The sequence below is a fragment of the Hippoglossus hippoglossus genome, chromosome 16, assembly GCF_009819705.1.
Source record: "Hippoglossus hippoglossus isolate fHipHip1 chromosome 16, fHipHip1.pri, whole genome shotgun sequence".
NCBI classification, from domain to species: Eukaryota; Metazoa; Chordata; class Actinopteri; order Pleuronectiformes; family Pleuronectidae; genus Hippoglossus; species Hippoglossus hippoglossus.
Genome location: NC_047166.1, coordinates 1434069 through 1577693, shown reverse-complemented (window position 1 = coordinate 1577693; position 143625 = coordinate 1434069). Strand labels below are relative to the sequence as shown.

At 45.8% G+C, this 143625-nt stretch overlaps 4 protein-coding genes and 2 long non-coding RNA genes across 21 annotated transcripts in view; 4 read left to right on the top strand and 2 right to left on the bottom strand.

The window, feature by feature from the left end:
• sh3bp5b (SH3-domain binding protein 5b (BTK-associated)) overlaps positions 1–17326 on the top strand; it is a 22173-nt gene extending 4847 nt beyond the window's left edge. Inside the window, exons 3-9 of the mRNA XM_034611558.1 lie at positions 1786–1914; positions 12527–12691; positions 12816–12946; positions 13271–13313; positions 13499–13718; positions 15042–15407; positions 16226–17326. Of these exons, the coding sequence (XP_034467449.1) occupies positions 1786–1914; positions 12527–12691; positions 12816–12946; positions 13271–13313; positions 13499–13718; positions 15042–15407; positions 16226–16446 (1275 nt within the window). The 3' untranslated portion in view covers positions 16447–17326. The remainder of the gene's footprint in view (positions 1–1785; positions 1915–12526; positions 12692–12815; positions 12947–13270; positions 13314–13498; positions 13719–15041; positions 15408–16225) is intronic.
• Positions 17327–19774: 2448 nt separating this feature from the next.
• Positions 19775–31398, bottom strand: capn7 (calpain 7). 2 transcript variants are annotated; one of them, XM_034611556.1, is made up of 22 exons: positions 31002–31103; positions 29789–29897; positions 28456–28613; positions 28271–28338; positions 27716–27949; positions 27244–27330; positions 26977–27103; positions 26754–26839; positions 26271–26364; positions 25638–25784; positions 25392–25498; positions 25165–25285; positions 24653–24797; positions 23992–24091; positions 23746–23881; positions 23561–23636; positions 23127–23272; positions 22273–22335; positions 22060–22190; positions 21111–21203; positions 20314–20488; positions 19776–20176 (listed from the first exon to the last, which is right to left on the bottom strand). In XM_034611556.1, the coding sequence occupies exons 1-21, from the start codon at positions 31101–31103 to the stop codon at positions 20344–20346; spliced, it is 2475 nt and encodes an 824-aa protein (XP_034467447.1). In that variant the 3' UTR covers positions 19776–20176; positions 20314–20343. The 2 variants fall into 2 exon arrangements, with proteins under 2 accessions (XP_034467446.1, XP_034467447.1); XM_034611555.1 differs by having other exon boundaries at positions 19775–20488; positions 31002–31398.
• A 2130-nt stretch (positions 31399–33528) lies between these two features.
• nes (nestin) lies at positions 33529–40835 on the top strand. Its single transcript, XM_034611549.1, has 5 exons — positions 33529–34490; positions 34934–35058; positions 36052–36125; positions 37318–39393; positions 39433–40835. The coding sequence occupies exons 1-5, from the start codon at positions 33663–33665 to the stop codon at positions 39906–39908; spliced, it is 3579 nt and encodes a 1192-aa protein (XP_034467440.1). The 5' UTR covers positions 33529–33662; the 3' UTR covers positions 39909–40835.
• Positions 40836–51366: 10531 nt separating this feature from the next.
• mef2d (myocyte enhancer factor 2d) lies at positions 51367–125766 on the bottom strand. Of its 13 annotated transcripts, none has more exons than XM_034612415.1 (13): positions 125598–125766; positions 93401–93795; positions 87326–87529; positions 76495–76632; positions 69864–70083; positions 67742–67795; positions 62705–62883; positions 61044–61073; positions 58891–59008; positions 58339–58498; positions 56964–57032; positions 54106–54156; positions 51367–51973 (listed from the first exon to the last, which is right to left on the bottom strand). In XM_034612415.1, the coding sequence occupies exons 2-13, from the start codon at positions 93452–93454 to the stop codon at positions 51535–51537; spliced, it is 1716 nt and encodes a 571-aa protein (XP_034468306.1). In that variant the 5' UTR covers positions 93455–93795; positions 125598–125766; the 3' UTR covers positions 51367–51534. The 13 variants fall into 13 exon arrangements, with proteins under 13 accessions (XP_034468306.1, XP_034468310.1, XP_034468309.1 ...); XM_034612419.1 differs by having other exon boundaries at positions 61053–61073; XM_034612418.1 differs by lacking the exon at positions 76495–76632 and adding an exon at positions 76787–76921 and having other exon boundaries at positions 125598–125762.
• Positions 125767–141543: 15777 nt separating this feature from the next.
• LOC117777037 overlaps positions 141544–143625 on the top strand; it is a 13316-nt gene continuing 11234 nt past the window's right edge. The window contains exon 1 of one of the 3 annotated variants that reach the window (XR_004616536.1): positions 141544–141807. This is a non-coding gene — a long non-coding RNA (uncharacterized LOC117777037). The remainder of the gene's footprint in view (positions 141808–143625) is intronic. The other 2 variants (XR_004616534.1, XR_004616535.1) reach the window with 2 other exon arrangements.
• LOC117777038 overlaps positions 143175–143625 on the top strand; it is a 1042-nt gene continuing 591 nt past the window's right edge. Inside the window, exons 1-2 of the long non-coding RNA XR_004616538.1 lie at positions 143175–143211; positions 143445–143625. The exon at positions 143445–143625 is cut by the window's right edge and continues 591 nt beyond it. This is a non-coding gene — a long non-coding RNA (uncharacterized LOC117777038). The remainder of the gene's footprint in view (positions 143212–143444) is intronic.

Genomic DNA, 143625 nt, shown 5'->3' with positions numbered 1-143625 from the left:
TTCTTCTTTATCACAGAAACACTTTACATCAGTAACACTGAGGGAATCTGTGCTTTACAGTCACAGACATGTTAGAAACAACAGACTCTTTAACAACAGACAGACGGAGAGAAAAGCTGCTTCTCGTTTCAGATCCTTGATAAGCAGCTAATTAAAGTTGGCTCCACTAGTTGGTTGAAAACATTCTCCAGTTGACATTTAACTTGTCTGGAAGTGAAAAACAAGCAAAAGATTGATGACACATAATTTGGTGGATACATACCTGACAAATTCAGAGACCGAGTCGAGAGGCCAGAAAGACAAACTACTTAGAGAAATGAACATTATGTTTATCGAATGTTCTACTAAGAACATGTGCAGATTAATGGTTAGAATTACAGTATATTGTTCAGACATTGTGTTTTCATTTGATCAAATTGTACTTATTGTGAGACCTGGAGTAAGAACACGTCTTTGCAAAGTTCCCAGTCCTTCCCAGTCTGCAGTTTGGAAGAAGCCCATTGGCATCTGACTGGTAGATGAACTTGCTGCCGTCTGTATCGACTCGTACAAACATATCCAGTCTTTGTCTTTTAGAGTTTTCTCCTCCAAGGAGTTACAGTTGAACCTGTGCTGGTTAGAGTCTAAAGTTAAACAGGACTGAAACCTGCTGTGGTCGTCCTCTCTGTGGAGACTTCAGGTGTCACATGAGTTTTCATTTCATTTCCTCAGCTTTTGTCTCGGCTGTAAACAAGCTGTTTTTCACTTAAACTTAATGGTATTTGTGCTCGACCTTATCTTTTAATAAAAGGACCTGGGACTGAGTTCACTGCTGCTCAACATCCCTGATGTCACTTGTATAATAAGATCCTGTCTTGTTTTTCTTCTCACTCTCTTTCTTCTTTTCTTCTTGTGCTTAGAAGATTGTGTTCCTCTCCGATCAATTACAACACCGTGATGAATGTCAGAGCTGAATCAGTCTGAGAAATTCCCTCTGACGAGTTCCAGCGAACGACCCGAGCTCTCTAACACGGAACAAGCGGCGTGCGCGGTGCCAGATAACAGAATTATATCAGACATTCGCTTTTCATAGGCGTTTTGAACGGATTGGCCGGACGCTGGCTGCTTCTCTGTTGTATTAGGACGTTCTCATAAAACTGTGTCAGCTTTTTCTGGAACATGATGTGAAAATACTTCAGCAGATTATATTAAGTTTAATGGGTGGGAGTTAAAGTTTCTTATCCATTAAGTAGAACTGCATTTTTGCGGTTTTATCTTTGAGTTCTTGGGTTTTACAGTAGATTCTTGACTTGTGGCCTCTTGTGAGTCATCGCAGAGGCAAGTTTCATTTCCACAACTTTACAAACTGACGGAGATGAAGGGTCAAGAGCTGCAACTCCCTGTCCACAGATGTAGTAAGAGCTCATTCACAAGTGAAAGGGGAAATGAAGCACTACAGATCAAATCAAGAAGAAAGGTCTGAATCTATCACCGAACCCTGGGAACAGGGCTCCGTGTGAAGTCTTCAGCAGAACCTCAACTGGCCTCATTCAGGTGGACGTGTGCTTGTTGCAGAATTAAGGGGATTTATTCTTATACGCTGTTTGTGTTGAAGCAAAACCATCAAATCTCCACATTAAGAGAACGTTCATACATCAGACAGTGTAGAGGGGGGGTGCAGGACAACACTTCTCCCCTTCCTCCCACTATCCAGAAATCTAGAAATATCCAGAACACTGCTATCTTGCGTATTGGTGTTTGTTTTACTGAAAATATGAACAAAGCCTTTTTCTTTCTTCCAATCAGGACTCGAGGCAGAAGTTCCGCTCCGTTCTGGTGGAGGCCACGGTGAAGCTGGATGAACTGGTGAAGAAGATTGGCAAAGCCGTGGAGGAGTCCAAGCCTTACTGGGAGGCCCGGCGGTTGGCCAGACAGGTCAGTCAGCAGTGACTTACACATACTGGGTCCACCCGACGTCTGTGGTTGGGTCGGTTCTGTCCTGTTTTGCTGTGGGTCTACGTTTCGGGAACACGCGAGCTGAATAGCTTGATCCGAGCTCATTCTCAGCTCAGGTCACATGGGACGTCGGACTCGCTGCTTGATTCAGAGACGTTAAATTGATTAGAAGATTTTCCTCTTCTGTCTAATCCATCAGCCACTTGACTACAAAATGTTTTCCTCTGGTGCTTGAAGTGAAAATAGGACCTGCAGTTATTTCTATAAATCATTCACTGAAGCGTATAAACAAATTAGTGTTGGAATTAAACACAGTGACTTCACTGTGATTCTCAAACTCCTCTTTATATTGATGATTTTCTTTTCACTGCAGCTAATTGTTGGTGGAGAGTTTAGCAGATTTCCTTTTGGTCCTTTTGGATCGTGTGAAATGTTCTAGTCTGAAATCTTCAGAAACGAATGTTGAAGGACTTTGAAGGTCGATCATTGAAATGAAATGTTTTGTGATCATTTTCCTTTCAAATCTGTGTTAATGTGTTTTTATTAAGTTGATACCAGGTCATCTGAAAACACTGGCTTTTTAATTCTGTGTTCAGGGTGTTAAATCGAGGAGCTTGACACGAGCACCATCGCCTCAAAGCAAGAAGGTTCCTGGTTCAGATCCCGTTTGGCTGTTTGGAGTTTGCCTGCTCTCCCTGTGTCTGCGAGGGTTTTCTGATGAGACTCTTAATTGGTCTGAATGTGGTTGTTTGTCTGTATTTGACATTAGTGAAAAGATAATCTGGACTTTTTATTTGTCCTTTTCCCTGCGGGTGTTTTGCTTGGTTCAATTTTAATCGATTTCCGTTCTTTCTAAATAACATTTGTCGACCTCTTAAATGGAGAAAACATCATTTCCATGCTTGAAGTTTTAAGTCTGGTTGATCAGGACCAATGCAGAAATCGAGCACAGCTTAGAAACGGTATCAAAAGGAACTACACAATCATTTGAGACCACAATCTCTGTTCCCCTTTTCACAAAGTGTGTGTCTGTGTGTAAATGGAGGAGGAAGCAGCCACCTGCTCGTCTCGATGAGCGTCCCTGCAGCTGCGAGAGCTCGGTCAGGGACGGCAGAGACGGAGCCTCTAACAGACTTTACTGTGTCCTTCTCTCACGACTCAGGGGAAGACCCTCTGTGCATGTCTTCACTTTGACAGACACTTTCTCTGTGAGTACGAGTGGGGAATTTACTGTTTTATGCTGAAATACAGGCGATGGTGAAAGTGTCTGTGAAGCAACTGCAGTTCCCCTTTCTTAGATATGTGTCCTTTTTTTAACCTGTTTACTCCGAAGATCTCATAATCTTTCAACTCAAATACTTGCGAGTTTCGTGAATGATCAAGACCCAAGACCCTTTGTCTGTAGCATCTGGGCTCCTAGTGGGAATCAAACCACCAACCTTGCTTTACAATCAACACAGATCTCTAGATCAATTGAGAATGAAGATCTCATGAGAGAATGAGTGTGTTGTCAGAGGATCTTTATAAAGATTAACCCCCGTGGGTTCGGTGTGTGTGAAGCTTCTTGATTGTCACGTCCTGAGGGGAAGTGAGATGAGGATGTACAGCATGTGATTGGTTCACTTCCCCTCACCTGTCAGCTCACCTGCGGCCCTGATCGACCTTTACTTTCACTTCCAGAGAACGGGTCTGAAACAACGTGGCCTCTAACTGTGAACACGTTACAGCCCGAGATCGAACACAGAGGAGCAGCAGAGTTGATGCTTTTGCAAAGTCTCTTTTCAAAATGCTGAAATGTCTTTGTCTCCATCTCTTGTCTCTCGACTGTTGCTTCACGCCCTGTTGTCAGACTCCTTTCATGTGAAATACAGTCACACCTTTAACTTTAGATATTTGTTGTTGTGTCGACTCGAGTTTGAGGAAGCTCCTAACTTACTCTTTACCCAGAACTAGGTTTCAAACCACTGACTTTAAAACCACAGCCAGCTTTTCTAATTCTATGACTTATTAAATCATTTTCCATCTGCTGTATCGATCCCTCTTTCTAACTCAAAGGCCTCTTTGTTACGCTTCATATCAACAAAGCTTTTTTGAAACTAATCTGAACGAATTAGCGATGATCAGTTGAGAATCTTCGTCTTTCTCTGCACGAACAATTTGGCCTCAAACCCCAGTCGGGGAATCTATCATAGTCTGTTTATCTTCTTGTTTCCTTGTCAACTATGTCTGATCTGCCAGAAAATGAGCAGCTGCCGCCTCAAGGCTTCTGGGTCTTTTCCAAGAAGGTACGATATTTTGACTCGCTGCAGCTTTGTGGACTTCACCCTCTGAATGGAGGTCCTTGGAACAGAAATAGAAAAGCAGTAAACAAGTAAACGTTTGTTGGAGGCTGTGCATGTTTCCTTCTTGTCGACGAGGGTGTCGAATGTCTTTAACAAAGCTGTTATCAGTGGGAGTCTGAGAAATAGTCGCAGCCACAATTAGGCAAACTCACGCAAATCGTCTTGATGTCAGTTATTTTAATGATTTGCCAACTAAAAATATCCCAGATTGAAGACACACTGCGTCTCTTTGTCCCTGTCCTCGCGTCGCCTTCCACCAGTTGTTGGTTTTCTTACTTTGTTCCCTCTGTTGATGTTGTATCCAACTCTTTCCTCCTGTTTGCCATGTTTGTGTCTTTACTGAACTTTCCCTCCTGTTTCTCTGTCTGATTGGAGAACCTCCCCCCCGGCTCTCCCATGCACTGGGATTAGAAACACATTATTTGCCGTAGCAGATAAGCGTCCGGCAGCACCCAGGGAGCGGCCGCTGGAGACAAACGACTCAGCTTGACCTTGATTCCAGATAGAAGATAAACTGCAGACGTATAACTCTGAGAACGCTGTATAATCTACATTTCTATATCGCGTATCTCGCTGGCAGCTAATCATTCTTAAGTGAGTCATTGTGGGGGAGAACTCACAGGGTTTCTCCTGCTGGGTTGGACCAAGGTCTTTATTCAGGTGCAAACCTCTCCTGAATTTAAAGGAGGCGTATTCTGCTCTCACTCGTGTTCACGTGGGGAGAGTTTAATACTTTTTGCAAGAACAGCTCAGATTTGGCAAAACAACGTGTAAACCTTCCCATCAGCCTGGTCTCCTTCTATTCCCCCGGTGTTAAGAATAAAAGCTTAAACTTAATTCCTTCCCCGTGTCAGATTTCCCTCACGTCCTCTGCACTGGACTCTCTGGGTCTGTGTTCATCAGAGGTCAGAGCTCCCACAGGGGTTTTGTAATTGTTAAACTTTGACACACACACACATTCTACTGTCGCCCCGAGAAGCACGAAGCACAATCCCTGTGAAGTCCAGAGATTCTGTTGATTTCATTAAAACAAATGTATTTGCTGTGCGACCCAAACCTCAGGTCTCTTTTTCTCCAGCATGAACCAAAAGATAAATGAATCTTTAAGGGAAAAGCGTCTCCAGCCGTTGACTTAATGGCTTTAAGCTCCTCTTTTTCCCACTGATCTCACACAAGCTGGTGGACGCACTCAGCCACTGAGGAAGTGGGTCAGCGTGACGAGGCTGAAAAGGCTGAAGCGAGTGCACGTCGTCACATCTCTAAGTGCTGACTCCGGTGAGACTGAGCGATGCCGCTGCATCTGAAGTTAAACTTTCAGCAGAAGGTTTTTTTTTTTTAAAACATCATGAAATATGCAACAGCCTCACTTTTTATTCCTCTCAAGTCTGAGCTGCAGATGGAAGTGGGGGTGTCGGATTTCCTCGCACACTATTAGCTGTCAGATGGCAACACAGAAACACACTCGCAGATCCTGACTGCGGAGGAATTTAAACTCTTCACCATCTCCATTGCTGTTATATTTAAAAGGCTCGACACATTTCACGACTTCCCTTGAATCCAGTAAATTGTGTGTTTGATCATTCGGAGCGGCTCTAATTGTCCTTCGAGGTTTTTCTGTTTTATGAGCGTCAGAGCTGCAGTGGATCCTCTGAATCTGCTGCTGGAGGGATGAGTCAGTCCCCCCCCCCCCCCCCCCCCCCCCCCGCTCTGTATCTGCAGGTTGGCTGGTGGCTGCAGAGAAAGAGGAGAGAGGTGGTGGGAGTTACGGTTTTAAAGACAGGAAGTTCCTGCACAGGATTTAGAAGCGGATCCAAACGGATCCTTTCCCAGAGTGAGGAGGTGTGCATGACTCTGCAGTTTGCAGATCAACGTGAATGTGAATTCAACCTTTTTACGGAGGTTTGTGTTAATAATCAAAACAGACTGTAAATACAGATGCATGTCCACGTCCTCCCTTTGTGCAAACATGAAGACAAAATATCTTTACTGCGGACACCGCCTTCATTTTGGATGTTTTCCCACATTTGCACATTACATCCAGATTATTATATAATGTAAAATATTTAAATATGAACAGAGGACAAGGTGTTGGAATTAAATAAAAACTGGTATAAAGAATTTCAGATGCCGGTAGAGGAAAAGAAAAAGATCACATATGAGTTCAGAACATTTTCTAACACTTGAATGTTTCGTTAAGTCTCAGATTTAATATCACACGGTGTCAAATGTGTTCTTTTTGGGGGGGTTGACTTTAAGCTTCACCACCTCCTGCGTGTCGTCCTCATGACGGAGGCCTGAGTTTGAGCAGATGTCAGATTAGTGAGGGCGAACGAGGAGAGAGGAGGAGGGTGGGGGGGGGGAGCAAATCCCCGGCTGTGGAGACGATGAAATGCTCGATTTGCAGAGGAGAGATTTTCTGCTGCTGGAGGGGAAAGAAAAGGGAGAAAGTGAGAGGAGGCTCAGTGTTCGTGGTGAAAACCAAAACCTGAGCAGCCTCTCATCAGACAGATGGTGTGTGTGTGTGTGTGTCTCAAATATACCAACCTGTATTTCACACACACACACAATGACTGTACAAATACATTTAAAGAAAGACTCAACAAACTATGTCATGAAGAACAGAAGCTGCAGTGGAATATGTGCAGTTTTAAAAATGTGGACACGAGGAAGTGTTTTGATTTCAGAATGTTTTGCCTCTGGAGCTCACAACCTTTAAATTCACTGGATCTGGATTTTATCTGCAGCAAATCACACACTCATAGATTTCACTCCTGATTTTCATCAAGATCCATGAATGATTCTCTGAGAAATCAACGAGAACATTACATGAGTTTGAAGACTCCTCCTCTCAGTCTCCTTTACCTTCTTATCACTTCTCTCCTTGTTGCTTGTCCTCCTCCTCCGGCCCCTGTCCTCCTCCCTCTCTTTCTGTCTCCACCTCCCCCTGCTGGAGGCCGAGCACGTCACTGGTGCTGATGGATGAACTGAAGTGGACGGAGGGATAGAAGGATGGAGGATTCAGGGGAGGAGGAGGGGGGGAGGAAACGGCTGCAAGGTCAAAGCCATCTGGTTTTGCGTTGGTCACCTCACACACAGCCTCGTGTGTGTGTGTGTGTGTGTGTGTGTGTGTGTGTGTGTGTGTGTGTGTGTGTGTGTGTGTGTGTGTGTGTGTGTGTGTGTGTGTGTGTGTGTGTGTGTGTGTGTGTGTGTGTGTGTGTGTGTGTGTGTGTGTCATGTTGTGTTGCCACCGGCTCGTCCGTCGTTGCATAACATCTCTGGCACACGTCATCGTAGCAGCTCTGACACTTTGGAATATGGATTTAACTTCACATCACAGAATGTGACTAAAAATTTGTTTTCAAATATGAAAATAAAACATAATCAACACTAGGGTTGCAAAATTCCGGGAATATTCAAAGTTGGAAACTTTCCATGGGAATATACGGGAATAAACTGGAAATTTTGTGGGTAAATTATACTAACTGTATTTACCTTGTCATATACAGACATAAATATAAACATTTTGTTTTGTCATAAGCTGATTTGAGCCCTGAGGAAACTTTGGGCACTTGACTATATGCTTCTGCATCTTTGTGGCATTCTTAACATAGGTCTTTGCACAGTATTTGCAAATGTACACAGCCTTTCCTTCTGCATTGGCTGGGGTGAAATGTCTCCACACATGAGATAGTGCACGTGGCATGTTCTGTAGAATAAGATGAGAAAAAAGCTTGTAAAAAACACTAATGCAATGCCAGAGATATAAATAGTTAGCTAAACAATTGGAATCGCCTTTAAAAATATTTTACAATTGATGGATAAATGAATAGAAATAGGCTAGATGAACAGATGAACAATCCTCAATCAGCATGCTGATATATTTTCCCCAGTAATATCATCAAAACTTCCCTGACTCGTCCTTGGGCTAATGCTGTAGTGTGCAGGATGCTGGGAAGTATCTGCGCATGTGATGGAGAAATGCACAGTGCGGTAAAAATTTTTTTTCAAAATTACCAAAATTCCCGAGCTTAACTTCCCATGGAAAGTTTCCGGAAATTTACTGAAAATGTTCCGCCTTTGCAACCCTAATCAACACAATAAACACAAATGATGACACATTTGTTCAAATCAGACAGTAGATGTAGATGTTGGTCTCTTATTCTCTTCCTACAGCTTCAGTCACGTTGGTTTAAAGAAGCTTTGTGGATTGTTTATTTGAATCTATCTCGTGTGTCTGTATCTCATCATATCTCATATCTATCTGTAGCTTCACTTGGGTTGACGTGAAGTTTTCTGAGGATTAAACATCCTCGTACAGTTCCTGCATCTCTCCAGTAGAAACCTTTTGTCTTCATTTTCTAACTGGTTGTTCTTCCTGGGTCGTGGTGAAGGTTCAGCAGTTGTGTTTCATTAGATTTCACTAACGGCTCCTGTGCAGAAGCTGTAAATGTAATTTGCACTTTGGGTGAAACAGCAGCTCCAGCCGACCTGTAAGTGAGCGTCTGCTTCTGTTTGAACTCAGCATCACAGCGTCCTCCTCCTCCTGGGCCGGGGACAGATCTGGGTTAATTTGCCTATTGAAGAGCGTGAAGCGGACATCACAGGCGGAGGCTTCCTCCCCGCTGTGTGCTCAACCCTCGAGCTCGCTCAGAACTGTATCTAGGCCAGACCCGGTTCATTCATCCCTCTCGGGGATCGAACGGCGACATGGAATGTGGGTTTGCTTGAAGGTTTGGGTCAGTCGGTGCATTCTGCAAGAGAAAGGAAGCCGTGTTTACAGCGGTTGCACGGACTCAGACCGCCGGGTTTAATGGTCGTTACCGTCCCAGATTGTGCTCTGGCTTTAGAAAATGATCTGATTTGCAAGTAAAATTGGTCAAATCAGGTCATGTTGATAACAGATACTGCTCCTCCTCCTGCTCCTCCTCCTCCTCCTGCTCCTCCTCCTCCTCCTGCTCCTCCTCCTCCTCCTGCTCCTCCTCCTCCTCCTCATCCTCCTCCTCCTCCTCATCCTCCTCCTCCTCCTGTGCTGGAGACAAACAGGGCTCTGATGAAAGGAGGGGATTCCTGTCATTCTTTGACGTCTGACTGTCTGCATTACAAGTTAGAGATATTTTGTTATTTTTAAAAACATGTTGACTCTGAAACTGGAAGGACAAGTTAGAATATGAAGAGCTGCATCAGTGAAACACTAAGATCTCTTCTTCAAACTTTCAAGCTTCATCTTCCTGTGAATTTTAATTTATTGGTCTTATTGTTTGATCCTGTTGTGAAGCTCTTCAATCTTCTGTGTGAATTTGGCAGTTCAAACAGACGTGATCCCTTCAGACCTGTTTTGTGTGTTTAACAGTGTGAAGGTCGATGAGACGTCTTCTTTAGGATCTAAAGGCTCGTTTCCCCTGAACGTCTTTTCCCTGACAGCTGTGACTGATGATGAGACGTCTCACTGTCTGTCCTCCCGTCCCTCTTCCTTTGTGTCTTCCTCCCTCTGCAGCGGTTTGACCGATAAGGACGTTATGGATGTTTGACTGAAAGCACAGATAATACAAATGCAATATTGAATCCAACTGTTAAGATCTGAGGAGGGATCAGTGTGTCCTCCATCATTTTATTATGAAGGTGTCTTTTACGTTGTGTCTTTTAACACTGACACAAATACAACACTTTATAATTTATATTCACCTTGTGCACGCCAAGAGAAACGTGTACAGATGAATCTGTGACTCTGAACATTTCATTGAACGTCTATATTTGACGGGACTTGATGCTGCACCTCAGTTGATACTCGGACTGTTTCAGGATTGACATCTGTCCCTGGGTTGAACAACAGTTCTCAATTGAAACATTGCTGCCTTCAACGTTTAAACTTTCCAGTTTAAAAATAGCTCAGACAAAATTCCCTGCAAAGCGAAAACAGTTTTTCACGTCCATCTGGTTTTATGAGTGAAAGCGAAAGATGCAAAATATAAACACACTTGAGTTGAAGCGTGTCGACACTTCACCGAACAACTGAAGCTCAACAAGAGACGAGAAACCAAGCACAGCAGGAAAATAAAGGCTTTACTCTTTCACTTTTCTCTTTGTCCTACTTTATTTCCGCTGCCTTCTCGGCTACAGGCAAGTGAAGAGTCAGCGGCGTCATCCTGTAGCCGGCGGAGGGATGAGAGGGGGGGGAGAGGATGAAAACGTGAGAGAGACGAGAGGAAGGGAAGAGAAACGGAGAAATAAAAGATTCAAATGTCTGTCACGGTGTCGATAAGCAAAACAGCCCAGTTAGCACAGACTGTTTCACTGAAGTTACACAACGACCGATGTGAGCTCTTTACAGACGTGTTCGGACGATTTATCGAATCAGAAATATTTATTTATTATTCAGTAGTTTTTCCTCTCTCTCTCTTTTCTTATCGCCCCGTCTCTTCCTCTCTGTCTCGTCCTCTCTATCCATCTTTACCCATTTGTCTCCTTCCATCCATCTCCCGCTTTCCTTTCCTTCTCTCCCTGTTTGTCACCTTCTATAAACCACTTCATCCCTCGCTCCCTCTTTCCTCCTCATTTGCCTGCAGCCTCTGAAACGTTCCCAGAGACGAGTCTCCGGAGAGACGACCGATGTGTTGAGTAACTCTGAGCTTTACAGACCTGAGCTGCGATTCCCTCCGCGAGTCTCTGGGAGAAAAATCCTTTTGCTTCTGCAGGAGCTTCAATTATTCACGAGCCGGTTAAACAGAGAACATGTTAACTTGTTAGAGAATGAAGGAGGAGGAGTAACCCACAGTTTGGGATCTAACTGGGTCAAGTTTACATTTGATTTATTGATTATTAACACAGAATATGTTGAAACCACCTTTTTAAAAAGCACCTCGCTGCAGACACGTTTCACTTTTTCCTGTTATGAATGGCACAAAAGACGTTAACAAAGACTGAAGGAGACGTTACTGTAGGACACACGTGGCGTCCTGCAGCGGCGTGGAGCACAAAGACGACCTCATGACGGCAACAAGGCCGAGGTTGTGTGGATCCTGTCGTGCTGGCGCGTTGTCGACCGTCGATAACGACATTACAGCGAGCATGCGGTGATGTCAGAGCAGCTGCAGACTGAAGCCGATGGGACAGAAACTGGCTCCAGACCTGTTTTCATCATTTACACACACGTACACTTACATTTAGAAGTTGATGGTTGTGTGTGTCTCTGGTTGTAAATGAAATAAAATGATGAGACATTATCGGTAATGATACATATTAATAAGTAGTTCTGCTTTATATTGATTCACAGAAATATCAACAACTTCTGTGCCTCTTGAATCTATAAAATGAAAACGTGTAAATCAGCTGATGTCTCTTAACCCTTCATCTTCTGACTTTAAGCTTCATTTTGTGGATTGAACTCCTGATTTAATATTCAGTGAAGCTGCTTCACAGAGATCTGTGGTTCTCTAAAGTTCTCTGGGTCCATGTGGGTTTATTTCTGTCTTCGTGCTCGTTCCTCTTGAGCTTTTTGCTTCTGAACACTTGAGTAAAGCTCGTCCGGCCCCAAAGCAGAGAAACTGATTCATCACTTTCAAGTTCGACTTCCCGTCCTTTTGCTTTTCAGTCGCACACACGCTGTCTCACATCGACAAACTCAAAAGCTCCTTGTCCTGGGTTGAGATCAGTGTTGTCAGCTCCAGAGAGGGGGGGGTAGCTCGCTGGCTGCTGACATCACACACACACACACACACACACACACATTCCCTCTGGTACATTTTTCCTCTTGTCTCTGATCACAAATCGTTCGCAGCCTTCATTCGATTTTTATCTGAAGCTTCATCCACTCGACTTTGTTCTCGTTCATCAACTCTCCTACTGATGTGTTCATCGTCCTCACTCCTCTGGAGCTGCTGCTGGTTTTAGTTTGAAAACTCCGATGCTGCGTTTCAGAGGCAGAAACTGAATTGAACAATCTGCAGTTCACAGCTCAGCTCCTGTGCTGCTCTATTAGATTTCACACACACGTGATGTTGATCAGGCATCGCTCACACGGTGCGTTAGCGTGTAGCGTGTAAAGCCTCAGCTGTACGGCTCCACCTGGACCAGAGCGATGATGTCAGGGACGTCTCGTGAGTTTCATGCTGTGAGACTGTTTAAAATGTAACGTTGAATATAAAGAAACCTGCAGACAAACATGAATCCAGCTGCTTCGTGTTCCTCAAACCAAAACACCAGTCGTTCAGTCAGGTCATCACTCGGGTTGATGAAGAGTCTCTGTCCTGCAGGCGCAGCTCGAGGCCCAGAAGGCCACGCAGGACTTCCAGAAGGCCACCGAGGTTCTGCGGGCGGCGAAGGAGACCATCTCCCTGGCCGAGCAGAGGCTCCTGGAGGAGGACAACCGCCAGTTTGACTCCGCCTGGCAGGAGATGCTGAACCACGCCACCCAGCGGGTGAGGGGGCAGAAACACGTACCTTCATTATTGTAACAAACCTGTGACCTGTAATTTCTTATTCTTAATGCGACAGAGAGTTGATATATTTCATCTGACAGTGAGTTCTGATTGGCCGTCACAGGTGATGGAGGCGGAGCTCACGAAGACGAGGAGCGAGCTGCTTCACAAGGAAACGGCGTCAAAGTACACGGCGGCCATCGGTCGCATGAAGCAGCTGGAGAAGAAACTCAAACGCACCATCAACAAGTCCAAGTAAGAGCCTCCGCTTTAAAATGGCCGCCGCTGTAACGACGTGACGGAGAGAACGAGGTCGAGTGGATTAGAGTCAGATGTGATTTATATCTGACTCCAGTCTGAGAGATCAGCGCTGCCTCGTGTGGCCTCAGCAGGGAGTGCGTCCGCTCTGCGTCGCTCAGCCAACAGCACCCGACTCCTTTATCTCCCGGGTTGCCATGGTGATGCTGTGGGTGCTGCTGTTTTCTGGGTTACGCTGTATTTGTCCCCTCTGATCTAATCTCTTCTCTTTCTCTCCTGACCACTGCTCCTCCTCCTCCTCCTCCTGCTCCTCCTCCTCAGGCCCTACTTTGAGATGAAGGCCAAGTACTATCTGCAGCTGGAGGTACGTGAGGCTGCTGGAGTTAATGTCTGAAAACATTCACTGAAACATAAACGTGTTAAACATCGAGCTCCTGCACCGTCATCCAATCTCCACATCTGTAGCTCCTCCCTCCTGTGGAGTTCAGTGTGTTTCTGTCTGTGACGTCATCGTGATCCTCCTCCCTCTTCGCTCTCTCTCTCCTCCAGAACCTGAAAAAGAACGTGGACGAGCGACAGGCCAAGCTGTCTCAGGCCAAAGGCGAGTACAAGACGGCCCTCAGGAACCTGGAGATGATCTCTGACGAGATCCACGAGCGACGGCGGAGCTCCTCCATGGGCCCGCGGGGCCGAGGCGTGGGCGCCGAGGGCGACAGCGTCTCCGGGGACGACATCTCCAGCTTCAAAATGGAGTCTGATGGAATATCCAGTGAGTGCAGTGCTTTGTGTGTCTCTCTCAGGTGTTTGTTTCCTAAACTCGCTGCTCGTCGATTCTCCCAAAGAGTTTCAAGGACGATCGGCTCTTTTAAAAATAAACAACTGAATAAACAGGTTTTATTTCTGGAGGAGAAGCTGATTCTGTAAACGTATTATTTATTAGTCTGGTGGAGGGAAGCAGATCAGAGCTCGAGCTCCTGTGAAGATGTGATTGACACTTGAGAGTCAAAGAGCCGAGCTTTAACTCGTTCATTAGAGGAAACACAACGAGCTGCTTGTCTGCTTCTCTGAATTCCTGGTTGTGATTCTTGGAAAGTTTGTTAAAGGACTTCAGAGAAAAGTAAGTTACAGAATCACAGCCGAGTTGAATTGAGTTGAGAGAGAACTCGAGGATCTGAGAGTGAGAAAAACAATCCGATAAATAAATCACCGGTCGGACACTTTTAAAAACTAAACACGGCAAAGAAATACAAATGATTTAGAACTGGGAGGAAACACAGAAGCTTCAGGACAGTGGGAGGAATATTCAGAAAATACATAGAAAACAAACCACCGGTATTTTTTATCTTCACCAGAACTGAAGTTTGAAATAAAAATAAATCACCTCCAGACACAGTTTCCACTAAAGTTAAAACCTGAACAATAAAATGAACTGGTTTCAGTTACTGGTTTCTTTGATCTTCAACTATTTAAACTGAAGATCTTTGGGACCTGGCTTTTCCCTCGACTGGCCTTGAATATGGAATAAATAGGATGGTGTTACCATGGTAACCCCAGAGCGGTGGAGACATCCAGTTTAAAACCGTACAATGTGATTATATTATATTATCATTATATCATGTGATGCGACAGTCACGATTCCTCAGGTTTATTTGTTTTATCTGTTTGCTCGTATGTTTCTTCTCCACATCTTTCCCTCTTTTGTCTCTGTTCATTCTCTCATTTCACTTTCTTTTCTTTCTGTCTTGTTTCTCCCACTTCCTTCCTTCCTTCTCTTCATCGCCACCTTCTTGTTCCTTTCCTTCCTTCCTTCTCTTCATCGCCACCTTCTTGTTCCTTTCCTTCCTTCCTTCTCTTCATCGCCACCTTCTTGTTCCTTTCCTTCCTTCCCTCTCTTCATCGCCACCTTCTTGTTCCTTTCCTTCCTTCCTTCTCTTCATCGCCACCTTCTTGTTCCTTTCCTTCCTCACTCTGTCCCTCCTTCTTTCCTCCATCTTTCCTTTTCTTCCTTTCCCATCTCATCTCATTTCACCTCCTTTCCTTCCTCTTCCCTTCTCTTAACTCCACCTTCTTTCCGTCTCCTCCCCTCCTGCAGTGGCGTCGGTGTGTTTCGATGATGACGCGTGTGGCGGCGGCGGCGGCAGCATCATCATGTCTGAAGAAGACTCGGAGACACAGTCCACCTGCAGCCTGGGTTCGACTCCCAGCAGCCCACAGGATCTCATGTCGCCCTGCCCCTTCGCCAGCTCCTCCTCTTCCTCGTGCACGTCCTCCTCCTCCGACTCCCCATCACCGACGCCCTCCTCCTCGTCCTCCTCCTCCCCTGCCCCCCCCTCCAGGCCCAGCAGTCTGGATCTCCCCAGCACCGTGTCGCTGTCGGACTTCAGCCTCATCTCGCCGGTGCTCGGGCCTCGCAGCGCGTGCAGCGGAGCGTCGTCGCCCGAGTGCGACTTGGAGAGAGGTGAGTGAACGGAGAACACTCGAGCAGAGACGGGGTTCGGTGCCAGGTCTCGTTTTTTACTGCTCAAAGTGTTCAACACAAAGTTGATGGAGCAACATTACACAGATTTTTGTTAGTGAACAAGCTGCGTCGGTAGTTGAGCTGCGATATTTAAGGGTCAGTGGATGTTACCGGAAAACTGTTGCTATCAAACATTTTTAAAAAGACGCTGCCTTGTTTCTTTTCCTCTTGTGTTTAACGGGGAAAAGCATCAACAGCAAACGTAAGCAAAACGAGGGCGGGGCTTTTTCATTCGTCATCACTAATAAATCCGAGCAGACGTTTCACACGAGCACAGAAGCCGCGGGAGGAGAAGAGCTGAAGCTGGAGCGCCGGGAATCTGAGCTTCTATTTGAGTGCAGGGTCTTTGGATGAGCTCGATAAGTCAAAGTGAATAAGGCTGCTCCACAAAGAGAGAACACCTTGATATGAAACGAGTCCACCTGTGACTCAGGAGAGAGAAACAGACGCAGGTGAGACGGATGATGCTGGAGAATCTATTTGGAGCTGGATGCTCACAGCTGCTCCAGCAGAGGGAGGATTAGTCAAAGTGACAGAGAGGAAACATGGTCCAGATATCTGTGGCGTTCAGTCGACCTCCGTGTGTCGGTGCAGCTGCTGCACCTGCTTTCTCTGGTTATCAGAGTTTTACCTTCGTCGGTGTGGTTTTACTTTTCATTGCAGCAACAAAGTGTTAATACATTTCACTGGATCGAACCCCGAACCCTTGACTCCATAATAAATGCACGTAACTGTATTAACCGCTGATTGAATTGCAGGTGACCGTGCAGAGGGAGCAGAGGGGGAACTGGATAACGCTCCCGTCACCACCACCAACAACAACAGCAGCAGCACTAGTTCGCTTCCCGCCACCAAGAGAACCTTCAGCCTGGAAACACGCTTCAGCTTCCTGAACCTGCGCCGCCCTCGCCCCGACAGCACGAAGAAAACAGACGGCTGCTCCCAGAAGGCCGAGCAGTCTGGGTTCATGGTCAAATGAGCGTGACGGACAAAGAGAGAACTCGTCAGCCTCGACGGATTCTGACTCAACGATAAACGATTACGAGCCGGAACTCCACCGTGTGTTGGAGATGTGTTGGCGATGGACTAAAGATTATTGTTTGTGTTATTTTGTCACCGGACAGCTGAAGTGCTGCACGGACCTGAGGAGCACTGTTAAATAGTTGGTGTTCGATGGCTGTTCCACCACAGAGGAGACGTTCTGCTCGGTTCTACAGAACGTGGAGATGTTCAATTAATAAGTTGGACTCTGAGTCCGTATGTGATCTGTCGTATTGTCCTGAAGTTGTGTGTGAATTGTTCAGGCTTTGCCGTTGTGATCCTTCAAATGTCAAAGCTGCAGATGAGAGTATAAATACACATGAATAGCTGAATGTGATTGGGTAACGTTTACTTCCAGTCGCTCTACTCAGCACTGACGAGCAGTAAATACACGATATCAGATCTGATCTGAGTCGAAACCAATAAATAAACAGATAATTAATCAGAGCAACGTCAGCTGTGATATAAGTTAATGTTATAATCGGTTAAATTGAATTCATATTTAATTGAATGTTCTGTTTCTAAATGCTGAATAGTGGGACTTCAAAGTAAAGTGTTGCTGTCCTCTCTGCTTTAAAACGACATGTGACTTCTGCTTCTCTTACAAAAGAAAAGTTGAATTCATAATTAATAAAACCGAATCTTATTTAAATCAATAACCTCTGGAGCTCGGCTGCAGCGGCGTCATTGGGTCTTTGGCTGAAGTTTGCTCGTGTACGTTGTTGACGTGTTGCTGTGTAACTTCTGAAAGACGACATATTGTAAAAGATTTCTTCTTTTTACGAATGAAAAGTTAAATTAATAAAAAATAAAACACTCTGGTGCGTGTGGGTAATATTCTCAGACGTTAGCAAACTGTAACTGACATTTCTGACTAAGCTGCTGTTGCTCTATTTCATCATGAAACCTTTTTAATGAGGAGCTCAAAGAATTTAATTTGTCCTTATTCTGTAATTAGAATTAAAAAAATACTTTGCAGACTCTGGCTTCAAATGCTGAAGATGGAAGAATGTGTTCGACTGGGGGAAGCATCACCTGCTTTCATCTTAACATCAGTTTAGGATTAAATAATCTGGTTTTATTAATTTCACATTATATGATTTTGAGTTTGTGTATTTGGGAGTAAAGAATTGAATCTGAACCTTTTTATCGACCAGCCGTTAAATGGTAATCTAATCTCGACTGCTGGTGTGTGAGTGAGAGATTGTAAAGTGCTTTTACCTTCAGAGATACATCTTTACAAATAAAGAGCACAGACAGAAGCAGATATAATTTTCTGTATTCAATTTTTGAAACATCCATCGTCCCAACATTTAGTGCAAGTTCTGCAAACATTACATCATCATTCATACGACAGCTCGCTGCACGAGTCGATTAAAATCCATGTGACTGAACAAAGTGACGAGGACAGGGAACTCGTTTTCACTTAAAATCCATCATCAAAGAAGAAGTGGACATTTGACACAATATCTTGGCAAAGGATGTTTAAAGATGTCGATTTTCTGACCAGCGTTCACGGTTCACTCAGCCTCGGCTCCGGGTTCCAGATGAGTGATAACGAGTGAAACTGTCTCAAGGACACGTTCCTGTGAGACGGGTCACGGTTTGTTTCTGAGCCACAACCTGACTCCTGGATTTAAACTCAATAAAAAACAGCTTTAAGTAAATCATCTAGTTTCTTGAGCTCTATTTTGAAAATGTCATATTGTCCAGATTCTTGAAATGACTCCGGCTCTAGTTTTTTTTATGATTTACATTTTATATCTCTAAAATATTTCGACATCTTGGATCTCGAAAATTTGATTTTATAGATTGAAATTAAAACAATGGAGTAGCAGACCGTGACCGAGGTTTGTTTTCAGCAGCTCGGGGTCACGCTTCATGTTCAGTAAACAGAAGGTTTGTCATGGAACCTCCGAACTTCTGTGAGAAGCACCTGCCTCTCATGGTCTTCATCAGCAAACACTAAGCTGTTCAAACACGTGAGGAGGCTCCGTGTGACGAGCAGCTGATGGACTCGAACCAAAACAGATTTCACTCAGCAAATCCACCAAATCGAGAACAAGCTGCAAAGTTTCCCTGATGATGCAGAGGAGAGAAACTTTCTCACTGAAAACTGAAGAGGAGCTGATTTCTCTCTAAACTGCTCAAAAGTGACGTTTTCATTCCCAGAGATTATGTTCGACAATAAACAAGAGAAAGGATTTTAAAAAGTGCAGTTTGGAGACACAAAGGAAAACAGAGGATGTGTTCTTGGCAAAACATTCAAATGTTTTCCTTTAAACACATTCTCACATGCACATGCACACGCACACACTCACACACAGGTAGAACACATTCGGTGTGTGACACCTGTCACTCACATCAGCTGATATTTCTCACTCAGCCGTCCACAGACAACATGAAGTGACATCATTCAACTGCTGCCAGGCTGGACTCCCTGTGGTGCTGCTCTGCTGCACTGCTCCTGAGAATTAGAAGAACAACCCTCAAGGGAACCGAGGACACACACACTGTCCCTTCTGTCTGACTCTCAATAAATAAACTGCTTTTAGGATTTATGGCAGCGACTCCTCAGATTATTCAAGGACAGGAAGTGTGAACAGGTTTGAGCAAAGCGAGACGGGCAGAGAGGAACAACCGAGGGGACACGTTTGGTTTAGTATCAAGCGGCTGCTTCTTATTCAAGTCGTTTTGCAGCAACGAGCATCTCAAACATCCTCGTCATCAGGGTCAAATGACTCTGCAGGAGACACAGGTCTTTATCAGCAGCGATGGAAACGTGACACCGGGTGAACGAGCTAATCTGGAAAGACAGCGAGGGGACGGCGCCTCAGCTGCTGGTGACGTGGAACCTGACGCACAGGAGAAAAACTGAAACTCTTCAACTGGCGATGGGAAAGAAATCAATCTGCTTACTTTGCGGTTTTACCCACATTTAAAACTTCTGACAAAGTCTACGCTCCTGAACAGATTCAGTGAAAGTTCCACTTCTACACGTGTTGGTTTTAAAGTGTCTTTCTTAACTGTTTATTATATTTGTAGCTCCAAACTACAGACAGTGAATAAAGATGGATGAAGCATCTGCTCTTTACCAATAATCCAAAGTTAAAGCAAAACAAGGAAGAACTCGTTAACTTTTCATTTGGACAGAACTCAGTCCAGGAAACAGTTGATTTTTGTTCATTTCTCAAGAAATAATTCATGGATATTGATGAAAATGATCAGAAATATTCAGTGACCTGATTCCTTTGAGTGTGTAAGTGATGCTGGAGGAAGCATGAGCTCTACTGAGGGACGTTCTCGTGAAGCTAAGCTTTGTGCAGAGAACGATCGATATTCCAGGAGCGAGTAGTGAAGATTAACTTCTGTGCATGAGATGCTCATTGCATCAAAACAACTGAACCTGAAAACAATTTGCCTCGATGATGGTGTCTGGCTTTTTGTGGCATAAAGACAGAAAGTTCCACTTTCATAATAACTGTTTATAAAATAACCATTTTGGGCCGAGGTGTTTTATTTCTGTCCCAGAACTCCTCGACTGTTGCAGGGGCTCCACACTGAAGATCCTCTTGATGTCTCCATATTAAGAATTGATTTATTCGACATAACACTGTGGCATCAAGTCAGGGTTGAAGTTGTGTCACAATCTGTCCGTCAGCCGGAGCGGACAGGGACAGGACGTGTGAGACGCTGTTTAGTTCAGGCCACCAGTCACATTCTGGGCTCTTTGGGTTTTAAGGAGGCCTCGACACCGCGTCACATTCAAACAGAAACACCAGGAGTGTGTGTTGATGCCCTGACGAGTATCTTCCTCCTGCTCCCAGCTCCGTCTTCATTGGAGCTGGGAGACCTTGACGGGCAAGGTACTGGCAAAGTCCAAAAAGAAGGGTCCCTCCTGTTTGGGCAGGAAGGTGGTGGGGATGACGTTGTAGATGCCAGCTGGGACGTGCTCCGCCTCCATGTAGCAGAAACCACACCTGGACCAAAGAGACAAAGAGTCAGACTCTGGATGTGAGAACACAAATGTCTGAGTGTGACGATGTGAGAACGTAGAGCGAGTGGACGTGATGATGACGTTTCTAACACCTGACGTATGCAAAACTGAAAAAAAAACTAAATCCAAATATCTCCGGATGAAGAAGAGGAGCCGTACACGTAGAAGAGCAGCAGGAGGCCGGACATGACGTCTAAACTCTGCTGTGGAAAGATCAGTGTTGTTGTTTACAGCTCATCCACACCGGCGTCGGCCCTCATCACCAAAAGATCTGGAACCTCCTCGTGTTTCCAAGTTGACGTCTTCGTCTTCTACGTGTACGGCTCCTCTTCTTCATCCTGAGATGTTTGTGTTCTTCCAGTTTCACGTCCGTCACGTGTTAGAAACCTCATCAACACGTCCACTCGCTCACTCTGATTATACTCAGGGGGCTGCAGTTCCAGAAAGTCTCCAGAGCGACTGACTCTGACATTTGCTTTCTCACACACAGAACCTCTGGGAAAATGTCAGTAAAATGTCAGAGCAGCTCTGGAATCAGTTTGAGATACTCTACTTCCTCCACTGTGTCACACCCTGATGAAGCCTGTTTGTTAGACGGCCTGTACCTGTAATCTCCACTGTTCCTCTTCTGGGCGGCTGCTGGACCTGGATCCCCAACCGTCGACACGGTCATCATCTCAAAGCCAACACTGTACTGCCTGCACACACACACACACACACACACACACACACACACACACACACACACACACACACACACACACACACACACACACACACACACACACACACACACACACACACACACACAGAGATCAGTGTGACCTAAGGCAGGAGAACTGGGAGTTTAAGTCGCTCTACACTGTTAAAGTACCACATTTCAGAATATATTTTAATGAAAAATACTGTAAATGCATCAGGCTTAGAAACTTCTCGACACCCTGTCTGCCCACTAAGCCCAATGTTGAGATTAAACACTGAGTCATCTGTGTGTGTGTGTGTGTGTGTGTGTGTGTGTGTGTGTGTGTGTGTGTGTGTGTGTGTGTGTGACAGCAATAGATGGAGAGAGAGCGCCAGACGATCATTAGGTGTTAATTTGATCCTGTTAATGAGTCGTTAACCGTTTGAACTCTAAAATAGAAATGTTCCTGCAGTGTCGTCGTTTCTTGCAGAATCCTCTCACGCTTCATATCTCTAGAATCTGTACAACCTAAGCTAAAAGGTTGTGCAAGTCAACAAACCATAATAAATAATAAAAGAAGTTATCAACACATTTTGCACCACACGTAACAATGACATCATCACGAGGGAACAAGTTGACCAGTTGGAGGTCGTCTGTGGAACTTTGGGTTTTATATCTGTCTAAATCTCAAAAAGAGGAAGCTACAATGTTCATTGTGACACTGAAGGAAAAGATGTGTGTGAAGCTACTCATCAGATTTTTGACTTTTGTTTGAATAGTTAATATATTGTTCTATAACTAAAGCTAAAAATGCTTGTGTAAAAAACTGTGCTTTGCTTGAAACTGATCTGTTCTGAGAGGATTGTTCTGACCTGGACCCTCGGAGCTCGATGAGCAGCGGACCCGACCGCTCCAGGTTGATCTGATAGATCGGGTTGTGTTTGTACGAGTCCTTGTAGTTCCCACAACCTCCGGCACTGAGCCCCTTCCACTGGCCGTTCATCTGGAGACGGAGCAACGATAATTCATTAAACAAGAAAGTGCACAATGAACACATCATGTGTAAGTGTTGGACGATGTCATACCCTTTTGTTGTGAGTGAAGGGACATGGGATCTTGGAGAAGGTGAACTTGGATCCAGCGTAAGCCTGAGGAAAGAAACCAAACCTGTTCAGAGCTGCTCTGACAAAAGAAAGGTTCAACATCTAAACAGAAGAAAGATGGATCTGCTCGTACTGATGCTAACATCGATTTATAAGCAGCAATATGTAACTTTACTGAGCAACAGCGCCCTCTGCAGCCACACGTGTCTGAGCGGTGGTTTTCATGCAGAGAAAAAACAGACAGCAACTTCAGGAGCAAACAAACAACCCTGATATAGTTTCTTATTTTCAGCAGTTGTGTAACACAAAGCATAACATGTTTCTAAATGCTGCGTTTCCCACTTCAAAACAAAGCCGTTCATTTATTCACGACTACAGTATCTTCACGCATTAAAGTATTAATAATGTTTCACATCAGCTCTGTTCTGGGTAAAGAAAGATCAGAGAAGACTTCATGTTTCCTGCTTCTTGTTTTGATCTCAGCGAACGAGAGAGAGACGCTGATCTGAGCCGAGAGGAGATCGTTTCCACAGCTCACTTGGTGGAGAGAGAGAAAGAGAGAGAGAGAGCTTGCAGCGCTCACGGCAGTAGACACACGCGCACGTGCACACACACGCATGTGTACAGTGCACACAGAGCACACACTTTTAATGAGCGCACGCTTTTCATTAAAAATGTATTTCAGCAGGAACTGTTCTCCACAGTCCTCTCTGCAGTCAAGTGCATAAATTATAAATAGGTCACGTGCGCACACACACACACACACACACACACACACGTTCCTAACTCCCTCGGTTGGTCTGATGGGGGTTTGGAACATAAAGGTTTCTTCTCACCCGTAAAGTGTAGTTGATGGTGTTCTGCTTCTCGTACTGGGAGACCACCAGTGTGAAGGTGTGCGTCCCGGCGCTCGTCAGCCGGATCTTGGTCAGGTAGTGGGGGCTGTTGATACGGATACCATCGATGAAAGGAGGGGGGTCAGCTGTTGAGAGTGTAAACAGAAGACAGCTGACGGTGCTGAAGTGTTTATTGTCTTTTCTTTGTCTGTGAGGTGAAATATAGATTTTTAAGTCTGCTGCTATCTCTGTGAATGAGTCACGTCAGAGAAGTGGAGGTGTTGTGATAGAATAACGTGACCTCGTCGTGTGAGGCAGAAATAAAGGTGTGACAAAGTGCTGCCTTCACTTCCCTGCTACACCCATCTACAGGACATATCTCAGTCTAGTGCCCCAGAGAGACATCGTCCTCTCAGGCGTCTCACAGACGTTACCTGGGTAGTAAACCTTCTTCCCGTCCGTCTTGTAAACGACCAGAGTGATAAACTCCCTGTTTTGTGCAAAATCATCCTGGAAGAACAAACGAACACACGTCATCAGATAAAAAGTCAAGCATTACAACATCAGGTCACCACGTTATTGGTCAATACATCAAAATATGACTCGTCAGTTTCTCTACCTTGTCAGTGATGTGTCTGGTGAGCAGCACCCACACTGCAGCGCCCCCTGCTGGACACTGGACCTCCAGCTTGAACTGGGGGTTGTTGGCCAGACTGTAGACGTCTTTCACTGGGCCCTGCCTCCCATCCCAGCTACTGCAGACGGGACACAAACCACATCAGACTGGGACTGTACGCTCCTCACCAGTCAAACTACTGGTTACCTGACGTACTGTCACTGATCAGCTGGAAACACAAACACACACCTGTGAATACAGGAGGAATCTTTGAACAGTGCCGGGTTCCAGCTCAGGTAGATGACATCATAGTACTGACAAAGGTCCTCCCATGCGATCCAGAAAACACCTGGAGAGAAACACAGGGAAACATATGGGACATCAATATCAATAGTTTTGACTTGCTTTAGTCTGTGCCTTAAACCTCAGGGAGATATTTACCCTTTTGTTATTTTGACACACTGACCCTCAGACCAGGATCCATCCTGAGGGATCAGATCCCTACTGGTCAACTCTATTCATTCACTCTATCCATCTCTTTATTTCAGGTGTGAGCAGAAAGAAACTCTGCCAAGGCCCAAAAGTCCAAATTACACACACTCATAGATACCAGTTCACTAAATTTTTTTTTTTGCATCACAATCCATGAATTATTCTCTGGGAAATCAGGGAAAATGTTAAGATTTCAGATTGTTAAAGAAAGTGGGAGAAAATACTAGATCTGCACAAACATAATGAGTTCTTCCCTGACCAGTACCTCATTCTGTTCAGTAGTTTTAGTTTAATCTTTCTTAAAATGAAACAAACATACAAACCAATCCAAAAACAAATAGACTGGAGGGAAACATAACCTCCTTGGTAATAACAATTTTAATATACTTATTTCCAGAAAGATAAATAGTGGGTGTACCATTATCAAACTTCTGTGCTGTCTTGGGGTCGAAGTTGAGATATTTGAGGAGGTCAGGAGTCCAGTTCTTCTCGTCCCGCTCACTGTAGCGTCCCTTCCACCGCAGATGACTCCACGGATTCTTCAGCTGCAGGAAACGCATCCCCTGCAAGAACAAGGAGCCCACAGACACGCTGTCAACTACAGAAGATACAAGGAGCTTGGGGGGGGGGGGGGTGAATGTACGTGTTTATCCTCACGCCATAGAAACCAGGGGATTTCATTAACAACCAGTAACCTTGATTATAACCAACAGGTTTTAGGGATAAAATTTAAATCTTCCATTTGGATTTGTAAAAAAACAACATTTTATCAGGAAGTTGAAAAACATCACATTCTCCTACAGAATAAGTTTGTTACTCTGAGTTGCCGAATGGTAACTAAATTGAATCTAGACTTTTATTAATAAAAAATAATATATATTTATAAAAGTGCTAACAGTGACATGCTAATGCTACGTAAATCAGGCCCACCTTGTGTTCCCTGATGTCCAGAACAGCGTAGGCATGCGTCGGGACTAAACCCCATTTTTCCCCTTCTTCCTCTGTCATCACCCCTGTTGCCGTGGTGACGAGGACGTCTCCCCTGTGAAACCTGAAGATGAAGACAGAGAAGCAGATTCAGAGGAAGGACACGGTAACAAAGAGCTTGTCATTCTACACTTAAAGATGAGTGTAAGAAACACTGTGTGTGTGTTCACCTCTGGAAGAGCATGCGGAAGGAGTCGTCCTTGCTGAACGACTGATTGTCCGAGTGCATAGCGATGCGTTCGGGGATCCAGCCCGTGAGCGCGTGCAGGTCGATGTTCTGCAACACATGACATATATCAAACGTCTGTTCTTGTCCTGTCTTTGAGGACAGTGTCGGGCTGAGCAGTTTCACCGCAGCAGGTGAACTAAGCTGTTTAAAAGGAGCTGCACCTCCCGGCTTCCCCATCTTCACTCACCGAGTTGGAGCCCGGGAAGTCGTAGCCTCCCATCACCTTCATGTAGGCTTTTTCTATCAGGGACACCCAGAGCTCGTTCCTGTTGCTGGAGTAGGAGCACAGCAGCTCTCCGTTACGGTCCACCGGCAGGAAGTCGTCTATTATCACCTGCAACGGGGACACAGACGGTGATTTGTCCCGATGAGTTGTGTTGAAGAAGAGTTCCCTTGACCACAGGCTTTAAGCTCTTTGCAGAACTTTTACATTCACACAGTCATTCATTACATTCACATTAACTCATTGGCTAGTTTGTCTATGTATAAAGTTTAAGTTCTGAATTATTTAAACAACAGTTTCTGCCTCATATTTATAGGACTTTATGTTGTTTTCTCCTCAGGCTCATTCATGCTGCCTTTACGTACAAAAAGAGATGTGTCTACTTCAAACGATGCATTGTGTGCTATGCTTGTCCAGTTTGAACTATTGGCTACACTGCCCCCCCCCCCAACCCGGTGGTACTGCTCCATATCATCTGTTTATTTCCGTATCCATAAGCTTTTAGAAGATAAACAAATATTAAGCAAATGAGCGCGTCAGAGTACAGACAGACGTTTCTGTGTTGTGTGTCTTCTTGGTCTTCTGACAGGGTTTTACCTTCCTGGGAACTCCGTTGATGTGCAGCTTCACCATGTACTTCCCACAGGGGTTATACTCAGGTTCCCCTTTCCTGTTCTGAGGGTAGATGATACTGAAACACACACAGAGCATAAGGGATGATTGTTAACTCAGATGTTCCAGTCTTCATCACACTAAGTCTGTAGGTAGCCAACGTGGGTTCAGTTGAATTATTCAGGTCAACACCCAACATCCCCAGAAACAGTGCAGTGAAGTTTCTCTGTGAATACAGTGTTTAAATCTTAACTTTTAAATCTCAGTCGATTATCGTGCCACATTGAAAACTGTGACAAAATGTTCATGGGGTTTTTTTTAGGGGAAATTTATTTTTCTTGAGTTAAAAGCCATTGGACATGCATTTCAACGCTGACAGGCATAGAACTGAGAAGCAAAAACAAGATTTATGCAATGTTTGCCCCCGACAACGAATATGGATGAAACCCTAAAAGCACCACAAAGTACCTGGTGATAAGTTTCTTGCGCCAGCGCCTCTCGTAGGCCGCGCTGATGGCGAGCGACGCCACGAAGGAGCAGTCAGACACGACCGTCTGGACAAGAGAAGGTTAGCAAACGGTCATGTTTTAACTCTAAACAAGCGAAAAGGCTCAACATGTTCAAACTAAGCTCCTCAATCAAAAGATGAGAAACTCTCGGCACAGGGCAAACAGCGACTGGACCCTCTGACCTGTTTGATGCTGAAGCTGGACACAGACATGATCATCATGGGGTTATTGCAGATCTCGTCCGGCCGCACCCAGCGGGCGAAGATGGCTTTTTGTTTGGGTGACAGCGCCAGTTTCCCTGATTTGTCCCTGGTTTGAAGAAACAAAGAAAATGAAGTTTGTCTCACTGTAAAACAAACAATGCAAAGAAATTCACAATGTAACTGGCTCATGTGACAAAGTGAATGCAAAATATAATAATAATGCAAAATAACAGAAGTCAAACTCACGAGAAAGGGACAGGAAATGCAAACCGCTCCTTCAGGTCCACGCTCATGAAGGGCACATAGGCTATCCCATTGATTTTAGATGTGCTCCTGAACGATAGGGACACGACAGTCGGTGGTAGTTGTGGTCAAAAGACAAAAGAAGAGGAACATGTATTTGTTCTCAGTGGCTGTGGTGGTGTCAAGCTACTTTTACAGGCATTTATTGCATAGTTTTCAACTTGACATTATTTTTGAGTTTCAACACATTTCAAGACATTTTAAGGATAATTTTAAACCCTTTGAAAGTCTTTAACAGCCAAATATTGAGACTATGAAAATACCAAGCAACACATGTTTCAACTTTTGTCTACTTTTGTCTATTTTCCCGACCTGGAAGTTCATGTTTAAGTTTTTCCAGATCTTCCTCCATCTGTGAGTCACTAATCCTTGTAAAGAAGTTTCAGTGGACCACCGACTCCACCGGCCGCCTCACCTGAGCACCTCGATCTCCTCAGACGTGTAGCGCTGACCCTGCGGCTCACTGGACTGGACCGCCCGCATCGGCTGAGGTCGGTCGTGGATGGAGAAGTCTGGTCCAAGGGGGAAGAACTGGCGGACTGGTCCCCCAGAACTGGCCCCACTCACATTCTTGGTTCCAAAGGGCCCCGTCTTGTCCGGAGTCTGGGCTGAAGCGGATTTGGACTGGGACTCTTTAAGACCTTCAGCTCTGGAAGGAGATGCAGGAGGTTTATTAAATTAACGCTGCAAAACCAAGAGAGTCTCACAAACAAAATACACTAATATCTAGATTATTTATAATTGTGTATTATTCATAATGTATTCAATTACATAATAAATAATAATAATAATCAAACAAAGGTGTATAAACAAAAATAAACAAATAAAGATCAGGAGACGTGAATAACAGAAAGTCAAACATTAAAGAAAAATGAACAAAAGAACAAACTTGAAATGAGTTGACTCAAGAACAGGACGTGTAAACCCTTCTGGCTTTGATAAAGGAGACAGAACTCATTTTCAAATTCACCTGTCTAAAGCTTGGCGTGCCAGCTGCTTCAGTTTGGTCTGCAGCGCCTGGTCCGAGGTATCGCTGGACTGTTGGAAACACAGGAAGAGAAACAATGTTGGAGCGAGCTGGAATAATGTGGAGTTCATGTAAGCAGCTCAAGTTACATTTAGTCACAGTGGAGAGAGAGAGAAGTAAAGAGGTACCGTCTTAATGCACAGCTCCACAGCCTGAGTGTACAGTTCTACGGCTTCATCGTCGTTTCCCTTCTCGTCTTCCTCAAAGGCCTGAGTGACCAGGAAGTGGGCACGCTCCATATCCACCTGCTGCCGGGACTTCAGCGGGTCGCTCTTCTGTGCCTGGACTGGGGTGAAAGGTTGAGAGAAGGTCAGTCAGGACACAGATCACATGTTCAACCCTCCGACTGCTCACGTTTCAGTTCAACTTTGATTCTAACTCAACTTCAACCTCAAACAGGAAAACTGCTTTTTTCATATGTTACATTTTTCCACACAGGGAAAAAAGCCCAGTTTGGCTTTTGGAGACTTATAGACTTGTTTTGTTAGTTGTCCAGTTTAAGACAGGGTGGTGTGTTTGATGGCATGTTCAGTTTCCATCTGTCTGACCCAAAGAGCCACAATTGGGTTTCTCCTTGCTTTACCAGTCCAGTAAAAGAAGTCACTCAGACTGTAAACTTACAAAAACATTTCCTTAAACACCTTTATTAAAAAGTGAGACAGATGAATTAGATCTTTTGAACATCAAAATAACACTTCAACAACTTTATGGTCATTTTAGGGAAAGTAATCTGTGTTTCAGCTGAAGTGGATTGAGACTTTTTTTTAAACATATGACCAATGCTTGTAAAAAGGTTATAAAAACATTTGTCTCTTTAGAGCAACTGTTTGCTTTTCATTTCAGAGAAAACATTAAAGCTTCACACAGAACTAAATGTCATCCAGTGTTTCCAGCAGATTGTGGTCACACCCATGTGCACGCACACACACACACACACACACACCCATGTTGTGACGAGAGTCATGGAAAAACGTTGTCAGACAGCAACTGAGAAAGTATGTCCTCAGGCTGCATTCACTCAAAGTCCTGAATCATTTCTTACCTTTTACTAATCACACACACTTCACCTCTGTTCGAATACAGATCAGATAAACTGCAGGTGAGCAACAGGGACAGATTCATGGAATCATGTAACACAACAGAAGCTGAAATAAAATAGAAACGCAATAAAGACTCCTACTCTCACTGCTTAAACATTAACTTTTAATTTATTTTTGACTACTGCAGGTCTGCTGCAACTCTTTATTACTTTAACTCAATGCACACGACTTTCACTTCCTGTTTAAATGCCTCTCTTTTGTATTGTCTTATGTTTCTCTTACAATTTGAATGTGCAATACAAACGTACACATTAGAACGTCTGATAGAGATGAAGGGAGGAGCAACGACAAATGAACTGAGGATCCGCTCCAACCAGGAGAGTAAAACAAAACAGTGCCTCTCTGTGTCGGCCGAGCTCACCAGCATTGTGGAGGGCTTGGACTCGGTCCAGGTATTCATTCACTTTGTCCTGGAGTCCCTCCAGTTTGGACCCGGCCATGCCGGCATATATCAGGGCCTGGGCTGCCTCCTGTTAAAACAACCGTAAAACAAGCAGAGTTATTAAACACATTCATCAGTTAAATACTGACAGAGACACTCACAAAACTCAACTACATGAAATGACGCATTAACTTGATCATTTGTTTGTCTTGATAATTGAAGCATAAAGTATGTGTGGGGTGTGTTGGTGGAAACCAGTAATGGCCTTTATAAAAACCACACCCAGAAGATATGCAAGAGATAAAAAAACTCAACATACAAAATCACCAACACAGGTTATATAAGTATTAAAGAGACAATTGGACGTGTATGAGTGTAGCAGGATAAATAGAGATAAGGGAGGTCACACTGCACATTTTAATGAATATAGTTTTAATTTTGTATTGTATTTTATTTATAGTAAGCTCTTTCTATTTTGCTTTTACTTTCTATTGCACTGCTGATCAGTTTCTTATCGTCCAACATCGTTCATTGTTCTATTGACCCCGTGTTGACTTGCATACAAATACATAAAACAGTATTAATAACACATGTAGAAGAGCAGAGCATTTCCCTTTTATTTCCTTAGATAAGAATTTATGAATCCCGAAGGAAATTCATGTGACAGTTTGCTCCAAGGTTAGTGTCAAAATATATAATGAGAGGACAGAGAAAAACAGTATTAAGTCTTTAACATATAATTGAAAATTAAAGTATAAAGTGTGTTATAGGTGAAATAAACATGTAAAGTGTATACGGAGTGAAAGCAGAACCACTTCCTGATAGAAACAACAGAAACAAGTTCCTTAAGACAGTTCACTAGTATAAAAGTGTCAGTAAGTAGTAATGAGTAAATATTACTGCACATTATATTGAACATAATATGATGTAAAAGCTGTTATAATGCACATATATAGTAATACTATTAAATACTAAAACTAGAATAATACTGCACTTCTATTGGATATACATGTGATGGACAGAGACTCAGACAGAAGCAGGTTTTCAATCCACGAGAGAAACTCAACGACATGAGATGTTTGGTGTTTTGTATTTTAAGCGACACTTTAAAGTTGCAGCTAAGCTAAGCTAAGCTACGTGCTAACAGTGGCAGGCAGCAGCGGTTTCCAGCTGCGGGATTCAAACCTCTGACCTTGTAGTAGAACACGGCCTCGTTGTATTTGCCGCTCTGGTCGTGGGTGATCGCTGTTTTGGCGAATTTCACCGCGTCGAGCTCCAGCTCCGCGGGATCCATCCTCAACACAACTTGTTGACAGGTGACGGCTAACGGGCTAGCTAGCTAACAGGGCGAGCTAACAGGGCTAGCTAGCCGTCCGGCTGGACCCGGACACCGGCCGAATGTTCTGGAAAGGTCCGGGACCGACCCGCAGCAGAGCTCGGGTCGTCAGCTCGGAGGAAGCATCGTGAAGCGTCGCGTTGTCAGTTCGTTAAACGCGGCTTCGCTTCCACTTGTGACATTAAACTAGCAAAACAACGCCGCTACTTCCGGGAAACAGATTCCGCGCAGCCGCAGTGGAGGACAGTAGACGGTGGTGCGTTCAATGCGCCATCGTAATTTTCACAACTCGCAGCTGAGACGTTCAAAGCTGTCACTTTCAGACTCGTGGGTCCAAATCAGGATGAATATAAAATACTGATGAGCTCATTACAATATGAAACAAAACTATAGAAGACAACCATCCAGTATTATTATCCAGAATATGGAGAGAACCTTTGGTGTCGTTTCAGTTTAGGTCCTTACAATCATTACATAACATAACTTTATATATTAAAATGCTCAGCACAGCATGAACATTTCTACTAAAGTGAATAAAGAGATTTAAATGAACCACATTCACATACTGAACTTGACCCTCAGGTCGTTTTCACTGATCTGAGTTTGTTGTTGAGGTTTGTCAGGTTGTGATCGTCTGTGTGGTTTCTCCTTCTCCTTATATAACAAATCTCAGACAATATAAATCTAAGCATGTAGACTGTATATACTGTACATTATATACATGCACTACTGTCTACCTGGTGTATACATATTACATTATAATCCATACTGGCTCCAGCAACTCTGCACCATATGATTCACCTCCTCGTGTTTATAAATAACATGCACTTTAATGATGCATATTTGTCTGAGTGTCTTTGCACCACTGCACTATTGTTCCACAATTCCACCATATCTGAATATTAGTTAAATGCTTTTTGTCCACCCTTGTAAATGTCTTGCACAGTTTAAGTCTAACTGGTAATAGTGGTTTTGTTTATTTTGCTAGTTTCTTGTAGTCTGTATGTAATTGTATGTCCGTCTGTGTAAGTACACTGAGCACAATGCCACCGGAGTCAAACTCCTTGACTGTGTGCACATAATAAATAAATCTGATTCTGATTCTGCAGGGCACTGTTGCAGTATTGTGAGATATCCACTAGATGGCGATGTGGAAGTCCGACTGGAGCGTTCCCTGGCATCACTGGGCAAACTTACAGAGCCTATAAAACACTTTGAATTTATTACTTCTAATCATCACCTAACTTCTCTGATGCAGATTCCGAACGTGCTGCAGAATGTGTGACTCCTCATTCGGCTCATGACCTTCACGACCATGAGCTCCACAACCTCCACGCAGCTCCACCATTCTCCAACCAACAAAACCAAACATGTTTAACTTGTAAGAAACATTTTGAAAGCAATGAGTGGGAATCTGTTTCCTTTTTATCTCTGATCAAACCAAACATGAGGGCTTGTTGTAATGGAGGAACACTTGGAATCAAGTAAAAAAGATTCAATGCAACTGTGACAGTAAAGAGGACAAAGGTGAGAGGTCAGTGAGGTCACCGGGTTTCCCTGTTTTCCTTTATTCAGATGGTTGATTTACATTTTAATGTTTTATAACAAAACAGCTGAACATCAGCTCCCTCACCAAAACAGCCCAGCAGAGGAGGCACTTCCTGTGTGAAGAAGATCGAGCTCTACACATCGATCCTGGAGTCCATCCTCTCCTCCTCCATCACAGGATGATGCTCCTGATGAACAAGGCCAGACTGCAGAGCATCATTCCCTCTGCTGAGAAGGTGCTCGGCAGCAGCCTGCCTCCTCTTCAGGACCTGGACGTCTGCAGGACTCTGAGGACAAGATAACACATGAACTTTCCCTTTCCAGTAACGATCTTACTGCAGATACATCAAATAGTAAATATATAGCATTTAAATTGCAGATGTTGTTTTCTAGTTTCTAGTGTTCATAATATTTCTAAACTGTTAATTTATATTTTTATATTTATTCTTGCACAAACATATCACAGCTTATTCCTTGTTACCTACTTGGCAACTGGTTTATATAACGTGGCCTTCTCTCTGCTGCCTCTGTGTCAGAGTCTAAACCCTTCATGCTTGTTGTGATGTCTCTAATAACGTTTGAATTTCTGTTCATTAAAATCCTTCAGCTTCGGACCAGTGCAGGTTCTTTCTGCATCTGTAAAAAGAAGTGCCAGCGGTGAAAGAGTTAACCTTAGAGATTACATCACTCCCTCTGTCTGCCCTTTCACTTCTCTCCCTCTCATCCTGCCTCGTCTCCTCTCTCCTCCCTCCTCCCTCTCCAGCCGCCAGTCTCCTCCCTCTCCATCCCTCCTCCCCTCCACGGGCCCAGCCCCTTCATTAATTCTGCTATGAAAGGGAAGCCTCTTGCCTGCAGTCACACCACCAGATCCTCACAGGAGCCTCACTCACACACACATATCCTGACTCAGGCTCGGACTCGGAGTCACAGTTGTCTGCTCCGAGTGAGGCCTCTGTTCCCGACACTGACATGGAGCCGCACTTTGCACGAAAACCCCTTCACCGCAGCCAGATGGGTGATGAGAAGCACCAGATGCTGAACCTGAACGGACGCCTGGAGACCTACCTGAGTCGGGTCAAACACCTGGAGGAGGAAAATCTGATGCTTGCAGAGGAGATCGGAGTTCTGAGACACAGCAACCACGGAGCTTCCACTCGCAGGAAGGGCTTAGAGGAAGAGCTGCGGCGGGCAAGACAGGAGCTGGACGCAGCCTGGAGGGACAGGGCCCACACAGAGAAGGAGGTCGGCAGGCTGGCCGAGGAGTTTGAGTTCCTGGAGCTGCTGAGGCAGAGGGAGGCTCAAGCTCACATCAAGGCCAAGACGATGCTGGAGCAAAGCAGGAAGGAGCTGGACGAGGAGCAGAGGGCGAAGATGTGGCTGAGAGAGCAGGTCAGTCAGCTGGAGCACGAGATGAGTCACCTCATTCAAACCCATCAGGAGGATGTGGCCCACATGGAGGCCACATTGATCCGTTCCAGAGCCACGAGGCCCCCCATGGCTCAGAGGGGCAACCAGACACCCAACCTCCTCCAGCTGGGGCAGGAGTACTCCCAGAGGGCCACCAGAGCCTGGCAGGAGGCCGCAGAGATCCACCAGGGCCAGTTGGCTCAGCTGGAGGAGTCACTCAACCAGGCCAGGGGCCGTTTGACCCGAGTGGCCCAGGAGAAGAGCGAGAGCCAACTGAGGCTCCAAGCCCTGGAGAAGGAGGTGGACTCACATCAGGACGTCCGGCTGCATCTGGAGACGAGTGCAGCTCAGCAGAGAGACAAACACAACCAGGAGATCCAGCAGCTGCAGGTGAGTCCAGAACCTGTTTGTTGTGCCTGTAGACATCCTCTTATAAAGCATGACCCTAGTCTAATAACTTTCTTTAATAACTTTATTTATAGAGCACTTTGTATCTATACAAAATCTAAGTTGCAAAGTGCTTTACAAGGTTTTACAGGTCATAAAATCATGAGCAACAATGAAGTAATCAGAAAAATAAAAGACAAAATTCATTAAAAAAAACTCTAAAAGACATAAAATTGATTTAAAGGAATTAAAAATATATAATATAATAAAAATGCAGGTAAATTCATAATAAAAGTAAATAAAAGTATGTTTTAACAAGGGATTTAAAATAGACAGTTGAGCAATCCACAGAATATGACTAACAAAGAGTGTTTATTTTGACTTGAGAGTACATTCGTGCCTGTTTTAACCGCTTCCTCTTCCTGCCTCACTTCCTGTTTTGGCAGGCGCACTTGGAGGACCTGGAGGCTGAGAGGGAGGATCTGGGCCGACAGATCGAGCGTCTCCTCCTGGAGAATCAAGGCCTGCTGCAGATGAAGATGTCTCTGGGTCTGGAGGTGTCAACGTACAGGTACACTAATCTCTCAGATGCTTTAATGGAATTTAGTTTCCTGAAGCACCGCAGTTAAAAATGCCTGTAAAGCAGCAGGAGGCAGGAAATGACACATTGGTTGACAGCACATGGAAGATGGAGGGAGAAGAAGCTCAGCCCTAACGTTTATTTCTGCGTTGACAAGACTAACACAAGCAGAGAAATCTGCCAAATCATAGAGAGATTATAATCGTTTTAGAAACTTCGTCAACACGCCCACTCGCTCGCTGGGGATTTTCCAGAAATCTTACCAGGAGGAAAGATCGGTGAAACTTTCATGAAAGTGTCTGAAAGCAGCTTCAGATTGATCCACAGCAGATGTGTCAGGGATCAACACAGATATCTGTATTCACACAGAATCCAAGTGAAGCCCCACATGAGTCCAGCTGAACTTCAGTACGTCAGCTTCACTGCAGATGATTAGATTAACCTGAGGCTGCTGCTCGGAAACCAACACAAACACAAGAGCAGTCTGCAGGACGTCTCATGAAGCTGCAGCCTCTCTCGTCCTGCACAGACAATCTTATCCATTATGGAGCTCCACTCTATGGTGGCGTCTCCTCGCTCCTCCCCCCACCTCCCCCCACCTCCTCAGAATATTGACCCTCGCCCTACAGGGAAGAGCCAACGCTTAATGAGCAGAGGGAGTCTAGAATAACAGCAGAGAATGGGAGTGGTGGGCGGGGGGGGGGGGGGGGGGGGGGGACGCAACCAGAGGACAAATTTCAATGTCATCCACTGCACATGAAACTGTTTATACTCTTAACTTGTGTTTTTTAAAGATTAAAGTTTATATAAAGCTGATTATTGTGTGTTGGAATGAGACTGGTGTGGTCCACATGTGTGAATGACAGTGGTGTTAGTGCTGCATGGGCTGTGTGTGTGTGTGTGTGTGTGTGTGTGTGTGTGTGTGTGTGTGTGTGTGTGTGTGTGCGTCTTCATAGTGCACATAACCTCTCCATGTCTCTGCAGAGCTCTGCTGGACAGTGAAATCCTCAAGGGAGACAAGTGTCGGTCAAACCCATCAAGAGACGTTTCCATCACAGGTGATTACACAACATCCGTCCATCAGCTCCATGTCAGTTCACTGCTGCACGAGCTCAGTGTCTCCTTATGTTGCATAGATCCTCTCCTATATGTTCTTACTCCTGTTCGTGTGTCTGTGAGCAAGAGTTCCCCAAAACTGCAGAACGTATTTCCACACAACTTGGTGGAAGGACGCAGTTTGGTTTCATCTGAGAATGAATCAGCTCTGCTATGAATCAGCTCTGCTAAGAATCAGCTCTGCTATGAATCAGCTCTGCTAAGAATACGCCTCTGCTCACGTGGACGGAGATCGTTTCAGTTTAAAAACTAAAACGTAGTTGTGTGGACGTAGCCTGAGAGAAATGAGTTATCATTAATATTCTGCCTTTGTAACGGTTTAATGTCACTGAGTCTAACTAAAAGCCCCTCGGAGTGTGTAATCACATCATTTTAAGTGGAGAGTGCTGGGTGGCGGTGGTGGGGGGGGGGCTCACGAGCTCGGCACTTTTGCTCCAGTAATGCGAGCCACCAAAGGTTATTGAGCCATATGGCTTTAGTTTCCGGTAACAGTGGTGAGAGGAAAAGATAATCAATATCCCCCCATTAGTGTCCAGACCCCTTTGAGAACATCTGTTTTAACAATGCTTCAGGGAGGCAGCTCCTCCACAGGATCTCCGTCCTGCTCAGACAACTGGGAGGATCGGACCAGTTCGCTCTGTGAGGAGATGTAACGTCTTAGGGAAAGATGTGTGTGGCAGAATTGCTATAAACACATTGGTCACATTTAAATGATCTTACAGAAAGTTCTACACACAGACGTATTCAGAGAGTTTTATAGTGACATGTCACAGCAAGACGTCCATTTGGAGATGACAGCTGCACACATCTGTACCGAAACCTCTCTGACTTTGCTCTGCTTCACTTCACAGCTCATGTTCAGATGATGTGTGTTGGGTTACTCGAGGTTTTGGACAATAATTGCATCATTTCATGGGGATATTCACTCTGACATGCATTTCTTTTAATCTTAATTTATGTTGTGTTCTATCTTTATTTACTCTGACCCAGTAACATCTAGACTGATGCTTACACCCCTGCTGAGATATCACAAGTGTTACCTGTATATAGATACCAAGCTTCTTCATATGGACCCTGTGGTTGCAGAGATAAACTCTATTGTGTAATCTTGATTCTTGCTCTTGTCCTCTGCAGATGCAGCGTTCCGTCCTCGAGGGGTGAAAAAGATTTACCGAACCCAGCAGCCTGCTTCCTTCTCATCTCTCTATGTTCGAACAGCTCCAACTGCAACTCCACTGTGCAGCAGGAAACCCACGACCTTCAATGGAACCCAAACGATTCCAAGGAAACCCGCAGATGTAGATGCAGCAAAGTCAGAAACGTGGGAAACCCCTTATCCCAAGATACTGCAGGACGGGGCTGTTGAAAATTTCCGTCCACAGGAGGTTCAGGAGAAAGTCACTTACGCTGAGCCGCTGTCACCTCCTAATGAGCAGGAGGCTTGTGTTCCACTGAGAGAAGAAGGAGGAGAAGGTGGAGAGGATGTTGAACTGGTGGAGTCAACTGTCAGTCGTCAGGTTGAGTCGAGCCTCCACAGCGAGCCGGCCTTCAGTGATGAAGTTAGTCTCCATCAGTTTACAGCTCCCGACTTTACACCACATGGTGTCAGAGTGACAGAGAAGCCCAGCGACGTCTCAGCTGAATCTGAGGAAGGTCCTGCAGAAGAAGAAGATGCTCCAGCTGATGCACTGGGAAGGAAAGAGTGTATCAGTGAAGAAGTGGAGGATGTGCCAGAGGTGACCTCGGATTCAGAAACGGAAGAAGTGGTTGAACCAACCTTTGAATCCAGGACGAGAAGTCCAGCGTCTGAATGTGAGGCTGCAGAAAGTGTCTTTAACCAGTTAACAGACTTCAGCCGACATGAGAACAGCTCAGATGACGAAGCTGCTGAGATAACAGAAGAAATCAGCCGTTCTGTGGTGGGAGCGAAGGAGACGGATGTTGAGGATAAGTTGTTGTACCCTGACGGAGAAGAGATGGATACGTGGGACAGTGTGATCGAGAGGAAGATTGATATGAAGACAGACGACGGCATAAAACAGGACGAAGCAAAAAGACAACATGCTGAACCAGAGGACATATCTGCTGGAGATCCAAAGCATGACAAGAGAGGAATTATCCAGGGAGTCACCACAGACGCACAAAAAGACGACAACGTGGCTGCTCCAGTGACAGACACACAAGTAGATGATGAACACGGACCAGACCCTGACAATGAAGAAGATGATGAAGAGGAAGACTCTCAAAATGTCTCGGTGTCATGGAGGACCGAGCAAGAGAGCGACAGCTACGCTCAGGACAACACCCTCGCTGACACTCGACCTCTGATTCGATACAAAAGCGACGAGACCGACGCCAACACTCAGGCATCACACATGGACGAGAGCGAGTCCAGTGAAGGTGACCAGGAGAAGAGGCTCGGGGAGACAGGAAGTGGAACGTGGAGCGAAGGCAAGTCGAAGAGATACGGAACGATGGAGGATCTGTGCGAGGAAGTGGAAGGGGAAGTATTGGACGAGGAATATGACCTGGGATACTCTCATATCGAGCATCAGACATCGGTGAAAGATACAGAACGTGTGGAAGAAATGAACAAGGACGTGAACGAGGAATATTCAGATGAAGAGAGTGAAGAATTTCCGAAACCCGCGGCACCCGTGAGTGTCGAGTACGATGAGGAGCTAGAGACCGACAGACTTGTGGAGCAGGAATTAGAGAGCCTGTCGACGGACAGCTTCAGTTCTCACTTCGCACAGCAGCAGGTCGGTGACAGCGACGAGAAGCTTCCTACAGAGGCTGGAAACACTAAAACAGACAGCGAGTCTTTCTGTGCGGAATCTGGAGCGACGACAAGCGGCCAACTTGCATTTCCAAACACTTTTCTAGATTACCCGGATGAGAAGCCGTATGGCCAACGCAAAGATGAAGAGGGTACAACTGTTCCAGAGAGAAGAGAGGAGGAGGAAGAACACAACGTCTCCATGGTGACACATCCCGATGTATCTGAGCATTTCATGAGCTTCAGTGACTTCATCAACGGGCCGGATGTGGAACAAATCAGCAACTCCGACACGCAGCACGTGACCACTGATGTGAAACCTGCAGATCCTCAGGAACATCTGGTTGAGGATGTTGTCGACTGTCCTGATGTTCCAGAAACTGGCGAATGGGAAGTCCTGGAAAACCCGAGCGAGGACCCTGACATCAGAGACCACGCTGATAGAAAACGTGATAATGTGCCTGACTCAGCTGAACGTCGCCTCCATGATGACGGAGGCGCTGGCGAAGGGGCTGAGACCCATGAAGAGGAGCACCTGGAGATCCCCCCCGACAGCGTCCCTGACGAGAGTGATATCTTTGAGGCGAAGGACTCGACCGAACTATTGAAGACAAACAGAAAAGACAACAACCTCCCTGGTGTTTTCACCTCCAGTGTGAAGACGGACTTCTGGGCGTCCTCCTCGGAGGTTGGCGCCACCTATCAACCAGATGACGCCTGTATTGAACAAACCAATCAGAATCTAGGGTTCGGCGAGAACCCAGTTTGGGGGATGTCGGACAACAGGAACGTGATAAACGGGAACTCGCTGGCAGCCGAGAAAGGGCAGGAACAGAAGTCTGAGGTGAAGCAGGTGTTGAGTAGAAAAGTCGAAGTGGAGTTTGTTCATTCTGAGGAGTCGGAGGTTGAGGGCGAATCCTGGTCTTCTGGGGAGGAGCAGGAATAAGAAAGTAGTGAGACGATCGATTTAAACCAGGTTGAAGCTGTTTTCAGACACAATGGAGTCCGAGCTTTCTGCAGGAGATTCTCTGGTCAGTCGCGTTCACGTTACAGAATCACGTCGCTTCTCCAATCCCATCGTCTTTCCGAGGTGAAATCTACATTTCTGTGTACGGCTCCTCTTTCTCATCCTTCTTGAGTCCGACACGTGTCAGAAACGTCATCAACGCACCGACTCACTCCCGGTGAATCGTCCAGATAATCTCCTGCTGTTTTCTCACATGAGCCCTCGGACATTTTCCAGACATTCCACCAGGGGGCTGGCAGGAGAAACTCCGGATAATGTCTTCAGCCACTGACCGGGACATTTACGTTCTCACATGCAGCCCCTCAGGAGAATGTCAGGAGAATAGCTGAACGCAGCTTAAGTTGAATTATGTTTTCTGTTTGATTCGTTTACTACAAAAACCAAAGTCGTGCCTTGGTGCGAACCTCAGCGACGCTAACCACCGATGTGCCAACTGACCGAGCTCCTGTCCTGTTTCCCTAAACTCTAAACTTGTTTCTTGCTGATTGTTCAAAGCGCATGTTGTGGAGGGAGGTGGGGAGTTTCTGCATGAGGGGACGGCATGAGGACGAAGAAGGTCGTTTGAAAGTCAAAGTGTTTATTGATCGCTGTGATCAGTGAGACCAGGAGAGATGGATTCTGTTCACAGTGAATCAAACAACCAGTGTCTCCTGCTCATTGGTCCATTGATCACCTTTGCATGATGTGACAGAGACAATGGTTGGTTGTATAAGGTTTGTTATTCAAGATGATTGTTTGAAGAAGAAGAAGAAAATCTGTTTAACTTTTTATTTCCACCCATAAAGTCGTTTCTTTCTGCTGCGGTACATTGAAAATCCAAAATAAACTCTAGATTATGAGAAACACACCAAAGTGTCTTTGCTTGATTTCTCTATTAATCATTTCCTCAGATGATGAATTCAGAATCTTTAATCTTATAGGTCAAATAACTGAATCAATCTAACAAATACCTGGAGGAGGTAATTACCAGTGACCACGAAGCAGATGAGCTGTTGTTGTTTCAAACAGGAAACAGGTGACGGAGCGAAGATCGATGAGAGGCCTCGAAAAACCTGGAGCACAAATACATCCTGAAGACAAAGGTGGAGAAACACGGCTGCTCACGGCCTTCCAGCAACTTCCATCCCTGTTTCCTCTGGGTTCACACTGACCACGGCTCTGGAGCTGTGTGTGTGTGTGTGTGTGTGTGTGTGTGTGTGTGTGTGTGTGTGTGTGTGTGTGTGTGTGTGTGTGTGTGTGTGTGTGTGTGTGTGTGTGTGGACCTGGCCACCTCCCAGCTCCCCTGACCTCGAAGTGAACAAAGCAGCACCAGGGCCCTGAACAAGCGAGCGGCCGTCCCATGAGAGGGTCGAGGAAAAAGAACGAGAAGAGGGAACAATGTGTGACCCCACCCCCCCACCCCCCAACCCCCACCCTCTCTCCTCCAGTGCCCCCCCCCCTGTCATTCATTAGTCAGTTGTCCAAACAATGATGTCTATTTTAGCTGGTGCTCGTTCTCCTCGCCGCCCAAAATCTGCCCAAACACGGATTCAGCGAGGAAGGAAACCAGAACCGACCTGATCCAGAGAGAGGAGGCCGCGGCTCTGGATGATGAAACTGCAGCTGTTCCCGTTCTCCACCAATCAATAGAGCTGTCCTACACCCCCCCCCCCCCCCCCCCCCCCCCCCCCCCCCCCCACACACACACACACGGTTTCATTGTCGAGAAGACGATACATTAACACTTGTTGTTTAACTAAGAGACTAATTTTCACTTTTCCATTTGGTCTAATTAATATAAATAATGTGGAAAACAGACCCCTGTACTTTTTTTAATAATAAAAATTAAATGAGAATTTATTTGACCACACCTGACGTCACAGATGCTTTTCATGATGAGGAATTATTCTTTGACTTCAAGTCAATTCAACACAATAAAATCTGAAATATTTGTGCACCTGATAGATTTTTAACAACATCAATTCAGCCTCTTTCCTTTTGTTGGCACAAAAACCAAACTGCTAATGTTGGATGTTAATATTTTGAGGTTAATGCTAAAGTTTGGCTTGAACTGAATAAACGAGCCGGCGAGCGTCGGGGGAAAGTTGTTATTTTTTGAAACATACAAGTGTTAAAAGTTTCTCTGGCACACGGATAAAAATCCAAAGACGTTTGGCACAAGTCGGTCGTTGCCACTGAATCGTCCCGAATCGTTGGAAGAATCGTTTGATGGCGACATGAATCAGTTTATTTCTTGGCGCCTTAGCGCAGTAAAACCTGGTCACTGAGGGTCAAACAACACGTGTTCACTGAGCCAACTTCTCACTAACGAGCTCCCTGATTACCACGGAACTTGGCGTCGCTGCAGTGACTCATCAGCACGGAGAGAAAAGGCTTCGAATCGCAACCAGTGACAAATACTCCTAGAGTTTTTATTTTCTAATGCTCGAGGGTTCTCACACGTTTCTCTGATGGTTCGAATTCTTCAGAGTTTCTTACAAAGCACAACACAGATGCTTTCTCAGGTCCTGGCACCATAAGGAACCTTCTTCCATTCTGATCACTTCTGTGTCAGATCTGCATGAAATGGAATTGAAGTTGAAAATGCAGATTAGGCTGCGACACACTATCAACAGGCTCCACTGGAGGACTGGTTATTAACATGGGAGAGGTGTGTTGTGTTGTGTTGTGTTGTGTTGTGTTGTGTTGTGTGTGGGTCCATTAGAAGACGCAAACCTCCTCTAGCTCTTAGTGGTAGTGTGTGTTTGTGTGTGTGTGTGTGTGTGTGTCCTTCTCCATTGATTTACTCCTCATGTCATTAGTGTGAATGATGGAGGAGCTGCTGGGGGGGGGGGGGGGTGCTTCACTCATTATGTCAGAAAAGACATGAACGAGATATAAGACAAATCATCTGGTGTAACAAATGTAAACATGTGCTCCAGGCTGAACAAACGTCTTGTTTCTTTTCCTTGGTTTGATGCCTGATGATTTTAGCTAACGTCTGATATAGGGCGGCACGGTGGAGCAGCGGGCGGCACGCACCCAGTTCGTCTGGGGTCTTTCTGGGGGGAGTTTGCATGTTGTTGCCGTGTCTGTGTTGGATTTCTCTGGGTTCTCTGACGTCCACCTGCAGATCGGGGGTTAGGTTGAGACTCTAAATTGGCTTAGTGGTTGTTTGGTTGTTGAGTCTCAAACCCTCCTCCTCCATGTTAGCAGATGGGCCATGTTATTTGATGATTTATAAACATCATGATTGACAGCTGACACTGACTCCTGATGGGTGACTACTCCTCAGACTCTGGGTTGAACATCATGACAGGAAGGTGAGACGTTAAACCACCGGTCATCAGCAGAAACAAGTTCTTGGGGTTGTTAACTTGATCCGAGGGAAGTTTTGTACCGAAGCTATTAAACGTTTTAATTGGGAACATTTCCATTCTTCTTCTTCTGCAGGTTTAATCGGTCCCTTGTGGGCCGTTAGCTGCCTGCTGCAGCCCGACAGGTGATTCATGACTCGTATCCTCCAGAGTTAGAAAGCTCTCTGCACCTCGTGCTCCGAGACCGAACCCGTCTCTGTGACTGCAGGGGCTCAGAGCATCGAACTGGGAATCGTCAAGTCATCGGTCAGCAGCCGGTGTTAAAATAGAGCAGAGGTTTCACTGCGGCGTGAAATCTGCGAACGACAGCTGCAGGTCCGTTTAGGGTCGAGCTCGTGGTCAGAAAATAATCCCCCCTCAGAACAAGCAAAGGTCGGGACCTGGATGTTTGACTCATCTGTTCTGTCGCTGATGAAGCCTGATGCTGAGTCATGCTTCTGATCTGATCTCTGAGCTCAGTTTTTTATTGGATTAAAAGATAAAAGAGTCATTTGTCTCCTGGTTTGACCTTTTGTCTCCTGTAGGAGGAATGAGAGACGAGGGTGAACGTTTCAAATCGACCCCTAAGGGGGACGGGAACAGTCTCCAGTCGACCACAGGACGTGAAGATGAAAAGAGGAAGAAGAAGAACGAGGTGCAGATTCAAAAAGACACGTGAATAAAAACAGCATCTTCAAATCAATGAAGGTTTAAAATGGATCATTAACAGAACAGGGAGCCAGAGGATGGAATTATAAAAGTCCAGATGTTACAGTGGGAACTATTTTATCCATATCATGAAAAAACTGATACGTCTCGAGTTTGGAAAATATTCTTCTAATTATGTAGATACTTAATTTATATATTTACATTTAATATATGAACTAATGTGACTCTGTGGAGCTCAGACCTGTCAAAGCACTAAACTGCTGTTAAATTCAGTTTAGCTGCACCAGATTTCACACAATCATAAATATCACTCCTCTAAATATGTCTAATTATTTTTCAACTATATCTATAAAGTATCCTGGAAGAATCTGTCAATGTTAAAGGAGCTGCCTCCTGATCTGTATCAGGATTCATAAAGATAATAAAATCATGTCTCTACATCAGATGTGGGCGAGCTGGGTTAGCTCCTCTGTCAGTGTGTGTCTGTCAGTGTGTCAGTGTGTGTGTCTGTGTGTGTCAGTGTGTGTCAGTGTGTGTGTGTGTGTGTCAGAATGAACCCACACACTGATCTAATTATCTTGCAGAAATGAAGTTAGCGATGAGCCGCACCCATGAACGCAGCCGACTCACACAGGAGGAAACACAAGCCTCCATCAGACCGACACCAACACAACAACCTGCTCAGTCCCGTGTGAGGGATCCTCAGTGAGTTCGACCCTGCGTCTCCACTGAGAGGGGACACGTACCCTGTGTGTCCCCTCTCAGTGGAGACACATCACAGGGTCTGAGTCACAGTGGAGACACTTCAGATAAGATCACCCGCAGGGTCATGGCGGCCTCCGGCTCTCAGGGACAGGAAGTGTGGTGACTGCTCCTCGAACAATGTCTGGCCCGTCCAGCTGGAACGCCGGACTGAGCCGTACCCGAGCCTGTGTGGTTATTATTAGCGACCTGTTGAGCCATGAGTGTGTGTCTGTCCGAGACGTGAGCTCCACCAGCTGCCCCCGCCAGCTGACGACCCCGTGGTCATGGCAGCCCGTCCAGGGCGGCTCGGGACGTGGAAGTCCCCCCCCCACCATTGTCACCACCACACATTTGTCCTTTTTATATCTACTCAAGATGGTGTTTCAGTTTGAGAGCAGGACTTATTGATTTCACACGTTCACACTCAGAAAGTCCCTGCTTGTGTTCACACCACGAGGGCGGGACAATTCATTCGTCATCGCTACACCCGGCGTTCTATTGGTCGGGTATTTTGATCGACAGAAGAAAAACATCAGATCAGAGGAGAAATCTGAGATCAGACGTTGCACATGCACATAGAAGCAGAAGGAGCACGAGAGCGAGTGCAAGCAGCAAAATATCTGAGTGGTTTTCTATTGTTTCTATTGAAATGTGCAACTAAAGCGTAAAACTCCTTCTAGTCCCTGGGGTTTGGTCTCAGTGATTCAAAAACACTAACTTTTGCTCCTCCTGGTTCATGCTTTTTTTTACAGTGTAACATTGCATATATATAATGCAGAGTAGTTTTTCTTTCTTTCTTTCTTTATTCTATTTTTATCTTAACGGTATAAGAATTAGCACCGAACAGAAAAGCTGAGCTCCCTCAAATTGTTCTTGAATAAAGTATTTGAGTAAATGTACGTATTTACTTTCCAGCACTGGTCTCACTGGTGTTGACTCTGGATTTAACAGAATGAAGCTGTTTCTATAAACACAGATTATGGGGGGGGGGGGGGGGGGGGGGGGGGATCGTTTCTCTGAAGTCCAAGTTTCCCTGTGATCACAAAATCATTATTCTTAGTTCACGCGCAGAGCAGAGCTGTGTTTCCACATCATCTCTTCATAATCCTCCTTTGATTCAGAGTTTCGACGCCTGATGCGATGATGGAATAATTTAACGAGTCATGTCGATGAAACACAACAAAATGTTTTCATGTGACTCATCTGCAGGAGACAAGTTATTTTTAGAAAATCACCCAGAACAATATTTAATCTTTGAAGTCCTGCTGTACCCTGTGTGCTGTGAGTGCAGGTTGTGTTCGCTCAGCATCCATCCTGCTGAAGTGTCCATGAGCAAAGCATTAAAACCCGTCCAGCTCCAGGTTCATAGACGGGTTCACAACATGGAAACAGCTTCAGACGAGTGTTCCTCTGATGAGGATCAATTCATTTCACTGATCTGCTCTTTAAGTGGCTGCATCAAAGATCTGGTTCCTGTGACGTCACCGAGACTTCACAACACTTCAGATGAAGAAATATCTCTAAAAAAAAGATATCGTCTAAAAGTAAACTCATAGAAAATCAGGATAAAGTTATTGTTTAGAACAACAAAACAAAAAATTATGAAAATACATACACACACTATATACATAGAGTATATATTGACTGTGTTTTATGTGTATATATATAATATATAATATATAACACACTACACATAAACAGAGCAGAGAACCTGCATCTGCATTTATTTTGATGAGAAAAAAGTAATTTTCATCAACCTAAAGATAAACATGCTTCATTTTCTAAAGTTTGTTTGGGGTCTTGTGAATTTTATTATATGTAATAATAATAATAATAATATATGTTATATAACTCGTTGTTTTATTTTATATTAAAAATCATATCGTTTTCTCATTGGAAAGTGTCAGTTATGGGTTAATTGGTTAAAAAGCTTAATATATTCCATAGACAGCAGAAAGTACCTGATCCTTTGCCTGTGGGCACATCGGCAGCGTCTGTCCTGCAACACACACCCAGCATTAGAGCGACCTCTAGTGGTGGCAGAGCAGGAAGACAGGAGCTCACCAGGAACGACACAAAGTCAAACGTGTGTGAAGGTCAACTTGTCTATTTAATATATAAAATACGGTAAAACATACGCAAAAAGGGGGGAAGGGGGAGGGGGACCAATGGATACTTTGGTACAATAACAAACACTTCTTTTGTAAAAGCAGTATAGAATTTGTAATAACATATCAGTGCATACTTTATTTATGAAAATATACACAAGTTGTATATCATTCTCCAAAAACAACAAAAAAAGTATCTTTACAACAGAAAAGCAGACTAGCCGAACACAATATATTAGCTATAATTTATTTTAAACTTTTTTTTTTCTTCAATTTTCACGTTTTTTTTCTTAAATGTATTTCTGTGTGATGTATATTTGTGTCGATATTACATTTTATTTCCTATAACATGACTCAACTCTTGTCTTGTTTTGAAACGCCCATGCATTGACATCATTGTGTCTGGTCAGAAATAAGTTACATGTGTCACACTGCCGACCCCGCCCCCCCCCCGCCCGCCCCCCCGCCCCACTTCCTGTCACCACGTGTGGACTCAGGTTTGTACATCGGACTCGAAAGTTGCAGCATTGCAGCGTTTTGTCGACTCGCTCAGCGCCTCCGTCCGCACGCTAACACCGCTACGCTTGAATCGTGCAACATTAGTAACACACCCTTTTTTTTTTAAAAGAACAAAAAACTAAAATAACCCAAAACAAATCCCAAAAAGATGAAAACAAAAATATATCTATAGAATATTTTTTATATCATAAAATAAAATCAAATTCCAAATAAAACAAGATGTCTAACTTACACCAAAAAAAAAAAAAAAAAAAAGAAACGCAGTTTTCCTCGTGACAGCTGCCGTCAGTGACAGCTGAGGTAATGATGATAATAATAATATCTCAGAGAACAATTAGAACAAACTGTCACCAGCACAAATTAACACTGGAAAGTGAGTGAGACTTCTACACATCATTATACAGGAGCAACAAGTTTTCCTCTTTTTATCCTGGGGGGGGGGTTCAGGTTCCCTAAAACTATTTTTCAGCTCGATTGTCTTTGTGTTTCGTGATCGCAGCGCCCCCTAGTGTTGTTCTGAAGAACGCATCAGTGCTTTGTTAGCGGCTCTCGCTCGGACCAATAAACTCCCGCGAGTGGAGGGGATTCGTTTTGTTTCCTATCCGGACGAACATATGGCTTTCGGCCTTGAACGAGGGGTCAAGATTTTCTTTTTTGTTCGAAGCTCAGGACAACAACAGTCATAACAGTCAAGTGTTTACACTCGAGGAGAGAGAGAGAGAGAGAGAGAGAGAGAGGGAGAGAGAGAGAGAGAGAGAGAGAGAGACAGAGAGAGAGAGAGACAGACAGAGAGAGAGAGACAGAGAGAGAGAGAGAGAGAGAGAGAGAGAGAGAGACAGAGAGAGAGAGAGAGCGAGCGAGAGAGACAGAGAGAGAGTATGTGTGTGTGTGGAGGTTGTGAAAAGCAGACTCGTCAGAGAGTTAACGAGTGAGCGACAGATGCAGAGAAAAGACAAATGAGGAGATGAAGGGAAGAGAGGAAGATGATGGGAAGAGAGGAAGATGATGGGAGGATGATGGGAAGAGAGGAGGATGATGGGAAGAGAGGAAGATGATGGGAAGAGAGGAAGATGGGAGTTGACGGAGGGGGTGGGGGTGGGGTTCATGTTTCCCGTTGAAATGACCCACAGATAATTTGACTTATTCTGAGTTTTCAGTGCTGACACCCGCTGTCTGGACGGAGTAAACCGAGAGGGAGTGTGTAATGAGATGTGTGTGTGTGTGTGTGTGCGTGTGGTCTTGATAATCTCAAGAGATGGAGGGGGGGGGGTGGTGAAAGTGAGTGACAGGGGTGACAGGGAGGTGATGAGGGCGGCGGCTGGATGTCGACACGTCTGCGTTCGATTTGGGAGGTCGTCATTAAAAGATCAGGACTCGTTCTGAAACCTCCGGCTTGACGACGTGAGCGTCTGTCGAGCGACGGGACGACGGCTGGGGGGGTCGAGGGGAAAAATAAATACAGGAATCTGCTTGACCGCAGCGTTTTTGGAAATCCAGCCACTAAACCCCGTGAAAATCAGCCCCTCGCAACTTCTATAAAGTAGAAAAATGACATCCTTCAAGACTACGGCCAATCAGCGACAGGCGACTTCCTCTAAACACACACACATGGCTTTTAACTGAGGAGGAGGAGGAGGAGGAGCAGGAGGAGGAGGAGGAGGAGGAGGAAGAACACACACCATCTCTGTGTGTGCTCTAAAGTTTGATATGTTTGTGAGACAAAACGCTGGCACTTTTTGTTCTGACGCGGCAAATACACAACACTTTGATATGTCACAACAAAACTTACTTCATCATAATAATATTAATAATAGTAATAATACTGACAGAGAGTAAACAGCAGATCTCTCTGCAGCGAACGACATCGTGTGAAAACAGGGTTCAGCTCGAGGATGAAACCACCACATTTTAACTTTTCAGTTGTTGTTAATGTGTAAAAAACTTTTTTCCAGCCATGATTATCCACTAATGTTAGTTAAACTTTCATTTCTTTACCTTTGTTATCTTTTAAAATGATAAATTATTCCAAGTGCTTGTGAAATATTTCTTCACAAGGTTTGTTCTCCATCATTTTTAGTTTTACATTCAATCACCTTCCACAATCGTTAGTTTACTTGTATGCACGATTACATAAAAACTACAGGACGGGTTATTATGAAACTTGTGGTTTTATGTTTCTGTTTCATACATAAACTAGGTTCAATTTAATTAAATCAACTTGTAATTAACTAACGGGAGCTCCGACTGCTGATAAATTATTTTAAATAAACTACAAATAAATTATATTTGGGGGACTTAATTTAAAAAAGTGCAAAATTGTGTTTGTGTTTTTGTTGCTGATTGTTTTGCATTTAGTTTTAAAGCCAGCCAGGTGTGTGTGTGCGTGTCACCCTCGAGTGCACGTGCAGCATGTGTGTGTTGGTATCAGGGGTCGGGGGAGTTCAGGGGGTTTAAGGTAAAGTGCGCTCCGAACCAACGCTCACTCTAAACAGTCCGAGTCACCACGGCTACTCCTTCCCTTTCCGCCTCTATAGCGCCCTCTCTTGGCCTCTCGTGGACATCTTACACTTTATATACAGGCATAAATAATAATGAAAAAGAGGCCGATCCACTGAGAATCAACAAGTTTGCTTCTTTTCTGTTCGTTGAGGGATATCCTGCCGAATATATAGTTTATATATACAATCCCTGTCGTCTGCCTGCGGCCCCGGGTGCAGCGCTGCCCTCGCTGCCGCCTGAAGCTGTTTAAATATATACTTATATATGATCTTATTTTTTTTTTTTAACCTTCAAAACACCTTATCCCTGTCACACAAAAGCCACAAAGGTTACAGATTGCTTATATACACGGTACCTCACGTTTCTCCTCTGTGAACATCAGCTTTCTATTCAAAACATGAGTCGCTTCACAAAAATAATTTCTGCTGTGCATTGCAGGTGAAATCGAGAATGAAGATTTGCCCAAATTGCTTTGTTTAAAAAAAATAATAAAACCACACACACACACACACGCACACAAAACCATTTGAGGTAACAAAACCGTCTACACACACACACACACACACACGCACACGCACACATCAAACACACACACGTTGTTCTCAGCATCTGCAGTTGACACGATGTGGGCAGATGAAGTATCTGTGTCATGTGTCGCTGAGCTGTCGCAGCTCGTCCCTGATTCAAAGAAAAGTCTTTTACCTCGGCAACAAATCACGTTCCTCGATTTTACAGCTAATCTGCATGTTTCAGGGGGGGGGGGGGGGGGGGGCGTCAGTCTTGTGCAGGGCCAAAGTGTCGAGCACGTCACGTGACCACGTCCACTGGCCCGGCCGGGGGGAGGGAGGTGGGGGAGAGAGGGGAGGGAGGGGAGGAGAGTTTTTCTTTTAGTGTCTTCATCGTGTTGAAAAGCGAAAACAAATCCAAACTCTAACGATCAACAGTCAAGACAGAAGGACACAAACTCCACGCTTAAAAAAAGAAGAAGAAGAAGAAGAAGAAGAAGAAGAAGAAGAAGAGCGTCCCCGGCTCGGAGAGCAGGAACAATCTGGAGCGACAGCAGCACACGCGTGTAGTGGCTCCGTCTGAAAGCAGCTGTGTCCTGCTCCACATGTGGATGAGCGGCGAGGATCCCACCAGCTGCTGCTCCGTCACGGCAAAACGTCCAAGTGGCCGAATTTAAGGGTTTGACTTTCCACTGTGGTCTGATTAAGAAAACTCATTCACCTCTAAACAGATGAATAAAGTCCGTCGTCGCTATTACTCTGAAAAACGATCCCTGGTTTGGTGGCTTAACCCCTCAGGGTTTGAAGTGTGTGTGTGTGTGTGTGTGTGTGGGGGGGGGGTCAAAGTTTATCATTAGAGTTCAAATGTGTGTATGAGCATCGTCATACGAGTGTGTGTCGGTGTCCACACGTGCAACATGAGAGGGTGTCAGCATGCTGTTTGTATGTGAGGTCAACGACTCCTGTGTGGACGTGACAGGGTCAACGGCGGGTGTAGTGTGTGTGTGTGTGTGTGTGTGTGTGTGTGTGTGTGTGTGTGTGTGTGTGTGTGTGCACAGGGAGGGGGGGGGGGGGGGGGTTTCGGGGCTGGTGGGGGCATGTACAAAAGCCACAAGTACACATCTCCATCCTCCTTCTGTCCGTCCATCCCTCGGCGCTCTTCTCTTTATGTGACCCAGGTGTCCAGTCTCATTCTCTTGACGTTGGTCCCGTCCTGCTCCTGGGGCTCGGCCGACGAGGGGCGCAGGAGGACCATGGTGGGCTGCTGGGCCCCGGCGCCGCCCTGGTGGAAGTCCACGCCGCCGGCTCGTCCCTGGGCGCCGTCGTCCCGGTCGCTGCCCTCGTACGAGCTGCCGTTGCTACTAAGGCTGTCGACGGGCGAGCGACCTTGACCCCCCGCCTCCAGGCGCAGGTTCCCGGGATAGGCGACCGACACCAGACCTTGTCCCTGCTGGATGTGACCCTGGCCCCCTCCGCCGCCCCCGCCGCCGCTGGTGGAGCTGGGAGTGTGGCGGTCGCGGTTTGGCGAGATAGGTTCGGACTTGATGTTGAGGTTGGGGTTTGTGTTGACTGTCAGCGCGGCGCCCTGAGATATGTGGACCGGCCTGGAGAGACGGAGAAAGGAAGGAGGGAAACAAAGAGTTAGACGACCAGCATCAGGGAAGTGTTTTCCATGAGAGCAGATCTTCATTAGACGGGATCGAACAACCAGATCAGCCAATACTCATAATACGTCATATCTGGATAAGAAGCCACGACACCCAGGCAGCGCTACACACCAGCAGACGGAGGCTGGGGTGGACACACAAGAACAAACATGTCACACACATGCACAGTCCATGAGCCATGCAGCGTCACTCAGACTAAACTGAGAAGAGTCAGAAGTTCTTCTTCTCACACGGATCACGTGGGTGTCACACATACAGTAACACGGGAGGTTGAAATGATACCAGGAACTTTAAGTTAGAAGCTCAGGACATCATGTGCCTAAGAGCTTCAATCTGTGTCTCTACCTGCCTCAACTCTTCATCCCTCCACCCTCACACTCCTCCTCTTCCTCCTCCTCCTGTTGGCTGGAGGCTGAGTCCAACCTGTCACTGATCCAGACGCCGGCTGTCGGCGCCGCACCGTGTCTCGCTCCTTTTGACGGAGTCGACAGGATTTTTTTTCAGCTTGTGCTTCGTCTCTCTGCCTCCTTCCCCAGCTCGACCCCCCCACCCCCCCCCCCAATTACTGCCTTGGGCCCCTCGGGTGTTTTCTAATATGTCAAATCATGAGCCATCTGCAGCTCGGTATCTCTAATACTCGCTCAATTACTGGCAGACTGAGAGGGGAATTTAAGAAAAGTCTCCTTCAGGCGATCTGGGCCTGCGACACTCAGTGTGCTCGCTGTCCTCCCCCGTCTGACACACACACACAGACACACACACACACAGACACACACACACAGACAGACACACACACTCTCTCTCTCTCTCACACACACACACGCACACACACACAGACACACACACACTCACACACACACACACACACACACACGGATCCCTCGGTGGTGGTGAGGCTCACATCGTCTACCTCCGTACCCACTTCATCAAACCTGAGCACTGAGGCTCGGGCCGGTGCAGGTAGATGGATGGCGGTGCCACAGGGGGGCCGTCGCCATGGCGAGAGAAAATGGCCGAGTCAGCAGGCCGGTGACAGTGATGAAGGCTACCCCCCCCACCCCCACCCCCCCTTTACTCCAGAGTGCTAACAAAACAGCGAGCGCAGCCAGAAGCAGACACTTAGTTACAGCGCGGTGTGCTGAGTCTGGGCCGTGTTTCCCAAAATGCTTTGCTTTTCTGAGGAACAACAAGCTGCTGAAACTTCTATTAAACTCATATCAGACAGATTCACTGAAACGCTCCTGGACCTCGACTCATCCTGCTGCTGCCGTCGCGTCTCTTCTGACCATCTGCCTCCTTCTGAGGTCAGATCTGCATCTTCTCTTTTGATTCACCTGATTTCACTCTCGTCAACTCTAAACTGAATAAATATAAACAGGGGGGGGGGGGAAGTTCGTCGCTCAGTGATTACGGAGGATTATTAGAGTTTTGGTCAAATACAGGATTAAAGCAAGACTTTGTCCCTGTTACTGAGCAACAGCGCCCCCTGCAGCCTCATGTGGTGATTAACTCTGTTGGGCTTGTTCTGTCTGAGCAATGACGCGAGTCAATGTGTCGTCCCACTGAACTGAAACACAACTGAACGCTGGATATTACCCATGATCCTCTGCTTCCTGAACCAGAAGAGCTGCTTCCTGTAACAAATATCTTCCTGTAAGTTTCCTGCTGAATATTGGAGATAAACTCTGGTGTTTAATAACTTCTAAGTCTTTTTAACTGATCTACAGTTCAGCTCTAAGGTCTTAGTTCGTATTTTCATCTGAAATTGTCGCACATTTAAAAACAGATTGTGTCGATCGTGTTTTTACACCGACTCCAAAACCCGTGTCCATCAGTAAAGTTGATATTTTTCTGCATTGAGTTTGATGCGTCTTATTATTCTGTTGTATTTGGACGAAAACACAGACTGGTTGAACAAAGACCTTGAGAGGTTTTAATTTAGTTCTGACTCCAGGCTTCCTAGTGAACTTCTCCTCTGTGGACAGTTTCTCGAGCAGCGCTGAGGTTCCTCTGTGCAGCAGAGACTTTGGGAAAGCGGCGAGCTGTGTGAAGTGTAGAAAGTACAGTACCAGCAGAGGCCGTCCTCCCTGCCAAAGAGCAAGTTGGACTGAGAGGCCAAGCTGTGGAAGGGAGGTGGAAAAAGAGACAAGCAAGTTTCAGAAAGCCAGAACAGCAGGAGGAGGGGAGGGGGGGGGGGACGGCCAGTCATGGTCAGTCCACACATTGTTACTCCAAAGAACCAACCGGGCCGACAGCTGCTTCAGTCACACTGAGACGACGCTGCGGACGGCAGGAAGTGTTTAAGCCTGTGCTGACACAAAGTTGACAGTCGTCCACACGCGATGCATTTTTCACAGTCAGCAGCAATAGACGTGAAAATCTTTGGCTTTCTCTGAAGCTGGAGGGAGCCGCTGGGAATTCCCATCATTAAAGGAACAAGCTGTGAATTCACTGTGTTTAAGATTATGAATTCAGAGGCTCTGCTCCCACTTACTGCTTTAATAACAGAAAGTAGGACTCAGTGTGACGGACTCCTCCTCCCGGTCGTAAGAATCCAACGTGTTCGGAGATTTCTGACACCGTGAATGTTCACTCTGATATTTAATTTATCTTCTATCACTGTGATGAGTAAACAGCTCGTATGTTTGGAGTTCTTCTGAACAGCCTCTGATGGCGCGTGTGCATCGTGTCCTTCAGACTAACTGTGTCTCCTTTAAGCGATTTACACAAGTGTTTTCTGTTGTTTCCTCTGAAACCACAGCCGAGAGAAAGGCGACAGGAGAGTGTGAACAACAGACATGAGGTGAAAGGAGCAAAGGGAAAAAGCTTCAGACGTCAATGATCATGTTTCTTTCGGGGCAGATCTGCGTGAAGCGGATGAAGCAAACGCACAAAGCACAACGTTAAGGTGGAGGCCATCGACTCTGAGAGAAAACATCCTGCGACAAACAGCGTCCAGAGAGCTCGTCTACATAAAGAGACAAGTTCAAGTCGACAGCCAGGGGGGAGAGGTGTGGGGGGGGGGCCGTGACATTAACATTTAGATTGGCGATGGAGGGGGAAGAGGAGAGTCAACAGGTGTACGCCAAATTAAACTGAGCCTGACAAAAGAGCAGGAAATAAGCAGATAGGCGGAAGTAGTGGAAGGAGGATGATTAAAAAGGGGGATGAGAGAGGGTGGGATGACAGAAATCATTTCCTCGTGGAGCCCGCGGCGAGGGAAAGTGTGGACGACAGCGAAGGCGAGGCCGGCTGCCAAACTGTCAATCACCGTTTGATTGGAGGGGCTTGTTCGCTCGCTGTGAGGCCGCGCTGCGAGTAAATCAAAAGCAAACCGGAGCAGCCCGGGCGGCACAAGCGCCCACGTCTGCCCGTGCTGTCCTAGGACGGCGAGATTTTTCCATTCTGCCGAGGAACAGTTTGGCGGGCTGGGAAATCTTCCCGCATTTCTGTGGCGCTCGCTTCTTTTAAGTGACAGTTATTCTGTCATTCCGATCCCACGCACGACACAGAAAAACCTGCCTGCTGCTCGTGGTCGTGTCAGAGCTGACGGGGCGGAAACATCTGGAAACATCTGGCCTGCACCGCTATGGCTAAATTTAAAACCCTGCTCGCTCAGTCAAGTCCTGAAGGTTGTTCCCCGTGTTTTCAGGAACGTCTCGGCTTCTTTCTTAAAGTTCTCACATTCATCACTTACAATTAAAGATGCAACTGATGGCTTTTATTTCAGGGTTCATCATTATTCTACAGATGGTTTTCATGGAAAGGAGAAAAATCACAAAGACGAGTTTCCAGAGTCTGAGGTGATGTTTCGGGGTTAGGGTTAGGCCCTGATCACCAAAAGCTGCAGAATCTCGTCTCCTTTCCAATTTCTACCTGAATTCTCCTCTTTTTCATTTGTTTTCTTCTTGTTATTCTCAGTCTCATGTCCTTTGCGTGTTAGAAACATCATCAACAACATGAAGAGACGTTCGGCGGAGTCTACATCCCGATTATACAGAGGAGCCCCTGGAGTCACAGCTGCTGTGAACAACAATAAACAACCTATTATCATATCTTCACGGACAATTCTCACATTGTCAGACAGAGAAACAAATAACTGTCTCTCCGGTGGCAGCTGCCGCACATCTCGGGTATTTTTATTCTTCTTTAATGTGATGGAGTTGAACAATCTCTTTATTGAACTTTGTGCCGAGACAAATAAGCAGCGATTGTTCCGAACAAGAGGATATCAGCATTTAGGGGCTTGTCAAATGATTAATGCATATTTCAAATAATTAGAAGACCCACGAGTGTTACACGCTACTAACAGATCATCAAATACCAAACTGTGTCTCATTTAATGTTATCTGAATCTAAATAACTGGCTGTGACAGCTGAGCTACATCTTAATTATTCTTTTTAAGTCGTGCCACTGAAGGCACTTGCGTCCTCCACGCGTCTGAGGGACTGAAGCCTATGTGCGACTGTCACCTGAGAGTGACAGCTAAATGGATGAGCAGTTAAATTTTAATGCAGTAAGCATGTCGTCGGAGCACAGCCGAGCGCCGGTTCGGTGTTTGGGAGCGAGCGCGGCGCCCAGAGACGCCTTTCATTCCGGAGCCTAACGAGACGCCGTCACGCTGACACTTCCAACGAGCTGCACATCTGAGCTGGAAGGTGGCTCCACGACTCTCACAACCACACCAGAGTCAAACTGAAAAATACTTCAGCTTCAGCGGAACTGAAAGGGAAATGAAGCACAGACACAGCAAAGCAGCAACTGGCGTCACATCCAGCACGAATGCAAAGACGCCACGGGTTTGATTTCGATCTCAGAAATCTCTCTGAGGTATCGAGCCGCTTTGCCTCAGAGCTCAGGTGAGAACTCGACAGGTAAGAGGCGGAGCCGCCGAGCGCTGCTCGTACATGCTATCGTGACATTCACCTCAGGTTAGCAGCGAAATTGGAGATGCAGTTAACCATCTCCGCGTTCTGTTTCTCTGCACCCCACATGCTGTGGAGACAAGTGGGAGAGGGGGGGGAACAAAACAAGAGGCCGTTACAAGCTGTTCCTGCAAACCACAGGTTAGCTTAGCTTAGCCACACTGCTCAAACTTAACACACCTAATCTGACTTTTTTGTTTTTTGATCTAAAAAGCAGCTCCCACCTACGAGGATGTGAAACAGAGAGCTGACAAAATCAATAATCCAAAACTATAAATGTGGGATAATATCTAATTTATGAAACTTATTCGAAAGTCGAATTTTACAAGAAGCTCCACATTCCTCGTCTTAACACCGGAGACGATCCTCTGATATTCTCCCTCTGACTTAACACCTAGACTTTTACAACTTTATTCGTATAAAATTACTTTTTATTTCTTAATACTACAACGTTATTCTGGTAACTTCTTGACTTTTATCTTTGTTCTCATAATATTACGATTCTTTATTCGTAATATTACGACTTAAAATTTTAAAATTACAGCTATTACTGTTATTACGATATTACTTTATTCTCTAATCTTTAAGTGGCACATATACTCTGAATAAAACTAAAACATTTGGGTTAATCAACACAAACAAACAAAAAAGACGACAACTTCCGCACTAAAATATTGTAATGGGATTTTTTTTTCATAGATAAAAACAATTTTGAAAATAGTTATGGGATTAATCAAGGGACAAATGATTGTGTTTACAATTACATGTGGGGGGGGGGGGGGGGCACAGGATCTACTACATCCCATCTAGAGCTTGGCCTCAGTTTGGATTTGAGGTCACAGCAGAGGAGAAGGTCCAAAGCTGATCACAGATTCATTTCCCTTTAACTCAGAGCGAGCAGAGCGACTGACACGTGAGCCACTGACCAGTTCGTCCAAAAACTGACGTCACACCGTTGCTTTTATTTACGAGCTGGACGAATAAGAAGTTGGTTCTTCTCAGGATGTGAGCCAGTCCAGCTTTAGCAGTTTGAATACTGTCAGAAAAAAAAAAAACCCAGCTCGCAGCCTCGCCTCTCCTCCAGGAGCGATGGGACTCCAGTGGGACTCAGAGCTGAAGGGTGTGTGTGTGTGTGTGTGTGTGTGTGTGTTGTGGGGGGGGGGGGTATATCTAGGTCACGGTGAAGATGAATCAACTGCAGCTGGGGTGATGCTTCGGCTACAGCCTCACATAGAGACAGAAGTGTGTTATGTGCACGTGTCGGTGATGAACGGTGGAAGAGTCGGTTGCTTTAGTGCGAAGGTTAAAGTCGGGACATTCGGGAAAATCCGTCCCATGTATGAGTTTGTAACAGGAAGGAACATGAAGGTGCTTACACCAAGTTACTGAGCGACGCCAGGCTCATCTGCTGCGTCTGCTGCTGCTGGGAGACCGCCGGCTGCTGTTGCTGTTGCCAGGCAGCCATGTTGCCAGGCACCAGCCCCGGTGGTGTGAACGTCTGGAGCGCCGTGAGATCCGCACTCGTCAGCTGGTACTCTGAGATCGAGGGATGGAAGGGGGGGGGCAGGCACACGGGGGAGAGAGAGAGAGAGAAGGGAGGAGGGGAGGCGCGGGGGCGGAGGGGATTGTTTTACATCATACAACTTTCTGGTGCATCAATATTAATCAGGGCTAATCCATATTAATGGAGACCTTTGAAGTGGAATCGTTCCAGACGCTCTCACACAATGAACAAAGTGAATATTCATGGCGGTTTATGGCATCACACAGAGAGGTTTTCAAGTTTTTCTACACTTAAGATTTCCACAACACACAGTACAGCAGAAACATATCTTTCACTTCATGTTAAATCCTTTTTTATTTAATTTCAGTTTGCTCGCTGACCTGATGTAAACAGACAGATTCCTTTAGATGATAAGAGGTCTCACCAGTGTTGTAGGCCGTCTGCATGCCGGAGAAGGGCGCTAGGAGACTGGGCGTTGCCACGGAGACCACCGGTGTGGTGAGCGACTGGGCCAACTGGGATCCGCCTAGCCGCTGAGCATTCTGGGAGGACACAGAGATGGACAGAGGAAGTTGGGTGTTGGGAGACTGGAAGTGAAAGAGGTGATTAGTGCTGCAGTGGGGGGGGAGGGGTCAGAGGTTGTTTTACAGGGTCTACGACGACATGCAGAACATCTGGATGTCACAATAAAAGGCTTCTACTCCACCATTATCTACATCTCCTCTACATGCAGCGCGCTTGATGCTGCATCTACTTTCTTTTGCATCTTCTGACACTAACGGGGAAATTTACAAATTCAGGGTTTGAATCTTGAGTCTCGCAAACGAAGCTGAAACTTGGCTGTGGGATTTACATCCCAGCTCGGCCTCTCCTGGATCCTTGGATCCGCTGCTGTAACCCCCGAGTCGTCTTTTCCTCCTTATAAGGCGCCGAGTGCAGGAGTTCAGGGCTTCAGCAGCAGTAATGATAATAGTTAACATGTGCAGCAGAGTGGCTGCAGCTCGTAATCACACCGTTACTACGGAAATCTTTCACTCTGTGTTCAGCTTGTTCTGATTCTAGTTTAAAGGGAAACTGAATTAATTATCCGTGACTTAATTGCAGCCTCTGCTTTGCAAATTGAAGATTTTTCGGCAGCAAAGAAAAGAAACATGTTCTGAAAAAGAAATTCAACTGAGCTTTAACAACTCAACAGATATTTATCTATATCAATCTTCACTGTATTTAGGCAGAGGAGGATTTCTCTTAATCTGCTGTGACCACAAAACGAAAGCGTTTCCGTTTGCTGCGGCGAGATCCAAGCACCTCGTGAACTTTCCTGTGACACTCGGGGAAGTGTCTCACATCTTAAGGTGGCGTTGGCACGGCAACGCTGTCGCCAGGACCGCGTGCTTGTGTGATATAGCGTCACGGTGGAAGGTGTCGAGTTGAGGCAACGCTGTGCTGGAGAATCATGCTGACAGGAACACATGCATCGACAGGGGTGATGGAGGGATGAGTGTGTGTCTGTGTCTGTGTGTGTGTGAGAATGTGTTAAAGTATGTGCATAAATGTGTGCAGGGAGGTATGCGAGGAACACAGGATGTGAGGCATGTGTTTGTTCTGAGGAATGTCTGTGTGTGTTCATGCTGAGAAACATGCATGAACACATGTCAGCATGCATGTGTGGGTGCGTGCATCCTGTGTGTGGGTCAGCGTGTCCAGCGTGTCCAACGTGTCCAACGTGTCCGTGTGTGTCCAACGTTCTGGGACTTTTCTTCACCCTGATCCTCGGAGCAGCGACACTCAGATGAAACCACACATGCACATGCTGAGCAGCTTCACACACAGTCAGCTGGTTGCTCTGGTTCCTTTAGGCTGGACTCCACTGCGCCGCACATAGGATTTCTATTTATTGCTATTTGAAAAATGCGTTGCAACAACATTTTCTTCTGAAACAATACATTTATGGAGCAGAGACTGGACGTTGGGGCAGATTTCTCAGATGAAAATCTGCAGAAAACACGACGTTAACTTTCTACGAAACAAACAAATTAAACTCTAAGTTTTATATCTGAAGACGTGTCAGGAGGTCAGAGGGAGGAGCTATTCTCACATAAATAACTATCTGATTTTAAAAGTGTGTTAATAGTGAAATTTGAACAAGGTCTTATCTGAGTTCACTCCAGACGCAAAGCAGATTTTCCCACGATGAGATTACTTCCACCAATAAAACCCACTGACTCTTTACTTTATTATATATTTAAATCTCAGTTTTGGATAATGTCCAGCTGCAGCTCCTGCTGGACACGTGCGTTGGCTGAATGAAGGTAAAGTGATTAAATGTAAAAGCTCGTCGTGAAGGTGGATCTAGAGTCCAGCCTGTGGTGAACCCGGAGTCGTGCAGTAACCAGGACAACCAGCTGACGGTTCTTCTCCGTGCGCTCTCACGTCGTCACGGCTTTTCTGTTACTGTCGCCACGGAGTCAACCTCTGACGGGGATGCACTTTGCTGATGGCGTCACACTCATGCTCAGTGAGACCACACAAGAGATCCACAACACACCCTCCGGGCTAAAGGTCTACGGGTCTATTCACCTCACTCACCAACTCCAGCTCTTCCTCTGTCTGCCACGGCCGGTGGAGGAGGAGTGAAAAACAGACGACAGTTACGTTACACACGAAACATGAGCATCGTCTACTAAAGTCCAGTCAACACATCCTGTTTCCGAGCGAGACCTGCAGGGATGGAGCTGAACCGACCGACCGACGGCCGACTAACGCCTGGATCCAGATGTTGACTCACACAACAGAGGGAGGAAACATTCACACTGTCCCTGTCCACCACACGTCAAGAGACCAGGTTCTGGTTTGTCTGTCAGCAGGATTACGCAAAAACTGCTCAACAGACTTCCACACAACTTGGTGGAAGGAGGGGACATCGGGCAGGAAGGAACTCAATGACTGTTGGTGCAGATCCAGGAGATGTTATAACATTATAAGACAGGACCGTTTTTACACTTATAATTCATGGATGTTCATGTTTATCCTTGGCGGAGGTGTAAGTTCTGCTGAGAGACTTTCTACTTTGTTGTAAGGTTCCTGGCAGTAGAAATCTAAATGAACTGTTAAATGGAGACGATTGAAGTCAGAGCCAATCATATTCTGTCCTTTTAAAAATCTCAACTTAAGTTTTTAGGCACCTCAGCTGCTCAGATTCTTATCCATCATGAAATACTATCATCTGATTGATTCAACAGCTCGACCACGACGCTAAACATCGAGCCTGAGGCGTCAGGAACCTCGTGTCTGAAGCAGATTCTGTACATCACTGCAGTAAAGAATCAACGAGGTGGATCCAGTGTCTATTAAAATCATTGACTTCTCCTGAACGTCCTGCTCTCACGAGTCTCTACTGCAAAAAAAACCCTGATGACTGCCCCCTGTTCATTATGTGAGATGACATCACGAGCACAATGAAACACTGCAAATGCAACAGCGGGAGAAGTTTGACCCAGAACAACACGATCGTCACAGGAGATAAAAACAGAACAGTTGCTAAAACAAACTGACCCGTAACCAAAGATGGAGTCGGCGGAGGGGAGGTCACCGTCGCGCAGACGCGTTGCATGAGATTACAGCATCTGATGCAACACGGGATCGTCTCTGTGACACTGACTCTGACGCAGCTATTACAGAATCTGAATCAACAGCTCGAACATCACTGATTTCACATGTTTAAACCCAACGTCACTCTGACTGCGGCGTCTTCTCGTGTCAAACAAGTGTTTTCCCTGCAGGTGACGACAGGAAAATCACTGAATGTGACAGAATCCAAACCTCGGATCGTTAAACCGTCAGATTGTCGTCCAGGAACTCTGCATTAACTGATGTTGAGTTAAAAGGGGGATTCTGGTATTTGTCAACCTTGGCCTCATGGTTATAAATGTTGGGATGTTGATGAATGGTTCTTACAAAAGATTTAATTTCCTCAGATAACAGCGACAGTTCACGAAATGTTCATTTTTATTTAACTGAGAGAAACTATTCTGGCTGAATCTACAAATTGAAAAGCAAACAAGGAGAATAAATGTACTTTAAGTGGACATTTCCTGAACTGTCGCAGTGTCACCGTTTTTTGTACCATTCATTTACACACCAGCCTTTATTATAATAATAATAATAATAATGGTTTGTCTTCTGGCCACATGTTCATGGTTTTGTCCCTGTGTCGCTGCCGTGGTCAGTTTTCTCCTCACCAGCTGCATGAGGCTCTTGCCGCTCTGCGAGGTGATGACCCTCAGGTCCGGCTTGCGGCTGTTAACCATCTGTTGGTTGGGCGGAGGTGGAGACTTTGCCTGGACCCCTTTGCCCAGGCTGTTGCCGTTGGATACGGAGAGGAGGCCTGGGGAGGCCCTGGCGCTGATGTAGCCGTTCGCTGGAGGGAGAGAGAGAGAGAGAGAGAGAGAGAGAGAGAGAGAGGGAGAGAGAGAGAGAGAGAGAGAGAGAGAGAGGTTTGAGGTTGTGTACTCGTCTGTTTTGATGTGTTTAATGTCTGTTGCTACCTGTGAACTCTGTCTCTAATTGCCTGAGTGTGTGTGTGTGTGTGTGTGTGTGTGTGTGTGTGTGTGTGTGTGTGTGTGTGTGTGTGTGTGTGTGTGTGTGTGTCTTCTCGTTAGCGAGTTGCAGCGCTCTGTCGCACCACACACTCCTCCACGTTTCCGCAGCTCAAACAGCGTTTGCTGGCGGCGCTCTGATTTTCTGCTGCTCCTTCACATCAGAACCGTGCCACACTCTCTCCAGAACTATTTTACTCGCTCTCTCTCTCTCTCTCTCCACCTTTTCCTGTCGTTTCAGTCATCTCGCCGCTTGATGAAAACAAACACACACAATCGATCCTGGCTTCCTTCCATCTCACACTGAAGAGAAAATCCTGCCTCTAAAGTCAATGCTACCTCTGCTGAGGAGGTTGTGTTGTCTTCGGTTTGTCTGTCAGCAGCGTTACGCAAAAACTACTCAACCGATTTTCTTTCTTTGGAGCAGATTCGAGTAAGAATCCAACTTTTCTAGATATGACGTTAGTCTTGACGGAGGGACGTGCTCTCTGAGGGCCCCTCTTGTTTCACATGCTTCTAATGAACCACAGTTATTGGTTTGAGTCAAAATAAACTACAGCCGAACAAGAGTGTGACTCACTGATGTGTTTGTGTAGTTTCTGCACCACGAGTGGAACGACAAATATCACAGAAACAAACGTCAAAACACAAAATGACCTGAACGTTCAGTAAACTGACAAACTGCCAGTTCCTCTGTGAGACACAAGCAGACCTGATGCATGACACGCTTCAGTCGCACAACTCTGTGTTTTCAGGCATAATATGAAGGTCGAATGAGTTTAAGTAACAGAAGTAGTTTAATGAGTTGTATTAAAATTACAAATCAGTTGATATCCATATATATTTGACTTGTGTGATATAAGTTTGAAAGACTCCTGGATATTCCTGGATGTGTGTTGTTGTGTGTTGCTTTACGATTGTTGGGCTGAGCTGCAGATCTGGGTGTCATGACAACAGGACTCCAGCAGACAGCAGCCTGTCCGTGTGGCTGAGGTTAAAATAAGACGCTGATTCAAACAGAGACTCAGTCACAGAGTGTATGAAGGAAGGACAGCAGGGACTTTCCCAGCCCTGACACACACACACAGAGACACACACACGAGAGGCAGAGTGTGTGTGTGTGTGTGTGTGTGTGTGTGTGTGTGTGTGTGTGTGTGTGTGTGTGTGTGTGTGTGTGTGTGTGTGTGTGTGTGTGTGTGTGTGTGTGTGTGTGTGTGTGTGTGTGTGTGTGTGATAGCAGATAGCAGTTCTCCATGACGCCGCCTCCAGACGACAGCGGCATGTGACTCTGCTTCATCTCAGTCACACACTCCAGGGAAACAAAAACACACACACACACACCAAACCAAACCTGACAATAACAACAAGCCAACTCTACCTCCGCTATCAGCTAAGTGGGGAGGAGGGAGGAGGGGGAGTGAGGGACAGGGGGCTGATGGAGGCGGTGGTGGGAGGATGGGGGGGGTGAAGGGAGGCAGAAGGAGGCAGAGATTTGAGGGTGCAGCGATGGAGAGAGAGAGAGGAAGCTTACAGACGAAGAAGAGAACGGAGAGGAGATTGTTTTAAGTCACTGGTTAGTTAACTGTTCATTATTCATCTTGACTAGTAAACAAGTTATAGATAATCTGTTGCTCAGAAGAAAACAACTTGAACAAACTCAATCAATAAAGCTGAAGAGTCATCCACGTTTTTTTAAATCAGTTAAAGTTTGAAAACCCTGTCGTGTGCAGGAAGCTCCAACTGAGGTCAGATGATTTTAAATCGACCTCAATCCAGACGAGCGTTTTAGCTTCGCACGAGAAATAATGTCCGTCCACACAAACACACCTGAAAGCACACGTCACATGTCGTGGTGTAAACAGGAAGTAGATTGTCTAATCTGCAGTTGGTAACTTAGTTACAGAAAATACTACGAACGAGGAAACGAGGAACAGCGATGGTAAAAAGTTAGAGCAGGGATTTTTATTCTTGGAGCGACGACGAGTCATGTGACTGATAAGAACCAATCAGGAAGAGAACGTGGGCGTCTGCGTTTACAAAAAGTCTCAGGTTCTCAAACACCGGAGTTTTCAAACTGAAACGAGACCAGCAGCGTTTAAGCCGCGTTTTCAAAGCCTGAGTCAGACACAAGTGTTTCTGACTTTATATATATATATATGTTGACTGTTGGTTTGTGTCTTTCTGTGTCCTTTGCATGTGTAGATGTGTGAGTACCTTCAGTGTGTGTGTGTGTGTGTGTGTGGGTGTGTGTGTGTGTGTGTGGTTGATGTCTCCTATTACGCGAGGCTGGGCGTGGGAATGTGTGGAATGCCGTGTGACGTCAATGGTGACATTCCCGGAGCCCTGAGTCCCTGGACAACAGCTGAGAACGACAGAACCGAGGGAGGAGGAGGAGGAGGACAGGGAGAGAGGGAGAGAGGGAGAGAACAGGCGAGGGCAGTAGAGGGGAGAAGATGGAAGGAAAAGTTTGAAAATGGAAAGGAAGGAGTGAGGAGGGAAGAGCCGAGGAGGGAAGAGGAGGGGACGGGATGAAATGTAACTGCTGGAGAAGTGGGAAACGAGGAGAAGAACAAAAGATAAACGGAGTGGAAGAGGGTGAGAGGAACGATAGAAAAAGGCTTTGGTGGGGAGAGCAAAGCAGACGAGAACAGGAGGGATGAGGATAAGAGAGTGAAGCAGGTCGGGTCACCTGAGCTTCCTTGGGACGAGCAGGTTTAGTGTTTTGACTCAGGACAGAGTCGTGACTGTGTCTGGATGGAAACATCCAATCAGAGTGAAGCTCAGTCTCTGAGAGCTGATCTGCTTCACATGACAATAATCACTACAAACTGTTTCTGAGCTCAGGAACTTAACTCCTGTGTTTGGTGAGAAGTTTAAATCTGGAACAGATGAATCACAATGCAGCCAAAGTTTCTTTATCCACAGGGGGAAACGTACACTGTGAGTTGGCAGTGTTCCTTTTAAAAAGTCTTTCAGATTATTCTGTGGTTATAGAAGCAGCGATATAAACAATAGGACTGTGAGTGTCCTGGTAAGAGGAGCACACATCGAAAGTTATTTAGAGAACATCTGAAAACACCTCAAATCTGTGTCACAGTGTGAAAAGCAACAGCAGCGACAGTGTAAACTGGTCCTGAGAGAAACAATTAGCAACATCGACAAGCGAGCAGGACTCGAAAAACCAAACAGGTCGAATCCACTCGTCAAAACATCATCAAGGTGAGTTTTGTCGTCTCCTTCGCGAGCGACAGAATCGACAAAGAGCCGGAGAACAGCCAAGAAACTACTGCTCTTTGATTAAATATGTTAATGTCGGTTTTAAATTACACTGCATTCTAAAGGAATTTATTAATATCCAGAGACACAGACATTTCACTTTAAACAAATAATCTCACGTAATATTTACTTCAACACTTCACTCATCCGTCCGACAGAAAGTAAATTATCTTTTATTCCGCGCCTCGAAGAACTTAATCAATATTATATAAGTTAATACAGATATGAATGTATTCTGTTCAATCTTCTCCTGAAACAACGTTAATCAAGAGAATGAAAGGGTAAAAAAAACACCTTCCGCCCGTATCTGTTGCCACAGGCCGGCTGCCACTATCTGTCCCGGCTAATGGGATTTAAAGAGAAGCTCTGGCCAGTGTCAAAGTCACCTCTGAGGAGAGACCTGTGCCAAGACGAGGGACAGTTGGACGGGGCGGGGCCTTAGATTATTCCTGAGAGGAGACGAGGGGGAACAGCTGAGAGAGACGGGGCGGGGCGGGCCGGGGGGGGGGGGGCCGTCAGGAGCACCAGGGTTTTAAAACTCAGGAAAAACAACTGACGGACATTTGGTTCCTGATGCTGCTGCTGTTGTTTATGTGCAGGTTCAGGACGAGAGTGAAGGTTCAGACGTCTGAGTCCATGAAAATACCCACGAAGTCAAAATACATCAAAACCCACAGAGTCTGTGGAGCTGATTAAACGCTGCTTTTATTTTATATTTCTTTCTATATTCTTTAATATAATGACATGATATCTCACCGTGGGTAGTGACTGACGGAGGGAAACACTTCACATTCAATCAAACAGATTAAATCCTGATCTGAATTTCCATCGTTGACAAAATAGCAGCGAGGAACATGCAGAGCTCGGGTTCAGAGGCTCAGACTGCGACTGTGACACTGATCAACATGAAGCTGTGGAAACAACAGTCACACAGAAACAGCTGAGCAGTTTTTCTGTTCACTCTCCAACTCTCTCACAACCTGAAACCCTGAAACTCGTCCTGTTCTCTGGACTGTTTACAAGCAGCTTGTTCTGTGACCATCAGCTGTCGACAGCCAACAGGTGTTTTCATGCTTGTGTGTGTGTTTGTGTGTGTGTGTGTGTGTGTGTTTGTGTGTGAGAGACACAAAATATCCTGTAAACCTCAGCCTGCTGAATGTGAGGCTTCAAAATTATTTCCTTTTTAAAGTCCAGAGAAAATCCAGAGAGCAGAGGACAGCAGGGTAGCAGGTACTGTGTGTGTGTGTGTGTGTGTGTATGTGTGTGTGTGTACTGTATGTGTGTGTGTGTGTGTGTGTGTGTGTGTGTGTGTGTGTGTGTGTGTGTGTGTGTGTGTGTGTGTATGTGTGTGTCTGTGTTCCTCAGTAAAAATGTGAGGAACGAGAAATGAGCAGATGTACTTACGGACTGGACTCGGACACGCTCCGTTTGAGTTCCCCATATCTCCTAACAGAGCCCCTGGAACCGAACACACACACACAGAGAGATCAGTCGATATCACGACACTAAAAACATTTCATATCTAAATCTTTATCTAAAATGCAGAATATATGACTTACTGAGAGAGAATCATCAAATCAAGGACATCATTAAAACGAAACTCACTTCAGTCAGTGAAGCACCAGACTTTTAAATCTCACCACTTCTCAGCGGCACTTGAAAAAAACCCTCATCACACTCATTTTAATTTGTGGGAATAAAACCCGATGTTGTCCCAGAAGAATCATCTTAATATTTACAGCCTGTTTGATAAACCCTCAGAAAACTTTCACCCAAGCTCCAGATTCCCGTCGGCTCCTGGAGGCGTGTCAGCCTCTTTCAGCTCCTTGTTTTGGTTTTCAAAACGGAGGAAATATTACTTTCTGTTCGTCTCAGAAATGACTCAGAATGAATAAGCCAATATCATACGTGTCTGCCAGATGTTTAAAAAGGCAGCTAATGCCTTGTGATCGTGTGTTTCCAGCTTGTTCTGCCGACAAAAAGGGAATAAATCAGTTATTACAGCTTGAGAAACGTCAGTAGATGAATGTGCTCGGCCTCTGCACAGCACAATGTGTCTGTGTGTTTTATAACATCGGGGTCGTTAGGGGTGACTGAACATGATCTGGCTGCGTCGACGCATGGAAAAAACACCATGAACCCGAATGCATCTGTGGCAACGTGGGATGCATCTCCGCTCCACGCGGCTGTGGAACCTTCTTCCCTCGGCATGTTATGAAAGATGCTGTAATGCATTTGTTGCGCGTTACATCACCTAATTCTGACTTACAATGAGATTATGCTGCTCGGAACAAAGCTTGATAAGTAACCTTGTCTGAGACGCAAAAATTGGGACACAAATCCTTTTAGTCGGATGGTGGTGGGGGGGGGGGGGATTGGTTGGCCACACAGATGCAGCAGCAGCAGCCTCAGATCTCTGTCATCGTTAGGCCGGGTGCTCTTATTAGAGGTGAACACACTTCTGAGCTTATTCTGCTGCTCAGAAAAATCCTCCATGAAACACAGACGTCACAGAAACGGGGCTTCGACTTCCAGGGGGCGGAGAAATAACACAAGAAAAAACCTTATTGAAGAATGTTTTGAAGTATCTACATCTCCATGACAACAGGGTCTATGAGCTCAGGGGATTAAAGGTGTTGAGACGTTCAGAGATTCACACCTTGACGTGTGACGAAGACGCCACAAGTCGGTGTTCTTGTTTATATTCTTAATACAAGTTTTATATATTTGGTCGTATTTGTGTTTTCTTGTTATTTCTAGTTATTTATTCAAAAGTTTAAGGCAAAAGTGTAAAGTTACATTTCTTTGTCGTAAGGGTTTGGTAACGAGGGTTTGAGGGAAAGCTATATTTAATCTAATTATCACAGAATTTTGCAATTATATCTAAACTAATTTGATTTCATATTATTACAAGCTATTGTAGGGAGCCCCTCCCTTGTGTGCACAAGATATTAACTTATTCACACACAATAAATTATTTAGATGATTTACCAAATTACTGCTGCCCTCAAAAGCTATAAAAGGAACTTACACGCGTGGTTTTCAAAGCTCGAGCCAATTAAACCTTTAGTCTACAGACGATAACTTGTTCCCACGATGTAATTATCAACATCTTGTCTCTGTTGAGCGCACAAGAGAGAAAATATCACTGTTTGCTTTTGGTGATTTTCAGGTTAAATCTCGGCCTGAAGCTTCGTCAGAGGAGAGAAAATCTCTTGGAGGAATAAGTCAGGCCGAGTTGAAAGAGGAAAGACGAACGGCACCTTGACCTTTTTAACAGAAACACATATTCCTTTATCTTTTAATGTTTCCAGCACAAAACAGTTAGTCTTTCTTTTGATCAACTTTTCTTCATTACGGATTTTAAATTCTAAATTGTTGTCTGACAAAACCAGAGTTCGAAGCTGCAAATAGAAAAAACTATAACAAACTTATGAGGAACTGAAACTAAAGTTTATTCCTTTGAAAACACAGACGTGTCGTGGAGCTGCACAGAAACAAACTTTTAACCGGAGCGCTGTCTTACCTGCGCTGGCAGGTCGCTGCGGCAACCCCGGTGACACGGTGTTCCTCTGCAGAGCCGATTGCTGCGGTGACAGGAGGCGGGGGTCTGTGAGGGTGGAGGTGACGAAGGAGGTGGTGGTGACCAGGGCGCCGCCGGGGTTGTTGCTGAACTGGAGGGCTGCGTTCTGACTGGATACTGGCACGGTGACTGGCATGGAGAAGGTGGGCTGTGGGATGCTAGACTGGTGGAGAGACAGGGAGGGGGGGGGGGGGGGCTTAGAGTGTGTTGAGTGAATGTTTAACCTGACACACACACACACACACACACACACACACAACCAATAATTTACAACAACCAATCACAACAAGAAGAGTTTTTCCAAAACCAAATGAAAATATGAAGAAGAATAAAGTTTGAATAAAGTTTCAGACTCTTCCTGTTGCTGAGCTGAAGACATCAGTGGGTTTTTAATGTTTCACTCAGACGCTGATGCTTCCTGTTACTGACCATTACTACAAAATCACAGGTTTTCAGTTTGATTTACAACTTTCCAGACAGCGACGGGGTTTTAAATCCACGTCATTAGAACTGAACCTGAACGAGTTGAGTTCCGTCGTGATTAATTTGTCACCGTCTGTTTCTCACCACGGCAGGAAATCAATCAGCAGGCGTCGGACGTGTCAGGTCTTTGTAATTCGTTTTCAGACGCATGAAACATGCAAACGCGCTGGAAACAGGTCGTTTATGATCAGAGGATTTTTGTTCAGAATGGAAGGTTTTGGAAAACAACTCTTCAAGTGACTGAAAACACACAAATCTCTCTTACACACACACACACGCTCAGTTTGAAACATGCAAGGTGACTTGGTGAAAAGCTGTGGCGTCTCTCACGCCTCATGCCAGGTTAAAACTCTCGTGGCAGCAGCAGCAGGTTATTGGTGACGTTTCAAAGCGTGAGTGTCACGCCTTCATTCCAGCTGCATCCCCCCCCCCCGCACTGTCACACGCTCGTCACCGGGAAGAAAACTCTCCCTCGTCTAACTTGGCTGAAATCCCCCGGGGGATGAAACACCTCTCTTTAAAGTTTTTAACGGCCGACCTCGTTATCGGAGCCGACCTGTGAAGGTGGACTTCCAGACGCACCCGGGTCGGGAGCGTAAATACAAATAATGAAATCAAGGGCAAGGACCTCGGGTTTTCCAGCCCTCCAACCCATTTCACCCTGTTCTAACTCAATCTGAAAGCAGGACTTCTATATATAGAATATGGGCCAGGGCTGAACTGCACTGAAACTGCCTGAGACCCAGTTTAACTCGGAGGAGGACGAGGGCACCTTCCTGTCCTTGATCCCTGCCTCGTTTGGAGGGAGGAGAGAAAGTGAGACTGAAGCTGAAGGAGATCACATCTCTGGTAATGCTTTATTTTAATGACTTTAATTACTCATTAATTACAGCCTGAGGAATTTATTGGTAATTATTGGTTTATTGGCCCTTGTGAATAAAGACGGACAATGAGTCTCCACCTCCTCCCAGTAAACTAGAATAAAGACAATATATCTCAGAGACAGGAGCCGTGGCACCGAGGTCCTCGACCAATCAGGAGTCAGTCTCAGCTGTCAATCATCACGTCTCAGCCTGTTTTTTAAACAACTAATTAAAACCAAACTGATCAGAAACGTGAACAAACATCAGTGAGAACGACCTGAAACGACAGAAACCGTCTTTGAGAATCATTATTTTAACGTTGATTGTTTAGTTTGGTCCATGTCCCATCTGCTAACATGGAGGAGGAGGAGGTTTATGACTTAGCGAGCCACCAGGGGGCGATCAAGATGATTGGGCTTCACTTTTGGGGAGCTGTCACGTCGTCCATTATTTTCAGTCTATGGAGCACTGTGAAAACGAAACTTGATTTTTCATCGGGGGACTGTTCTTCATGTAGGTTTCTAATTTTTGCAGAAAAACTCCAGGAAACTTATTTGATAATTATTCTTCCTTGACCCGGGAGCAGCAGCAGGAGGAAGGTGCGTCCCGTCACTGTGAAGGGAACGTTTTCCACGACGGAGCTGTAAGGGGTGAAGAGAGCAGCTAACAGCTAACAGCTAACAGCTAACAGCACTGCACCACTGCACACCGGCCAAGCAGAGGGCGGGGGGGGGGGGGGGGGGGCGGGGGGGGGGGGGGGGGGGGGGGGGGGGTGGGGGGGGGGGGGGGGGGGGGGGGGGGGTGGGATGGGATGGCGTGGATAAATGGAGGGGTGGATGAGAGGGGTGAGGGGTTAGTGCAGAGGGGATGGAGGTGTGTAAACACGGAGCATACAGCACCAGAAGGGATTCAACCTCACAGCGGCTCGGGGGGGGGGGGGGGGGAGTGGGTTTTCTCTGCAGCCTGACACATTTAGCTTGTTAGCGTCTTTACCTGCGTTTAAAAAAACCTGCGTGAACACACGGATTCGGGCGTGAAGGGCGAATTAGACGACTTCCCGACAAACTACTGGAGGATGTGTCGTGGAACAGGGAAGAACTTTGCTGCATGTCCAGGAATTTCACTTTCCTGTTTTTAATCTTTCTATTTTATTAATATTTTATTCAATTCAACTTGACTTGTTGCAGCTAAAAACAGTTTTCTGCACTAATTTAAGAAGTTTGCAAAAGAAACAACGATTTAGAATTAAATTGTGAAAATGAAACTCACAGGAAACTAAAATACTAGATTTGATGCAGTCAAACTGAATTCTATTGAAAATCTACATATTTCGGTGACTTATAACTTATTAACTTATTAAACTTTCTTCGGTCGGACCATAATTTGTTCTCGGCCACTTCTCCACTCGGCCTCCATGCTGGCGCCAGCCCCTGGTTGCCAGGAGATTTGGTGACATAACCACAGACCCTCTTCACTTTGTCTCTGAATTTGAATTTTAAATTTGTCCTCACCCTGCTCCGCACCGAGCTCCGCCGAGCATTAATCCGTGTCTCTGGCAAATTACATGTGAATTTACACGCACCCACTCCAACTCCATTCATCACCAACGCTGCTCATAGCGGACAGGAGGGTTAATTGGCCGCTGGCCGTCATCTCGCTGATTTAACGCAGAGGAAGAATGAAATAAATAAGAAGCTGTTAGGTGAATGATTGACTGGGAGTTTCACTGGAGGCTCGAGGCCTCTTCTGCGAGACGAGGGGACGGAACAGGAAGCCGCTGCCCCTCAGAGGAGCCGGCGCAGCCAGGTTGTGTTTCCTGGATGCAAAGGTGAATCAGCAGGAATTAAACTCACGACCTACTTTCTCTTCTCTCTCCCTCTTGTCCTCAAAGCCTCTGAAAGCAACTTCGCTTTTCCAACTTACGTTTGTCGCATCCTACTTGTTAGCAGCGCCGGAGCCGAGGAGACGCGCGTGTGACCTTCAGACGTTACAGCGGTTGACCAGTAAATGTGTTTTCAGTTCTTCACCCCCCCCCCCCCCCACTCTCGCTTCCAACTTTCCTCGATATTTGAATAAAGATGAAGGAGATAAAAGGTCTGAGTCTAATTCAAATGAAGACGCTTTTATCTGCGGCTCCAAAAACACATTATCAACAGGGATGTTTATATTTCTGACGCTTTTTCGTGGTGTGAAATTACAAAATGTGTTGTGAGCCCACTGCAGGGGCGGCGGGGTCGCCGGCACATAAACGAGACGCCAGAGAGAAGCGGCTCTGCAAAATATCATATCACAGTCGAGGTCGTTAATGTTTACTGATGAAAACATATTTTTAAACGACTTCTTCGGTCTCCTCACAGGAAACATTTAACACCGAGAGTCTACTCGTGTAAATGGTGTTTATTCTTCTGCCGATGCAGATATTCAGTTCTGCTCGTTACCGCTGGGTCATGATGTCAAATTAGTTTTTATCTTTGAAAGAAAATAAAGTTCTGCATGAATAATAATTGTAAATCACTTAATGATGAGGTCTTTTAATACATAAATGTTAAATCTATGATTTTAATAAGGTGATGTTGATTATAACATTTAATCTGAATCAAAAAAGGGACATTTTAAAGATTAACTCACCAAATATTTAAATAATATATATGTTTATTTTCATTGCTTTTAAATGTTGTATTATTTTATCTGTTGTTTTGGGGTTGCTATTTAAAAGGTGCTACATAGATACAATTATTATTAAAATTAAATTAAATTATGTTTTATATTGCCATCCATCTCAATGTGAATATTACGACTGCTTAACATTATTATTTTACTTATTAGCAGTAAATAAATTGAGGAGCTGTGACGATTAAAAACCACTGCGGTATCATTGTTTAATAATTATTAGAAATGAAATGCTTCAGACAAAATGCAGGAATTTATTTTTGATAATTGATAATTGAGCCACAATTCTGAAAACTGAATCAGAAGTAATTGAGCAGCTTAAGCCTTTTTGGTACCAGCTTGTTTTATTCATCTTCTCCCCACATTCCTAATGAGCCTCGTCAGGAGACGTGTTCAGCTCGTTGTTCAAGGTCACGGTGCAGGTCGCAGTTAAAGGAGCAAATCTATTAATCTAATAAATCTATTTCTCATTTAATTTCCCAAACATCATGTCGGAGCCGGAGCCGGATCAGACCAGAGGCCCTGCGGTAAAGACCGAGAAAGGGAAGCAGCTCTGTTCACGCTCGCCTGCCGCGGTGCCAGAGTCAGAGACACAGATCCGTGTCCCGCCCGTCCTCCCTCGCCACTCTCTCCCTACCTCAGGAGGTATTTTAGTACAAGTGGGATTAAGCTTGTATATCCCGGCCCCTCGCTGTCATGCTGGGGATTATGATGCTGCGGGGGAGGAGTGGTGGGTGGTGCTGTATGCTCCTGTTGGCTGGAGCCCTGTGAAAGGTGTGCTGGGCAAACAAGGCAGGCGGGCGGCCGGGCTGGCTGAGAGACTGAGGGGCAGTTGTGGCGATGGTGGGGGGGTGGGGGGGGGCGGGGGACGCTACCTGCTGGAGGCGTTCGGCCGGCATCCAATCGACGAGCGCCAAGAGCCGGGGCTCTCCAGGGGTGGGAGATTGAATTCTATTCTTCCTCAGCCACAGCTTCTTTCTCTGAGCAAAGCTTTTAAGAGCCGTTTCAGCTCGGAGCTCTGATCGAGTCACACTCAGGAGGAGAGGAAGTCACTGAGCTGATTACACGGACACGTCTGATGCATGGGAGACGTCAGCAAAGACGTCCTGATAACGATCACTGGCAAAAGAATTATTCTCTTATTGTATTTTAGGATGCACAGTGAAGGAGAGACGGGTCTCGGCCTTAAAGAAAAGGGGAACGTTTAATAATTTCAGGGCAGAGAAATCTTTTTAAAAGTACGTTTGATGCTTGGACTGTAGGTTCATACAGTGAAAGTTCATTTAAATAAGAACAACAGGCTTTTCCATGAAGGTATAACAGCACATGTTAAGATGTCAGTTATAACCTCTGTCTAACTCTCCACCAGCGCCTCAACGTGACCGGCCCCTCCCATGTGACCAATTGGAGGAGCCGGCAGGCTGTAAATTGAGCGCTACTCATTAAAGTGACATTAATGGCGTTATTGAGCGCAGAGGAAAAAAAAATGAATCACAGGGAAATTGGCACAGGAGCGGAGCACCAGTGAGGAGGCAGGAGCTGGATAATGATGTCAGGAGCACATCCAATCAGGAGGAGGCAGGAGGACGCAGGCACTGGGGCGACCTCAGTGTTACCGTGGACGACGGCGGCCGAGCGGCTGTGTGAGCGTCACCGGTGCAGGAGCTCAGGACTCGGCCTCACGCAGCTCGTCTTCAGCTGCTCACCGGTTTCCTCAGTGTTGCACTAAGTGTTACACAATTGGCACTTTCAGCCGAACAACCCGACCGCCCAGAGGCACGCTCCAAATGTGTTGATTATTACCATAAAGCACCATTTCCCTTTGCAATATCAGTTGCTATGCCAACTTTTGTGAAAACTAGGGCCCCCCCCCCCGCCCTGTTGTTTATTCTTGTACATTAGTGAACTTGCAGAGGCATCAGAAACCGTGTATTAAAGCTGTAATACTCCTGAGGACGCTCTTTACTGCGATGACTGTAACATGAATAATCCCAGTGAAGGTCTTTTACTGCCTTTTCTAACGACTTCTTATTCACACAAAGTTAAACGTCTGCAGAACCGCAAAGAATTGATATTTACTTCTATTTTTAATTATAAAAGTTTGGTTATTTCTATTATTAAAACTAGATATGAGATCTGCCAGAAAAGGAGGATTTAGATCAAATATATGAAATGGTTTTCAGTGAAGCTGTGATGATTTATCGATTTTAAACGATGAGGAGAAGATGAATTGTGAATGAGTTCGATATACGGATATATAATATTGAATATTGGATATTGAAGTTTGCCCTCACGTCAGTCAGCTCGACCGCTCGGCCCTACCTGTTGCTCAGCGACACACCGTCAGAGGGGGTTGTGGGTAGTGATATGGTGGGTGGGGGGTGGGGGTGAAGTGGAGGAGGTGAAGGGGTGAGGAATAGTGAAGGCGAGTGCTCTGTGAGTAGTCAGGCCGCCATCCGCCAGCCGGGAAACCGCCGGCGGTCTGGTCGGCGGCAGCAGCGGGGGGCGCCAACATGAGGAGGGTGGGGGGCGGAGTTACACAGAGGGGGGGTACTCACTGACAGCCTATAGTTCTGCATCATTTTATCAAACTCCTCGTCAATTTTTTTGTATTTCTCCTCAGTGCGGGGGGTGAGGGAGAAGGGCTCCTCGGGGTCTGGGCTCTCAGAGTCCCGGTGCTCTTTCTTGTTCAGAGCCTTCGTTCCCCAAACAAAAGAAGAAGGAGGAGGAGGAGGAGGAGGAGGAGGAGGAGGAGGAGGACAGGGCAGAAAGAGAGAGGTGGATAGAGAAGAGAAGAAGAAGAGGAGAAAGGGTGGGTTAGATAAGGTGACAAAGTGTGATGGTACTCACGCCGTAGCGTTTGAAGAGGCTGTCCAGGTCCTCGGTCTTGCGGTACTTGTCTTCATTTAACGGGCTTTGGTCGATGGAGTCGTCGCCGTCGGGCTCGGGGCTGTTGCAGCCGTTAAAGCCTTTCTTTCGCAACGTCTGAAGCGGCCAGAGAAGGGTAGAGGAGAAGGAGGAGGCACATTTACATTTCATTTCTCATGCACATTTTGGGATCACCACTTTGATTTCTGAGACACACTTTGTGAAATGTTGATTCCACCGTGCAGGCCGACTCCTACACTGGTTCACGGCAGCAGTGAATGTGCGGTGGAAGAGTTTGACCCCGGTGATGACACAGTGTACATGAAGTTTGCTTTTGTAAAAAGAGGACGTTACAGAAAACACATTCTCCATCTCTGATAATTCTCAATCGATCGGTGAGGTCAGCGTTCGTAACCGCCGCCGCCCACGTGAAAGCAGGATATTACCACCTCATCTGCACTCGCTCACACGGCAAGTGCTCTCTGGAGGTCACGGATTAAAAGGGTGCAGAAGCTGCAAGACTCCACTTCCAAATGGAGAAAGCTTTAAAATCAAAAGTGGCCAGAGAACAACCACGAGCACCCGCATCTCTACCCGGTGCACAGGAAGTGTTGTAGCTGCCGGTGGCACTTTAACACAGCGAGGACGTATGAAGCTGCGCCGCATGTCAGGAAACACACCGAGGAGTCGCACCTCCGCACGCACCGGCTAATCAACAGCGTTGGTAAATGGTGGTGAAGCTTTGCACCGAGGAAAGTGGTTGAGCGAAGCAAAAGGGTAAAGGGTGAGTCGGTGTTAGTGCTGCGGCTAACGCTAGTCAGGATGTGTCAGTGTTAGCACGATGTGGAGAGGGCGAGAGAGAGAGCGAGAGAGAGAGAGAGAGAGAGAGAGAGAGAGAGAGAGAGAGGATTCTGCTAAACAAGATTTGCCTTTAAGTAGCTTTGCCTGGTGGCTCCTTGACCACACGGCCAAGCAGATAGATCCTCGCAGCAAAATGGATCTTAAACCGAAGCTGGAGAGCAAAATACAAGCTTTAGGCCCGAGCGATGCAAAGAGAAGAAAATCCTTCGCCTGGAAATCTATCAGCAGAAGAAAATAAACTGTAGTTCACAGCAAAAAAAAACTGAGAAAAAACCCCTGATTCATTGCACGCTGGTGACAAAGCTAACACGCCAGCTACCTGTGTGGCTGAGCTGCAGTAAGTGCAGGGGATCAAACGAACGAGCGAGCGATAAATTGTGCTTTTAAAAATGGTGACGGAAAAAAGAAACATGGTCCCGCAGAATATGTGTATTTTTTTTACAGTGCATCATTGATAGATCATCCATAAGTAACAAAGTACTCTGAGATCATATCCAATATTTCACGCACGCCATATTTTCTTTAATTAACAACCACCTGCAGTGCCGAGTTCGACTGCAGTGCCGTGGTGGTCTGATTAAAACAAGAGCACATGTTCCACGACTCCCACTGCGCACAATCACTGCTAAGTGAGGATGATTCAACCGTCTGCAATCCAGCCTCAGAAGTGGAGCCGGCGGGAACTCGTACCTGCGACTGAACCCCGCGGAGCCAGAGACACAGATTCTGTTCGTTTTGACTGAATTAGCCTTAAATCCTCAAAACAGGTGAGGGCAAGAGGGTAATGACGCCATTTGGATGTCAGGGTAGAGACGTTCAGTTTTAATAACAACACCACTCTTTGATACCAATCTCATTAGAACTGCAGCCATGATTATTATCACGGTGTCAAAGCGGCGTTTTATCTATCGACAGAAATGGGTTATTAGACGGATTTGTTCCAACACGCAGACGCCGCCTGATTCAGTCTGATCTGCAGCTTAATGCGAGTGTAACGCACAGGAGACGCCACCACTGTGATGTGTGTGTGTGTGTGTGTGTGTGTGTGTGTGTGTGTGTGTGCGCGCTTTGACCTAAAAAAAGAAAAAAAGAATCGATGCAACAAAAAAAAAAAACACAGGTAAAATGAAAATATATAATAATAAACCCATCTTTCAAACATGAACGACAGCATGTGACAGAGGCTGCGAGGAGGACGTGATGGAGACGTGGACGTCCTGCCCCCGACTGTCGGGACACAGATAAAGAAATAAACTGGAACAACGTAGGTGCATCGTTCACATGGACTGACACACACCACACACACTGTACTAGTATACTTGTGAGGACACTCTGTGGCATAGAAGTGCGATCTGACATTGTATAACCCTTATCTTTTTTACACACAACCTACATGTGTAACCACGAAAACAACTGTGGTCTTAACCTAAATCTACAGAAAAGTCTTCTTCTTTAAAAGGTCTCCTAAAAATCTCCTGAGATCTGGGAACAATGAGAATTACTGCACTGCAGTTGTTTGCCTCCGCCAACCGCTGCAGCTCCATCTACATATCTCTACTTTTTTCCAGATTCATGTAAGGTCACTGTGACCTTTGACCTTCGACCACTGAAACACTTTATCTTTGAGTCCAAGCGACACCTGATTAAAAGTTGTGACCTTTGGCCTCCACTTTCCATTCAGGTCATCCTCGAGTCCAAGTGAAGGTTTGTGCCGCATGTGAAGGAATTCCCTTCAGGCATTCCTGACTTATTGTGTTCAAAACAACGCAAAGTCATGTGACCGTGACCTTTTGACCTTCAACCACCAAAATCGAATCAGTTCATCTTCGAGTCAAAGTGAATGTTTGTCCCGAATCTGAAGACATAACCTCGAGCCGATGTTAAGATACGACGTTCTAGAAAAACATAATTAACGTCCACAAACATATTCACACAGAACTTCTAGTTCTGTGGACATCATTGTGGACAGTGTGGACATCATTCATACATTACAGACACACAGCACTCCGGGGATCGAACCACCGGCCTCGCGCACACGCACACGCACACACACACACACACACACACACAGACACACACAGACACACACACACACACACAGACACACACACACACACACACACTTTACGATTATTTCCTCACTGTCCAAGTGGACAAACATGAGCATCTTTCCCCCACTCTCCCCGACAGTGAACATTCTGTGTAATATTACTGTACACACACACACACACACACACACACACACACACACACGAACAGACACACACACACACTGCTTGTCTCTCAGTCAGCCATCTGTTCACCTGTCCACCATCTCTCTCTCTCCCTCTCTCTCGCTCTATTGTGTTGCCAGGGTAGGATTCACCCTGCAGAGCGCCACGCTAGCCTCTGACTGGCTGCGGCTGCTGACAAGCCCCACCCCCGCCAACCTCACTCCCTCCCTCCTTTCCTTCCCCTCTGGCTCGCTCGCTCGCCCACCCGCCCGCCCTCTGTTTCCAGCTCTCCCTCTCTCCCCCTCTCTGTTGTCTCTCTCTCTCTCTCTCTCTCTCTCACCACCTTTAACGCTCTCTCGCTGAAAGTGCAAAGTCTCACACTCGTCCTTCTGTGTTTTTAAATTCTCTCCCTTTTCCTTATAATGTCTCCGTGTGCGACTCTCCCTCGTCGCCCATTTCCTCCTCCTCCTCTTTTTTAATTTATTTTCCCACCACTCTCTCTCTCTCTCTCTCTCTCTCTCTCTCTGTGTCCTCTTTTGCCCTGTTCTCTCTCTCGACCCGTTCCCAGAGCTTTTCCCTCCTAATTCTCTCTCTTCCAGGCTCCTGATGTTCATCCCTTCGTCCCCGTCCTCTCCTCTCGTGCTGGTGATCAAACCTCCACACTGTTTGGTTTGCGTAGCTATTGAACACAGTCGGGTGATGAAAGTTAACGTCTGGTCAGAATTCATCTTCCTCGACTTTTTCTTGGATCCAATAATTCCTGGTTTCAATCAAAACTCATTTTTCTTCAGACGCAATTTTTTTGGGGCCGACTTCTCGTGCGGCTCCTTTCGCTGAGACGGCGTTTTTACATTTGAGAACATTTTTGCTTCAGAACAGAAACTCGAGTTTCGCTCAGGCGTCAGCTCGAGCATCAAAAAGTTTCAAACTCGCCCCGCTCACTCGTTGGCTTCCTGTTCTCCTTCTCGTTTCATGTCTCGTTCTCTTTATCTGTTTGTCTTTGTGTTGTGTTGTGTGCGTGTCTTCAAACGTGTGTATATCCGGGGCTGAAGGTGATTTTGGATGAAGCCGTGTCTTTAGCCATAAATTCAACTGTTAAGTTCTCACGTGCGTTTGCTCCTTCTTGTGTTATTAAAGTAATAATTCTAGAAACTGTTCTCGGAGCATGTGTAGTATTCAATGTGGAGTCTGATGGACGGAGGCAGCAGAGTCCCCGCTCACCAAGTCCTGGTCGACACAAAGTGCAGAGTAATGTCACGTCCCAGTGAAGCATGTCACTGTTGCAGCAGCAGCAGCAGCAGCAGCAGCGAGCTACACAAAGAGACGCAGACGCAAACAGACACACACACGCACAGAGCCCCCTGCAGTCAGTCATGTGGGACATCACGTCTCAGCACCGGCTGCCAGCCTCCTCAGATGCTCCATTATACATCAGCTGCTGTTCTGCTCATGTCGCTAACTTGACCGAGCTGCGAGTCGGGAGGAAACTTCCTGGGCCACTGCTCACTACACACACTACACACTACACACACACACACACACACACACACACACTCTCTCTCTCTCTCTCTACACACACACACACACACACTCACACTCGCTCCTGTCAAATACCTTAAATGAACTCGTCATGTCACCTGCCTCCAGTCTCTTATCTGTTCATAGAATCAATCGTTAAAAACTGATTTTTCTGTCATCGACTTGTGAACGTTTCTAATAAACGTGTCAGATTATTGTAGAATTGTTGAATTTTTTTGTTTTTTCTTTCTTTATACTTTATTTTTGCTGTTGTTATTGTTGCTGTCCCCCCCCCCCCCCCCCCATCTTTAATTTAGTTGTGTCATATGTGTCTTCAAGTTGGTCACTAAACTGTACACTGACTATTATGGCCACTTAATGGGAAAATCAAACTGGGGGGGTTACATCATTCAGTATCTCTCCAATATAAATGAGTCTGGAAATGAGAAACTAATTTATCAGTCAACTTCTCCCAGTGCTTAATATATTTTTAATGGAGTCCTGGCTGCTTTTCAACGTGGAGCTATTAATCATTGTGTGAGCAGAGGTTTGAGGAGGAAGTCCCCAGAGGACATGTGAGCTGGAGGACCAGGGGACAGACGGGTCAACGTGTTGTTCTCTGGACAGAATCAGGAGTGAATCTCCTCATGAAGTATTTTGGGACACATGGGCTCAACCCTCCAACCCGGCAGAGTCGGGGTGGGGGGGGGGGAGATCTGCCTTCCTGGAGTCCCTTGAAGAAAAGAAGGGAAACCCCATCCTCTGCCATGTTGCCTCCCCTCCTCGGCTATTCACCGCCGCTCTTTTAGCTTTTCGCTCGCTTGCGTTCCCTCTGTCTCTCGCTCTCTTCCTTCCTTTGCCCTGATTGGAATCTGCAGTCAAGCGGATTAACACATTCTGGCAGGAGAGGCAGGCGGCCCACACACACACACACGCACACGCACACACGCACACACACACACACACACTCTCCAGCAGCACGTGCATCTCAGAGAGAGGCTGTGTGTGCATATGTGTTGCCTCACGGCCTTGTACTGGAGAGAGGGAATGTCTATGATGGACACAGAGACCATGCTTACACACACACACACGCACGCACAATTGTGTGTTTGTGTGTGTGTGTGTGTGTGTAAAAAAACGATTCTCATGAAGATTACCCTACAAGTCCAACACACAAACACACACACTTCAATGTGAACTTCAGTGCTGCTAAGCATACAGGGACATTGCTGCGTGCGAGTACAGTACAGGGTGACGTGCACAAAGCACAACACACACACGTGTTTAAATGTGCATGCGCGTGCGTGTGCGTGTGCGTGTGTATGCCTCCGTGACTATATCCACACTTCATAATTTATACTCAAAAGCACTTGGCTGGGAGACTCACAGAGGCAGAGAGGCAAATGGGCACATTTTGTGACGATCCAATTATCCCCCCCCCCTCCCTCTCTCTCTCTCTCTCTCTCCCTCTCTCTCTCCCTCTCTCTCTGTCTCTCTCTCTCTCTCTCTCTCTCCCCCCCTCTCTCTCTCTCTCTCTCTCCTCTCTCTCTCTCTCCCTCTCTCTCTCTCTCTCTCTCCCCTCCCCCTCCCCCTCTCTCCCTCTCGCCCCCCCTCCCTCTCTGTGTCTCTCCCTCTCTCTCTCGCTCTGTCTCGATCTCTCTGTCTCTCTCCGTCTCTCTCTCTCTCCCTCCCTCTGCCCCCCCCCGCTCGCTCTGCCGCCCTCTCGCTTCACTGTACTCGACCACTGATGTGACACGATGTGCAATCGCAGATAATCGTATGATTGTCATTACTGTACGGTTCACGCTGTCACACCAGCAGATCGGCTCTGAATTCCCCTGAAAGTCCGAACATGGCGTCTGTGCCGTGTGACCACTCGTGACCTTCTAACGTCCAGCGTGAACGTCCAGTGTGACAGAGTCAGACGGAGAAACTGGAGAAAAAACAGCGGCTGCTCGACTGAAACTCGCAGAACGAGAAGACAAACGTGTCCGTGACCGAGTCTTCATGTGATGAAGATTGTTTTGTTTCCCTAACAGAGCAAAGTAATCGTCATTATTAATCACGAGAAACAAGACATGACGGAGAACTCAGGCTTTTCTATAAGAAGATATTCTGTCAACAAATCGCACAAAACCAACAGTGTGTGTGTGTGTGTGTGTGTGTGTAATGTACAGTATGTTATCTCTACATTATAGAGCAAACACTATTAAAAACACATCAGTGAGCCACACTGCTGCGCTGCATGAATGGTCCTTCATCACCGTGAACACACACACTCACACAGACACACACATCATACACACACAGACACACACAGACACACACACAAGCCGTCCTACCACCCCAAGTACAAGCACTTTAAATGTGGATTAATCCGCAAGTGAAAATATTCCTCCTGAATAAGCAGCTCTTTTTTATTCCATGTATTTTTTTTAATAAAACTTGATTTATGTCTCCAGAAGAAACCAAAATGTTTTGCAGCCACAGACACAGACAAGTATTTAGAAAACATGACGCACAAATATGTCATTGGTTTTTAATGGTATTAAAATAATACCTTGTCAGTTGAATAGAGCTCTGTGGGAACTTTACTTATGACCTTACAGATGTTTCTTTTTACGTATATAACAAGTCACAGGATTATTAAATTAAATGTGTTGCTGCGGTTTTACAGAGTTTCTCCCTCCGAGTCTAAATGATTCAAAATGCCACCGCAGATACAAAATAATAAGGATGAATGGGAAATGGTCGGCGGGCAGACGGCGCCGACACCCGCTTCACAGGGAGGTGTGTGTGTGTGTGTGTGTGTGTGTGTGTGTGTGTGTGTGTGTGTGTGTGTGTGTGTGTGTGTGTGTGTGTGTGCAGCACATCTGGCGAAGGGGACAACTGAGGACAAACGCTGGAGAAAGTTGCTTAATGCCTCCCGGCCTACAGGGAGAGCGGGTGAGGTAGCGTGTGTGTATGTGTGGGGGGGGTGGGCAGTATGCAGGGCGCTATAGTAGAGAAGTTCCCATGTAGGACACACACACACAAACACACACACACACACACAGAGGCTGACACACAACCGAGAGGCTCACCAGGGCTGAATATTGTATGAGGCGTTCTCATGGGCCACTGCTGTGCGTGCAAACAGAGACACACACACACACACACACACACACACACACACACACACACACACACACACACACACACACACACACACACACACACACACACACACACACACACACACACACACACACACACACACACACACACACACACACACACACACACACACATTAAGAGAAAGAAAGAGACAGTGACACACTTGAAAACACAAACACATGTACGCACACAAACAGGGCCAGTGGAGCTTGAGCTGATGTGGCCTGGAGCAGCCCGACGCCCTGCCACACACACACACACACACAAACACACACAGACACACACGAGCCATCTGCAGCTGGAGATACAGCCTAGAGAAAGGGCTTTACTGCTGACACTCTGAGACGGACAGGAAGAGAAAGGGAAGAAGGGGAAAACTGTCGTGAGCGAGCGAATCTGGAGATTAGGAGGAAGGAGAGAGCGAGAGCAGAGTCAAAGGAAGGATGGGAAGTGGCAGAGCGAGGTGGAGGTGAAGAATACGACTGCCTCCATGTTGCCTTCAGCTCACACGAATCCCAAACTGCCTCACCGACACATTCTGCGATTATTGGACTCGAGTCCTGATTGGATGGATCCAACAACTCGACTGTTCTGTGACATTTTGAAGATCAGTTCACTTTGAGATTAGTCCTGTTGAAAAGTTTACACTCCTCATCCTTGAAGCAGTTTCTCTAAGGAAAGTGAATCAATTTCAGATTGAGGACTGATAAAAAAGCCGTTTGCTTCTTGTGCTGCTGAACTAAACAGAAGAACCTGGTCAGTGCAGAAAGGAGGAAGGATGAGAACTTAGGGACAGGATATGACGTCATTATACAGCGTCCCTGCTCTCAGCTGAGTCAGGAAGCATCATTACACCAGCTAGCAACCGATTTACAGGTGTGTGTGTGTGTGTGTGTGTGTGTGTGTGTGTGTGTGTGTGTGTGTGTGTGTGTGTGTGTGTGTGTGTGTGTGAAGCTTCAGACAAGAGAATGAAGGCTCACAGCAGCAGTTAGAGGTCAGAGGTCAGAGGAAGCTCTCAGGTTGAATCAAACAATCTCTGAAGCCTCTGGGCTTCTTCCAATAATAAGATTTAATCCACAAAAAGAAGCCTGAGAGTGGGAATCATCATCCAGGGTCAGAGTTCAGCTCTCCTGGGACACAGGCAGTCGTTATTGCCTTGTTCTTAGCAGGTGTAAATAAAGAGTGAAAGGTTGAATTATTCAGCAGGTGATTGTGCAGAAGCAGCTGATAAAAGCATTTTACATTATTGCCAACATGTAATATGACTGTGGCCCACGGCAACACACGTTTTCCTAAATAATGTGGCCAATTAGACGAAACAGAAAATTCTCCATGACTTCGTGTTGACAGTGTTTGTGGCCGACTGATTATCAGCTCCTGCAGCTGTACGTGTAGAAGCAGCTTTAAGTCGACGCTCCATATGAAGCCTAAGTGCCGTGCTGCAGCGCGCACGGCTCGCTGAATCATACCCAACCATCTCGTGTTCAATTCATGAGAGGGCCATTATGTATAAAAGGGTCAGCAAGGCGTGTGAATGTGCTCCGCGCTCGCCTGACGAGCTCCAGAGAAGCTCTTTCCCACAGGGAGCAAAGACGTGAGGAAAAAAATTATTCTTCCTATTACTGCAACATAAAAACAGAACTACACGTTTGCCCTCACAACTTCTCTGCTAACCCCAGCGCTGACATCTCTTCCAGTCGATATGCAAACCAACAAACATTGTGTTTTCCTCGGAAGGCTCTTCCTCTCTCTGGTGGCCATTTTGTGCCGAGGTGGAATCGGCTCGAGGTGTCGTACTTTGGCTCGATGCTGTTGTAGAGGTTTCTGGGTAATGACGGTGTGAACAATCTGTCGTGGAGGGTAACAAGGCTAAGTCTGTTGTACCTGATCCTTTTTCTTTGCCCTTCGTTATTATGTAAATATCGTAAAGAGGTGTCAAGGTTTAAACGCTTTAAACACATAAATACAACATATTTTACTTATATCCTCCATGTTTTTCCCACATTCCGACTTCAAAATGGAGAAACATCTTCATGACCTTCCGAGGAGCACGTGAACGCACAGTAAGCTACAGTCAGCAAATGTTAGCTTAGCATAGAGACTAGAAACAGAGGGAAACAGCTAGCACGGCTCCGTCCAAGGGCAACAACCACAAACAACATTTAACGTGTTCATTTGTGAGCAGATTTTTTTTCTGTTTCCAGTCATTATGATACGTTAATTAACTCCTGGCTCCACCTCCATCATTACCAGTTCGAGATGTGAGTCGTATCAATGATCAGATCTAAAGTATGAGAATCAGATTCTTCCTGAAGCAGGAAACATCAAGTTCAGATGTAAAGATCCACGATGAACCAAAGAGGAGGCTGAAGTCGACCGGACTGAGTTCAAGGCTCCGCAGCTCCTCACTTCATCCAAAGACCCTGACGAGCAGTCACTTCCACGCTGGACTGCAATGAACCGGACTGGCTTTGATAAAGTGGACAATTATGTCTGAACGAGTCTGGAGAGAACTAGATTAGATTAGCTGGGATTAAATCTTAACGATCGCGCTGGGGGAAATAAAGTGTTGTTTTAGCACCGAGTGTCGGTACGATGCCCCAACACAGAGCAGGACGAACAGAACGAATAATCCCTGCGACAGAAGGAAGAAGATGTGAGATTGAAGAGTTGACAAGAATCAGGTCACTGTCACAGAGTGTGTGTTTTTGCCCAGACTCAGTGGTTTCCCATTGTTTCAGCTGCTACTCCCCCCCCCCCCCCCGCCCTTTACCTCGATGATGTCGGCGTTGGTCCGGCTCTCGTGCGGCTCGTTGTACTCGGTGTACTTGAGCAGGACCTTGTCCATGTCGGTGCTGGCGTACTGGAACAGCTTGTTGGAGTGGTTGAAGATGATGAGGGCGATCTCGCAGTCGCACAGGACGCTCAGCTCGTACGCCTTCTTCATCAGACCGAACTTCCGCTTGGTGAACGTCACCTGGTGGAGCAGAGAGGGGGAGTTACATATTTAAATACCAGAAGAATTAAGTATTGTTTTCTAGTGCAGTAAACTGTTTTATCCTGTCGATAACAATTTCTGGAATATCTAATTCCAGAAAGAAATCTGTAACCAGCATAGCCAGAGGCCACTGAACTACTTGTTATAAAAATGATAAGATATATAAATTATATAAAAAGGTGACAAGCAGAATAATTCCTTCTTTTAACAGCTTTTATTGTGCTAAAGACAGTTTGTATATCTTGAAGGGCCCCTGTGCCTTGGATGTTGACGATAAGGGCCCTAAGGTCTCCGAGGCCCCAGGAGAACACACATTTAGGATTGTGAGAGCTGAGGACAGACGTTTAGAAATGACTGACCTGTTAAGTGTTTTCATTTCCCCTGAAACTTCCCTCCTAACTAAACTGCTCAGTTTAAAACAAACAGACACTTAGAGTCGACATTAGGACTTTTCTCTGTGTGTTGTAGCTCAGCTGATCACACACGCAGCAGCTTCCATGATCGGCTTGTTTGAAGCAGCTTGTAACATCGGTTTAGAAAAGTGCTCTACAAATAATTATTGTTAATTATTATAATTATTATCATTATCACATGTGTTGTCAGTGACATGTGTTTCTCTGTTCACCACCATAATGAGTGAAGGTACGAAATAAATTAGAACCACAATTTGATTAAGGATCGTTAAATGCCATCAGGTCAATCATCATCAGTTCGGTTCCTGATCTTCTTCTTTTGAGGTGCAGCCGCGTCCACGTTGAACTAAAGTGCAAATGCAAGTGTTTTGTTAAACCACGTCCGACAGCTTCATGGGAGGAACTGTGTAATAATGCAGGGTTGTTCTAAACTAGTGAGGCAGCAGCAGCTGGTCATGGAGCAGGCGTCAGCCAGTGAACACAGGAAGCTGAATATAGCGGGTTTGGCCGAATTCTGCCGATCTACCGAGAACAGTAAAAACTTTATGAATGTTTTAAAAGGGTCATCGACACGGGTGGGATATCTCCTGGTGCTGGTGCGTTTCTGAGAGCGAGTAAGAGATGAGGAGAGACAGGACGTTTAAATTCCACTGAACCATGTGTTTTTGTTGACAGCACATCGACACGCGTCAGACCTTTTTCTCAAAAGCTGTACGACTCCTCTTTTCCATCGTGAGACGTTTGTTTTCTGAGAAACGACATCAACACGCCCACTTGTTCGCTGGGATCTTTCCTGCTGTATTCTCACATGGACCAGACTTCACTGCCGGTCTCAAAGCAGCTTTATTATGAGATCTTTTATTTTGTTTAGTAACATTTTTAACAATATGAAACTGTCGCAGAAACCATATAGATAAATATAGTGTACACACATATACATATATATTATACACATCTGTATATACAAAGAGAGAGAATATACACAGTACATTGCTTGTGTCAGGATTTGACTCCTCTGATGCTTTGTGTTTCTATTCGATTATCTTTGATCAATGTTTTATCATCGTGGGAACGACTTCAGTGAAACATTCACGATAGAGACATTTTTAGGAAGCTGACACACACACACACACACACACACACACACACACACACACACACACACACACACACACACACACACACACACACACACACACACACACACACACACACACACACACACACACACACACCTCATCACATTCACTCTCCTCGTCATCTTCACACTCTGTTATGCTCTTTTCCATGCTCTCCTTCTGTCACACGTTATTTGCCTCACTCACTCACACACACACACACACACACACACACACACACACACTCGCACACTCACTCGCACACGCACACACACACACACTCTTGTATGAGCCCCCTCAGTTGTGAACAAGCAGAACAGAGTGGAGCCGAAGCACAGGGGCCCTCGCTGTCTGTTGGCTGCTTCAGAAGCTTCCCAGCTATAACCAACTGGTATTTACAATCCACGGAGATTTGGTTTAGTTTGGATAAAACACACATTGAACACACACACACCAACACAAACACACACAACAACACTCACCGGGGGATAGAAACATTAAGTGAAGAGAGAAGAGGGAAAACCTTCAGGTGCTGATACAATATCTGCCGTCTGATACGGGGGGGAAAGTGAATGTGCACAGATGGGCTGCAGGAGTAAACCGAGGGTGTTAGAAACAGGAAGCTTTGAAGCCCGCTGCTCCTCGGGCGCCGTCCACGAGTGACGTCAACACGTTTTCCATCTGACGTAAAAATAAAAAAGCCAAAACGCCTCCTGTGACATCACTTCAGGGGCCGACGAGGGTTCAGCGAACAGTTTGAAAATGAGTATGAAAATGAGGTGAATCCTAATCAACGTGATGAACAGAGCTCTCCATCATCAGAGCCTGGAACTCACTGGGACGCTTCATGCTGCCGTTTCCTTGAATTTATCACCTCACAGATATATGACTTCATTTCGAAAGAAGCCCCTGTGATAAATCTCCTTTAACACCGATGTCACAATCTCAGGAAGTAACAGGAAATAACTCGAAATACCTTTTTAGAATAAAACGTTTTAGCTCCGTATCAGAAATAATCTCCATCCATTGAAATCTCCTTAGTATGTTATTTCATTGTTGTGTAAATAAGTAGGTTGGGGATTAAATTAAGCACTTATCTTCTTAAAGGGTAAAATGATAAAGGAGTCTGTCGGAAGTATAGCAGGTGTTTTATTTTGAAAACCGCATTTCCCAAGTTCACTTCCTCTTTGTTTCTGACTTTCGTTGGGGGGGGGGGGGGGGGGGGGGGGGGGTTTGTATTTTCTTTGCTCTCGCTACTTTCACTGTTTTTGTGTTGTAAATGTGACGTGAAGTTACTGAAAATGATTTGTGATCTTGTCCTGGTGATGTTGTGTTTTGGAGTAGTCGTGAAAATATCGATTTGTTGGAACTGCAGTGGATTTAATACGTAAAGAAAAGGGGGGAGAGATGGAGAGGTAGAGAAAGGAAAAGAGACACGGGGGATAAAAGTGAGAAGACGACGATCTGACAGTCTCTCCATCTTTCATATCTCTTGATCCTTTATGTCTTGCTTTGGCGCCCGACATGTTTCTCATCCCTCCTTCTCTCTCGTCCTCCTCCGTCTTCTTGTTTTCTCGCCCTCGTTTTCTCTTCCTCTTTTTTTCCACATCCTCCCTCCCTCCCTCCCCTCCTCTCACGCTCGCTCACTCATTGCTTCCTGCTGCCACAAATCAAATTATATCGGGGTCGTATCCATGGGCAACCGACTCCCCTCCTCCCCTCATGCCTCCCCTCCGCCCCCCCATTTCCCACCTCATCACACACTGAAACCATCATCTTACCTCCCTTCATCTCTCTCTCTCTCTCTCTCTCTCTCTCTCCTATCTTTATCTCTCTGCTCATCTACATATCTCCCCCTCCTCTCTCTCTCCCTTTCTCTCTCTCTCTCCGTCTCTCACACACACACAGAATGAGCAGATACATTTTGTGGCGACGTTGGAAAGGGAGGAAATTACGGCTGCGCGTGATGACAAGAGGCGCCGGTGATGGAGAGACAAGCCACCGAAAACAACAACAGCTCTGCTAACAAATGGTCATGATTCAGCACCGAAAACAACCAGAACGAGTCCAAACTACAAACTCCGTCTTAGAGGAAGCAGCCAGCGTGGCTTCTGTGCGAGTTTGGGCCCGACTTCGATCCCCGTGTTTGTCACAAAGGATAAACAAGCTGGAGGTAATTGACATTAAGAGCAGAATTGCCAGGTAACCAATGGCAACTGGAGAACAAGACGCCGTCAGTGAGGAGAGGAAAGAAAGAGAAAGAGAGAACGAGAGAAAGAAAGAAAGTTTCTCTCACACAGTCAACACATTTTTCAGTGAGAGAGATTATTTCCTGACTAGACCCTCGACATTTGGAGCATTTAAAAAGTGAAGGAACATGAAACAAATGAGCTGTGATAGAGTTTGAAAAGAATAATCATAATCACTAGTATTTGTTTTATTAAAGAGAAAATTAGAAGATCAGTTTGTCTCATTAAAAAAGGAATGTGGATTGGTTCAAGAGAGGTTCTTCTTATTTCCTAAAGAGAATATTTTTTCTTTATTCTCCTCATATTACGTAATATTACCAGAGTAAAGTTGAACCTGGATTGTTCCCACAGCTGTGAACCTTCAGGACTGATGAGTTCTCATGTCTCCAGCTTTCCTCACACACACAAGAACTCTTTCTAGTTCTTCATTCCTTCTGCTGGATGTTGTGCAGTTGTTTCTTGGAATGAAAACCACTTTTTCCTCTCAACTCTTTTCCAATGAAAAGTCAACACTTTAACACCGTCTTCAAATAAAAAAGTAAGAATGCATCGATCAGTCCAACATCTCCAGTTCTGCCTCTCGTGTCTTTGTTTGTGACGCTGTCATGTTTCCAGCCGAGGCCCACACTCCAAACGCTGTTTGCTTTGTGGAGCTTATGGCAGCATCTCTGAATCGACACGTAGGAGGGTGACGGGCGGCGTGTACTCCAAAAAAAAAAATCATTTGATTTCCTTTCAGGAGCTGCACTGTTCATTAGCTGCAGTAACACAGAGCGAGCGTGAAAAAAACACTCGTTTCTGTAGTGGCTCAGTTCTCTGCTCCACTTCAAACGCAGCAGCCTCGTCGCTGATATAAGAACCGGATCCTGTTTCTCTGCGTGTTAACAGAGAAACAGAGGAAACACGAGGTGTAAACGCCGAGCGCAGCTCTGGGTCAATACAAGAGTCACAATGTCGTCACCCCGATAACGTGTGATTAAGAAACATTCGCTGCTTGTTAATCACCTGATCGCCGTCAATGAATAATCCTTGATTCTGACACCAGGTCCATGTTTTACCACCGAGTGCGTCACCTTATTGACAAACTGTTTGACACCTGATACACCAGCAGAAATAGCTGCACCCCCCCCTCCCCCACCCGTCTCCTTTATGTCCGATTGTGTACTGACGATAACAACCCGTCCTACCCGGCTGACCCCCTGCAGGCGCCGCTTCCTCCCCTTTGTGGAGACGCGACCTGCTAAGATTGATGAGGAGAAAAGTGCGGATGATTTCGCCAAAACCCTGCGGCTGCACCGCGCTCCGCTCAGGTCTTATTCAGACAGGCACCTTGTTTTCCTCCTTCCGTCTTGTTTTTCTTCTTCCTCCGCTTTTGAAGGTGGGCACGTCAAATCCATTACTCAATCGGCTCAATGGAGCAAAGCCCATTTACCAGTTGACTCATTTTAGATGGATCATTTACCCTTTCATCCACTCTGACAATGCCACTGATGTAACCATAGGGACTGAGGCTGTGTTTTTTGGAAGGGGAATATTATACTTGCTCTTTTTTACTGTAGGCAGTCTGAGAAAAACCCATGATGGCTCCATGGAGTCATATGAGCCTCATAAAACACGATGCTATTGTGCTGTTCTCATGGGGCACAGCTCAGAGAACAGCTTCTATGTTGTGCTACACAGGACGAGGGCAATGTGCTGCTGCACGGAACCCAACACTGTGTGTGTGTGTCTTTGTGTATTAGAGGTTTACTGTGTTGCTAGAGCTTGAAAATACATCAGTGTGATAAGAACTAACTGAAACGACAGAAAAGTGAATTGAACGTGTACTTTAATTTTTTTTTTGGTCTGTTCTCTGTCCCATCCACCAACAAGGAGGAGGCAGGTGATCAAGAAGGCCTCACTTTTGGGAGCCGTCTTGTTGTCCATCTTTATTTACAGTCTATGGTTATAATGTTCAGTTTTGGAGGATGTAGTTTGTGTTGCTGTTGTGTTGCCGACATTGGCACAAACGAGGGCGATAACAATAATAAGTTATTAGACATTCAGACATTGTTTAAAAGTGGAACTCACCTGTCTGTTGCGCTCGTCCGTGATCCTCTGAATCTGAATCTTTTTCCTCCCCATGTTTGCGGCGTTGCGGTGGAGGGGGCAGGGGAAGCGGCGAGGTCAGAGGTCACAGGTGAGTGTCGTGTTGTGTGTCTTCCTCCTCCTGAAGCCTCTGGTCAGTTTGTTCTCTCCGTGCACGCGGACTCTGTCGGAAGCAGCCGGGCAGAGAGGCTGTCACCGGGTAGAATTAAAAAACAAAACCAAAAAAAAAAGAAAAAGAGGGAGAAGGAGGAGAGGAGAAATGGGGTTCGGTGTGCGGCGCCCTCTTCAGATCATGGTCGTGTTTCCCACAGCAGGTCATCCACACTCAGGCTGAACTGGGATCCTCTGCCCTCCCCTTCACCTCAGCTGGGCAGCTCCTGGAAAACAACACAGAGGAATTCATCGGACTGAGATAAACAAACTGAGAAGTGCGTTTGTATTCTGTGACCCACTTTACTACAAACACCGTCTTTGCCCTGACCCTCATATACGAGAGAATAAATGATGCAGCGATGCATCGGAGCCGCCGTCAAATCAGGAGTACTTTGGGCTGGAACATGAAGGGGTGCGGGGGTGGGGGGGTGTTTGTGGTGCTTCATGAGGCCCTCAGGGGCCCACGAGGAGGGAGGCTGTGCTGTGTCAGCTTCATTAGAGGCATCACCGCCACATCACTGATCTGCTGGTCGCCCGCGGCAACAGGCAGCCCGGCCGGGGCCGCCTGACACGCCGAATGTGAATTCCCCCCCCCCCCTCCAATCGAAAGCAGAGCAGAGATGTGGATTCTACAGATTCTCCTTCTCCAAACACGTCCCTGTTCCTGTTACTTGACAGGAAACAGGTTCAGCGTGTCGCGTGTGGACAGTGACACACACGACCACGGACGGAAGCGGCTCCACTATCAACTGCACAACGTAATCCAGGCACATCAGCAGTGGGATTAAAAGGCAAATTTCTGCAGTTTTCCGATTCAGGTTTTCTAAAACTCTCAGGACAGATGCCGGGCGGATAGTGATGTCACATTAAAGACAGGCTGGCCTGTGTGGTAATAACATTATTATTAACTAACCTGAACACTGGCCTAATTCCCCGTGACAGAGGGTGTAAAGTGTGTGTCGGATTCAGCCGCGCATCTAACTGACCATGAAATAAAGGAGGTCTGCCAGATTCCACAATGACTGTTCAACTGAGGATGGGTCAAAATCCTAATTTTAAAAAAAGGGGCAAAGCAGAAAGCGTTTGTGCAAACTCATGAATGAATGAGAAGGCGTCAGCAGCACAGGAATGAAAACAGAGGCGAGGACTGTTTTAGGCCCTGTTGCTACTATTTGTGGTTCAGCTTTAAAAATAGCACTCTATATATATATACATACAGTCTGTGCACACAGTGCAGCGCGCGCACACACGCACACGCACACGCACACACACGCACACGCACACACACGCACACACACAGAGCCATTAAAGACCTGAAGCATCTGAGAACATGAGCTCAAATCATGAGATGTTGAGATTGTTTGTGTTCGTCGATCAGTTTGTTAACTTGAAAAATAAATCTGCAGGAACTTTAAGGTTCGTTCTTGTGAAGGAAAGATTTGTATTCGTTGAAAAGCGCATGTGAATAAACGCACAGATCAAAGTTTCCACATTGGCTACGAGAGCTTTGATCCCGTCTTTACACCCGAGTCTTATTGGACGATGACTTCATCTCGGTTCCAAAAGACTCACAAGATGGACGACGGAGCAGGTTAGTCCCAGACACAGGTGCGTTTGCTCACGTCCAATGATGTGACGATGCTGAAACGAAAAATGTCCCATGTTGTGTTTGTCGGCAGAAGCTCCAGCGACGCACCGCAACAAAACGTAAAAGAATGATTTGTCCCTTCCAGATCTTTTCAGCCCCACTTTGAGCCCATGTGAGCCGAGACTCCACAGCAGCTCTCGAGCATTGTTTGCATTCCATCTACCTGGGAGAGCGGCAGAAGAAGAACGCCCTCCATTTACATCCATTCTTATGAAACAAAGAATGCAAAATAGTCTGTCATGGGACTGACAGTCCTTTTGTGCTGCTGTGGGCGCTGCGCGGCACACTCGCTCAGAGTGGATGCAATTGACTTAGCTCTGGCGATGAGTCGCTCATGAATTATGCACTGATGGAGGAGAGTGGAGGGGGTTTGAAGAAAGAGGGTGTTATGAGTGTCATAATTGTTTTGTAAAAAGGCTTGATAAAGAACTGGAGGCTGGCTGAGCCTGGTTTCTACAGCGAGCTGCAGGAACTCAATGTACAAGCTATTGGCAACATCGGTCTCATATTTGGTTCCAGCCCCTTCAGCACGATTATTATTATATTTTTTTAGGAAAAGCCATCTTCAACTCCTCCCTTTTGACACGATCAGATTTAATAAGAGAAATCAGCGAAGGATAATGAATCCTTCCTGCGTCACCTCATTAGTGCTTTTTCATTCAGCGTCAGTAAAGAAGTGTCGGCAACGTATTTCCACTAAATAATAACAAGGTGTGTGTTCGTAGCCTCTCACAGCCGTCATTAGCCACGGAGCGAGCGGCCAACTCGCTCCAGTTGAGATGAAGTTCAAAAGCAGAGCGCTGAGGGATTTGTCTTCAGGCTGTGGGCTGATCACACATGAAAAGGCGGCTTTATCTGCCCGCGGTGGTCAAGTCCCGACCTTTTACCCTTCATGCTGCCGGAGCTCGCTTCCCATGTCTGATGTCAGGCAGAATCTCTGCTCTCACATGGGAAGCGAAGGGCCTGGAGTGTGTCTGCTGCCTCGCTGAGCAGGCCAGAGTGACAGAGAGGCTCTGGACGAGGAAAAGATAAACGCTGATAATTAGGTATCTACAGCAGACCTAGATTAGATCCCTGGGGAACGCCTAAAACGTATATTTCACACGGACCCACTGACAAGCTCTTCTTTCACGTTTTATAACAGAGAATATGGACATAAAAGCACGAATTGGGAATAAAGGATTTGCGAGCTTTTGAGGAAACTGCAGAAATATCAAAACCAGAGCTGCTGCAGCCTCGATATCTCAACAGTTTTTAAGCACAGACGCTTGAATATTACGGCTGTCAGGATCTGATTAAAAATTAATCATCCCTTTGGATAAACTCTGTGTCGATAAAGATCTGCGCCTTCTCACGCGAGATGTTTTCATGCACCAGGAAAAATATATATTTTCCAGACAATTTCAGCCTTTTTCTGGAATTGGCTTCGTTCTGGACTGGTTCCAGTGTCTCTGGAAGAAACAAGGAAACTTTAAATCTACCAAGAGGCTGAAATATCAAACAATAAACCAAACTAAAGAAAGACATCGTACGTATCGTTATAGAAAGATGTTATTTAAGGGGATAGTGTGCATTAGAAAAGAAGTATAAACGCCATCACTGTGCTAATGTGTCCACTAAGCTTCAGTGAGGCCACATCAGGTCATATCCTCGGAGCAGCCTGCGACAAAGATTAGTCCGTAAAAGAACAGTTAGAAAACGTCGCGTCATTATCCCTGACATCTGTTGCTGCGGCCATTAAATATTTGAAAGCTTCAATCTTCTCCTCCGACCATGTGGGTGGGAAAACATGAGCTGCAGGGGCAATATTCAGATTTTAGCATTAACAGAGATGTCTTCTTTTTTTTTCAGCTACAACACGGTTCAAAGTTCGGCACAGCTGCTGCCGGAAGCTTCCCAGTGCAGCCGCGGCCTTCCACAGCTGCACAATAAGAAGCTTCCCTCGAGCAATCTGGGGTTAAGTGACTTGCTAAAGAGCACGTCCCCCAGATTTTCCCAGCTGGTTAGTGAACTGCTGACCTTTCTCCTGACAACCTGCCCTGCCGTCCTCTCGGCTACCGCTGCCCTCGATATTACTGATACGCCGGCACCAGTGTTCCTGCCACAGGCTGAATGTGTCACAACCTGCAGGGAAGCGGCACAGGGCTGTGACTGAGTCGTGACACACGGGAAACAAGCCACTCACATGCACTCTCGAAGGTAACACATGCTTTCTTGAATTAGAGAGAGCTCTGTACGGCCGTGTGACTTTATTCAAATACCTCTGGATTGAATGCTTGTGTCTGAAAACATGGCGAAAAGGTCACGACTGTGTTGTTGTGTCCTTGATGATTGTTGCAGTGTTAAGAAGACGGAAAATTAAAAGCTTCAGATTTCTCTCAATTGCTGCCGGACTTTCATTTCTTGAAATCTTTAGATCTAAAACGGGGACTGAACCAGGAACTACAGTTCTTCACTGGTCCAATGTTTCCACTGGAAATGTTCTACACGAACCCGACCCTGACCCATCTATGATTTGAAAGCTGAGACCTGGTCCCCATGGAAAGAAGACACAGACTTGATCTGCACTGATTTCACATCTGATTTATTTAACAAGTTCAAATTAATTCACAAGGTGTCAAAACCAAACTTTGTGTGTTGTCTAATGAAACGTTAACGCAGCCTGCAACTTCAACCAAAAACAGCAAAAGTTTGTTTTCATGGTTTCCACAAAAAGCCTCGGTTTTCTTCTCTTCTGATGACATCGTCCTTTAAAATCAGAAATGAAAAATACAATTTCAAAATCACCCTCCGCCCCCCCTCAACTGAGGCATTATTTTTACAGCACCATCATTTCTAAGGAGATTTATGGAAGCGTGTTGATGATCCTAAACCTCTTAGGACACACAAACTCCCATCCTCTTAAATTCATTCTCAATCAATGAGCGTTGTCGTTACGCCGACAAGTCAAGCTGCAGTATCAATGTATCGGTTGGTCCTAAGTGTTTGTTATTCACTTGTGCTTTTTACGTGTGTGAGTGTGTGAGTGTGTGAGTGTGTGTCTTCCTTTCCTGCCCTGGTGTGTGAAGTGGCAGCGAGCAGCCTGGAGCGGAGTGATAACGCTCAGAAGTGGGCTGGTCGTTGCAGGGGAGGGAGCGAGCTGGCGGTTCTCGGCTGCTGGGAAATCCATCACTTTTCCCACTCGGCACCAAAATCTGCACCGAGCAGCTCCACTGCCGACGCCCACCAGCACCAACCTGGACTTATCTGGTTCTTTATGGGTCGGAGCAAGGTGCAAATCCTGCTGATGTCTTAGTAACCGTCTGACACATCAGTGCATATTCATGTGCTCACGCCAGCCGGGACGAACACAAGTGAATAGAAGGGATGTAAATACTGACAGAAGTCAGAGTTTGGGGCCAAATCAACAGATAAAAATCAGTGGATGAACCTTCAATATCTGTTTGGAGACATTTTCTACCAACTGTCAAACGCTCGGAGACAAACGACCACACTAACGTGAGCGACCTCTGATAAATCTCACCCTGCTCGGACTCAACCGATCAAAGACAGTAACTGAAGCAGTAAACTGTTGTATTTGCAAGATGATGCACCCCCCCCCCCCCCCAGAGGGAGAGGCATTATATACTGACCCTGAACCACAGCACCTGCATTTCACAGGAAAGTGCCTCCTTCTTAAATCTGCCCTATGAGTCACTGGCCACTGTTTACTAATGTTGATATGGTTCTGGACATTTCAGGGTCACATTTAATCCATTTAGACCTGATGCAACATATATGTGAACAGACCTTTGAGACCTGGTGCGAGGTTCACGTGATTCTTCCTTTAGAGCCGGAGGAGACGAGTGCTTCCGTCTCTATGTTCATTCTATGGTCACAACATACCGTTATAAACACAGCATCGTGCGACAATCACAAGGGTCTGAAGATCTTGCTTGTTTAAGTTAGGAATCCCTCCACGTCACATGTTAACTGAAATCTTAGCAGATCACATTAACCGTCAATAGCATGTATGACAAACTCTCATATCAGTTAACATGCTGTATTGGAAAAATATCACCGCAGACCCCCCCGGGATCAGCAGGATATGAAGGCCTCAGGTTTCAGTATTCGGGCGACCGGCCTGCACGCAGCTGATGGAGCGGTGACCTCTGCAGCCGGCCATCAAAATGACCGATCTGCCCCTCGGTTTGAAGTCAGAGCGGATCAATACTTCACCAATATCCATTCATCACTCAAACCGGCCTGACGTGATGGAAGAAACACGAGCTGACAAATGAGGCTCCGTGCAACTGGGAGTCACGTGGAATCAAATCCGCAGAAAGAATCTGTGTCAGAAATGAAATGAACCTTCAACGCAAGTTTTAAAGAGAAATACCAAACTCTGGACATTAATTTGTGGAAGATGTTTGGATCTACCAGGTGTCTCATGATAAGATGCTGGAGTTTCATTATGTAGGATCCAGTGGTTTTTGGAACAAGCTAATAAAGTCACATTCTGACAGAAAACATCAATCTAAGCCTTATTTTGACATCTGTCTCCTGTGAAGAGGCAGTTTCCTCTGAGTCTGTTTGAAAGAACCAAACAGACTCGGAGGAAACTGCCTTTTCAGTGGAGGAGGAAATGTTTGGTCGACTGTGACGTTATCAGACTATCTCACTTTGGATCTAGAATCTTGAAGCATCTTGAAGTTTGTTTTTTTCCAAATGTTTCTTATAATATCTCAGATTTGACCTTAAGATTCTGTTGAAGATATTTGTCTGATCCTCAGATAAAAATCTCAAGTAACTCGACTTGTGTTTCCACCATTTGTTTTCCTGTGGTTCCAACTTTATGAAGATAATGATGCAGCAAATCAAAGATTTACAAAAAACTTAAATGACGGACGAAGGTTTCACAGTCGGTTTGTAAACGGTATATTCATTTTTAAATGTAGGACAATGTCGGATGAAAAGTATGGACCCTGCGTGCAAACTCCTGAACTCGACTTCTGCTGCTTCGATTTCTCACATTTGTTTTCCTGTGCGTCCCCCGACTTTGTGAGGGGGCAAAACTAAACCTGTTCAAATATCTGCTCTGCACGTAGAGCTGCTTGGATCCTGAAGACATTAATGCCAAGGTTCATAACAACTCGCCAGCGTCAACACTTATTATAAAATCTGACTCACGGTTACAGGACACAGTGTAAGAGGTGAAATCTAAGGGGCTAGTCCCTTGTTGGGTTACCAGTGAGGAACACTGGGGGGGGGGGGCGTCAAAGCCTCTTCCCTCATCTGACCCGGCGAGGCTCGGTTTGCGGCCCAACCTTGAGGGTGTTCTGCCAGCACCAGCTGTGTGATATTTACAGCCTGTTGCCTCATGTTCCCGGGCAACCATTGGACACAGCTCCCGCCGCACCCAGTCCTCACCACCCAGCGTGCGTCCTCCATATATCAACAAGACCCTGTGGCTGATAATGTGGCAGAAGCATCGGCAGGTGGAGTGAAGGTGGAGGGGGCGGGGGTGGGGGGGGGGGGATGGTGGCTGATGGAGCTGCTGGCCTTATATCTGAAGTCTGGCTCGCAACTGTTATTGTGCCTGTGCGTCTGCGCTGCCAACCCTGGCAGTGCAATATGATCTCCCCTTCCCCCTCTTAACCAATCATGGGTGAGACTATGGAGAGGTGGGGAGCGGGGGGGGGGCTGATGCAGTGCAAGGGCAGCACTTCTAAGGTGGTGGTTTGGGGGGAGGGGAGGGGGAGGGGTGGGAGGGGTGGGACAGGGATGTGTGGCTCTCGGCTCGTGAATCACGCCCGCGCTGCCGTGCCACTGTCAATACCGCAGTCTACCCGCGCACGTACACACACACACACACACACACACTCCCAAAAACAAACAACCACACACACACACACAAAGAAAACCACACACCCACGCACTTAACACAGGCGCCCTAACTGTCACTGATCTGCTGTTTGTGCTCGTAGCCTCCAGCTTGAATACAAGAGAAATACCCTCATGTACAGATACATGCTCATACTGACGCCTTTTGTCCATCAGCTCGGAAAACATGTGGAGCAGGGAGGACTCACAATGCTTGGTGTGGTTTGTTGTTGACTGTGCGACTTGCCCCCGTCACTGCAGCACCAGCGTGGACTATGTGGTTTGACCTGTCAGGTGACATCACTGCCGGAGGTAGACGCACCTCTCACGCCCATCCCAGAGAGGTGTGAGTCGAGTGGGGGAGCCGGTGGAACACTGACAGGCAGAGAGCTCACAGGATTTTCATGTTTGTTGGCACCGAAGCGGTTCACCTGACGATGTCCCGACAAACTGCACAGAGTGAGCATCTGCTTCTAGAACGGCTCTGGGCCCAGAAGTAAACTCCCCCCTATCTTCTACAGTGACTCTTCAGAAAAGAGGTTTCAACCTGGAACCAGGTCGAGCAGCTACGAGATGAATCGTGACCACGATCGTGGAAAATGGAAAAAAAAGTCAAAAGGTACAAGACTGTGAACATAATTATACTAAGAGGTAAAGAACTACACATCCCAGAAACCAAGGAATAACACAGCGATGGTTGAATCGCTTGCTTTTCTATAGTTCCAGTTTGACAATATGTACTAATATCTACACAAGTTGCTTTAATGATCATTTTAATTATAACAATTTAATAAAATAAAGAAATGTTCAAGTTCCCAGAAAGGGAAGTTTTTAAATGTCTTATCTTGGAAGGATTAATCCTTTCAGCTCCAGAGCTCAGTGGAGTTAAATAGGCAGAAAATAGACAGAGATGCTCCTGATGAGCGAGTATCTCATTGCATCGCTGCTTAATTCCATCCCATTAACCTGGAGGACTGAGTGTGCAAAAGGCCGACGAACACAGGAAGTCTCCAGCGGGGTCATCTTGATTTATTCATGTTCACTGATGGTTACGGTTTCTTTCAGAGAGCGCCGTGTGAAAGGTCACAAGTTCAATCCCAGCAACATTCGCTTGTCCAGCTGAGCTGTAACCAAGCAGAAGCCTCATGTTTATTCAACTTGTGAAATGTATTTAATGGAGCAAAGTGCTTTTCATTCAGGTCCTCGGAGCCAAGAGTTAAACAAACCTCAGGAACGACTGCCTCACTTCAATTATCTGCTCGAGAAACTAAAGCAACTAGTTCATTCTGTTAATTGTTAATTAATAAGTAGTCAAAGTGTCTCAAATGTGAAGATTTTCTGTTTTCTTCATCTCATAACATTGTCACTTTTCTGTATATATAAACTAGTTAACTTCCTGACAGAGCTTTGACTAATAGTTTAAACTACCTGTTTGTCATGGTGCTGTCTGTTCACTGTAAACTACTTAACCACAATTTGAAGAAAACGAAGTTAACAATGAATGTATTTACCCTAACCCTAACCCTAACCCTGATCTGTGCAAAGTGTTTCAGGAATGGACCTGTTGTAAAGACATGAAGTGAACTTCCTACGACAGCGTTCCTCCCACACAGTTTGGCCCTTTGTTTTTGTGGCGCAAAACAACAAAAGATCTATGTCAGAGAAAAATGCCCTCTAGACAAAACACTGATGACATCAATGTGACACTCGAGGACACGGAGACGACGTGCGTACGTGAAAGTTTGGCATCACCAGTCCAACACATTCTCGTCAGGGAAGCCTCACACCAGGGCCAGACGGGCGAGGGCGAGTCGGCCGACACCACAAGCGCTCTCGTTTATTTTCGTTGACGCAGGTGAGTGGGAGGAGGAATGCTGTTGTTTTAATCACAATGATACCTGCCTATTTTAAGCATTCACTACGAAATGTTGTGCGAGTTGTGTCCGTCATCAACTATGAGACGTTGGCACCGCAAGTACGCTGAAGGCTCTCAACAATAATAAACACTCAGCCAAGAGTCTGGCACCGACGCCGCAGCTTCAAGAAGCCAACTGCAACCGTTTCAACAGATTAACCCTCCCTGAAGAAAACAGGTCTTTTACAGAATAAATCACTCGTGAGTGTTTCTACGTGCGGTCATTCAGAAGCACGCGCTCCCTCAGCCCGGCTCTGAGAGGCATCTTTCAGTCCGGCCACAGGAGATTGAGCCGGGGTGGCTTTGTTGTCAAGATACCCTTCAAAACAAGTGGCGAGCAGCTGCTCGGAGGCCTGAGAGTCCGTCCGCTCGTCTTCTGAGCAATTTAAAGTGAGGCAGGCGACCAGGCGGGCTAATAAACCTGAGAAACAGGCGTGTGGAGCAGTATTATAACACCGCAGAGCGTTTGACTCGTGACTGATTCATGTTCTGTCAACACCTCTGAATTTCTAAATGAAACGCGGAGCAGCAGAAAGCATCGTGCCACACAGAAGGTTCACGTCATGATCTGCAGGTTGAGAGAAGGATCTCGAGAAGACGTGGCGTCAGACAGACTGTTTTTCATGTGAGGAAATGAAGATGAAGCTGCTACCTCCTCAGCTCTAAAGGAATAGCCCCAGGCCGCTGAACGTGGATAAACAACTTCCTGTTATTCATCTCCTGTTCCACTTAACTTGGGTTTCAAAAAAACCAAGATATCAGCAGAGAAAGTGAACCATCGACTACGCAGCTTCAAAATATTATATTCGTGGGGCGACAGGAAGTAAACATCGTGGTTATAACCAGTGTCAAGGGCACTCACCCGACACTCTAATGGCCGCACAAGCCTTCAATTGAGGAGAGAGAAAGAACAGGTGTGACGCCGTCAGCTGCACGATGACACAAGCTATCCACCATAAATCTTCACAGCAGCCCCCCCCCCCCCTCGTCGATCCACTCCTGGTCGATTTCGGGTCTGGGGGAAGGTGTCAGCTTGGCGGCTGACGACGGAGAACAGGCCTCACGCAGAAAGTCACCTCGCTATCTGCCTTGGAAAGTCCTCAGAGGCGCCGGCGGGGCAGCCCACCGACGGCTCACCGGACTGATTAGAGAGAGCTGAGAGTATTTTGGAGACCAGCTCTTCACCACTTCAGCTTAAACCAAGCATGAGATATTTGGAAAAAAAAGGTTCGTTCCAGCCAGACGCTGCGAACATTTAAAAACAGTTTGACGTTTTCTCTTCAAGTGATCACTGATCCGAGCAAAGCGGCGCTAACGTCAGCTCAATTACAGCAAAGGAAACACACACACACACACACACACACACACTTAAAAACATACTGGTCGCTCTTACCGTCAAAGGTTAAAGGACCAAAAGGCGTAACAGAGGTGCTCCGACACGGACCAGAACAAAAAGAGTCTGGAGTCTGGATCGAGGCCAGTTAGTTTGAACAAGACGTCCGAGTAGGAGATAGTCCGAGTCCCTGATCGCAGAGGGGAAACACAGGGTCCGACTCAGAGCAGCACATGTGCCACTCGACCATCGGCTGCTCAAGTGACAACTGCTGCTGGAACGCCTCACTCTGGACGCCCCAAATTACCCTCCTCACAGGACACCCCCTCCCTAATGCTGCTGCTGCTTCTCATCACCCCCCCCCCCCCCCCCACGGCCAGCAAACCCCTCCCAGGTCACCCTCTGCCCTAATATGCCTTCAGCAACTGCCACCAATTCATCAGTGTCCCCATGTTGGCAATTGAGGAGCTTGTTGGTCGTCTCTTTAACCAGGAGGCTCCAGTGTTGTGTTTCAGACCATTAACTAAAAATCATGTACGGACGTTATTCTACAAACCATGTATTTATATCCGTGAAAAGTATTTACCACGATTATGTAACTCGTGAGAATCTATTGAGAGACTCAATTTACTTTTGTCAAAGTTGAATTGTTGAGCGGTAAAGAGGTGAAGCCTTTTCAAAGCATTAAATGTCAACAAGTTTGATCATTAAATTATTGATCTACCTAATAATTACAGAAATCTCAGTTTTCTGATGAATATCTCGAGCTCCTATCATCTTATTGGCTTCACACTATGTTAAAGACAGTTTATCCTGATCCCCCCCCCCAAAATATAATGGTTCTTCACAACATTTAATGGTTTTTGCATAATCCTACTGAAAACTAACAAATCAAACAATATATAAACAGATCTATAATCATTCAGTGCAGCCCGACACTGATGGATTAAACATCTCTGTCAAGTTTGGCCTCATTGTACAAATACATTTATTATTGTACCGAAACAAATGGGTTCATAGTGTGTGTGTGTGTGTGTGTGTGTATTTGTGTGTGTGTGTGTGTGTATTTGTGTGTGTGCATGCACATTAGCTCAGGATGTCAGATCCTTGTTGTACACCAATCTGTCCCTTGTGCACATGTGAGCGAACATCCTACATTGGGATCATGAGCTGCTGGCAGTCGGACGGCAGCTGCCTACATACCTTTTGTTCCAGTGGACCCTTCAAGGCCCCCTCCCCACCCCCGAGATACACACACACACACACACACACACACACACACATGCACACGCACACGCATGCTCAGCTGTCGGAGAGTCGAACACACCAGTAATGTCTCGTGCCGCTCAGCCCAAACTCCCCACACTTGATTTAAAAACCAATCCTCTGCTGTCAAACTCCGCCGGCTGCAGCGCCACGTCTCCCGGCCCCGTCGGCTCCGATCAAGAGCGCTATCGAAGCTGTGGAATTCAAAGCGCTCACAGATCTGAACTTGGCGAGATACAGTAAGAGGACTGTAAAAGGAGAGATCCGCTGTCTGTGACCGGTTGCGACAGTCGCTCTGCTTCCCAACCAATGATTCTCAGCCCTTGCCCTTTCCTGACCTTGAAATCGCAGAGGGAGCCGGGGGGCGATGGGGGGGTGTGTGGGAAATGGGAGGCCAAGAGTCTGCTAAACAGTTGTGTCATTGAGTTTCCACACAACACAGCGACTGTGTAGTGCTGCTGAGTGTAGGGGCGCAGGCGTGTCGGTGCCCCGGAGCCCGACGGGTTAAACAAGGGGCAGAAATTCCGAGGAGCGACTTGGTCCTGCAGCAGTAACTTATATGGATAAATCTGAGAGGGGAGGGCGGAAAAGAATGAACTCCCCCCGACTATCTGGAGCAGGAAATCTGCCCGTGGATGGGAAAAATATACAACACCACTAAACACAACAATCCTAATGTCAGAGCAGCGAGGACACAATTACTTGCACTACAAACACAAGCAATCAGTAACAGCCTTATCTCGAAGCCCTTTCTCCAGCCACCCCCTCCCCCCTGCTTGCTTGCCGACCACATTTGTCGTCCGTGTGTGCGGCTGCTCGTGGGCCCTCCGTGTTCAACACACAGTGTTGGCCCGCAGCCTAAAATGGGGATCTATGAGCCTACCTCCGCTCTTCCTGAGACGAGCGCCGGCCAAGACTGTGCTGGCTACATGCGGTGGGGATCCGGCACGGAGGAGAGGTGGGGGAGGCACGATCACTGAGAGAGAGGATATCTATTCTCTCTTCTGTAACAGAGCGGTGAGAGGAAGCTTCGCCCAGAGGCAAGTGTATTTATGTTGAAAGAAAACACACAAGCGTATAAGCCCCTGCGCCTGAAAAGATAAACCTCCGTCCACGTAGCGGCACATTCTTGGGAACAGTTGTAGGAACGGTTTGTGTTTTTGTTCCGTGTGAAAGGTGTGCCACATGAGTGATGTGCCATCACAAAGAGGAACTCGGGAGGTTTTGGTAAAGACAAGATTATTTTGTACTTTGTCTTTGTATGAAATGAGTAATAGGTTTGTGGATAAACACGTTATGCTTTCAAGGGTTTGACAGTGAATACCCTGCTTATGCAAATCTGCCTCCCTCCAGAGGATGGGGTAAATTAAAAAAGTGACAAAGCTTTTCTCTGGTGTGTGACCTACATTATTGAGGAATTCTCCACATTTTTGTCACACTCTCGACAAATCTCGCAGCACAATAAAGCTCACAAGACGAATGTTTTTATCAACAGGACGCGAGCGGCCACAGGACGAGGATCCGGAACCTGATTCTCCTTCAGCGACGCTTCCTCAGCGTATCGGTTCCACACCACGATGCTGGAGCACTGATACAACGAACTTCTGACTTCTGCCGCATGTTCAACGATTTCAAACGGTTCCGGTTCCCATGTGACGACAGCCGTGGCTCCGGTTGGTTCAGTTTCACCCACTGACTTCCACTGAGGTCTGCACCATCAGAGGGAACGTTGTGATCCAAAGCTCGCAGTGTTTCAACGTGCGCTGAGTCAACTCGCCTGAAATAAAAACCACCTACACATAGTTTTGAGGGATGTTGATGAAGAGAACTTTCATTCCAGTCTTCACACATTCTGCTTCAGACCGTTTACCCCAACACACGTGGTTTTATTACATATTCAAACACAAGTTCTGTTCTCTGCTATACGGTCGTTGAGTTGTTCTACTACCGATACTTCTGTCGACTCTCTTCTTGCAAGAAGAAGCGAATCAATGACGGAGGTTTTGAGTCTGTGAGTATATTTTAAAGACAACTAGTTTCTGGGTGGGAAGAAAAAGGAAAATTAAATTTGGTGTTTATGACGGGCACTGCTTTAAATGACGGATAATGAGATTGCAAGTATCGTGTCGTCTCTGTCTGACGTCGTCCTGCCTGACGCTCCCGAACCCGGGGAAGTTTGGCATCTCCCAGCCCCCGGAGGTGTCACAGCTAAAAGGTTAAAGGTCAAGAGCAGCAAGACGAGCCCTAACAGACGCAGAAACCTGTTCCCTTCAACTGTCTGCCTCGCTCAGCTGCCAGGCTCCAACGCCCCCTGAAGCCAGTCCTGCTTTTCCAGGAACCGTTTAATGTCCGGATGCACTTTTACACCTTTTCTGAGGACTCGCAGGACTCAAAATACTCGTGAAAGCTCTTCCTCTGAAGGATTGAAGGTTGTTTTAAGGTGAATTCTATAAACTCCCGTTGAATTCTCTACTTCATAGTGAGGAAAACAAAAAACATCTTTAAAGCCGCTACATGCCTCTCTGTGTGTGCTCGACTCTATTTTAGTGTGTTAGCGCTTCCTGTTCCTGCAAAGGGAAAGTAAACCGCACATCAATGTGGTTTTCTAATTAATGCTCGATTCCTGTTGCTGTATAATAATCCATCAAGTAAATTAAAGCCATAAATCACTCCGCACCTGTGGCTCCCACGCCAGCATGAGCGACTGGAGAGACAGCAGACATTCAGCTGACGCCCAGAAAAATTACACCAGACGGGTTTTTTTTGTTCTTTTTACAGCTGCACGGGTTAAGACAACATTTCATATTAGACAACTTTTTATTTTGATTGATTCTTTTTTTGGAGAAAGATGTGTTGGCAACGTGCGGGAAACAAATGCCAGACAGAAAGAGAAGCTGTGTTTTAACGCTGACATTTTTCAAAGAGGATTTAGTTTTAGTTCAACCCGTCCAAAGGTTTATTTCACCGCTGACAGTCGCCTTTCAACACAACATTTAGCATAGCTGTTTCTATGGTTACCCACAGTTTTATACACTGCGACTTCTGATTTAGAAGAATGATGCGGTTCCACTGCTGCGAGTGGCTCCCAAGCCTCGAGGGGTCGGAAGATGATTTAAGGGATAATTATTTTTCTGTGACTTCTCTCAATGTTTTGCTTTTGTCCGTGAAATCCGGGGAAAAAGAACGATTTTACGTCTCTAAAACCGCTTTAAAGGAAACTGTCCCGAGAAGGAACAATAAAACTTCTACGTGATAGTATCCACGAGCAAGAGAAGTCGTAAACAAGTATATTATATACAAGTATATTTTTCCTTTAGGATGGAGCAGAATAGAGTTGAGACAATTTATCAATCAATTCATCAACAGACAGAAAATGAATCAGGAACTCCTTTAAAAACCTCCAAGTTATAGACGAACATGATTTCACAGTTTCTGTTTTCAGTTTCTTCAGTGTGAAGACTTTTCTTTCGAGAGTAAATTTATTATATTTATGTTCCGGACCTTTGCTCTGATAAAAATACACATGTTCCCTCGGTCTAAATTATAAAAAGGGGATTTTCTTGTAGTTCCAGATTTTTGAAAATGAAAACCCTTGCAGGTTGCAGCCTCATTATAAAACTGTTTGTAGAACAGGAAGAAAGGAATTCAGTCAGTCTGGCTCCGGCAGAAGAAACAGCTGTAAACCACAAAGTCTCCATCTGAACCTGTTGAACAAAGTGTTGCCACGAGTCAAGTTTTCATTCACCAGATCTGCAAACTCTCCAGCTGCTTGTTCTCGCTTCCAGACACAAGAAACCTTTTCGGTGCGCCGACGAAAAAAAAGTTTCCAAAGCAACAAATAGTGAAAACTGATGACACGGAGGATTCTGTCTCTGTTTCTTTCATCACGCGTGTTCTCATTTAAATTGAAAACAACATTTTGACCATTTGACCATTATTTTAAATGTAGTTAACGGCATCAGCCTCAGCTACCAGAGTAGAACACAGCATGGAGAACCAAGTGTTACTGACCCTGTTGTCTCTGCTAACAGCTGCTGTCCAGTTACAAGTGTTAACATGGAGGAGACGAGATGGGGACAGAGATCGTTTTATTTTGAAAAAGCCGTTTTCAAAGTAAAGTGGATGTAGCACTATTTTTTTTTCTGTGTCTGAGTTGTGGCACAACGTCGGGAATAAAAAACATTAAAAGCTTTTGAAAAGTTTGTCTTTCTTGAAGAACCATTTGAGATTTGTTAAAACAACACGTCCTCAGGACTCAGATAACGTCCTGACACTGGGACGGACAGAAACGACGATGTGACACTTTTCACGTGTGACAGGTCCCATGTTTTTCAGATGTGTTTGTTTTTTGTCCGGTGAGCCTGTTTCAACCGGAGCAGCTTCACACGAGCAGGAAGGAGGCAAAGTGAGACCCGGTGGTAACGGTGCTCGACGCAGGCACGAGGCGCCGCGCACAAACAAATCCCCGAAGGCGACGAGGCGTTTGATGTGCAATGGGGCGGTGAGGGCCACACGGAGCCAGCCCCCCCCCCCCCGCCCGCCCCCCGCCCCCCCAAGAGCTCCCTGACATTGACTAACACACACAAGCACACACACACACACACTTCTCCTCAGAAACAGCTGACGTTTTAACAGGCTTACAACAGCTGACAGGCTACAGGTGGGGCAGAGGGGACCCTTCATAAGCCCTCCAACCCCCCTCCCCCTTTTAGTACCCAGCTCATAATTCTCCTCAGCCACACACACACACACACACACACACACACACACACACACACACACACACACACACACACACACACACACACACACACACACACACACACACACACACACACACACACACCTGTTGTGACTCCAGAGGAATTGTCCTCTGTGAAAAACCTTCCTTCATACTGTATCACCCACCTACTCACACACTCCCTCCCGTCAGTGCATTAAAACGGGGCTTTATGACCCTCCAGCATGTGTTTGAGTGGCTCAGGAGTGTGTGTGTGTGTGTGTGTGTGTGTGTGTGTGTGTGTGTGTGTGTGTGTGTGTGTGTGTGTGACTATAACAACAGATGCTACCATAGCACAGGAGAACGGGCTAAAAGCACTAAGCTTCTTTGCTTTGCTCCAGTGGAGCCGGTGGCGGCATTACGGCAAAGAGAAAACCACGCTGTCATGTTAATCCACAGTCATTCCATCCCACAATGCCCAGGTCCTCACTTCAATCACCACTGTGTACAGTCACAGTGACAGTTTGACCGTATGATGTGGATCTTATAATCCGGAGGTCACGCCCGAGTCGGGGAATAACTGACCTTTTGGTTAACTTGTTTTACAGTCACAGGGTGTTAGCGATTCATCCTGCTGTGGAGATCGGACGCTGCAGCAGCTCAGCAAGATGCCTCCTGGGATGTCTCCGTCATTTGTAGATGATCCCCCCCCCCTCCCCCTCCCCCTCATGCACATTCTCCAAACACTTTTGTCAGACAAAGTTTCCTGCAAAGTGAATCGTGTAGGCGGGATATTTAGGCCGACGACTATCGGTTTGTAGAAAGGAGCAAAGCTGCGAAGAAGAGAGGGGATTTGAAAGCGCAGCACTTCTTTGGATTGGATGAGAAAACCATGGGGTGAAATGAAGAAGAAGTAACACATCTTGGGATTATGTATTCTTGCTGGGTTTGCAAAACGCAGCAAAAGACAAGTTTCCACAACTTCTACAGAGCCGACGCTCTCACCACCAAATGTGTTTTTTCTTCTTCTCATCGTTCACTCCCGTGGCAGAGGAGACGATTTATCAACATTCATTTCCATTTGGGAGAATAACTCGATATGCAGAACACGAGGAGGCAGGCTGAACCAAAGTGCTGCTGCTTTTGTTAAGGAGGAGGCCTACGAGAAGCACAGAGCTCAGGGTCCAGCACAGCGAGGGTGAGAGGTTGCGTTCTCACATTAACTCCACAGTCGAGGAAACAGAGGAACGAGCGTCAAAACGTAACGTACGACCGGAACGCTAACACGGTCAACTGAGGACGTAGTTAGAAAACTGTCGAGGAGCCGCAATAAACCTTTTTCACAACAGAAACAGACTCACTTCAATGTTCCTCAGTGAGGAGAACAACTTGTCAAAGCACCAGAACATAAACCTGCTCCTGGGAAGATCAGGTTTTCTGATTCTCGCACAGAATAAGTCGAGACGCCCGACGATGCTGATCAATGCCGTGCAAACACACTTCGGCGTTTTCTTATCTCGTCCTCTCACCGCTCTCGTTTCTCCCTGCACTCGCTTTGCCTTTATTCCCTTTCTGGAGAAAAGCAGGAGGACTCTTTCTCTCCGAGCCCGGTGCTGTTCCAGCTGTAATGTGATAACCAGTTCAATAACATAAACAACTGCCAGAATCCTCCGGAGGAAAGATGCAGAGAGAGAGTGTGTGTGTTAGTGTGTGTGTGTGTGTGTGTGTGTGTGTGTGTGTGTGTGTGTGTACATGAGTCAGTGGGCGGATGTCTGTGTGTGCGTTTTGGTTCTACATGGGAGTGTGTGTGGGCTGGAGAGCAGGAGAGGCCTGGGCGAGAGGTGAGGACGAGTCAGCCATTGAACACCATCAAATAAAACGTTATCTAATGCCTGCGCTGACACGGCCCGACAGAAAACAAGTACACTCTCTATCGACTGAAAGCGCGGCTGTGCTTTTGGCCGTGAAAACAACTGGGTTTGTACATCAGCGCAGAGAGAGACGGGATTTCAGCAGCACTTACCAGAGCCATCAGGGTTTCTGTGCACTTTCTGAGCAGAACTTCAGAGCCTCGTAAAGACCTTTTTAAAATCGTTCAAAAGAAAGAGAAACACCGTCTCCAAAGGCCTGACGCAAAGAGCCTCGGCTCAGAAGAAGGTCGTAACCCTTCCTCCAAGTGAAAGCACCAGCACAAGGTCTGCAGCCACCTCCACAGGAGAAGGGGGACGTACAACATGCAGCCTTTTCATCGGCACTTTAAAACTGTTTTAGATCTTGAATTCAACTAAATGGGAAACTGGTATATTTCTAAGTGAAGCACTTTCCTCCACCAAGGCCCAACAGTCCCTTGAAATTCAATCAGGCTTTACAGCTAAGCCAAAATAAAACCAATTCAGATCATGAAATCATAATCTCCACCGCAGAAGAACGATAGGTTGATAAAACACACAAACCAAATTAAAGCCCACCCCCCTTTTATGAAACCACATTTAAATCCGCTAGATCCAGATTTTTATTTGGATCCGAACCAAATTACACACATACACAAAATCAGTATAAATATGTGGGATTTATAATTCCATCAGGATCCATGAAGTTTTTTCATCTGAGAAATCAGAGAAAACATCCAATCACATTGTTAAAGGAAATTATTGATATACATTTCTGGATCCGCCCCTTTTTACCAGATCAGAGCCAATATCGAAACTGTGGAGATTATTATTATTACAATTATTATTATAGAATGCATTCTTCAGGGCCTTGGATGCGAGTTCTGTGGAGAGAGAAGTCGATATTCTTGTGGTCGAACTTTAACAAACTCCGCCTGGAGGATTCATTTCTTCTTTCTGAAGGATACCAATAAGCACATTTTCTAAAACGTTGAACTACTCTTTAAATGTAAATATTCTTCTAAGGCTGTTTCATGTTAAGTTAAAAAAAAAAAACTTTCTTCAATGCAAAAAATATTTTTTAGGGGAAAAACATGTTTTTGACAAAACATCAGTTTGGTTTTGGTTCTTATGGTTTTACTCTTATGGAGTTGCATCGTAAAACTGAATGAAAATCACACAATCACTCAGATCCAGAGTGTGTTCATGCATGAATACACACAAACACACACACAAACACACAAACACACACGCCTACAGTCATGGCAACATCCCACACAAACACACAAGCACAGGGAAGTGTGTGACTTTGGAAGAAGGGAGGAGAGGGAATTTTCTTCTTCTCTCTCCCGGGAACCACAGCTTCCTCAGAGGAAGAATGAAAAGGAGTAAGTTACCCCCCCCCCCCCCCCCCCCTCCTACAGCCACCATGTTAGCTCCAAGCTAACTTAATGAGCCCTGCGCAGATGGTCCCATAACACCGCCACAGCTGCGCGACCATAAAACGACACCACGCCCCAGCGAGGAGGAGGTGGATATACATTCACATATTCAAATGAGGCCGTAACCTCAGCGGCTCGCTTCACTGGAGGAGGAATCACTGGGAGACGGGACCAGAGGGACCAGGAGGATGGATGGAGGCTTGATGATGATGATGATGATGATGAAGAGCAATAGAACGCCAGGTCCTCAGATCAAAGAGAGGCAGGGTGAGGAAGAGAGAGGTGAGAAGGCGAGAGCGAGGGGGAGCGAGGGGGGGCGAGGGGGAGTGTGAGAAGCCTGGGTGTACAGTTTCAGCTCCTGGCTCGGACTCTTGCTATTTCAGCTGTGGCGGCGCGCTGGCCAGCAGCCCCTGCTCTCGCAGCTTTGTAACCCCGTCAGTTCGGTGGCACGGCACTGGAAGTTTCCCGAATCGTTTCAGAGCGAATAAACAGAGAAGACTGGAAACGCTGCTGGTCCCGTTTTAGTTTGACAACTCGGGGTCGGAACACGGCAGAAACCGAGACGTTCGGGAACGATGACGCTCACAACCTCTTGCCAATTGGCTCTTTTCGGTCACGACGTAGCCTTCGCTGATTCGTCGAGCTTCCATCACATGACCTTCTTCTGGAAGAAAACAACCAGCCTCAGCTACCAGTGCAGAACACAACACGGAGAATCAATACCAGTGCTACTGACCCTGTTGTTTCTGCCAACAGCTGCTGTGCAGTTAAATTCTGTATTTTACAATGTTTACACGTGGAGGAGACGAGATGTTATCTGAGAGGAACACGCGAGTGGTCACGTAATGGAGGTTTCTAGGTGTGTTGGTTTGGACGGGGATAAAAGAGACGGAGACAAAACGTGGGGACAGACATCATTTTAGTTTGTAGTTGTAGACGGAGCCTCACAGAGCAGGTTCATCTCAAATCGATCATGATCATCAAACACTTTGACACAGAACATTCACAAAGAGGAGACAAGGAAGAGAAGCACAACGCAGGTTGGTTGGTATTTAGGACGAATCGTGACAGAGTGTGAATGTATTGACTTCAGGCTACACTGAAGGGATGTATGTGATTACTCATGCGTGACGATCGTGGCCCATTCAGCGCGACTGGGGTCAAATCTATGAAAAGAATGAACTGGGATCCAAAAAGACACATTTCAGAAGAAAAGGGAAACAGCAGCAACTTCTTTACTTGTGTTTCTTCTTTGTGTTGAAAAGCCTAAAAAACTCAAAAATACAACATCTGGCCAAAGCAGTACTGTGTGTGACTGTTTCAGATTTAGATTCAGGAAAAGAGCTTTGATTCTGAAACATTTCTGCTCCTGGATCAGAGTAAAGAGAAGTTCTCCTCTCCTGCATCTCTTTGCTCCTGCAGCTTCTTGCAGTCCTGTAGGTGTTCGACGCTGCTCTGCTCACTTCTTCCTTTATCATCTTTTGTGAGGCATTGTTCTCTGAGCTCCTTGGCAACAATATCAGATAGACCTGTGCCGACCCCTCGGCGAGCAGAGCGGAGACTGCAGCTTGACTCACTGGACACAGGAGCCTTAATCCAAGCCGAACGTAAAGCTGTCGATTGCAGCCCGTTGTTGATTCTCGATAATCCGCCTGGTTCGTGCTGCTTTGACTGGATCTCTGGCAACAAGTCACCTTCAAGTGCAGCTGTGTTATGAAACATAAACGTTCTGTGCACGTGACGCAACAATTAAAAGATCAGTGAGGTGACGGTGATATAAAAACAGGTTCTGTGTTTCTGTAGTTCTGAGATTTCAACAATAACATAATGCTGCGAGAATAAAGTCACATGTGAGACTTAGATCATAATATAACGAGTATTAAGTCATAATATTACAAGAAACAAGTTGTTTTAATGAAAAATAAGTTGTAATGTTACGAGGATAGAGTCATAATTTAATGAGAAAAATGTGGAAATATTACAAGAATTAAGTTAATTCAAAAAACTCAATGTTATGAAAATGAAGTGGTAATTTAATGAGAAAAATGTTGTAATATAAAAAAATTGGTCTTCGGATATTCCCCCTCAAAAATGACATGTAGCCAAAAATGAACACTTTATTCTCATTAAGTTTTACTTTAATCTTGTAATATCATTATTAGTATTATTAATATTATACTATCTACTCAATATGACTTATTATCATAGTTTTACTATGTTGTTCTCCTTATATTTCATTGTTTTCACAGTATTATGACTTTATTCTCAAACCTCAGATCTTTAATGGACCCTAACACTCGCTGGTTCTATATGAGCAGATCAGACCATAAGTCCTGGACTCAAGTCCCATGTTGACAAGTATCTGTCCTCAGATAAAACACTAAGTCTCTGACCTTCAATGTCACCGGAGCTGAGCCGTATGGGAAAGTAAAGGTTTCCTGAGGTAAATCACTGCAGGTTCAAATGGTTTATTCACCTGCATGTGACAGTTTAAGTATCAAATGTACACATGTGCAGCACCTTCAGTGACTGAATGGTATAAATAAAGCAGAACTTGCATTTGTACTAGATGAATATTCAGAAGTGCGAGCTCCTCTGACTCGTTCTCCGTTTACTTCCCGTGCTGCTCATTTAGTTTATCGCTTCTCTCCTTTTCACTCTCTTTTAAAAGCTCCACGACTACTGAGAACTTAATGGAATTTTAAATAAAAGCCCATTTTGCTGAAGGTTGCCAGAAGCTGAACTAAATGGATTCAAATTGAAAGTAAGTGGATTTTGACACCGCGGCCCGTTCAAGGTCGAGCCCGGCCTGGTTCCGGCGCCGCGCGGCAACCCTGCGAGTTGTGCACCACTCAAGCTCCTGTTATTCAAGGTTAATCCCACAAATTGTGTTGGGTTTAAGTTGCATTTAACCTACATAGAGGCCGTAGGTTGTGTCTCGATCCAGGACCACTGGTCTCTGATCCGCCACACACTCTGCACAATGTCCATTTGGCTGGCTTTGCATCACGTGACCTCTTTGGTTGGTGAAGAGAATATTAAAAGAAGGAAAATACAACTTAATCTGGATAAAGTGCTGCAAGCAAAAGGGAGGAGAGAGAGAGAGAGAGAGAGAGAGAGAGAGAGAGAGAGAGAGAGAGAGAGAGAGAGAGAGAGACGACAGAACAGCAGACGCCCGGAGATGAAATGTAATAGTGCGGCCAGATTCCTACAGATTCCATAATCCCTGATCAAGATAAACGTAACGTGCTTTCTCTGTTTTCATTTGCTCATCTGTTTCTACCTCACAGCAAAAAACCAGGTCAGCACAGATTTCCACTTTGGCTCCAAAGCCGGATATTTTCAGCAATTCCTTCCGAGGCGGACCAGATAAATTTAGTGCCCCGAGCGAGATATTTTTAGCAAAAATCAACAACGAGTGGGGATTTACCAGCGTTTCCTTTATTCCAGTTGAACCTTTATGTAACAGACGTTCGTAGAATGAAGCGAGAGCAGATCTGATGAACTGTGACACACAACGTGAACCGTTCCATAATTACATCATCAGTGAAATACCAGAGAGGGGTATTTTTCACTGGGAATAAGCAGGTGAGACTTCAGCCTCTTGCTCAAGGGCCCTTTGGCAGAACAATCAGATGCACTCGGATCCTGTGACCTTTCGTATTTCGAGACACTCTCTTTAAAGTCCGGGCCGCTCTGCCGCCCGACTTCTCCCGAATCCATCCTCGTGAGGACGGAGCTGAGAAGTTCTCTGCTGCTCTGTTTATCTGGGATGGAAACGCCTGTGGTCGACCACAGAGGGCTGGTCGTGATTTAGGCCGCGCTGACATTCAACTCCGCCGAGCGGGAGTGTGGAATCCGACGTTCTCGTTAAACTCGGAGGTTGAACGTGCCGCCCGCACTGAAAGCTGAGACCAACAGTTGCCGCTCGTCCAGAAAGCCACAAAATATCAGGTTGTTTTCACATCAACACAACTTCCTAATGTTTCACATCAAATTTCCCTGAATAAATAAGGACGGATTGAGCCGAGGTTAAAAGGTTCTTCTGCCTCAAAACGTCTGAGCGGATTAATTACACGTATGAGGAATTAAAAAGCAACATGTTGCTCTTTATACGTTTCTGCTGTTTAACTGATGTGAGTTGGAACAAAGGGGAAAAGCACTGAAAACACCAGAAGGACAAAATGTCTCCACAACGTTTTAGTGATTCTCCAGCTTGAGCACATAAAACACAGCAAAGAGCTAATTAAGCTCTGTTTTCCCTCTTGATCTCTGCTGCGTTACTTTGTTAAACAAACTTTATGTTCTGTCAGATAAAAACACAGCACATGGTTTTTATACCATCAGAGAAAAGACGACCCGTGGGACTTTAACATTAAACTTTGTTAGCGTTTAGCATATTTACAGTTTTCAGGCTTGATATTTTATAGTTTTAAACATAAGCTTTACTCTAAATAATATACAGGACTTAAATTTACCTGCAGGATTTTGTGACATGTTCTGCTGCCACACAGGAAATGACCAAACAGTGAAGTCCACTCACGTGTGACAGGGACACGAGGAGAGAGCCGGAGAAAACTGTAAACTTTAGAACGGTCCACGGGTCAACTGAGGCTGGGACTGACTACGATTTGTCACAGTAGTCCCGAATATCAACCAGTGAAAATCTGACCAGAGTCCTGTCAAAGATTATGACCATAAGACAACTTTTAAATTAAAAAAGCTATGGCAAACTATAGGAAATATAGGCGTATTATAAAACTGCCAGAGGATATTAATATTTGAGAGGAATCGCCTCGTTACAGTCGGTCAGATGAGTCGTGGCCACTGAATGAGACGTTCGATGAAACAAACATTTTGGTAAAGCAGACAAACGCTGTGAGTCCCCTAAAGATTTCCTAAAAAGGTTCGGGGGGGTTCATCTGCTTTCTAAACTGAATAAACACAGATTTCTTACTTGTTCTGTTCAGTTCCTGACATAAAAAAAGAAGTGACTGCTGATGGGAGAGTAAAGAGTTCTCCTTATAAAATAGATATGTATTTAAAGATTGCATCATCTGTGTTTGTTAATAATTAAATGATGAATTAAACACGGGAATGCACAGGCATGCTTGACATTTAATTGACCCCTTGGTTACAGCAGCTTCCCTGAACTCACCACGGTCCAATGAAAACCGGCAGAGAGACGACTTGCAGGATATTGCAGCATCGAAACCCGGAGGAGTTTCTCTAATGATGATATGAAATAATTATGAAGTAATCTTATCGAATGGTGGCTTGTGCCGTCACAACACAAAAACATACCAGCGGCTGTGTGATGGTTCCCTTCCCGACCCTCGCTAAGTGTTGGTTAAATAAACCAACACACTCACGCTCTCCGAGGACAGATGAGTTCCTTAAACGCATCCCACTTTACAGACAAATGTGATTTGTTAACACAAAAGGCTTTTAACACTTAATTACCCACTTCCACAATCGTTAGAGGGAAAGTAGAAATGATGAAAAATGAAATTTCAAGTGGTAATCTACGAGACTGCTTTTTGAAATCGTCCCCGGTCTGTGCGGCTCAGTGCTCGCTCCTGTGACGGCGAGAGATCATCTGTCAATCAAACAGTACGGACAGGAACGACTAAAATCCTCAGAAAGTGATGTATCTGATGTTTACATGAGATTATATCAGAAACTTATGGTTAATAATCATATTTATGGTATATTCTGCTATAATCTGATTGAGCTGTGGTTGAATAAAACTAGTTTGGTGGTTTCAAATCACAAAATCCTAAACAAATGCTAAAGATCCTGAGGTTTCAGCTGCTTTTCCCGGTTTCATATCACTGTTAATTGAACAAATTGGAAAAGACAAGCAGTCTCACAAAGTCACGTTGTGGTCAGAGACACTTCAATGTCCATTTTCTGCTGCTTTCAGAAATAACTCGTTCGAAACGTGATCAGATTCGTGCATTATCCCTTAGTGAAGGAGATTAATGAGAAATCAACAGATGTATTTACATTAACGCACGAGATCTCATCACTTTATAAACTTCTCTGATCCGAAGGTTCAATATCAACTGGAGATCAGTTTTTTTTTTTCTGGATTTAAAATCTAATCAGGCAGGAATCGTGCCCAGTGTCCAGCAGCAGCTGAGGAGCTCACCCAGGCTGCAGCCGCTCCAAAACCAACACAGCTAAACCAACAACAAATCACCAACAGGCTGTTTGAAGAAGCCTCCATCGTGCACCGCTATAATCAACACTCCACTCAAATCACAGCGAACAGCACACTTCAGTCCTCCTCCTCCTCCTCCTCCTCCTCCTCCTCCTCACCTCCCTGTCCCCTGGTCTGAAGAGCAACCCCGCCTCTATCTGCTCATTACCTTAATTGATGTTTAACCCGTAGATCAGCAGCTGATGATGGCTCAATTAAGAGCTTGCTGGAGGACAGGGATTAGTCCTGTGTAAGTAAGGCGGTTTGTTGCCTTGCAGCCTCGGCCTCTCTGGATCCTAATCCCTCGCCCCGGCCCCGAGGGTCAGAGACGCGAGGCCGTGTGGGCAAATACGTTCGACCAGATTTCAACGATCACACTGTGCATGAAGGGCTGGTCATCCTGACACTATCTCAAGTGGCTACTGATCATTGTTTTCAACTTGTTCAATCCATAAAATGTTACCAGATTATAAATTGTAGATCATAGGAGATACATAAAAGCTGCAAATTCAGAGGTTTGAGGCTACAAAGGTTTGTTACTTTCATTTGATGAAGACTCATTATCAAAAAACTATTATTCAAATGAGCTTGAACGCTCTTTCTTGATCTTGGAAATAGAAATTTGTGGAAACGTTCTTCTCACCAGGTTCTGTAGGTTTGTCTCCGGGAGGTGAAGATACATTTTCTGGTTTTACAGCAAAGTGCTGAAGGTAAAGGACGGCTAGGTACCAGTACCCAATTCCAGATATCGAAAATGGTACTAAATTGATTCAAATGTGAACAGTACCCAACCCCACACAAGCTATACTATTATAAGTATTTAGCTATAATACTCAAGTGCCAATGATTAATCAGAATGAAACAGTTGCCAGTGAACTTCCTCTTTCTCATTTCGATGCTACTGAAAACCAAGTGTTCACTGAAGTGACTGAGCTTTATTTGCTACAGCACGTTAAACTCCTGGGCCAAAGAAAACAAACCACAGGCCACATCAGAGAATCGCGCCCGGCCTGGTTCCTCCAGCCTGCCTGGTGCTTCTATGGCTGCAGGCACAGGAGGGAGGCCATTTTGAAATGGCAGTGGGGGGAGAGTGGATTGTGAGGTGAGGCTTGCTGCTGCTACTTCTCACATTAAGTGGCTGATGGTCTCCTCTTTGTACAAAAACACCTTTGGCTTCAAGTTCCATTAACGGAGAGGGAGGGAGGACGTTTCTTTCCCTCTTTCAATGTGCCGGGGTAAAGCGCTGCCCTGCGATGATTGAATCATAGCCATAATAGCAGAAGGCAGAGGCCTGCTGTGCAGCTGAGTTCTTCCTGTTCTCCTCGCTCAGCGTGGGAACAGCCGTGGACAAAATCTGCCTCGGAATCAGCACACAAAAGAGGCCATGAAAGCAACACGGCCGGAGCAGGTAGTAATTGCTTCTTTCTGCCGAAATGATCCGTCGGTTTGAAAAGGAGCTCGACTTGTGGAGCCTTTCAGTTTGACAGCGATAAAGGGGGCATGCTCGTCTAACTGGGCTCACCAGGTTGTTTCTGGAGCAAGAGCACGGGTCAGCTTCAGGCGAGCACACGGAAAACACATGTCCGGCTCTGAGGCTGCTCTATTGTACACGGCTGAGCTCAGGAGGTAAACAGCCAAATCAGCAAGTGTCGGAGACTCGTCCTCCACGACGAGGGGGCGGCGGCACCGGGGCTCACCAGCTTTCTGTCCCTGCTGCTGGAATGTGAAACAAACTGATGTCACTTTCTGCTCCCACTCCCTAATGCAGCCCTGGCTTCAGCAGTGATTAAAGCCCATCAATACTCAGCCCGGCCAACAAACACATTGATTAGTGAAAATTAGACCCCAGTTACAATTACAGTGCGAGCCAACGTCCTGGGTTCCACTGTGGAAGTGTGGAGGGCCGTGACTAATGGAGAGCGCTGCAATATCTGTCAGGGAATTAATAAGCTGCTGCTCGCTCCTCAGCATCATTCAAAGCTTTGGCTGGGACCTAATTCAGCTCTCCACTGACCATCGAGTCATTATAACACCACCAGTAGGTAGAGCAGGGAGGATCTCATCTAGGAGGATTACTTTCATCATCACGAGTCCAGAATCAACACATGACCACATCTGGGAAGCTTCATGAATGACTTCATCAAATAATCGAGTAACTAAAGAGTTTGTGGATCTATTTTCCTCTCGATCAACGGATGGATTCAGCATCTAAAATCTAAAATACTTAAATTAAACTAAAATCTGATCCATTACCTCCAATAAGGAGGTTGTTTACATTACTGTTTGTTGTCCTGTCAGCAGGATTGTGCAAAAACTACGGAACCGATCTTATTGAAACTTGTGGGTTACATTTGTTTTGTTTTGTATTAAAAAAAAAAAGGGGGAGGGAGCGACTTTCTGAATTCGACAACAATCTCCATCGGCCCGTTAGTAGCTGTTCTGGAGTTATCAATCACATGACCTACTCTTACATTTTGAAGACTTCCTGTCCGTGTTGTCCTGAGTGGCTTTGGTACTTTTGTCACTAACGTGGGAGAGAAGATGGAAATTTCTACATCTTGTGACAATCGGACCAATTTCATTCTGCTTAAGATCATGTGAAGATCTAAAGCTCCAGAGCAGCCTCGAATAGAGAAGATGGGGAGACTGATGTGACCCCTGCTGTTTCCAAGGTCATAATTAACTTACTACCTACCTACTTAGATATTATCATTTATTATAATATTTGTTAGTTTGTTTTTTGTTAAAAAACTATCATGACTTGGATTTTTTACCAAAGCAAAAGTGAAATGCTTATAAGAACATATAACTATCAAAATCAAGCATGAACTTTGAAGTTAATTAATTGAAAATTAACAGATTGGATGTTGGAATAAGTAATTTAAATCAAACTAAAACTGTCAAACACTCACTGGTTCCAGCTTCTCCAGTGAGAAAATAAAAACCCAAAAGGTTTTCCACAGTTAGTGAGACAAGTGAAGACACCAGAGGCAGCGTCACCGTGTTCTGACACTGTGCAGAACAACAATCAGTCGAGTAAGAGAAACAATCAGCCGACGAATCGATCATGATAATAAGTTTCTGTACAAAAAGGGAAAGTACACGTCTGTGCACTGAGACGCTCGTCTCCTCACGTGACTCCGACAGACCCCGGCGCTCTGTCACGTCTGGAGAGCCCGGCGGCCTGTGTTTGCAGTTCAGCAGGAAGCTGCAGCAGGAGAGAATGATTGTACTTCCTCAAATTAACAGAAGCGAGGAGGGAGGAGGCGGGAGGAAGAGGGGGAGGTGGTTGTTTTTTTCCCCCCACTGTGTTTTGACTGTAGCCAGCAGAGCACACGATGCAGCACATGGCTGAACTTCAGTGAGGAAAACCAAAAACCAAAGTCCTGCTCCTCCACGAACCTCCAAACTCTGACTCTGGCAGTTTGGACGGATGCTCTGCAGAATAACATCCAAGATGATTTTCACTACTAAGAAAAAAGACGGCTTGGCTCTTTCCTCTGCTGAGGAGAGCGGCGCCCGGCGCCCGGCTCCGGCTGCAGTCACGCTTCTCAGGGACACAAAAGCCCTTTTCTGGAGCTGAGCCTGTAACTTATCTGGAGCTTAAGCTTTTGCACTGAACAAGTCCAGTTTCAATATTTTGTTCAATTTGTGGATTGTGTTCCCATGTGAGAGCGTGAGAGGGTGGGGGTGTGGGGGGTGGGGGGGGCTCCTCCAGAGACTTGAGAGACCACAGCTGCTCTCAGACCTGCACTGAACTCCGGATCTTGTCCAGATATAATGTGATGTATGTGAAAACGCAAAAGTCAGTAACTGAGGACATTTTCCAGGCCTCAAGTACAACGTCAGCAGGATGTCAAAGTGAGAAAAGAGCAGGAGATCATCCAGAGGATTTACCGTGAGCGAGTGGGCGTGTTGACGAGGTTTCTAACACGTGACAGACGGGAAAAGACGGGAGAAATAGTGTCATGTAATAAAATGGATATGAAGGACGACTGTTTGACATCTTGACAGCAGGGGGCCGTCTTCTCTCAAGTATTTTATGAGATCACAGGAAATAAGAAGACGACTCATGGTGTCAAATCACTTACAACTTCTCATCAGCATCTGGGAAAATGACTTTTTCGAAACCTTTCTGCACCTTCTTAACTAAAAGTTCCAGAAAACCAAACATATGTGTGCACGTCGAATCCCCCCCACCACCATCGTTCAATGGAACTAAACCCAAATATGACTGAGAGGGTCAGTTCTCAGCATCTCAATCTTCACAGGACCAAAGTTTCACCAAACTCTCCCTGTTTGTTTTGCCCTGGAGGGATTCGTACGAGCTTCACGCAGCAGTGAGCGTTAGAGCAGGTTGGAGATTTAAGAGTTTGAGCTTCAAACCACAGAGCTGCGGAGGCATGAGAGAAGGAAAGCGATCAGACGTTAGAGACTCTCATTTCCTCTGGATGGAAGCTCTGACTCTCAAAGTCCGAGGGTTGAATTTGTTGCTTCCACGGGACGAACGTGAATCAGGCCGGTGAGACGGGTTGAATCTAACAGAGGAATCGGTGAGTCCTCGGTGGATGGTTCGATCTCTGCGCTGATCGAACTGAGGGATTCAGGTACGTTTGTGCCGCTGCGTGTTCGGTCACCCTGACAAACACCGTCCATCCAATCGACCACATCTCTGTGTCACCGTCCTTATCTGGACAAACACTCCTCTGTGGTTACGGGCCTCTGAGGCTCGGACTGCTCAGCACCCTTATCTGGACCGTCCCCCCCCCCCGGGTACTGTGACATCTTTCTGGCAAACCTGGACTTCACCTGCAGGCGTCATCTGTCCATGTCGCAGCTCATCCCTCTGCTGCACAAGGTAATGATGTAACAGATAACAGTTCCTCGTGCCTCCTGACATGTGAGACTTGTCCCCTGAGACACTCTCTCATTGTCTTGCTGCCTCCCCTCTAATCCCAGTCACCTGCCTCTCTCTCTCTCTCTCTGCCAGACGCTGCCAGACCCAGACTCCAGATACAAACTCAACACAGACCTGAGACCTGACAGGACGGGAGCCGCACTCCGTTTATTGATATCTTCATTACTGGGCTGCTTCCACGAGCAAAACGGTTTCCGGGTCTGAGGAGGAAATTAGAAGTTTTGATGGCACTCTCTCTCTCTCTCTCTCTCTCTCTCTCTCTCTCTCTCTCTCTCTCTCTCGGGAGAAAAGCAATTACGCACAGCGACGAGAGCACAATCGTCGGAAATGGGCTCATGAAAGAGACATTAAATTATTGGAGCGACACAACAGCTTAGAGGATGTGAGGAGAATCACGCACACACGCACGCACGCACGCACACACACACACACACACAAACACACACACACAATGTAAACCTGTCACTTTACGCGTAAACTGAATTGATGACGCTATAAAAGTTGCAGATGAGCCGCCTCTCTCTCTCTCTCTCCGGGGTCGCGGCGGCATCGCGTCGGGACCGAGGTGACACTTGGCGTGGACGCTCCGTGCGCGCTCCTGACGAGCCAACCGGCTGCGACACGTTACCGGAGCGAGGAGCTGCCCTCGCGGGGACTCGTGTCGCGCACGGAGCGGCGAGGAGCACCGAGGCTCGGACGGGCCAGAGGAAACGCTGACCGTCCGCACACACACACACACACACACACACACACACACACGCACCGCCGCGGCGCGTGGACGCACAGCTGTCACGGCTGCCCACGCACAGGAAACATGAGGAGACTCACCGGAGCAGCGGGTCCACATCTGGGGGATGGCGCCGCGGACCAGCGTCACTCTGTCGGCTTCAAAGCGCGCACGAGGTGTGATCAAAGGCAAAGTGTAACTCTCCGCGCCGCCTCGCAGCAGAACCGTCCTGACACACTGGAACTATTGAGTTCAGGCAAATGGAGCCTGATCCGCCCTGAGCGCCGCCGCGCGCTGACCGACAGCCACCGCGGGCCAATGGGAGCGAGCGGTGCGCGCCGCGTCGGCCAATCACGTCGCCGGCGCAGAGTTGGCGGAGGGTGGGCGGGGCCCGGTGGCGACATCATGTGTTAAGACTCCGTATCCCTCCGCCGCTCATGTTTTGACAGCAGCGAGTGACTTTCACAGCAAATCACAGCCCGGACCCCCCCCCCCCCCCTCACACACACACACACACACACACACACATTAATAACACATGAGACCTGACACCAGTGATTCTGGACGTTCACACGGAAGAAGCTTAAACACCAGAGTTCAGACCCTGTGGGGATATTTGTTCAGTTTGACAACACAACAGTGTGTGTCTGTCATCCGCTGAACAAACACACACACTCTGCATCACTTCTGTCTTCACTCACACTGTGATAAAAACAAACCTTTCAATCAAACAGCTTTTTACTTTCACTTCATGTCAGAGCAGAGGACTACTTTGTCTGTCCCCGGCGGAGGAACACGATGTTTACAGTGAGGGAGGCAGTGACGTGGCGGTGACGCTGTGAGGCGCGTGTCACCGCAGCACACGTGCACGAGTTCACTCTCACACGCACTCAGGTTCACACGAGGATGATGAATAAAAAAGTGTTTTGTCTTTATTTATACTTTTTACTCTGAGCTGCGTCACGTGACGTCAGTGTGGAGCAGGCACAGGCTTTTTATACCAGAGTGAAAGTTGAGATGTTCAGTAGTTGAGATGTTCAGTAGTTGTGATGTTCAGTAGTTGAGATGTTGTTGTGATGTTCAGTAGTTGTGATGTTCAGTAGTTGAGATGTTGTTGTGATGTTCAGTAGTTGTGATGTTCAGTAGTTGAGATGTTCAGTAGTTGAGATGTTCAGTAGTTGTGATGTTCAGTAGTTGAGATGTTGTTGTGATGTTCAGTAGTTGAGATGTTCAGTAGTTCTGATGTTGTAATGTTCAGTAGTTGAGATGTTGTAATGTTCAGTAGTTGAGATGTTGTTGTGGTGTTCAGTAGTTGAGATGTTCAGTAGTTGTGATGTTCAGTAGTTGAGATGTTGTTGTGATGTTCAGTAGTTGTGATGTTCAGTAGTTGAGATGTTGTTGTGGTGTTCAGTAGTTGAGATGTTCAGTAGTTGTGATGTTCAGTAGTTGAGATGTTGTTGTGATGTTCAGTAGTTGAGATGTTCAGTAGTTGTGATGTTCAGTAGTTGAGATGTTGTTGTGATGTTCAGTAGTTGTGATGTTCAGTAGTTGAGATGTTCAGTAGTTGAGATGTTGTTGTGATGTTCAGTAGTTGTGATGTTCAGTAGTTGAGATGTTCAGTAGTTGTGATGTTCAGTAGTTGAGATGTTGTTGTGGTGTTCAGTAGTTGAGATGTTCAGTAGTTGTGATGTTCAGTAGTTGAGATGTTGTTGTGGTGTTCAGTAGTTGAGATGTTCAGTAGTTGTGATGTTCAGTAGTTGAGATGTTGTTGTGATGTTCAGTAGTTGTGATGTTCAGTAGTTGAGATGTTCAGTAGTTGAGATGTTCAGTAGTTGTGATGTTCAGTAGTTGAGATGTTGTTGTGATGTTCAGTAGTTGTGATGTTCAGTAGTTGAGATGTTCAGTAGTTGAGATGTTGTTGAGATGTTCAGTAGTTGTGATGTTCAGTAGTTGAGATGTTCAGTAGTTGTGATGTTCAGTAGTTGAGATGTTCAGTAGTTGTGATGTTCAGTAGTTGAGATGTTGTTGTGGTGTTCAGTAGTTGTGATGTTCAGTAGTTGTGATGTTCAGTAGTTGAGATGTTCAGTAGTTGTGATGTTCAGTAGTTGAGATGTTGTTGTGGTGTTCAGTAGTTGTGATGTTCAGTAGTTGTGATGTTCAGTAGTTGAGATGTTCAGTAGTTGTGATGTTCAGTAGTTGAGATGTTCAGTAGTTTGCTGCTCAGTCAAACTCTGAAGCAACCCATGCAAGCAGCAGCGTTCAGCAGGAAACAGCTGGATCCACTCCCACGTTTTCACAGCTACAATACAACTTCAGAGGTAACACAGAAGTCTGGAACTCTGCAGATTCAGACTCCTCCTGTAGATGAGAACCTGCTGAGGAGGACGAGGGTGAAGACTTCCTGCTGAGAGGGGAGGAAGAAGCAGAATAAACTGAGCATGTTAAACAATGTGTTAATGAACTGAAGGCCGGGGCAGATGAAGTAAGTGGTGGTGACACCGGCTCAGACACAGAGTCTGACGGCGGCAGCAGCACACACACAGATTACACTGTGTGTTTCCTGCTCTACATAAGGAGCTTAAGGAGAACTGCAGCAGTCAGATGGACGTCGCTGCGCCTCCAGCTGGGGGGGCCAGCGGCCGGCCGCTCGGCCCCCGGGGTCACGGAGATGCCGCGGGAAAAATGAAAAACAAGCAAACGACCTCAGTCTGCGGCAGAACCTGGAAACAAGAGCCTGCTGCTATTCAAGAGTCCAGCGGTGTGAGGGAGTCGTTATTCCAGGATCCAGCTGCAGTTTTGTTGTCAGCTCCTAACAAGCCCAAGCTCTAACTACTGTTTGGCGCCCCCTGGTGAAGTGATGCAGAATCACTTGGTCCTGGGTGCAGGACGCTGTTTTCATCTCACAGTCGATTCTCCTGATGCAGAGAAGACGTTCTGAGGATTTGCTCGTCAGTGTGATTCATTTATTTTTTATATCTACTGGTTTTGCACAGGTTAAGAAACACAGAACGATTACAAATCAATGTTTCATATCCAAACAGTCGACTCTTTGCACATCATCTGAATTTATGAATCAATATCCTCTTTATTTATATAAACATGACAATAAAAACGAGATGAAATTCATTCAGGCTCCTTGGTTCAGTGCTACGTCCGTTTGTTAGGAGGAACTAGTCCAGCAGGTGTCTCACTTCAGGAGCTGCATCAGACTGTCTCATTTCAGAGGCTCCTTTCACTGTCCTCGAACCAGGAGGTCGGCGGTTCGATCCCAGTCTCCCCTTAGTGACGACCTGTGCTGATCTGATTTATTATAACCAGCAAGCAGTGGACCAGTGGGATTGAGTCAAAGTAAACTACAGAAACACGTCCCCAGTGGTAATCAGGGTTCACTCAGGGTTCGATACCACGTGTGAGGCTTTGGGTGCAGATTGTTTGAGTCTCTGTAAAATGATCAGAGATTCCTCTGTGAATGGAAACTATTAAACTAATGCACATGCATGAAAACTAACGGCTTCATAGCTCCGGCTCCATAACGAACATGCAAACACCCAAATTCAATAAGCTGCAGCACTTTAGTTCTCGTGCAATATGGCATTTCAAATGCTGGACACATCTGCTCCGACTTTCTGCTTTCCAGATACACAGACTTTCCAGTTCATTTATTTACCCAAATCTGAGACTTAAGCCGTGACCCGGGAATTCATGTTGGTGGTTCACACGAGGGCCGTGACCTCCCCATGTGGGACCGGCTCTGCAGCTGCTGGATTAGTGTTTTCATCTGGACACTGGGAAGACACACACACTAGTGTCTGGTTCTGCCTCCTGAACGAAACATCACACTTTAAGTCTGTGTATTAGAACGACCTTTAAAGGAACGAGTGCAGAGACTCATTCTGCAGCGGGTTTATCCACTTTCCACGAATATATATATATATATATACAAAATCAGCAGGATTGGTCCTCTGAAGGGAAAGAATATTCTCACAAAATGTGATGCATTCATTAATCTGTTTGTGTTTATTTTGCAGAAACATAAGTAGAATTAAAGCAACAGATGTGATGTATATAAGCTACAGCGAGATGCTCTCCTGGATAAAGCTAAATAACGATGATTATCTCAGAACAAGGTGACGCTCTGCAGATGTTAGACTGTGTGTGAACGGCTGGTCTTTGTGGTCAGTGTGTTGGACGTGGGAGAAATGTGCACGTTTAAAGACCTGAGCAACTTGATAAGGTCCACGTTGATAAGGCCTCACAACCGGGTCAGAGACAGAGTGGACTCAGGATGTTATGATGGACATACAAACTTAAAGGATCTGCTGCTCACGTCCCGACTGCTGTGGTGTACCACAGGGCACCTTCAGGGGTCTTACCAGATTACCAGTTTTGGCTGCACACAGACGACAATCAACATCGATGGGATGAACGATCTGCATCGTCATCCCAGAAGAGTCAGGAGGAGATGAAGGGGGATTTTAAAAGCAGCGATCTGAAGACGTGTTAGAAGATTCATCAGGAATCTGTAGCCTCTAACGTCTTGTTTCCATTCATGTCTGTTGCTGCTCTTGCTCCTGTCACTGAAAACGCTGCTGGTTTTTAAAGAGAAATCTGCCAAATTAAAAGAATAAACTCAGCTGAGATTAAAATAAACCCAGCGTCTGACTCCACACGCTCTCTTTCTGAGCTCTTATCTCCTCGCTCCGTCTTCTCCCTTCTTCCTTCATCTGATGACAGTTCCACTTTTCACTTTCCCCTCTCTCTGTCTGAACTGTTGGACCTAACCCCCCCCCCCTCCTGGTTTCTCTTTCCTGTTTACGCCTGTTTGTCTGTTGGTTATTTATTCACCTGGAGATGATTTTTCAGCCTCATCTCTTTCTTTCTTTCTTTCTCAGTAGTTTCTGGCAACATTTTTCTTTTCCGTTTCATATTTCCCCTCTATTCAAATGTCTGTCTCTTCCTCCACAAGATGAACATCAGTGTTGATGAGGTTGAGGATTTCTGAAAGATGTTGGATCCTATCATCTCATCTTCCTCACTTGCTCCTGAGTCCGACACTTATCTTTCAGGCTCAATTCTCAGCGGTTGTTTTCCAGACTTTAATCTTGAAGCAACAACTGGCTTATAGTTCATTTTTCCGGCACATTTGCTGAATAGTTCAGTGTCAGTGTTTCCAGCAGGTTGATATTCACACTGTGCAGCCGACGGACTGAGTTTGTGTTTCTCATGTGAAGAAGCAGGTCAGACTCGCTCAGTGTTTTTGTTTACAGCACATCCACAGCGGCGTCGGCCTTTATCACCAAAAGCTCTCTGGACGTGCCGGTGGCTCCACTGTGCCCAACACATGTAGGTTTGTGGACTGGGAGGAACATCTGTTTCCCACAGCTCTGCCCAAGTCACACCTCCAGTGTTTGAGTGATTCTGAGTTAAGGTTCATTCAGTCTCGTCTCAGCTACGTCTCCTCTGCGCTTCCTCTGCTGTGTGAGAGTCGGTCAGCGAGCGAGATGTGTGGGTGCACTTCCCTCTCGCCGCAGTGACCCGCTGCTCCGCTGCACTCCGCTTCCACAGCATCCTTCTGGCTGCCTAGCAACACTCAGTGTCCATGGCAACGGAGGCAACAAACGCCCCCACTCCTCCCCGGCCTGTATCCCTCAATTAGAGCTGAAGTGTGGCAATCAGAGGGAGCGGAGTCACCGAGCGGATTAACAGGGAAGGTCAGGAGGAGCCGGGGGGGGGGGGGGGGTGCAGGTCGGAGCTGGAACCTCCAGGTTATCTGCAGGGGAAATGAGTTCAGGTCTGAGAGATGGAGAAGAGGTCAAACAGAAATCAACAATTACAGGTTGACGAGCTCTCGATCTAACGTCTCTATTCTTTTGTGAACTTGCTGAAAATAATATACCTCAAGATAACGGGGGTCCCAAGTCTCTGTTGTCATTATTTTGGACTTCATGTCTAAATCTTCTAATCCAAAGGTTTTCTGTTGAGGTAAATTGTGAAGTTTGTGTGAAAATTTGTAAAATGTGGCTTTTAATCTCTTGTTTTTCTTTTCTGTATAATTTATCGATATCACACCAGGACCAGCATCACTCCACTGGTTTCCAGTAATTCTGAAGAAAATTATTTTTGTTGTTTGTGTGATCATCTTCTCTTTCAGAATGTCTCTCAGGTTACGTTCCGCTCACTGAGGTCACTGAGGCGTTAAGCAGATTTCTGTGATTATGAAGATTTGGAACAAACTCCCTCTGCATAACAGAAATCCATCATCTGTCCACATCTTAAAAAACATATTTTTATGATCTGGCTTTTAATAATTCAACCAGGTTCTTTCTTTTCTTGCAATCTATCTAAACTTTGCTTTAGCAATTTCTTAAAATGCATTTTATTGTTTATTTATTGTTATTATTAGCTACAATTTGTAGGAGTAGTTCAACTTGAAGTAGTATTATAGTTATTATTATTATAGCAGAACTAGAATCAGTAGATGACCTGTTGTAGTGAAACCAAACAGCCACTAGAGAGAGACATACAACTAGAAATGTGGATTGGCAGGTTCACTGGCTGTCCTGCAGGGGGCGCTACATCCCTGCTGCTCATTGGAAAAACTGCTCTGAATGTGAAGATGTTTTCTGTCAGGTCACTGGTTTCATGTTTTACTGGGTTTCAGCTGTGGCTCATAAAGAATTAAATAAATCATATGAAAAGTTTGTCTGACTTTATTTGATCTGGTTTTCAAACGATGATGAAGATGATTCCGAGCTGTGACCTCTGACCTCCGGGCTCCTTGGGGCAGTGAGGACGGATGTGAGGACGGATGTGAGGACGGAGACGCTCTCAGACTGAAGCCCCATCAGAGACACTCAGACACGTTGAGGGGAGTCGACGGGTTCTGAGCTAACACAGAGTGTGTGTGAGGGTTTCTCTTCACTCGGAGATAAAGTGAGATGATCCCGAGACTCAACGAGATCCTTCAACCGTCAACTTCTCGTCTCCCAAGCAAACATTTCATCATTTCATCATTTCAATTCAGCTTTTACATCCTGGTTGTTCGGAACAAATTCTCTTTTTTCACATCCTAAACATTAGCAGCTCCCGAGAACAACAGATCAACCACAAAATTAATATTCTATCATACATGTGCAATAATCTGAATCAGACCCTGGATCACATCAAAGAGATATTACTTTCATATGAACAATAAACTTACTGGAAGTCAAACTGCTTCATCATCCGTCCTACTTCGTTTTGTTTCTATTTGTTTTACTCGTGATGTGATTTCACTGATAACTTCTGAAATAACTCATATATTATTATCTTATATCTAATATCTTTGTAAAGTCAAAGTTTGTTTTCACTGTAACTTATTTTCAGGTCACATTATCTAATTGATAATTGATGAGCAACTCACTGTGATCTGATCTAAACCAGGTTTTAATATTTAAAAACAGTCACCTCATATTGTAACGTTTGTATAAATCCTCTAAAAGGTTGTTGGTTGAAACATCAAACCATCAAAACAAATATCAATAGAAAATGATGTGAAACTCAGTTCATGTAGAGACATGAACACATTCATGGTTTGTACATCAATATATATACAAATACACAAATATTTAAAATACACCAAAATGAGCACATTTGAAATATTAAAGACACTAGATTGTTAGAATCATAATTGTTTCTTCTCGACCTGCCGGGTCACATACAGGAAACCACCCCGCCTCAGATGTCAGTCCTCTCAACATCCTGTGACTCATCCAAACCAGGAATTCTTCCAAACTGATCTGAGTTTCTGTTTAATCCTGATGAAACAATCAGATGAAAACAGGGGTCACCACACATCGTCAAATATGAAGCTGTATTATCAACATGAAGCCAAAACTCTGTGAAAGATCTGCTTTGAATCTACAACCACGATTTATTCTCAGGGAATTTGGTGAAACATCAAATATCTCACAGTGTCACAGGAAGTGGGAGAAACACGATTTCAACTCAACAGTCAAACAGTCAGTTTGTGTTTTATTTTGTTAAGCATCATAATAAATAATAATAATTACATTGTCATTGTTATTATTATTTATTATGATGCTTAACAAAATAAAACATATGGGTGAAACACACGTTAGCAGCTTGTGCACAAATCATAATCTCCTCCTCCTCTTCTTCCTCCTCCTCTTCCTCCTCCTCTCCCTCCATTGTCTTTGCAGCATCCTCTCTTCTCCTTCTCCTCTCTCTCACCCTCCCTCCTCCTCTTCCTCCTCTTCCTCCTCCTCTCCCTCCATTGTCTTTGCAGCATCCTCTCTTCTCCTTCTCCTCTCTCTCACCCTCCCTCCTCCTCTTCCTCCTCTTCCTCCTCCTCTCCCTCCATTGTCTTTGCAGCATCCTCTCTTCTCCTTCTCCTCTCTCTCACCCTCCCTCCTCCTCATCCTCCTCTTCCTCCTCCCGTGTGAACGCACAGAACCTCTTTTCTCTCCTCCTCTTTGGATGACCGCCTGTTCCTGGAATTCACGATCCCCTCTCACTTTTAATTTATGCGCATATTAATTGTTCCCCATTGTAATTTCCACCGTGGGATACAACATGCAAATGCGCCATTTGTGCGTGCGTGTGCGTGTGGTTGTCAACGTTCACAGCGGTTAATTCAAATTACAGCAGATTCATCTGAAGCCCTCGGGATTTATTGTGAAATTCTACATCTGCAAATAAGACGTGATTTTTTTAAAGTTAAATCTTATTTGCATTGAAAATGTTTTTTATTTACAAAAATGTAAAACGAAATATTGTAAAATAAATTGTAAAATTATATCGGCAGTGATTAAACTATGATTCGTTGCTTGTTCCTGGTTCCTTTTTTAAATAAAACAGAGAAAAGAAAACATTTAGATTTTTACCTTTTTGAAAGTTAAATAATTTTTTCTCTTTTTAATCTTCTTACACATTTGCTTTGTTCTTTTTCATTTAATCTTCTGAAATTTCTTTATGGGAGAAATCGTTAGAATAAAAAATATTAAAGTTTTCAGAAAGAATGACGTTGATTTTCTTTTTATTTATTTCATTTATCAATGATTTAATTTTTTATTGCTCTCTAGATTTTGTTCATTTGTGTTAATTTGACGCTACAGATATTTATCATATAAAAAGTGTTTTATCTGAGGACGTGTGTGTGTGTGTGTGTGTGTGCGTGTGTCTGATTTCACCTCGTCACTGATTGGACAATTATTTCTGATCTGCCAATCAGAGAACTCAACAAACAACCCATTTATATTAATTATATCCTGTTGACTTTAGTTTAAGCCTCAGACAAAAATCACAGATCTTGAAATAATTAAAATGTGTGTGTCTGTTTAAAAACAGGCGTCTGTATATATGTTGGAATAAAGACAAATATCAACAGGTCGTTTAAAAGACATTTTAAACCAATTAAATCCCCTCTTCACGTTGAACACACATCAGGTGATATAAATTAAATGTCCTTTAAATGAGTTTAATGCTTCATGTGTTTTCACACTTTTCACACTGAGGCTGTAAATAGTTTCCACTGATGAGATAATGAGGAGCACAGTGGCCACATGCTTTTAATTTGTATTTGAACTAAAGCTCATTTGTATTTTCTAAACCTTTAATAATGCAGATGAGATAAAGTACAAATATTCAAATCTTATTAAAACTCTTCAGTTTTTCTTCAGTGTAAGAAACGACCATGGTGATCCATCCATCTCTCCATCCCTCCATCCATCCCTCCATCCCTCCATCCCTCCATCCATCTCTCCCTCCATCCATCCCTCCATCCCTCCATCCCTCCATCCATCGCTCCCTCCACCCATCCCTCCCTCCATCCATCTCTCCCTCCATCCATCTCTCTCTCCCTCCATCCATTCCTCCCTCCATCCATCCATCTATCCCTCCATTCATCCCTTCATCCATCCATCTCTCCCTCCATTCATCCCTCCATCCATCCATCTCTCTCTCCCTCCATCCATCCCTCCATTCATCCCTCCATCCCTCCATCCATCCATCCATCTATCCCTCCACCCATCCCTCCATTCATCCCTCCATCCCTCCATCCATCTCTCTCTCCACCCATCCCTTCATCCATCCATCTCTCTCTCCCTCCATCCATTCCTCCCTCCATCCATCCATCTATCCCTCCACCCATCCCTCCATTCATCCCTCCATCCCTCCATCCATCTCTCTCTCCACCCATCCCTTCATCCATCCCTTCATCCATCCATCTCTCTCTCCCTCCACCCATCCCTCCATTCATCTCTTCATCCATCCATCTCTCCCTCCACCCATCCCTTCATCCCTCCATCTCTCCATCCATCCATCCATCCCTCCATCTACACACGTATGTACAGGTCTGTATTTATATGAACAGGTTCATCACTGTGAGTTATTAACAAGTTACACTGAATAACACACGGTACAATTCTCTTAAATGTAATAATTAGTCTATACAACACGCACGCGCAAACGCACACACAGCAGTCGCCCTCCCTGCGTGTGCGCGGCCTCTTTCTGGATCAGGACGCACAGCGGCGCCACTGCGCATGTCCGCTTTGCGCATTTCACAGGACGCATCAACTCATCTGGAACCACAAAATGAAATCAGATCAAATAGAACAAAGGAGAAGTGAACCCGTGACCTGCTGCTGAACATCGTTCGGTTCCCTCTCAACACAACATTTAACATTGAGGAGGATCCTCATCAGTTTATCAGGAGATCAAACTAAACACTACAAACTTTAATAATAATCAATAATAGTATTAATAATCTGACAACACTAAAGCATAATGGGTTTTACAGGTGTACCTAATAAAGTGACCACTGAGTGTAAAGGGAGTCAAAGAATTAAAATGGCGGAGCTGTTTTTAATCTTTAAGACTAAAAACTTGAATAGAAATAATTCAATAATTATTACAGGACATTTATAAAGATAAACTTTTAAGAAAGTCTGTGAAACTAAATTATTTATTATCACCATTAATAAAAAATCATTTTCCCTGTGGAAAGATTTCATCCTGTTTCCACTTCCTGTTTTCAGGTGATCACACATTTAATTTATATAATAAACAATGATTTTAATAAAACTAATAACTTTGTTCTCAACATGATTGATTCACGTAGAGTAAAGAAATCATGATCAATGATTTATTCAAGTTTGTGTTTGTTAATGTGTGTAACTGTGTGTTAATGTGTGTTACTGTGTGTTACTGTGTGTGAACCATGTAAAACACACTATAACTGCATATTTAACGTCATATGAAAGTGGCTTCACTTTTTATTAACATGCTAATATATTTAAATTCCAATAATATTTCTAAACGTTTAGTTTTTCTTGCTCTGACGCAAATTAAACGATGCACATGAGTTGTTTTTTTTTCATTTTGGCGAATTTAAGAACTTTTGAGGCATTTCTGAAATATGTTAAACTGTTTCTGCACAATTTTGCAGGAAAGTGTTAAAAGTGTGGGAACCGTGAACTGAGCTTATTTTTATTTATGACGAATTTCAACACGAGTCAAATCTCACGTCTGTGATTTAAACCTCGTGATTTGATATTTATCTTCTGGATGTTTTCAGAACTCAGATGCTCCTCCGGCCTCGAGCGGCTGCTCCTTCCTCCTCCGTGTGAAAAGCCTCCTTCAAAGAAACGGAATCAGCCTCGTTTCCCTCCAGCGCGTGAATCTCGGACTCATTAGCATTTATGCAAATGAGCTTCTAATTGCAGGCGTAATGACTCTGGCGTGGGAGATTTTTCAATCCGCCATGTTTCCTTTTTGTTAGCGCGTGGAAGCAGTTTTCCATCTCCTGCTCATCTTGGAAAACAAAAGCGGATCTTTCCTCCTCGTCCCGCAGCAGCTCCGTGTCTCCTCCGCACGGAGCGGGACCTCCTGTTCTTCAGTAAACCAGATGTTTCTTCAGGTTCTGCTGCTCCGGCTCTGTGCAGATGTGCTGCAGAGGAAGAGGCTGCAGGAGGAGCTGAGTGTCAGGTGAGTGCTGCAGCCCAGTGTGCGCGTGCAGCCTGTGGCTCCTGACGCAATGTGTGCACAGAAACAAAAAGAGAGGTGGACATGCAGAATGAAGCGGGGAGCGTGCGTGTGAGGAGGTTATAGTTCCTATGGAGTGTGGCACGAAGCAAAGGATCGATTCTCAGGATGAGGCAGAAACAACATCTGCTCCGGGTTCAGGTCTGAAGAGAAACTGGTTCGTGTTCAAGTCAAACGAGAGAAAAGAAGATTTCACTGTTTTCTATTATTTCTGATTTCTTTTGTCTCAGCTCATCCTTGTTTTTTTAATTTACCACCACAGTGTCCCTGCTTAATGAACTGACTGTGTGTGTGTGTGTGTGTGTGTGTGTGTGTGTGTGTGTGTGGAGGGGTGTGGGGGGGGGGGGGGGGGCTGTCTTGTTTGGCACAAGGAGGCTGTTTGGCCCCATGCAGCTCCAACAATGTGGGCAGATTTGCGGGGGACAAAAGAGCCGGAGCTTTGAGTTGCAGAGCACGTCTCTGACACCGGCGTGTTACTGGGAACGCTGGGATGTTCCACTGGTGAATCTTCACCTGCTCGACAGGTAGAGCGAGTCACGACAGTCCTGCTTCCATCATATTTCCTCCCCCCCCATCCTGCACATCACTGTAACACAAAGAAACTATGATAATAATAATAACTTTGTTCATGAGGCACCTTTCAGAAACAGGGTTTACCAGAGACCAGCAGACACAGGAAGCTCAGGGAGACTCATAACAAATAAAAGCATAACACGACACCATCAAATAAAAGAAGTGAATACAAGTAAAACAACAAAATGGAAAAGACGACAAAAGCAAATGATACAAAGAAGAAGAAGAGAAGCAATAAAGATAAAAAAAAGATGACATCAAAAGAGAGTCTGTAAAAATGGGTTTTAAGAAGTGGTTTAAAAAGAGTCTCCTCTCCTCAGGCAGGTCGAGGGGCCCTGATGGCTAAAGCTCTGGACCCACCTGCCCCCCCCGAGGTTCAGAGGCTGCGAGCTGGGCCAGAATAAGACGAGCTTTAAAAACAATCAGAGGAATCTTCCTTCTCACCCGGACAGGGAACGTTTCCTGTCAGAAACACCAGGAGACGTGTTTGACCTCTGCTCACCTGTCACACCAGTCGATATCATCAGCTGTGTCCCACACAACAGACGATGAGGTCCAGGGTTCGAATCCTCAGCAGAACAACCGAGACGCTTCCCTCAGATGGAAGAAGAGGGATTCTGTGTGTTGGTTGATGAGCTGCAGCTCTGAGGCCTCACCGGAGATTTGCTCTTTTATAAGAAACTGGGGCTAATTTAATGTGAGACTTGATAATATTGAGAATCCTGAAAAACATCCAATACAAACCCACAAAAATCCTTTTTACACATTTTTACATCCTGAGACCTGAATCGTTTCCTGCTCTCTTCTTTTGGTCCGTGCACATTAGCCCGACTCTCTCTCTCTTTCCCCCTGGATCTTATTGGTTCCCTGGAGAGTTCGACCTGCTGCTGGACGGAGGCTCCTCCGCTCGGTGCAGAGACAGAGAGTCGACGTCCGAACGTTAAAACGTGGAAACAACAAACCCATTAACAAAAAAACTGAAAATGCATTGACTGGAGGAGTTGTCATGGCAACAGGTTAATTTAACATGAGGATGGAATTAGTTCTGTGTTCTGCTCTCGGTTAAGGTTTGGAAAAATATTTAATCGGCAGTTTTCTTAAATTCACAAATATACGAATTACACGTGATCTCGCTCATTAATTTGAGACGTGGCCATGATCAGCAGAAACCTGACAGCCTCACAAGCTGCTCTTACCTTCTTTAATTTAAGCTTCATGAAATGTAAAATTAGGACAATGGGATTGTTTTTGACAGACCGGCCGGTGCATAGAGAGAAAGTGTCTTTACCAGCAGGAGGTGAATCTGCTTTCTGACAGATTAGAGTGTTTGGTGGTTTGAAGTGTTTCTGTCAGAGCGAGAATCTGCAGGATCAGAAAGGTCGTAAATCATTTCTCACCTGAAATCTGCTGAATGAACTTGATCCTTCATTTCTCTGACGTGTGCAGTGATTCAGCTGCATCTAACATTTAACAATTATTGTCTTGACTCATAGATTTCCTGTTTTTTTTTTATTATTCTAAACTGTCAGAAAATAGTGAAGAATATTGATAAAATGTTGGTTCTGGGTTCAAAGTGACATCTTCAAATTGAAAAGTGTCAAACACCTGATTTTATTTTTTTTACTATTAAATAAAACCAAGAAAAATAGTAAATCCTCACATTTGATGAGGTGGAAACATTTAGTGTTTGTCAATTTTTTTAATTAAACTTTTGCTATTTTGCTACCGGTGAAATTTGTTGTGTGATAATAATTGATATTGTTTTATCGCCTAATTCAATATTTTATAGGATCAACAGTCTGATGAAGCTACAACATGAAAATCTTCCTATTTTAATGCATCAGGGACGATTAGAGAAGTTTATCAATTTGAGTTAAATTAAAGTTTCTATTTAAAATCCCAGTTGTAGACTCACTTGTTTCTGGCTGGGTCCTAAAATGATAAATGAATTTACAGTCACTGTTCTTCTTCTCATTCAGCAACTGTAAAGTGAGAGTCTTCATTCATCTCCTCCTTTTAAAGTCTTTTAAAAACATTATTTTATAAAAGTGCTTTTAACTTTTCTCTGTGTTATTGCCTCATTTCATCCTTTGTCTTGCATTAACTTAAATCTGTAATCGCACTGTAAGTTTCTTCAGATTTTATTAGACACTTTGTAAACCTGTTTTTTTAAGAGCTGTATAAATACAGTTCATTATTAATATTAATATTATTTAGAGTCCCTCGCTGGAGCTGAGGAGCCGGAGCCAGGACTCGGGCCTGTGCAGGTTGAAGTGGGGGAGGAAGGGAGAGAGTGGGGGTGGGGGGGGGGGCTGATGCAGGAATGGCCTGATGGGTACTAATGAAGTTGGGATGCTGAGGTCCACCTCGGTGCCCGGGTTCCCATCATGCAGAAGGAGGAGGGGGGGGGGGGGGGGGGGGGGGGGTGCAGCCAGCCTATTGTGCCCGGTCCCTCGCCCATTAGCCCGCACCGAGCCCGTCTCTTTCCCAGGAGCCGCGGAGGCCCGGCCCCGGTAACCAGGAGACACAGTAGCCGCGTTCAGAGGCTGAGCTCCAGGAAAGCGTCCAAAATGTGGAGAGAAAGAAAGAAAGAGGGGAGCCGGGGACACTGGGAGCAGAGGGGACACTGGGAGCAGAGGGGACACTGGGAGCAGAGAGGACCCCCGACAACAAACCGGGGCCTGACAAAGTTGTCTCTTTGGCAGTCGCGCCTCCTATTGAAGCAGTAATTTATTCAAAGGAGATTTTTATCCCCGCGATCTGATTATTATGATAATCGAGTGACCCAGACCCCCTTTCTTGGCTCCTGTCTGCGGGCTGCGGGCTCGGCGGTGACAGTAAAAGCTGATTTGCACGGTGCTCACCCCCCGCTCGCATTCCTGGACTCCTCTGCATCAAACACGCAGACAATGAGTGGATGCGCGCACTTGATCCAGGCGCAGGCGCGCGGGCCGCAGTGTGCGCCGGGGGGCTTTGTGTCCAACGAGCAGCCAGACAAGATTACACCAAACTTTCTATAATCCCACATGGGTCCAGCGCGGATCCCACGACGCACTCCACATGTGGAAGTACAGGAGACACGCACGGGAGGGTGGTGCGCGTGCGTGGAGGCGCCTGTGTTACCTGAATTAGAGAAGTGATCATGGATGTGGTTGTTGTGCGTGATAAGGACGCGTGGGGACGTGTGGAGGATTCAGACTCAAGCGTGAAGTCAGATGAAGAAATCCGACATGAATTCAGATGATTAGTTTCCAGCAGAGAAGTTGGATCACGCACGATTCTTCACACGCACGCGCTCATTCTTCAGAGGGTGGAGACACCAGCAGACCTGCACCGTGTCATAAAGGGGAGGGTCCTGCTGGCAATATATGTTTTTAGAGGAGGCTCGTCTTGGTTCATATTGCATCTGACGCGAGGAATGGCGAGTGCGAGCGACGGCGCGGGCATGTGGGGAGGGGGGTGGGGGGGGGGGCGTGTATGTGATCCACGTCCGCGGGAAATAATGGGGATGATAATAAAACGGAGGGAGAACCCGTGCGAGGGAAGCTGAATGGATGGAGCCACAGACACGTCACCAGCAGCCGCAGCCATGAAGAGCGTGCGCTCCAGCCTCCAGCTGCTCAGTCGCTCTCCATCTCCAGAGCCGCGCGCTTCTCGGCGCTGAGGAGCGGACACACGCGCACCGGCGACTGCGTGAGTATGAGATGTGATGTGTTTTCTTCCAAGGCGGGTGCGGGCGGAGGATGGCGGCCGCGGGGCTGCAGGACAGCGGGTCTGCAGCCGCGCAGCGTTGCATCGTCAACCTGCGCAGCGGCGGAGCAGGGTGCGTGTGCGTGTGTGTTCTGGATGTGGCAACAGCAGGCGGAAAATGGGCGATGCGTGTTTGTGCAGCAGCTTCTCGGTTCTGAATGTAACAGCTCGTCTGGTGTCAGTTAGTGTCCTGGTGCAGAAGGAGCTGTGACAGGAGGGGACGCTCCTCTCGGAGTGGAGCTGCTGGGAGCTGTGGTTCAGCTGGGAGCTGTGGTTCAGCTGGGAACATGTGGTTCAGCTCGGAACACGAACATTTTGTGTTTTATCTTCATTCCTCTGTTTGCAAACTGCACCAACGAGTCTGGAACGACTCCGGTGATCAGATGTCTTTAAGGGAGCAGTGTCCATGTGCAGCGAAAGGTCACGGGCGAAGTGTGGAGACACTCTCTGGGTAAACGAGGAAATAAATTAGTGAAAGAACAAGTCGTAATTAAACGAGCTTCGGCTCCTCTTTGAGGGAGAACTCCTCATTTCACAGCCTCAGTGACGCATTGTGCACCGGCTTCATATGCGCCATTCACAGGGAGCCACAAAGGCCAAGAGGCGCTTCCAGCCCTGATTTCATTTCTCATGCACACATCTCCAGGCACTTAGCAGGGTCACTTCTCCAGCTCCATATGGCACCAGAACCCCCCCAGTCTGACACATCACCGCCAGGGAACAAAACCACACAAACCTCTTTTCCTCTCTGCACATTAAGCCCTTTCAGGACCGGTCCGTGTGGCTCAGATATGAGGATTAGCAGCAGTCGGGCCTGCAATGCATGCGTAATAAGACAAAGTGGTGGCGTCCACACCCACAGTGGACGGATAAAGGGATCACAAGGCCGAATATCCAGTGCACACGTGTGCGCAGAGTACGAGGCCTGTGCCCAGAACACGTGCACGAGCTCCGGACACACCGCGACACAACCGAGGCTGAGGAGCTTTAACAAATAAAATAGAATAAAATACAATCTGACATTATGCAACGTTTCACATGATGAACACGAGCGAATTAATGTCAGAGGTCAGTGCACGAGGAGCCGAGCACAGAGCGGATCTGCACGAAACCTGGTTCATCTACAATACGAACGTTTAGAATTTAATTTAAACTAACCCGTATTTTAAAACAACATATTTATGTATTTAAGTAGAACACACAGACACACACGTCAGGGTGTGCATTATGTTTTTGTGCAGTAATGTGTGTGTGTGTGTGTGTGTGTGTGTGTGTGTGTGTGTGTGTGTGTGTGTGTGTGTGTGTCCACAGCTGAAGTCTCGTAAGTGTGTTTAAAATAACCCTGCAGTTTCCTGATGGTCTTCAGGGTTTGAACCAACACAGCTTCGCGTCCTGAGCTGATTCGGCTCCTCCGCGCGTTGAGGTCCACCTGCAGAACGAAATGCTCGGCTCTAGTTTCCCTGGATCCTGGAGAGACGTGCAGCGGCCTCACAACACGTGGTTTACTGTAGTGATCCGCGCTCCAGCAGCTCAGGGTCCCTCACGTCACAGAGGCTCACAGGACATTTACTCTGAAGGAGTCCTGCATTTTGAAGAAATAATAACTGTGACGCTTTAGGGTCAAAGAGTTGTGATAAAGTTATTTCTATAATCGCAGCTGTAAAGTAAAATAGTAAAGTAGTTCAACATGTGTAAGACTTAAACATTTATAATTTAACAACATGCGATAATTTGATGGCATTAAATATCCATCTATTTTCC

Excerpts from the sequence above, each read along its gene's own strand:
- capn7 (XM_034611555.1), bottom strand. The coding sequence starts at position 31,103 with ATGGATCCCGCGGAGCTGGAGCTCGACGCGGTGAAATTCGCCAAAACA. Across the intron at positions 26,365-26,753 it reads CGCAAGAAACTTATCACCAG|TATCATCTACCCTCAGAACA; the intron begins GTACTTTGTGGT and ends TGTGTGTTTCAG. Across the intron at positions 22,336-23,126 it reads CCATCAACTACACTTTACGG|GCTTACGCTGGATCCAAGTT; the intron begins GTGAGAAGAAAC and ends TTCTTTCCTCAG.
- nes (XM_034611549.1), top strand. The coding sequence starts at position 33,663 with ATGGAGCCGCACTTTGCACGAAAACCCCTTCACCGCAGCCAGATGGGT. Across the intron at positions 34,491-34,933 it reads AGGAGATCCAGCAGCTGCAG|GCGCACTTGGAGGACCTGGA; the intron begins GTGAGTCCAGAA and ends CTGTTTTGGCAG. Across the intron at positions 35,059-36,051 it reads CTGGAGGTGTCAACGTACAG|AGCTCTGCTGGACAGTGAAA; the intron begins GTACACTAATCT and ends ATGTCTCTGCAG.
- mef2d (XM_034612415.1), bottom strand. The coding sequence starts at position 93,454 with ATGGGGAGGAAAAAGATTCAGATTCAGAGGATCACGGACGAGCGCAAC. Across the intron at positions 87,530-93,400 it reads CGGACGAGCGCAACAGACAG|GTGACGTTCACCAAGCGGAA; the intron begins GTGAGTTCCACT and ends CTGCTCCACCAG. Across the intron at positions 58,499-58,890 it reads GCAGACGGCCTACAACACTG|AGTACCAGCTGACGAGTGCG; the intron begins GTGAGACCTCTT and ends CCTCGATCTCAG.